This window comes from Chlorocebus sabaeus, chromosome 14 (assembly GCF_047675955.1).
Source record: "Chlorocebus sabaeus isolate Y175 chromosome 14, mChlSab1.0.hap1, whole genome shotgun sequence".
Lineage (NCBI taxonomy): Eukaryota > Metazoa > Chordata > Mammalia > Primates > Cercopithecidae > Chlorocebus > Chlorocebus sabaeus.
The window spans coordinates 64859800-65003978 of NC_132917.1; the positions used below are offsets into that span (position 1 = coordinate 64859800).

Below are 144179 nucleotides of genomic sequence, written 5' to 3' on the forward strand. Positions count from 1 at the left end.
GGCCTGTTAGGAGTAACAGTTTGGATTCTTACCCTGAAGTGTGGTTGCCTTGATTCTCTGTTGTGGAGAGTGTTTGGAGGTTGGGAGTAGTACTTGGTGAGTCACTTTTCTGATGTAACCAAACCAAGACGAGCAAATCTACACTCTCAAACCATCTCATCCCTGGGGATCAGAAGGAGTGCTGATCTGATGAGCCACTTGAACCTGCTCACAGGAACTGTAAATCGTGTCTGAATAGCACAGACAATGTAGCAGGGAGGACCACAGGCTGTCTGGGTTCCACTCCCAGCTCTGCTGTTTGCTTGCTGCACGACCCTGGGCATGATAACCTCTCCATGCCACAGTCTCATATTTAAAATGGGGAGACCGAGTGCAGTGGCTCACACCTGTCATCCCAGCACTTTGGGAGGCCAAGGCAGGAGGATTGATTGAGGCCAAGAGTTTGAGACCAGCCTGGGAAGCAAAACAAGACCCTGTCACTATAAAAATTTTAAAAATGAGCTGCACGCCTATAGTCCCAGCTACTCCACAGGTTGGGGTAGGAGGATCACTTGAACCTGGAGGTCAAAGCTGCAGCGAGCCCATGATCATGCCACTGCAGTCTAGACTAGGTGACAGAGTGAGAGTCTGTTTCAAAAAATACATATTCTTTTTAAAAAGTGTTTTCTTAAAAAAAGAAGAACCTTAGCTGGGCACACTGGCTCACATCTATAATCCCAGCACTTTGGGAGGCCGAGGTGGGAGGATCACTTGAGGTCAAGAGTTTGAGAGCAGCCTGGCCAACATGATTAAACCCCATCTTTACTAAAAATACAAAAATTTAGCCGGGTGGGGTGGCGCGTGCCTGTAATCCCAGCTACTTGGGAGGAGAATCGCTGGAACCCGGGAGGCAGAGGTCTCAAAAAAAAAAAAAAAAAAAAAAAAAGCCTTTTACCCAAACATGTATAACTGATGAAGTTCAACATTGTAAGTTAAAGTGTGGTCTGGATCTAGGAAACTGATTCTGTTTACATTGGCGGGGCTGCCTCAGCATGCAGTTCCACCACCATTCATCTATTCTGTGCGAATGGAGCTTGCAGGAGTTGTGCAGTACGTAGCCTTCATGGCTATAATGTGACAGCCCTGAACTGTGCGGGTGAGTTGCAGTTAAAAGCTTTGACTCTCAACTCAAACATAAAGCGTGTGAATCTGTCTTCCCTATAAATTGTTTCCCTTTTAATAGTTATGGGCTAATCAGTTTCAAAGCAATAGGGCTGCAGTCTAGAGGAACTTCCTTAATCAGCTTCACTAGTCATGATTTTTCCATTTGTGGTGTTCCTCTAACAAAGCATCTGTGTTTGTGGCTACGCGCTTTGTAGTATTAATGAACCTTTTCTCTCTCTAGTCCTCAGAGCACCCTGGGTTGGCTAGCTGGATTGCTCACAGACAACCAAGCACCTTTAAGAGAACCAATCTTGGGACAAAAGCATGGCCCTGAGATCTTGTGAGTGATAGCCCACTCCATTCAGTCCTTCCAGAAACACAGTACAACAATGGTCAGGCCTGAAAGAGCCCAGATGCCAAAAAGCACAGTGTTATAAACCCAACAAACTGATGTACAGGGGAGAAGTCAGTTTCATAGTTTCCTTCAGGTGCGGGGAGAGGGGCCTGTGAAGTGCTAGGAATGCTCTATTTCTTGATCTGGATGGGTGTTTGCTTTGTGATAATTCATTAAGTTATACACTTATGTGGTTTGTTTGTCTTTTGGGGATGGAGTCTTGCTCTCTCACTCAGGCTGGAGTACAGAGGTGCCATCTCGGTTCAATGCAACCTCCACCTCTCGGGTTCAAGTAATTCTCCCTGCTCAGCCTCCCGAGGACCTGGGATTACAGGCTTGCTCCACCACACTCGGCTAATTTTTTGTATTTTTTTAGTATAGACGGCGTTTCACCATGTTGGCCAGGGCTGGTCTTGAACTCCTAACCTCAAGTGATCTGCCTGCCTTGGCCTCCCAAAGTGCTAGGATTGCAGGTCATTTATGTTTAATAAGTGTACGCTTTTACTTTTCACAAAGTGGGAAGAAAAAAACAGGGCTGTAGGAGGTGGGTGGTAATTAGGGCCCAATGGAAGACCCGGTAGCGATTACCAGTCACTTCGGATGACCATGTTTTTTCTCAGCTGTCCTGTGACCCATCAGAAGTCCCCTCAGCTAACTGCAACTTGGTCATCTAGAGCAATGGTCAGCAAACTATGGCTCACAGGCCAAAGCCAGCCCATTGCCTGTTTCTGTATGGCCCGTGGGCAGTGCCCCAGCACATGAGCAGCATGAGCCACAGAAGCCAAGCCTGGGTGTTTCCCTCCACCCCTGTCAGGGCCGACTTGCCCATGAGGCACAGGACTCATAGGGCCTAAGGCCCACAATGCTTTTAGGGGTCCACAAAATTTTCTTTATTATTATTATTATTTTTTTTTTGAAACAAGGTGTCGCTCTGTCGCCCAGGCTGGAGTGCAGTAGCATGATCACAGCTCACTGTAGCCTCCACCTTCTGGGCTTAAGTGATTGTCCTGCCTCAGCCTCCCAAAGTGCTGGGATTACAGGCGTGAGCCACTGCTCCAGCCCCACAAAAATATTTTCATTTACTTTTAAATCAGAAAAATGTCCCCAGGATATTGGGATGACGTGAATAGGTGGCTTGACGCTCATAGCAGGGACGCACGGATGATTTTCCTATTATCAGTTTTTGGTCTGCAACAAAATGAGGTACTGACACTCTGGCAAGTCTTTGCTGAGCCCTAGGATAAGCTGGGCTTGTAGGGCTCCCCAGGGGAGCAGCCCCCATTAGCAGAACCTACCCCCACCCCCTACGCCCCTACACACAGAGAAAGTGGGCATAGCAGGGCCTCTTCCTCAATAAAGTGCTAGCTGAGGAGATACTTGTCCAGGAATCCCTGATCTCACCCATTTCCACTTCACTAAAGCACACTGAAAAGCATTAGCCTGATACAAGATACCTGATGTATACATATCCATGGAGATTTAAGAAAGAAAGCAACCATCAACTGCTAAAATACTTCCCTGGAAGCGCGACCCTTCCATCAAAACCCAAATCCAGTCTGTCCCTAAGAGTGAGAGTCAAGGACAAGGGCACACCCATTTTTAGTAAATCTATGGCCTGCTGGGAACATGAGTCATTGCCCCTGGGTACCCAGCACCACTTTACAAATATAGAAGATAGTATGAAGTGACAAATGGATGGAGAAGTTTAAAAATCTTTAGAGGACTGAATCATTGTTATCATTCCTTATTTCTAATGTTTTGTAGCGTTTTCCTTCAGACAAAATTCCCTGTGTTCCCCAGCAGGCCTCATGATGGGAACAGGACCATGAGAGAGTGAGCCAGCTGTGCTCTGGGGCTGACTCGGTAGTAGCCGTGTGTCCTTGGGCCGGCCATTTCCCCTTCCTGGCCTCATTTTCCTCATCTGTGAACTGCAGGGTTGGACTAGATGGTCCCTGAGTTCTAAGTCTTTTCTGCTCCACTGCCTATAGAACGTGAAGGAAAATTGAAAAGGAAGACTTTCCAAGAGGGACAGCAGAACAGGAATAACAGTCCACCGTGGCATTTTTCTTGCCTGTGGTTCCCAACCTGGATGCATATTAGACTACTCTGGGAACCCTGAAAAATCCCATGCCCAGGCCATACGCCAAAGCAAATAATCAAAATTTCTGGGGGTGAGACCCAAGCACCAGTGTTTTCAAAGCTGCCCAGGGGTTTCAGCCAAGGCTGAGAACTGCCAGGTCAGCAGCAGTGTGGGCAGCCTAGGAATTCTGCATTTAACAAGCTCCTGGCAAACACTTGGGCATGTGGTGTTTGAGAATCACAGACCTAGTACCCTCAGCATCTGTGGGCACCCAGGTTCATGGTCTTTTCTGGAAAACTCCATTCTAGGTAATTCCCCAAAAGCCTCTAACTACAATGGCCATGGATGACCTCATGTGAGGGGAAATCTGCTCTTCTTTATACCCTGTTGGCCAAGGAGGTGATCTTTCCACAAACAAAACTGAAATGCAGGGCCAGGCATGGTGGCTGATGCTTGTAATCCCAGCACTTTGGGAGGCCGAGGCAGGTGGATCACCTGAGGTCAGAAGTTCAAGACCAGTCTGACCAACATGGTGAAACCCCGTCTCTACAAAAAACACAAAAATTAGCCGGGTGTGGTGGTGCACACCTGTAGTCCCAGCTACTCAGGAGGCTGAGACAAGAGAATTGCTTAAACCCAGGAGGCAGAGGTTGCAGTGAGCCAAGATCACACCACTGCACTCCAGCCTGGCCAAAAGAACGAGACTCTGTCTCAGGAAATAAATAAACAAACAAATAAATAAATAAATAAATAAATAAAAGTGCCTCTACTGGTGTCTTGCAAACAATGTCTCAAAAGCAAAAAACAAAAAAAAACTGCAGTGCAATTCACACTCTGATTGTTGTAACATGGACAATTACAGCACCATCATTTCCATGTTTCACCTTGCTGCTACCTGTGGTTCCATTAAGAATCAAGAATTCGCGGGGTGCGGTGGCTCACGCCTATAATCCCAGCACTTTTGGAGGCCAAGACAGGCGGATCACAAGGTCAGGAGATTGAGACCATCCTTACTAACACAGTGAAACCCCATCTCTACTAAAAATACAAAAAAATTAGCCGGGCATGGTGGCAGGTGCCTGTAGTCCCAGCTACTCGGGAGGAGGCAGGAGAATGGCGTGAACCCAGGAGGAGGAGCTTACGGTGAGCCGAGATCGAGCCACTGCACTCCAGCCTGGGCGACAGAGCGAGACTCCACCTCAAAAAAAAAAAAAAAAATCAAGAATTCTTTTTTTTTTTTTTTGACATGGAGTCTCACTCTGTCGCCCAGGCTGAAGTGAAGTGGTTTGATCTCGGTTCACTGCAACCTCTGCTTCCCAAGTTCAAGCGATTCTCTTGCCTCAGCCTCCTGAGTAGCTGGCACAACAGGCGTGCACCACCATGCCCAGCTAATTTTTCTATTTTTAGTAGAGACAAGGTTTCACCATAATGGCCAGGCTGGTCTCAAACTCCTGACCTCATGATACTCCTGCCTCGGCCTCCCAAAGTACAGGGATTACAGGCATGAGCCACCAAGCCTGGCCAAGAATCAAGAATTCTTCAAGGAGAGACGGTATTTGAATGGGAAGCTGGCCTCCAGCCACAAATGTTACTTACTACACAAACCTACGAGGTTATCTGAAAGCCTCAGACAATGCCTGTGGAGAGAGGAAGAAAAGCCACATTCACAAGGATACATAGGGCAGAGCAGAAACCCTATCCACTGGTTCTCAATGTTGAAGGCTCATTAGATTCACTCACGCTAAAAAAAAAAAAAAACCACCAGCACTCCACCCACAAAGATTCTGATTAGACTGGTTTGGGTTTGTGCCTGAATACTGGGATTTTCTTTTCTTTTCAAATTTTTATAAAGGGGAAAGTGGCCTGGTATGGTGGCTCACTCCTGTAATCCCAGCACTTTGGGAGGCCAAGGCAGTAGAATCACTTGAGCCTAGGCATTCAAGACTAGCCTGGGTAACATAGTGAGACTCTGTCACTACAAAAAATTTAAAAAATTAGCCAGGTGTGGTAGCACGTGCCTGTGGTCTCAGCTACTTGGGAGGCTGAGGTGGGATGATCATTTGAATCCAGGAGGTTAAGGCTGCAGTGACCGATGTTCATGCTGCTGCACTTCAGCCTAGTAAACAGAGTGAGACCTTGTCTTAAAAAAAAAAAAAAAAAAAAAGCCAAAAGCCAATACACCACTAGAGTCAGTAAGGTGGGTGGAATCCTGGGGTCCTCCAAACTTCCCTGTCCTTCTCCCCACTTTCCTCTTTATTTTTGTTTTTCTGCCATATATTGGCATTTTAAAAAAGAGCCCAGGTCGGGTGCAGTGGCTCACGCCTGTAATCCCAGCACTTTGAGAAGCTCAGGCGGGCGGATCATCTGAGGACAGGAGTTCAAGACCAGCCTGGCCAACATGGTGAAGCCTCATCTCTACTAAAGATACAAAAAAAAAAAAATTAGCCAGGCATGGTGGCACGTGCCTGTGATCCCAGCTACTCGGGAGGCTGAGGTAGGAGAATCGCTTGAACCCTGGAGGCGGAGGTTGCAGTGAGCCAAGATTGCGCCATTGCACTCCAGCCTGGGCAACAGAGAGACTCCGTCTCTAAATAAATAAATAAATAAATAATTTTTTTAAAAATAAATATTTTTTAAAAGAGCCCAGGCAATTCTATAATAACACACAACCAAGGCTGCAAACCCTGGACTGGCTGCTTCACGTCCTTTTCTTAGCACAGGTGCTTTCTCTTCCTAGTTAGTACTATTTACATGAAGCATCTCCAGGTGACTTTCAACTTCCCTAAATTCAAACTTCCTGCCATCTGCTCTTTTGCACAATAAAAGTACATATACCACATTAAGTATTGTTCTGTGTAAAGCTGATGGTGCTGTTCACATCAGAAATTGCAGCACTGAAGAACAAAGTTCACGCAGATGTTTACAACATGCATCACCTATAGTGAGTATTCTTGCATGCTTTTGGCCAATGCAAGCTCTCATGGCACTCTGTACTATAAGCTCCGGGTCGGTGTGCACTTCTGTTTTGTTCCTGCATTTGAAGCCATGCAAATTGACACGTTTTCTTCCCCATGGCATTTGTTTGCTCTTGCTACCAGCTCTCAAAACCCAAGCAAGTGGCAATGCTAGAGGTGCCTCAAAAGTGCGAAGGAAGTGTCAGGCTGGATGTCAAAATGAACACCTTGGAAAAGTGGATGATGGAACAGACAATAAAAATCAGCTAAACATCAGAGTAAATGGAGGAACAGGTCAAAACTGTGAACAGGAACTAGAAGAAAGTGTAGCAGAAGACCTGTCACAAACTTCAAGAGATTTGGAGAAAATGATGTCAAAACACATCTTCCTCAAGCCCATGCTGAGTATCTCCGATTTGGTTACAGTACTTTCTTGGTTAGTGTTCCAAGTACAGACAACAAAGCAGAAAAGCACTGATTACAGGGAAGAATTAAGGAATGTACAGAATTTCTGGGAGGGACAGGGAAACAGGTGGGTGGCTAGTAGCCGGGAACAATGCAGTTAAGAGTTCTGAGTTTCTGCGGCAGCTGCTTGCCCACACCTGTGACATTAGGAACCGGGCAGTGGAGCCTCCCTCAGAGCTACCCCAATCAGATCTCCCAGCAAGCTCTACCCCACATGGCCCACGCCCACCTTCCCAGCTGCAACTTCTGAGTTTCACACAGGTGCTCTGCTCGGCAGACCTGCGAGGAAGTCTGAAAAAGCAGTTTGTGGTTTTCAGTCTGTGTAGCTCAGGAAGGTATACCTGATGGGAATTAGCTGGGCTTTGGGTAGCCAACCTGCAGGGTCTGGAACTGCTTCTGTTTGCAGGATGCATCCCCCTATTCCAGACAAGGTCTGGATTCCCCTAAGTGCCTATTACATGACAAAGGCAGGCTTTGTGAATGAATGAATACGTCAAACCCTCTCATGGTGCTGCTGCCTACCAGCCAGTGGGTCTGTTTCTGTGCTGCCACCAACTTTGTTGAGCAATATTTGCCTTACAGCTATTTTTAGTATTTTATTGCACTACCTTTGTTATTTTATTCCACCCCTCCTTCTCCTCTCTCTCTCTCTCTCAAATGAGTGGAAAACAGAGAAGTGAAATTAACGATTAACGATATTTGTGATAAGAAGTGTAGGTCTAATACATTTTATGAAACTGAAATAATTAAAATTACCAGTAGTATCTGAAGCAGCCTATCTATATCCTCAATGAGACCTCAGTGGGGAAAAAGATCTTCACCTGTAAATAACATGAGAAACTGCTAAGGCTGTGTTATCGAAGAATGTGGCTAGTGGGCAAAGTGCCATTTGGAATTTTATAGTCGTCATTATCTTTCTGGGAGTGGAACCTCCCTTATAATGTGGAAGGCTATTTTCAACTTGTGCACTTTTTTACTAGGATGCCTTTTCCAGACTCTGTTAATGCTTGGAATTGGGTTTCAGTCTACAGAGAAAGAGAAGCAGGTGGACAGGTGTAGAGGGGAGGAGAGGGGGGACTATGGGTAGCAGATCAGGCCTATTCCCCTGCACTCACCACTTTGTCTGTCACTGCCAGCCCACTCCCCCCTTTTCAGATACCAACACCAGGCCAGGGGTAACAGCCCAGGAAGGTGGCATCCACAGCCCTCAGCCCTCTGTCCTTGTCACTCACTCCTACCAGTCCTCAGCCCTCTTATCTGTCTGGGAGTGAGATGAAGGGCAGCTGGAAGCTGGAGGAAAGGTTCTCTCCTCTCCACCACAGTGACAAGAGGTTTGGAGGAGCTTCCGGGTGAGGTTTAGGGGGAGTCCCTCCTGTGCAGAGCACTATGGGCCGCAAAAGAGTGGATGTTTGTCCTGTGTGTGGGTCCTTCCTGGGGGCTAAAATGAAATCTTTCATTTTCTGATATCATGTCATCTCCGACTTACAAACCTACTTTCCTGTGCCATTTCTATCTAAGACAACAGTCACTTCTAACAGAGGCAGTCCTACATCACTGAAGAAACCACCACCATATCCCACGCATGAAAGGGCTGGCCTGTTGTGAATAACAAACTGGTGGCCTTAGAGCTACATTTAAAGACAGACAGACAGAGAGAGAGACAGACAGAGAGAGAGAGAGAGAGAGAGAGAGAGCGAGCGCCTGGGCACGGTGGCTCACGCCTATAATCCCAGCACTTTGGGAGGCTGAGGGGGGCAGATCACTTGAGGTCAGGAGTTCAAAACCAGCCTGGCCAACATGGCAAACCCCGTCTCTACTAAAAATACCAAAAAAAAAAAAAAAATTAGCCAGTCATGGTGGTGCACCCCTGTAATCCCAGCAACTTGGGAGGCCGAGACACGAGAATCGCTTGAACCCGGGAGGAGGAGGTTGCAACGAGGCCAAGATCGCACCACTGCACTCCAGCCTGAGCAACAGAGTGAGACTCTGCCTCAAACAAAAAAAGAAAAAAAAGAAAAAAAAGAGAGAGAGAGAGAAATGGCTTGGAAATTCTCCAAATAACAAAAAGTGTTTTAATGGGGTGGGAGTGGGGGCTATGGAGTAGTTATTGGAGCTAGGGGGCCACCCTGTGGCTAAGTATCAAAAAATGAAGTCCAGAACCTTTTCTCCCCAAACGCATCTGCAATTAATCTTTTCACCCAGAGAGGCAGAAAGGAACACCAGGCCAAAATCTGCCAAATTTCTCCTCAGAATGGCCAGTTGGCCTTCCAGGCTAGAATCATTAAGCCAAAGTGTATGCCTGGACCAGCATCACCTAGAAACCTGTTAGGAATGTAAATTTTTCTGGAGGTAAGGCCCAGCCATCTGAGTTTCAACAAGCCCTGCAGATGATTCTGATACTAGGTAAAGTCTGAGAACCACAGGTTTACACTAGTTGGTAAAAGAGCATCTCTCTGGGTGGTGCTAGCATATAGCTGGTACTAACTGTAATTGATTATAATTATTATAAAATTCATTCATTCATTTAGCAACCATTGTATTCCATTCATACAAGAAATATTTATTTATTTATTTATTTATTTATTTATTTATTTATTTTGAGACAGAGTTTTGTTCGTCACCCAGGCTAGAGTGCAATGGTGCGATCTTGGCTCACTGCAACCTCTGCCTTCCGAGTTCAAGTGATTCTCCTGCCTCAGCCTCCCGAGTAGCTGGGATTACAGGCACCAGCCAACATGCCCAGCTAATTTTTGTATTTTTAATAGAGACGGGGTTTCACCACGTTGACCAGGCTGGTCTCGAACTCCTGACCTCAGGTGATCCACCTGCTTCAACCTCCCAAAATGCTGGGATTACAGGCATGAGCCACCACACCCAGTCAAGAAATATTTCTTGTGTGTTTAAAGAGCAGAAAGAAGGCTTATGTGACGGGTAGAGTGGCTGAGGGGAGCATGCAGGAATAAGTCCTGAGAGGTAGCAAGGGCCAGAGGGCATGATGAGGACTTGTGTATCACAAGAGCCTCTGGAAGATACTGAGCAGGAAGAGAGGTGATGAGACTGTCTTCCTATAAACAGTTGCTCCAGCTACTGGATACAGAACAGTGATGGAAGCAGGAGATCAGATAAGAGGCTAATAAAAAGAGAGTGGTGACTTGGATTGGGGTGTAGCAGTGGAAGTATGGAGATGGCTGGATTCTGGATGGATTTTGAAGGTAGAGCTAACAGGATTTACAGATGGACAGGATGTGAGATGAGGCCCAGAGGAACCCAGGATGACTCCAAGGTTTTGTGCCTTAGCAAAACTCTATTTAGTGAGAAATAATTAACTGCCTACTAAGGATGCACTTAAGATGTATCTCATAGTTCAACTTCAGTAGTTTTTGTAACATAGTTAAAATATGTAAGAAAGACCAATAAAATTAAGATTATGGGTCAATTTTGCTTCCACCCAATTTACCTGTTTCTGTGTTTCAGTTTAAATATGTCGCCTTCTTTTATAAAAATGTGCTTGTATTTCAGCAAGTAGTTTTGAATTTCATAGACAATCCCCTTTTTTTTTTGGAATAGAGTCTTGCTGTCACCCAGGCTGGAGTACAGTGGCGCAGTCTCGGCTCACTGCAACCTCTGCCTCCCAGATTCAAGCAATTCTCCTACCTCAGCCTCCCAAGTAGCTGGGATTACAGGTGTGCACCACCATGCCTGGCTAGATTTTGTATTTTCAGTAGAGACAGGGTTTGCCATTGTTGGCCAGGCTGCTCTCAAACTCCTGACCTCAGGTGATGCACTCACACCCCTCACCTCGGCCTCCCAAAGTGCTAGGATTACAGGTGTGGGCCACTGTGCCTGGCCTCGACAATACTTTTATGTCCTGGTATACTACAGTGAAGGTAGGGGTTATACTTAAGATAATCAGGGGCTACTCTCTTTTAAATTGATATACAATAATTGTACATGTATGGGGGGTATGTAGTCTTCATTATAGAAGTAGAAATAGGTCTTCTTTATCAATTTGCTACTTTTATTCTTTCTGTGGTACAAATAAGCAGCAATTATGTGTGCCTTCAAAGACACATTTTCATGTATAATAGAGCCATACACCCCACTTAATTCAGCAGCCAAGATCCCTGACAACCTCAACCACTAGGAACTCAGGTATGAATTCTCAAACTACACTCAGGAGCTTAAGGAATGTGTCTAAAATTAAGGTTAATGAGTTAACAAGCTTAATTATTTTGTTTCCTCTGGCAAACTTCCAGTCTTCCTGGGTTTAACTCAATTGAAGAAATGGTTATTGAGTGCCTACTTGTACAGGCACCCTGTTAGGCTGTGAGACGGGTACAGGGAGAGCTGAGAACAGATCACAATTCCATGGGAAGGGAGGAAGCAGACATGCTGACCGCAGCAAAATGGGAGGAAACAGAATGATTGCCAGCTAGAAAAGAATAAAAGCCTCTAAGCTCTCGAATTAGCACTAATAACACCAGAAAATTAAATAGCCCCCAAGGCTGGAGTCCAGCCACGACAGTGCCTGGGGTTTCATAATAATGACTGAGTTGTAAAATTAAAAGAACAGAAAAAGTTAAGATGTTACTAACTTAATTTCCTACGGCACAGAATGATATAAGACATTTTAGAAAAAAAGTCTAATCAAAATAATTAGAATTTAATTTCAAGGGGTCATTTTAAATTGTCTGAATAATTAATTAAATCCAGACTATCCTTTTTTTTTTTTCTTTTTGAGACAAAGCCTCGTTCTTGTCCCCCAGTACAATGGCGCAATCTTGGCTCACTGAAACCTCTGCCTCCCGGGTTCAAGCGATTCTCCTGCCTCAGCCTCCTGAGTAGCTGGGATTACAGGTGCACACTACCATGCTCAGCTAATTTTTTGTATTTTAAGTAGAGACAGGGTTTTACCATGTTGGCCAGGCTGGTCTCGAACTCCTGACCTCAGGTGATCCACCTGCCTCAGCCTCCCAAAGTGCTGGGATTACAGGCATGAGCCACAGCGCCCGGCCCAGACGATCTCATTTTTATAGGAATAGGATAGGCTGGGCATGGTGGCTCATGACTGTAATCCCAGCACTTTGGGAGACTGAGGCGGGCAGATCAGGAGGTCAGGAGATCAAGACCATCTTGGCCAACATGGTGAAACCATGCCTCTTCTTAAAAAAATACAAAACATTAGCCGGTGTGGTGGCACATGCCTGTAATCCCAGCTACTTGGGAGGCTGAGGCAGGGGAATTGCTTGAACCCAGGAGGAGAAGGTTGCAGTGAGCTGAGATCACACCACTACACTTTAGCCTGGCGACACAGCAAGACTCCATCTCAAAAAAAAGAAAAAAGAAAAAAGGAATTAATAGGATATTACTATAAAGGAAGAATTTGAAAATAGAATCTTGACTGACCAAATAGTCTAGCCTTTGGATATTTTTACATTAATGGGCTGCCTTGGAGATGAGGGTTTGGGAATACAGGGAATAATTGCTAACTTTAATTTTGTTTTATTTTATTTGCTCCCTAGAATTTTTTCTTCCTTTTTAAAAATCTTTATTAGAGAAATTTAAAAATGTAAAAGAAAGCAAATAGCATAAAGAACATTTTGTACAGTATTCATCACCCACTACTGAATCCCACTTCATCTAAACCCATCCACATCCTCCTCCTGCATTATTTTGAAGCAAATCCTAGATATCATATAATTTTATCCACAAATATTTTACTGTGTATCTCTTAACAGTCAAGGGGTCTTGTTTAAAATCCTCAAAATTCCATTATCCTAACCAAAAACATCAATGGTGATTATTTAATATAATCAAATATCTACTCCAAGTTCAAATTCCCAATTGCTTTATAAAGTTATACTTTTTTTTTAAGAGACAAGGTCTTGCTATGTTGCCCAGGTTGGTCTCCAACTCTTGGGTTCAAGTGATCCCTCTGTCTCAGCCTCCCAAGTAGCTGGGATTACAGATACATGCCACTACACTCAGCTAAAGTGGTAACTTTTAAAGAGTTTATTTGAATTAGGATCTGCAACTGATTGATGTTATCTCTTAGTCTGTACGTTCCCCCAACCCCATTCAAAATTTTTTCATTGAAATTAATTTTTTGAGTCCAGCAGGACATTTGGCCTGGAGAGTTTCCCACGATCTGGTTTTGGCTGATTACAACTCTGTAGTGGCATCATCGAATGTGTTCCTCTGTCCTCCCCTTTGAGTTCCTATAAATTAGTTGTTGGAAAGAGAGGCTCATTTAGATTCTGGTTCCATATTTTTGCAAGACTACTTCATGGGCAGTGATGTGCTCTAGCAGAAGGCTCCTCATGTCTGTTTGTCTCTTTTTTTTTTTTTTTTAACGACGACAACAATTCATGCATGATAGCTAGAGCCTTTACTACATTAAGGGTTGTCAAATGATGAGAGACTAATTCCACAGGTCCTTATATAGCAAGCTCCTTATACTTAAAGAGAAAACACTCTTCATCTTCTATTTTGTTCCCCAGTGGTACAGTTCACACAGAAGAATAAGATAAACGCTTGAATTTTTTATTTACCAGTATTCAGAATGAGTTACTTTCCTAGCAACCTCCAACAGAAAAAAACACATTTCTTTTTAGCAATATTATTAACTCATAGCTTTAAATATATTTGATGTGTTTTAATCCCTTGCAGTTTTTATCCATGTTGATGTTGAGATCACCCCATCTTTGGTCAGTCAAGTCAGCTCCCCAATCCTTTTAGCATGACCTCAGTTTTCATTGAAAGCTTCGGAGTGCTGTGGTATGACAAGTTCTTCCAGGTTCATCTCAGATGTTTCCTGCCCAAGACCTGGACCCAGTGATTTCTCCAAATAGTCCTGGTTCCTTTTAGTGGGAAATGGTCATGTGAGACCACAGTCTAGAGGCTAGGGGTGCTCATTATTACAGGGTTGGTCACTGTTTCTAGGTCTTTTCCATGGACAATGTCAAGAAATACATTCTGAATTCATACTGATGGTTCCTATTCAAAATCGGGACAATTTCAGCTTTGTTACAGGTGTAAAGAAAAAAGTTAATAATAATAATATTAAAATCAGGATAACAGCATTTTGACTTAACCCGTTCTGTCTTACATCTACATGCCCTTTCTCCCACACTGAGAATTCTGGTATTCATTGACTCTGAGAATGACAGAATTATAAGGTCACACATTGTACTGCTTTATCATACCACAATAAATACTCAACAATCACTGAGTAACAATTCTGTTGGCAAAAATATGATTGCTATAAACAGCTTGATACATCATTATTTTTTTTAAATATGTATGTGTGTTTATATCTTTTAAAAATATAGTTGCATATTCTATATACTTTTTTCTACCTTGTTTTTTGGTTTTTTTTTTTTTTTGAGACAAGGTCTCACTCTGTTGTCCAGGCTGGAGTACAATGGCGTGATCATGGCTCACTGCAGCCTCAACCTCCTAAGCTCAAGGGATCCTCCCACCTTAGCCTCCCTAGTAGCTGGGACCACAGGTGCCTGCCACCATGCCTGGCTAATTTTTTGATTTTTTAGAGATGGGGGGTCTCACTTTGTTTCCCAGGCTGGTCTCAAACTCCTGGGCTCAAGCAATCTTTGCCTCAGCCTCCAAGAGTGCTGGGATTACAGGGGTGAACAAATGCAACTGGCCCTACTTTGCTTTTTTCACTTCACACTGTATCTTGAAGATCACCCCTTGGTAGTATTTAGAGATCGTTTTCATGCTTGGTTTACCATGTGCCATGTACTGTGCTAAGTGGTTGTATTAGGCCATTCTTGCATTCCTATAAAAACCTGAGAGACTGGGTAATTTATAAAGAAAAGAGGTTTCGGCTGGGCGCAGTGGCTCATACCTGTAATCCCAGCACTTTGGGAGTTCGAGGCGGGTGGATCACAAGGTCAGGAGATCGAGACCATCCTGGCCAACATGGTGAAACCCTGTCTCTACAAAAATTAGCTGGACGTGGTGGTACGTGCCTGTAATCCCAGTTACTTGGGAGGCTGAGGCAGGAGAATCGCTTGAACCAGGGCAGTGAGCCAAGATCATGCCATAGCACTCCAGCCTGGCAACAGAGTAGTCTCAAAAAAAAAAAAAAAAAAAAAGGGGGTTTAATTGGCTTACAGTGCTGCAGCCTGTACGGGAAGCATGGCCCCAGTATCTGCTCTGGAGAGGCCTCAGGAAGGTTTTACTCATGGTGGACGGTGAAGCAGAAGCAGGCACTTCACATGACGAAAGCAGGAGCAAGGTGGGTGGGGTGGGGAGAGGTGCCACGCACTTTTAAACGACCAGATCTTGCAAGGACTCACTATCATGAAGACAGCACCAAGCCATGAGGGATCCGCCCCCATGATCCACACACCTCCCACCAGGCCCCGTCTACACCATTGGGGATTACATTTCAACATGAGATTTGAGTGGAGACAAATATCCAAGCTGTATCAGTGGTTTATACAGATTATCCCATTTAATCCTCAGAATGATTCAGTGAGGTTGGCACTGTTATAATTGCCATTTTATAAATGAAATTTGAGTTTCACTTGAAACTCAACATGTAACTCAATTTCATTTGAAACACGAGAAATTGAAAGTTAAGTAATTTGTCCAAGATCATCAAGCTGAGAAGCAGTGAATAATCTTTAGCGAATAATCTTTTTCTTTTTCTTTTTTTTTTTTTTTTTTTTTGAGATGGAGTCTTACTCTGTCACCCAGGCTGCAGTGCAGTGTTGCAATCTTGGCTCACTGCATCCTCTGCCTCCCGGGTTCAAGTGATTCTCCTGCCTCAGCCTCCCAAGTAGCTGGGATTATAGGTACTCACCATCACACCCGGCTAATTTTTTTGTATTTTTAGTAGAGACAGGGTTTCACCATGTTGGCCAGGCTGGCCTCAAACTCCTGACCTCAAGCGATCCGCCCGCCTCAGCCTCCCAAAGGGCTGGGATTACAGGTATAAGCCACCATGCCCAGCCCAGTGAATAATCTTTTAAGATAGACGGAGAAAACTGATAAATTTTATATATTCATTATTCATATATATATCTATATCTATATAGTTAGCATAGAAGCAGATAAATAATTTACACCAGTAAACTAGTAGACATCAGTATCCCAGAATACTCACAGCCCTGTCTGGTTCATAAAAAAGGATTTGTGGAGAAATTTCCAAGGATGCAGAGGGCTTATCAAGTAGGCAAAAAACTTAAATACACACAAAGTAACTTTAAAACGAATTTTTTTTTTTTTGAAATGGAGTCTCTGTCACCCAGGCTGGAGTGCAGTGGTATGATCTCTGCTCACTCTAACCTCCTGGGTTCAAGCGATTCTCCTGCTTCAGCCTCCCAAGTAGCTGGGATTACAGGCATGTGCCACCATGCCCAGCTAATTTTTGTATTTGTAGTAGAGGTGGGGTTTTACCATGTTGGCCAGGCTGGTTTTGACCTCCTAACCTCAAATGATCCCACCTGCCTCAGCCTCCCAAAATGCTGGGATTACAAGCAAGAGCCACAGTACCCAGCCTTGAAAACCATTTTTAAAAGCTATGTAATACGTGGGAGGAGAAAACTGTATAGATTAACAATATAAATGATGAGATAACTTGGAATAAATGAGAAATCAAAGCAGGCATATCACAAAACTCATTTTGGGGCTGTAAATTCTTTGGGCACAGAACCATACTCCATCTTTGCCCATTTGTTGCTGTTCTTTCTTTTATGCGTATGGTGTTTTATAGCAGAATCTCTTTCTGCCTGCCATCTACTGCGGCTAGTCCCTACCCTGGGGTGGGTGGAACAGGTTCTAGAGAAAGGGAAATGACTGGGGGGCTGGGATGGCACCCCAGAAGGCATCTGCCCCAGGCCTTATAATTCTTTGGATTCTAGTTATTCACATGCTTCTTTTCTCCTTTCTTGTAGGCTGCTAGCAAGTTTAGGCAGGTCCTAGCACACTCATCCCTGTGTGTTCCCCCAACCTCAGCCTAGCTAATGAACCAGGTAAGCGTCTGACTCAAAGGAAGCCAATTAAACTCCTGTTGGAATTTGCCTTTTGGACTCAGAGATGCTGGGTGGCTTCTGGCCACTGACCTCCTGATTGCCATCCCTCCCCCATCACCACAACTCAATAATCAAACCAGCAACTGAGGAGTTACTCTATCCTCTTCTCCTTTACCTCCCAACCACCCCGTTCCAGCCGCTAGTCATCACGCTGATTCCACCTGTAAAATACAGCTCGATTTGTTTGGTTTTCTCCATCTCCACAGCTGGCACTCTTTCTACGTCTCTGCTATCTGTCACCTAGACAACACAGCACCTTCCAAATGAGTGCCCTATTTCCAGAGTGACCTTAAAACAGAAATCAGATGTTCATCCCTGCTGAATATCCTTCAGGGACTGCTCTCAGAACCCAGCTGGAATCCAAACACTGGTCCAGGAAGCCCCGCCTGCCTCTCCTGCCTCATCCAGGTGGCTCTACCCTTTGCCCCCCTCGCTTAGCCACCATGGCCTCATCTAAGTGCCTCCACATTTAGTATCTATTCATTCTCTAGCCAGTGTACCTCAGGATGCCTGGAATTCGGCCGGGCACGGTGGCCCATTCCTGTAATTCCAGCACTTTGTGAGGCCAAGGCGGGTGGATCGCTTGAGGTCAGGAGTTTGAGACCAGCCTGGCCAACATGGTGAACCCCTGTCTCTACCAAAAATACAAAAATTAACTGGCCATAGTGGTGCGTGCCTGTAATCCCAGCCACTCTGGAGGCCAAGGTAGGAGAATTGCTTGAACCCGGAGGTGGAGGTTGCAGTGAACCAAGACTGTGCCACTGCACTCCAGCCTGGGCAACACAGCAAGACAAATAAAAAGAATGCCTGGAATTTCTGTCCTTTCCCATCACTTGTCTCTTTCTCATCTTTCCAGCCTCAGCTTAAATGTCACCTCCTCAGGGGAGCCTTCCCTGGTCACATGATCTGAAATAGGTCATTCACGTTTTTCTTCCCTCAGCACCTCACATTTGTTTCCTTCCTAGTACTTAATGTAATAGATCATTATTCTTTATTTGTGTATTTAATTGTCACCCCACAGTGGGTGCAGTGGCTCATGCCTGTAATCCCAGTACTTTGGGAGGCTGAGGCGGAAGGATCACTTGTGTCCAGGAGTTCAAGACCAGCCTGGGCAACACAGTGAGACCCCGTCTCTATAAAAAAATTAAAAATTAGCCAAGTGTCGTCGTGCAGACCTGTAGTCCCAGCTACTCGGGAGGCTAAGGTAGGAGGATCACTTGGGCCTGGGAGGTCGAGGCTAAAGTGAGCTGAGATGGTGCCACTGAACTTCAGCTTGGGTGACAGAGTAAGACCCTGTCTTAAAAAAAAAAAAAAAAAAAAGGTTAAATTAAATAACTGTTTCCCCAACTACACTATAATCTCCATCTTGGGAACTACACCATCTTGTTGGCCATCATGTTGTATCGTCTTGGGGGAAAACAAAGACAAGCTTCAAAGGAGGAGATGGCACTTAGAAAGAATGTGCTGAATTTTCTCCTCCTTCCATTTAGCACTGCTGCATCTTTGATTCTGTTCTGGGGGAACAACGCTTTGTCTATTTCAGTCATGGGGTTTGGCTTGAAATGACCCAACCTTTGCACCAGGAAAGTCTCTTATTAGTTTAGGCAGATTACAACTGAGGCCAAAAATAATCAAGATGTTTGCTGGGGCCAGGGACGGTGACTCACGCCTGTAATCCCAGCACTTTGGGAGGCAGAGGCAGGCAGATTACTTGAGGTCAGGAGTTCAAAACCAGCCTGGCCAACGTGGTGAAACCTCGTCTCTATGAATAATAGAAAAAAATTAGCCAGGCATGGTGGCATGCACCCGTAATCCCAGCTACTCAGGAGACTGAGGCAGGAGAATGGCTTGAACCTGGAGGGGGAGGTTGCAGAGAGCTGAGATCGCGCCACTGCACTCCAGCCTGGATGACAGAGCAAGGCTCCGTCTCAAAAAAAATAAAATAAAAAAGAATTAAAAATATGTTTGCCAGGCAAGAAGTTTACTCTCTCTCTTTCCTGTTAAAATGGCCAAAAGAGAACCTCTTTCTCCCACCTTTCTCCCATTGAGCAGTGTAGTGTGAAGATGTGTGATTGGGGATTGCTATATCAGTCAAGATCCCAGCAGGAAGCAGATGGCACACTCAAACTGGACAATTTGAGGAGCAATTAGTAAGTGGACTGTTGGTGGTGCACACCCGTAATCCCAGCTACTTAGGAGGCTGAGGCGGGAGAATCTCTTGAACCCAGGAGTTCAAGGCCACAGTGAGATATGATCTCCAGCCTGGGTGACAGAGTGAGACCCTATCTCTATTTTTTTAAAAAAACAGGGAATGTTTGCAAAAGTGTGAGCATGTGTAGAAAAAACTTAAGGAATAATGAAGTATCTTAGGGCCATTACCACCCTACGCCTACAGAGGGTGGTTGCCGGAACACAGAGATATAGAGAGAGATGGAGACTGTCACCTCATAGATGAGGGATGAAAGCAGCCTGTGCTGTTCCACGGAGGACAGAGACTTAATTAATACCCCAGCCATCCATGGAGCCCATGCTGGTGGTCCTCACTGGCCAAAACCAAGTGGAAGACAGAAGGCAAGGAAGCCCATGAATCTAAGCCAGGTCATCCTCCAAGGGCACTGAGCAGGGGAGGAGAAGAATAGAGACGTGAAGAGGCAGAAGGAAGATACGGAGCACACCTACCTGCTAGGGGAGGACTGAAAGAGTCACTGGGGGTTCTGAACGCAAGCCGACACGGCAAAAGGTAGAAGAGGAAAATGGAGTAAAACCAAGTCACCTGCGGTGCTGTCCAAGCTGCGGAACAGATGTCACCTGAAGCTAACTAAATACCTCAGTATTTCTCAGTATAGGAGCCAAGAGTTTCCCTTTATTGTCTGGGTGTTACTTGAAACATAAAGAGTCCTCACAGATGTAACGAGTTCTTCGAGTATGACTGAGGTTTCAGTAAGCAGAAATGGAGAAACAACTTTCCAGAAACAGGGAACAGAATAAGCAAAGGCCAAGGTGAAAATAAGGGACATGTTTGGGGATCCGTGAGTAGGCAGTCGACTGGAGCCTATGGGCCAAGTAGAAAAGTATTAGGAGAAGATTCCAGAAAGGTAAGTGGGGTCTCATAGACTGGAAGTCCTAGAACTGCCAGGTCAAGGAGTTAGGAGCTCATGCAACTGGTAATGGAGAACCACCAAAAGGTGAACTGTTGTGATTGTAATTATTTTGTTCACGGTTTCTTTGGGGTCCTGGGAGTGTGTGGTGGCTGGTATGTGTAATTGTGATTAACTTTATATCATGAAAAGTCAGTCACCAAAAGGCAGAAGAGGCTAGATGGGACTCACCTGTAGAACTGGACGGAGGGTTCTGCGACTGCCACCAAATCTGCTCCAGGATCCTGCCGCGTCCCCTTCTACCCAGAGTAAACCATTTCCACTTACTACGGACTCCACCTTGTGGTCATGCTTGAGAACTGCACCACTGCCTCCGCGGTTCTACCCACAAGGGCAACAGGATCACCACCCTCTTTCCTTGTCCCTCTCATACCTTTAGGTCTCTTAAAAAAATGAAAGCAACAGTGTACAGAAAGAAGTATAAAGGAAAAATTATTTCAAAATTAAAATTTAAAGCAAAATTAAAATAAAAAACAAAAGTATACGAAGATAAAGTCTATTTTGTGAGATTTCATGCATCTTAAACAAATGGATCTCAAACCAAATATATTCTTTAACCCTCTGTACATCCTCTTCTATTAGTGTTATCTGTTTTCATTAATTTCTTCAAAGCCCCAATGGGCCAGGCGGTTAAAGACATTTTCACACTTATGGCCGGGCACTGTGGGAGGCCAAGGGGGGAGGATCGCTTGAGGCCAGGAGTTGGAGACCAGCATGGCCAACATGGTGAAACCCCGTCTCCACTAAAAATTCAGAAATCATCTGGGCGTGGCGGTGCGTTCCTGTAGTGCCAGCTACTTGAGAGGCTGAGGCAGGGGAATCACTTGAATCCGGGAGGTGGAGGCTGCAGTGAGCCGAAATCATGCTACTGCACTCCAGCCTAGGCGACAGAGCGAGACTATCTCAAAAAAAAAAAAAAAAAGTCACATTTAATCCTTACGGTAGTTTGGTAGGCATAAACGCTACTATCCTCATTTCACAAATAAGGAAATCTAGGCATATGGGCTCAGAGAGTTTTAACAACCTGCCCAAGGCCACACAGCTGATTAGTTGGGACAGTTGGAATTTGAATTTGGTCAGTTACCTCCAAAACACAGGCATTTCCCACCAAACCACATTGCCTCTTAGTTGATAGGATTTTCATCTACTCGATTTTCAACTGGAAATTAGTAAGGAGATCTTGATTGTTGCCTCTCCCTCACTTCTTCACCCATATGCAGATATGGGTTATTGATAGCACCTCCTGAATGATACGGGATGTTGTCCCTTTCTCTCTTCCCATGCCATAATCTCAGATAATCTCAGTCTGGCCCTTCCTCGCATTTCATACGAAATATTGCAATTGCTTCCTACGAGGTTTCCAGTGTTTCCCCCATCCCACCCTACTGAAGAGAGGGTTCTAGTTTTAAAATCCAAATCTGAAAAGCCTCAATCCATTTAGGCCATATATGTGGCATTTAAGCCACATGTATCAAGATGCTTAAAAATGTCTATATCCTTTCAATCAGTAATTCTACTTCTGTGAATCTCTTTAAAAAAAATTCCTGTGTATAAAAAAGTTATATGTACAAAGATGGTCAGGCAGTATTATTGATGTAGTATACCTCTTCCTTACAAAATTTTAAAATTTCCTTTATGAGGCTGGGAATGGTGACTCCCATCTGTAATCCCAGGGCTGTGGGAGGCCAAGGAGGGAGGATTGCTTGAGGCCAGGAGTCTAAGATCAGCCTGGGCAACATAATAAGAACCCATATTTACAAAAAAAAATTTAATTAAACTATAACAGCCAGGCATGGTGGCATGCACCTGTAGTCCTAAGCTAAGGCAGGAGGATCATTTGAGCACAGGAATTTGAAGCTGCAGTGAGCTATCATCATGCCACTGCACTCCAGCCTGGGATAGAGCAAGACCCCCTCTCTAAACAAAACAAATAATAAGGCTGGGCATGGTGGTTCACGCCTGTAATCCCAGCATTTTGGGAGGCCGAGGCGGGTGGATCATGAGGTCAGAAGATTAAGACCATCCTGACTAACATGGTGAAACCCTGTCTCTACTAAAAACACAAAAAATTAGCCAGGCATGGTGGCAGGTACCTGTAGTCCCAGCTGCTCAGGAGGCTGAGGCAGGAGAACGTCATGAACCCAGGAGGCGGAGCTTGCAGTGAGTGGAGATCGCGCCACTGCACTCCAGCCTGGGCAACAGAGCGAGACTCCGTCTCAAAAAAAAAAAAAAAAAATTAGCCGGGCATGGTAGCGTGCACCTGTAATCCCAGCTACTCAGGAGGCTGATGCAGGAGAACTGCTTGAACCCAGGAGTGGGAGGCTGAAGTGAGCAGAGATCGCGCCACTGCTCTCCAGCCTAGGCAACAGAGTAAGACTCTGTCTCAAAAAAAAAAAAAAAAGGGAGGGGAAAGAAAAACAAATAATAATAATAATAATAATAAATTTAAACCAACTTAATTTCTACTCCAAACCCAATAGGATTTTTTACTTCAGGCCATCCTTCAAGGTCCTAGGAAGACCCTCTAGTTATGGATCATTACTGGTCACTGCCAAGGCCACCAGGGCCCAATTTATCTGGTTCCCTCAGTTCTAACAGCCCACTAGCTTTCACGCCACCCTTGGGACACATGGATATTTGGTGAGGCTGGGAGCCCTGTAACTGTTCCTCTCTGAGGTCTGGCCACTTCCCTGGGTGTTGTCAGAGGGCAGGGCACAAGTCCCAGCTGTTGCAGGACCCTGGACCCCTCCCCTGGCTTGAAGCAATCTTTTACCCTGGGGGAAATCCACCACTGTCTGCTCAGGTTTCCCTCAGAGCCACTTCCTGTCTCCTCTCCCTCCAGTACGCTGTACACTCAAGACACTTCAGGGGGCTTAGGCTTTTGAAAACAAAGTCAGGAAAGGAAGTGTTTTGCAGGCAATTTCTGCCTTCATCCTGCCAGCCCCTGAGGAAAGTAAAACAAAGCCTGCCTGAGAAGGAAAAGCGGGGAAATACAAGGGGAAATTCCACATTTGTAGCTCAAAAAGTTATCCTACCTCAGGATGCTTAACGATGAGACAATGTCATAAGATGTAAATGTTGGACATGAAGTCTGTGGGTTGTACATAGATGTTGATGCAGCCTGAACCATACAGTTGGCAAAACTAATTCACTTCACCTACTCATTCCAGATGCAAATTTCCAAAGTTCTGGTGAAAATGGTTGAAGGAATAGTGTTACAGCAACTGCCCTTGGCTTTTCCAGCTTTACACTCTCTTCCATGCCTATGGAAATCTCTTCCCTGTCTGTAGCTTTACGCATTACATCTATATGATCGACCATCCCATCTTCATCTCCATCTATGACTTCCTAACTTGAGCTCCATGTCTCCAACAAAACAAAAGGCAGGGCGGGGTGTGGTGGCTCATGCCTACAATCCCAGCACTTTGGGAGGCCACAGTGGGCAGATCACAAGGTCCGGAGATCGAGACCATCCTGGCTAACACAGTGAAATACAGTCTCTACTAAAAATACAAAAAATTAGCTGGGTGTGGTGGTGCTAGCCTGTAGTCTCAGCTACTCAGGAGGCTGAGGCAGGAGAATCACTTGAACCCTGTAGGCAGAGGTTGCAGTGAGCCGAGATCGCGCCACTGCTCTCCAGCCTCGGCGACAGAGCAAGACTCCATCTCAAAACATTAAAAATTAAAAAAAAAAAAAAAAGACAAAAGGCAGCACCACCTGGGAATCTCACTTTCACTTTCATGCCCCAAATCAACTCACTGTCTTTACCCCAAGTCAGCTTCCTCTACACATCTCTCATTCCATTAATGAAACAGGAGGGTAAGGTCTCAGCAAAGTTCTTTCCTCTACAGTGCTGTTAGAAATGCTTGTTCCCTGGTGCCACGAAGAAATAGCACTAGAACATAAATTTAATTTTCTCAGCAAGGCAATTTTTACTTGTATAGAAGGGTGCAACTAGCGAATAGAGTAATGGCAAGAGCACACCTGGACAGGGAAGGGGAAGGAGTTCTTATTCCTGAGGCAGGTAGCCCCTACTGCTGTGTTGTTCCCCTATTGGCTAGGGTTGGACCACACAGTCTAAGCTAATTCCAACTGGCTATTTTAAAGAGAGCAGGGGTATGAGCCAGAGTAGCAGGGTGAGTAGTGTGGCGGGAAAGATGGTTAGGAACAGGTAACTGAAGGTGACTTAGGTCAGAGAGGTGACCAGGGGTGACTCAGGTCAAAGCAGGTGACTGGGAGGAGTCAGGATGGAGCAGGTGACCAGGGGAACAGATGTGAGCTACTGATTAGGACTGGTGGGAAAGTTGTTTACTGAAACCAGAAGCAAAGGGGTGAAGAGCACTAGGAAGTTAAACTTTAAAATGGAGAATCAAAGAATAAGAGAGCTGAACATACTGACATACTGATTCTTTGAAGAGAAACTTGGGGTTCACTATATTTAACAATCCCCCATCTTGAAATTTTACAGTTCTTTCTCTTCAAACTTCCTTAACATGTCTTGGCTTAGTTGTTCTGCTTGATTCTCTAAAAGAAAAAGCTTCTCTGAATAAGGTAGAGGAGAATTAAGGGAGGTTTTAGTAAGTGCTGCCTCTGTGAGTCTGTACACCAGCCCATGGATGCATGGTATGACATAACACCCAACAAGAAAGCGTATACTGGCCAAGCGTGGTGGCTCACGCCTGTAATCCCAGCACTTTGGGAGGCCGAGGTGGGTGGATCACGAGGTCAGGAGATCGAGAGCATCCTGGCTAACATGGTGAAACCCTGTCTCTACTAAAAATACAAAAAATTAGCCGGGCATGGTGGTGGGCGCCTGTAGTCCCAGCCACTCGGGAGGCTGAGGCAGGAGAATGGTGTGAAACTGGGAAGTGGAGTTTGCAGTAAGCCGAGATCACGCCACTGCACTCCAGCCTGGGAGACAGCAAAAACTCCAATTCAGAAAAAAAGAAAGAAAGAAAGAAAGAAAGCATATAGCTACTACGGCTGCAAGAGAAGTAAGAATTGAGGCTATGATTCCTTTCCATTTACGGAACCATTTTTCTAGCCACCTTGTAAAGGGATCATTTACCCCTGGGTTTTTGGCTAACTCACTGGACAGAGAAGTTAGACCTTGCAATGCCTTTGTTATACTTCCATCAGGGGTGATGTTGTTTGGGATGAAGATACAACCTTGAGTTTTAATCATGATGCAAACTCCTCCTCTTTCTGCTAATATCATGTCTAAGCCTATACTATTTTCCCAAGCCATCTGGCTAGTAGCCCCTAATTGCTCAGCTATTCCTTTAACAGCATCTCTAATGTAGTTAATAAACCACTGTTGATTGTAATAAATGTAATTTATCTAATCTATGTTCTAATTAATTGTCACCCATCAAAATATTGACTTAAATCCTGCAGCTATTTGATCTTGGGCTTTAAATTCATCTGGTACTCCTCATGGAGCTCTAATAGCGTTTATATAAACATGGGGGTCAAAGGACCCATGTGAGGCATTTCTTTTTTTTAACGCTTTTCTTTCTTTTTTTTTTTTTTTTTCTCTGTGTTGACAGAATGCTAGGGTAAAAGGGATGACCAATTGGACTAGGGCACAAGTGCTGCTCTAATTACTTGGCAGAGCAGAGTACCCAGCAATAGTCCCATGCAATACCACCACACATCTGCTTGGAGATGAACCAGGGCAGACTGATTGGTAAGCTCTTCAAAAGGCTTGGTTTCACTGCACCCTGTTAAGTCTTCAAGGAATGCTAACTCTCCCCCGCTCCCACCCCGCCACCCGCCCCTCGGCAGTGAAAGGCACAAGGTGAAGGTGAAGTTAACATCAGGGGCCGCATGGCCCTCGGGGGCTGACCCACGGGGCTCTTAACCTCAGGGAACAGCAGTGAAAGAGTCCTGCATGACTCATCGCCCCAGGCTGTGGGGTTCTGGAAGAAGAGAGCTACCGTACAGTTCATGCTTGGTCCACGAGAGGACCACCCAACTGGAAAGGGGACAATCTGGGTCTCTGGTCTGCCTGTCGCACAAGCCTAACGTCGCTTTGTTTAGTGTGTGAACAGAATATTTAATCCATTCCAGCCAAGCATTTGCGTCCTGATACCGTTTCAATTGCTATAGTTTGTTTTAAATATTTAACTTCTACAACAACTACTTTGGTTTTACCATTGGGTAGATAACATGAAAAGGTTTGGTTAGCAGAGAAGTTAGGAGAGGGAGAAGGGGGTGCAGGAGGTGGCAAGGCAATGAACAGCATTTCAAAGCATCCTGAGACTTCTGCTCCTATGCCACGGAACTCTGGGGAGCAGAGATGGTAATCTGTCTCAATTACATTGGTCTACCTGACAATGGGCAGGGGTAACTCCTTTAGTCAAATGAATATATGGTTTTAAGAAACTGCAAGTACTAGCTGGGGCAGCCCATCCTTGTTCTTTAATATTTTATACAGTATTGGACCAACTTTGGCAGAGAAGATCTGCTCTAGGAGGACAAGATTTCCAGTTTACACTGGAATCTTCGTCAAACTCTTCTCAAATTAATTTATCCCAGTTAACAGATTTTTAGTCTGAAAAGAGCTAGGAAGGATAAAGCTATTTTTCTGAAGTGGAGAGTTGCCTCTGACTTGGCAAGTCTCCACAGGGTATAACAAGGCAAGCATCAAATGTAATAGTTTGAGGCGAAATCGACTTGGTTACATTAATAACTAGGTGGTCAGCAATACAGTGAGAAAAGAGGAAAGAGTAATCAAATAGATAAAAGAGAGTTAAATTTTTCTCAGCTTTAGTTTGGTAGGGTTTTCCCCCGGGACCATGGCCCATGACTCTGGAGGGAGTGGCACTTTCCTGACTCTGGTGTGATGGCTCCATTCTTTTTCTGCTGCCCAGACTGCAGTTTCAGTAGTTAGGAGCACTAGGTAAGGTCCTTCCCAGGCCGGTTCGAGTTTTTACTTCTCTCCAACTCGAGTGCTATTTCTTTGCAGCATTGGGGAACAAGCATTTCTAACACTGCCCCCTTATAAAAGCCTCAAAATACCTGTACAAGTCCATGACTTAGGGGACTTAGAGGCTCCTTTGTGGAAGTTGCTCTGTTTGTTACCACCCTGCAGGCAAATAAATGGATTGGATGGAGACTGGCCCCAAGGGCATCTAAGCTATTGGCCAATCCAGACCTTCTGAAGTAGCCTGGAGTGAAAATCCAGATCAACAAGAACACCCTCTGTTAAACAGTGACTAGCCAAACCATCAGATCGTCTCTCTTGGGGCTTTAAAGAGACACAGACAGAGGGGGTTGTTACTGGCAGGAGAGTAAAAACGGAAACAGGAAGAGTCAGTAGCTGAGCTACCCTAATGAGCCTCCAAGCATGTAAACTAGATCATCAGGAACTCTGCTGATATGATTCTCTCCTACAGCAGGGGAGCTTTCTGGGCAGTTGGGAGTAGAGGAGTAGAAGAAAGTATAGCAGATGTTTCTCTTCTTTTCACTTTCTCCTCCCTCTTTTCCTTCTTTTTCTTTTCTTATCCATCCCCGCCCCTTTTTGTTTTATTTTTCATCTACTCAGTGTCTGAATACTTCCCTATTTGAGAGACAGGGCCACAATTCTCACTATGGAAGCTGTGAGGGTCAGGTACTTTCTGACCTCACACCTTGGAAGCTGGAGCTTGGGTACATGATCCTGCTAGTGAACCAGAGACTCAGGGTCAGTTGAGAAATAACTTACTGCTGTAGCATCAAATGTTAGCCTGACAGCATGTAGTATGCAGTGGCTATGGTGCCAACAGCAGTGTGTTCACCTGACTGTCAGCACATAAAACTGCAAATCTACAGAAAAGTTGAAAGATTACAATGGATATACCCTTTACCTAGTGAATTAGTTATCTGTTGCTGCAAAACAAATTACTCTAAAACATAGCTTCATGGGAAGAAACATTTATCACACCACAGTTGCCATGGGTCAGGAGTGCAGGCACTGCTTACCTGGCGCCTCTGACTTGGGGTCTGTCACAAGGCTACAAATCAAAGTGTCAAGTGGGCTGCAGTCTCACATGAAGGCTTCACTGGGGAAGGACCTGCTTCCAAGCTCATTCATATGGTTGTCAGCAGGATTCAGTTCCTCACAGGCTGTTGGACTGAGGGTCTCAGTTCTTCACTGGCTGTTTTCTGGAGGCCTCCCTCAGTTGCTCACATGTGAGCCTCTTCCCCATGAGGCAGCTCACAACATGGCAGCCCATTTCCATCTGAGCAATTGAAGGAGAGAGAATTCAATTATGGAAGGAACCTCCCACATGCTATTTGCTAGAAGCCAGTCTCTAAATCCAGCCCCTACTCAAGGGAAAGGGATTACACAAGGTGTGAATTCCAGGAGGGAAGGTCAGAATTCACTGAGTGCCACCTTAGAGTCTGTCAACCACAGATTCATCAATTACTAACATTTTATCACATTTGCAGGTGCTCCCCTTTAGATAGATAGCTACAAATACAGATATACAGTTTTATTTGTTAAACAACCAAAATTAAGTTAAAGATTGATATGGTTTGGCTGCGTCCCCACCCAAATCTCATCTTGAATTCCCACATGTTGTGGGAAGAACCTGGTGGGAGGTAATTGAATCATGGGGGCAGGTTTTTCCCACGCTGTTCTTGTGGTAGTGAATACGTCTCACAAGATCTGATGTTTTTAAAGAGGGGAGTTTCCCTGCACAAGTTCTCTCCTCGTCTGCCGCCATGTCAGACACGCCTTTCACCTTCCACCATGATCGTGAGGCCTCCCCAGCCATGTGGAACTGTAAGTCCATTAAACTCCTTTCTTTTGTAAATTGCCCAATCTTAGGTATGTCTTTATCAGCAGTGTGAAAACAGACTAATACAAAGACATTATAACAGTTCCCCTCTAATTACTTCAGCATGTATCTCCTAAGAATAAAAACATTTTTCTATGTAACCACAATGCCATCACCTCCCCCCAAATTTAACAATTGTGCTATATCATCATCTAATATCAGCCCAAATTCAACTCTCTCCAATTATTCCCCAAATACCTTTTATAGCTCTTTTTCTCCTGCTCCAGTATCCACTCAAGTTTCCTGTATTGTTTTTGGTTATTGTCTATTTAGTCTCTTTTAATCTAGAACCATTCTTTCCAATACATTTATTTCTGGGTATTGTTTTTCATACTGTTGACATTTTTGAAGAGTTCAGGCCAACTGTTTTGTATAACTGTTGCCCACACAACAGGTGGGCTAGGTCACTTGGTAAGTGACAACCCAATGGCCACAACCAAGCAGGATTTAACAAGGGGATTTTATTACTTACAACTAGTAAAGAGAACAATGGGTATAGATAGCTCCCAAAGCAATGCCTTCCTGAGCTCCGGGCTGTGTCAGATTTTATAAGCATAGGGTAATGAGGTATGATCTGACTGGATCTTGCAATGAGGTAATGCCAAGAGGCATGATCTCACTGGATCCTGCTAAGGAGTGATGCCAGAGCTCAATCTGATTGCATCGTAGATCCAGCCATGCAATGTCAGCTTCCTAATTCAGTCCCTGCTCCTCTGAGCACTTAGGTTCCGCCCTGTGGCTACACACTTGGTTAATCTGGGCCTGCTCAGGTTACATGACCTGAGGCTCCATTAGCAACTGAAAAACAACTCATAACTTTGTTACATAAAAGTTGAACCAAATTGGTCTGGTGCAGCTACATAATATCCCATATTCTGGAGATGATTACTTCCTAATGGTGTTCATCTTATACCAGTATCTACTGTATTTCTTGTAAGCAGGAAGTTAGGTTAAATATTTTTGGAAAGAATTCTACTTAGGAGGCACATATCTAGTAGTCCCATTATTGGTGATGTTTGATCACTTGGTTATGGTGGTAACTGCTCAGTCTTTCCATTATAAACGCATAATTTCCCTTTTGTAATTAGTAAATAATCAGTGGGGCAATACTTGAGAGTCTGTGTGAATACCTTGTTCCCAGAAACTTTTTTCCCAATAGTTTTAGCATCCATTAGTAATCCTTATCTTAGTTAATTATTACATTTGAGTTTCCAAAAGGATAATTGTCTAATCTAACATTCCTCTTACATCTATCACTCTGTAAAGACGAGCTTTTCTTTTTCGCTCCCTGTTTTCTTATGTTTTGTTTGAGATTGACTATGGACCATGATTTTCAAAAAATTATTATATTATAATCAATTATAATTACAGATTACAAATATTTATTTTACATTAACATTTAATACATTTATATTTATATATGTTAAACATTACATAGTACAATATATTATTAATATATTTAATATATAAACATTTTAAATATAATCATATATTAAGCATATATACTTAACTATATACCTATTAATTATATTGAATTATACATTTAAGTATATAATTATCTCAAATATAAATACAATTATACTTAAAATATAATTAAATAATAATTAACATTAATTTTTATTTGCAGATTGTCCCAAATTTGGCCAATGAAAAAGTCCTTCAAGGCCGGATGTGGTAGCTCATGCCTGTAATCTCAGCATTTTGGGAGGCTGAGGCAGGTGGATCACTTGAGGTCAGGAGTTTGAGACCAGCCTGGTCAACATGGTAAAACCCTGTCTCTACTGAAAGAAAAAAAAAAATTAGCCGGATGTGGGGGCAAGCACCTATAATTCAGCAGGCTGAGGCAGGAGAATCACTTGAACCAGGGAGGCAGAGGTTGCAGTCAGGTGAGATCGTGCCACTGCACTCCAGCCTGGGAGAAAGAGCAAGACTCTGTCTCAAAAAAAAAAAAAAGAAAAGAAAAAAAAAAAAAAGAAAAAGTCCTTCAAGTTGACTCCTATATCTTTTTTTAAAAAAACAGCTTTATTGAGATATAACTTCCCTACTATACAGTTCACCCATTTACAGTACACAGTTCCATGGTTTTAGTTTATTCACAGAGTTGTGCAAGCATCATCACAGTCAAGTTTAGAACCATCAAATCTAGTTCATTACCCCTAAAATAAACTGTTACCCATTAGTGGTCACTTCCCATTCCCCTGAATTCCTGGAGCCCTAGGTAACTGCTAATCTACCATCTCCATAGATTTGCCTATTCTGGATGTGTCATACGAATGGAATCATCTATGTGGTCTTCTGTGACTGGCTTCTTTCACTTGGCATGTTTTCATGGTTCACCCACATTGTATAGCAAGTTCGTCTACATTCTGTAGCATTGATTTTACTGCCAGATAACATTCCATATTATGGATATCCTGTATTTTACTTACCCATTCATCAGTTAATGGGTATTTGGGTTGTTTCCACTTTTTGGCTCTTGTGAATAATGCTGCAATAACCAATCATGTACAAGTTTTTGTATGAACATACGTTTTAATTTATCTTGGATATATACATAGGAGTGGAACTGCTGGGTCATATGGTAACTTTGTTTTAATTTTTGAGAAACTTCCAGACTGCTTTCCAAAGTGGCTGTATTATTTGACATACTTTTTTTTTTTCCTTTCTTTTGAGACAAGGTCTCGCCCTGTTGCTCAGGCTGGAGTGCAGTGGTACGATCACAGCTCACTACAACCTTGACCTACTGGGCCCTAGCGATCCTACCACGTTAGACTGGCAGAGTTGGAATTACAGGTGTGAGCCACTGTGCCCAGCCTCCATTTGACAGTCTTACCAGCCAAGTATGAGTTCCAATTTCTCCACATCCTCATCAACAACTTGTTACATTTTTTATGGCCATCCTAGTGGCTATAATTGTGGTTTTGATTTGCATTTCACTGAGGCTAATGATACTGAGTCAGTTTTTCTCCAGGTACCTTTGGTCCCAAAAATTCATGTTTTATTTTATATCCAGAAACTATCTCCAGTTATAGCTTTGTTTCATTGTCATGTTTCTCTTCTTTGGAGACTTCAGCGATGCATATGTTAACTTCTGTCTATCTTCTATCTCTCTTTTTTTCTGGTATTTTTCCTTCTTTTCCAAATTTGTTTTGGGTTCTCTTGGCTGTTTTAAATTTATGAATGTTCCTTCTTGAATTTTTAGGCTAACCTATTTTCCCGTGGACACAATGTAATTTAGTTTCCATATCTCAAGATTATTTTGGCTTTTTCTTCTACTTCTTTCCTGAATTTAGTCAGTTCTCATTTTATAACTTTCTGCTTTGTGTCCACTTCTATTTTGAGTTTTTTAATGTCTGGTTTTTGGTATTCTTTATAGCTGCAGCTGCTTACTAAATGGTATTTACTTCATATGAAAAGTATTGTTAGTTTTCCTCTGCTTTTTGGCTGTTGGATGGAATTGTGGTTGGTGGGAAGAATTTTCATTAGTTGAAACTTTTTTTATTTTGTTCTTATAGTTACTTTATATGGATGTTGGTAGCTCTTCTGTTTAGCTCAAAATAACTTGCATCTGACCACGTGTGGTGGCTCACACCTGTAATCCCAGCAATTTGGGAGACCAAGGCAGGTGGATCACCTGAGGTCAGGAGTTCAAGACCAGCCTTACCAACATGATGAAACCGTCTCTTCTAAAAATACAAAAATTAGCCAGGCATGGTGGTGGGTGCCTGTAATCCCAGCTACTCGGGAGGATGAGGCAGGAGAATCCCTTGAACCTTGGAGGTGGAGGTTGCGGTAGGCCAAGATCGTGCTACTGCACTCCAGCCCCAGCTGGGTGACAGAGTGAGACACCATCTCAAAAAAACAAAACAAAAACAAAACAACCTGTCAATATCACTGCGGAAAGGGTTTGTCAAACTCCAAGGCAATTTTCAGTGAGAATGACGCTGACTTTCAGATTTCATGGCAATAGGAATGATGTCAGACTTCACATTCCCCATGAAGAACCAGACAGCTAGAGTGTCACTACGTATTTTTAAAAGATGACTGAGGATGGAGACAAGTGAGTTGGCAGACAGTGGCAACCTCTGGAAGACGGAATCTTCTCTGTTGGTTCCCAGGCTGCTGTTCCGAAAGTCCCAAAACAAGCGACTGGCCTCTCCTGCATTCCCACCGGCTGCACCTTGCTCCTGCCTAGCATGGAATCTGGCTCCCGGCCACCAAGCAAGAAGCCACCAACTGGCCAAAATTTTTAATTAAAAAAAAAAAAATTAGTTCAAGTGCCTGCTGGGAGACAAAACTCTGAACCAGTGACCAATAGTTTCTTCCACAGCAGAATATCATTGCTGGAAACAATGGGTGTGGCACTTCTCAAATCATACCTGATGATTCTCCTCAAAATTTATACTTTGCTTTTCCTCAAACCAGTTGGTTTAGATATTTTAGTACAATGCTTTCACCAGAACTACAATAATGGTTCCTATTAACTGGAAACTGAAATTGATGTGGTCTCCTCATGCCACAGGTCACATGTTGTTTGGTGACTGATCTCGACACTTAGGAGGAAGTGGGGGTGCTGTCACGCCACGGAGGCAAGAGGAGCAGTACTAGAACCCAGGAGGTCTCCTGAGGCACCTCATCACTCTCATGCCAGGGCACAAGTTGATGGCAACATACTGCACCACCTACAGACAAACTACAACCTACCTACAGACAACCTCCTCAAGAACAAAAACTTGCTTAACCCAACCAGGCAAAGAATCCTGGCCAGCTGAGGGGTTGTGTGAAGGAAAGAGGGACCTGGAATAGGTAGCAGAGAAGGAAAATTGTAAATGACAATAAAGCTTCGTTACCAATTACAAAAATGAGGATTATAACCTCTAACGGTATTTCCCTTCTTGCTATATCATATATAAATGGAGAGTTTTTAGCTATTGTCCTTTTCTTTCATTTCCTTTCTCTTCACAATTGTATCTAAAGTCTATCAGTGATGCTTAACTTTACAATTTAGTTTACACATTGCAACGATGGGATGGGATGACGAGGAAACTGAAAGGAAGAATGGAACATCACTTAACAGAAGTTGGACTTGGGCCAAATACAATAAATGAGGAGATTTTGAGATGCCCTGCTTTGGGGAAGGGATAAGTAAATTCTGTTGTAGGAGAGATACTCGCATTTTGTTGGATGGCAGCATTTTCATTTACCTTTGAAAGCACTTCTGTGAACGCTGGGCAGCCTAAGAGATGGCCTATAGTGGAGCAACTTTTGGCAACCCAGCGTCTCATTCTTCTCATTTGAGGGGAGGCCCCCACACATTGAGTCTTGCTATGAGGCTAGGCCTCCCTGACTAGAAGCCACAGGAGAAACCAGAACTCTATTTGCCTATTAGCAATTGGAACATAGGCACATAACCTAGACTAGGCCTAGTAAATGGTCCTTCCCAAAACTTGAATCTTGAGTGAGAAGAGTTGAAAAATAATTCATGTCACCACCAAAGGAGCTGGCATGCACCCTAATCAGAGTACCAAAGCAGGATAGCTTAGCTGGTTCCTAACATTTCCAGACCTGGTTCTCCAGCATTGCTGGTGCAAGGAATATAACTACAGACAGCTCCAGGCCTATTTTTCCCATGCTCAGAAACACCAGAGGAAAGAGCCTCTTTCTCACACCCTCATTCTCTAAAATCCCCGACAAGGGCTCAGATCATCTTAGGTTTGGGCATGTGCACATCCCTGGGGAAATCTGAGAACAAGAGGAGGCAGACTATAGTTGGCCGAGCCTGGGCTCCACACCTCCCCTTCTCCACACCCATCCTGCCTCGAGAGGCCAGAGAAGTGTGGTGCTAAAGAACCATCTGATCCAGGGGACTGCAGACAATTCCCCAAAGGAAAGTTTTCCCATCAGGCAAAAACAAAAGCTGCTCACAACACAAAATTACAGAACGTCAGAACCAAAAGGAACCTTGGGAATCCTTCATCCTATCCCCTCTGTTATAGATGAGGAAACCATAAGGATATGTATGCCTGTTTGGACTTTGTACAGTTCTCTGTTCAGCAGGGGTGACTTGGCTGTGGGATTAGGTGACTCCACTGGAGGTCTTCTGTATATAGCAAAGATCTAGGGGTCACAAACACCAATCCCTTCCGGTAGGCAGCAAATGTGTGAAGGCTGGCTGTTACTTAATGGACCAGTGGTGTTGATGGGATTCAAATTCTTATTAAAAAAACAAAAGCAAGCAAACAAAGAAAACCTGTGTGATGCCCAAATAAAACCATCTGTGGGCTAGATGCTGCTGTTGTCAAACGTTTGTGACCCGTGGGTTAGACAAAACCTCTGAGCTGTCCTGACAGGTCTGGGAAAACCAAACAAGTCCTTGTCTCCTAAACTACCTGGGACTCAAGAGCTCTGCAGGAAAAAATTTGTACCCTGCACCCAGCTGGGGTTGACATTTACAGACACCTGTTTTATGAATTGAGGAGATATTCAGCAGAAGCCAGATTGCTGAAAGTGCTGCTGAGAGAAAACCATCAGAAGGGAGGACCCCTTCCCCACGCCGGCTAGGTGGTAGTTCCTCTATGCCTCCGGATTCTGCTGAGTAGTAAAAGCTAAAGGGCAGTATCATTAAGCTCCTAGGGGATGGGATGCAGTGGCTCACGCCTGTAATTCTAGCACTTTGGGAGGCCGAGGCGGGAGGACAGTCTGAGTCCAGTTCAAGCCCAGCCTGGGCAACACAGCAAGATCCCATCTCTGCAAAATAGACAGATAGATAGTTAGATAGAGATATATGAAAGCTCCTAGGTCTCATGCTGGCAGGGGACAGAGTGTGCACCCTAGCCTCTCACAAGCTGCCTCCCACTTCCCTCTGACTCCATCACCAATTTCCCATCAAAGCAGGCTGCTCGGAGTCGCTAAGCAGCTCCCAGTTCATTTTCCACACCCTTCCCATTCTCTGCGAGGCAGAGCTCCACCTCCCCCCGAAGCTGGCCTCAACCACCCGGCCTGGGGAGCTCCCCTCGGCACTGGCTCCCCGCCTCGCCCCACAGCACCTGTTCGGGCCTCGGTCGCGCCGCCGGGTCTCGCAGATGCGAATGTAAACAGAAACACAGCGAAAGGAGGTGGGACCACCTCGTGGCGGCGGCGCGTAGAAACATCAGTACGTCCAGAGCAAAATGAACGAATGTACGCATGACTCCTGGCGCGACCTTCACGCGGGAAAGCGCGCCTCCCGGCACCCACCCCTAAGCCCCCCGGAATGACCCGCCCTTGCACAACCCGGCTCTCAGGCGAAGCTGAGGTCGGAGCTCCAAAAACGAGGGACGACAGCAGCTGAAGAAGTCCCGGCTTCCCATAGGCCACGACGAAGTAGGGGGCGGGCTCATCTTGCAGGAGCGTCCACGTACTGGTCGAGCTGAGGGTTGAGATTGGCTGCGCGACAGGATGCCGAACGCTCTCCCGCGGAGGGAGAAGGGGCGGGAAGAAGGGTGTGGTCACCGCGTCCGAAGGGCGTGGTTGGCGCTCGGTCCCGCCCTGCGCGTTTCGGGCTGCAGTTGGAGGGCCGCGGTTGCAGTCAGGGCCCCTCAGCTTGGGGCCACCGCATGGGGCTGCTGAGGCCGTTCCGGACGTGCGAAGCGTTCGCGGTGCGGTAGGTAGGCAGCGTCCCGCGCCCTGGTGCTGGCGTTCGGGGTGCCCGCGGCCTTGGGGGCGGTGGCCGGGGCTAGATCCGCGCGCAGCCCGGCCCCCTCCGCCCCTTCTCTTCGGTGCCTGCGGGGCCCTTGCGGTGCGGGCCGTCTGGCCTCGCGTCCCCGCCGGCAAGGGCACAAAGGCTCCCTGGGGGCGGGGGCGCCTCGTGCTTTCGCCTCCATTTTGCGGGCGGAACGGCGTGTGTTGTGGCGGCCGAGGGGTCGGGGCCGAGGCGGGCGGCTGAGCTTGGGAGTGCCCGGGCGCGGCGAGGGAGCGCGCGAGTCCGCGCATCTGGTGGCGGAGCAGCTGCGCTGCTGGTCGGCCTGGGCCCCGGGGGAGGTCACTTTCCCTCAGGCCTCTCCCGAGCGTGGGCTGTTTACCCAGCTACCCAGTCAGGGCTAGTGCAGCGCGGGCCTTTCCCCCTCGAAAGATGGAGACCAGTGATGTCTTCTTATCGCCGTGGATGCTGCAGCGCCCAGATGCGGAGCGAAAAAATCTAGATGTCTCATTTTTTTTGCCTCGGAGGGCTACCCTTTCTAACTGTCATCACTAGAACAGTTCTCAGCAGCCTGGGGACGAATGTCCAAAACCTGTTCCAGCCCTTGATGATTAGTAGTTTGGGTTTAGTGTATTGTTTGTAACAAAAATGAGTGGAAACCTGCCAGGGCAGATTGGAGCTCACTGGGAATTCATCAGGACCACGAAGGGAGGTAGCATTTGTAAATAATCTAACAGTCCTCAGATCTAGGGTATGGAGAATGTTGTGTTAAAGTGCGTGACAAAGGGTGTTGGGTCAGTTTGCTTTGGGTTTAGTTGAAAGATCTAGAAGTCACCACTTTTTACTTTGTTCACTCCATTCCCCTTTCCCACCCTCTGCTGAGTCCATTCTGGCCCGCTTAGAAAACAAAACAACAACAACAAAAAAAAAAAACAAGGAATTTGGTTTAAGCTCTTTTGCAAAGCTTTCGAAGGCACTTACTCACCTTGCGACTGATAACTCCTCCCTGTTCAGGGCTACCTTCTACGACCTCTATTTTTACACATCACACTGTATTGCGGTTTCCCCAGCCCCTAGCACAATGCTTGGAACATAAAAGGCACTCAATGATGGAAGGAAGCCAAAGGAAACAAAATCAGCATGGTAGCCCAAAGGTGACACAACAGAAATATTTATTTAACTTCTTGAGCCAGTTATTCTTACAGGTTAGGAAGGCAGCTAAGCTCAGGCTTTCTAAGTCAAACAGACTTTAGCTCTGCCATGTTACTAACTCTGATTACGTTTGTTTGTTTGTTTGTTTGTTTGTTTGTTTGTTTTAATGGTGATGGAGTTCTTGCCATGTTGCCCAGGCTGGTCTTGAACTCCTAGGCTCAAGCAATCCTCCTGCCTCTGCCTCCCAGAGTGCTGGGATTACAGGCATGTCATTAAGTTATTTAACTTCTCTGTGTCTTGGTTTCCTCATCCTGAAAATGGGAATAGTAATAGTACCTGTGTGGTGGGTTCTGAGGATTAAATAAGATATTAATGTAAAGTGCCTACCATAGTTCCTGGCACAAAGAAAATGATCTGTAGCTGTTAGCTGTTAGCAGTTGTTAGGAGAAAAATAAATGGATACTTGAACACACTCACCAATATGAAATATCTGTATAGTACTTGACCCTTCAGGATCTCTCTGCTTTTTGGTCCTTATCCGATCCCTTTTTTTGAGACAGGGTCTGACTCCATCACCCAGGCTGGAGTGCAGTGGCATGATCTCAACTCACTGTGACCTCAGCCTCCTGGAGTCAAGAGTCCCTCTCACCTCAGCCTCCCAAGTAGCTAGGATCACAGGTGCACATCACCATGCCCAGCTAATTTTCTATTTTGTTGTAGAGATGATGTCTCTCTATATTGCCCAGGCTGGTCTTGAACTCCTGGGCTCAGGCGATTACAGGCATGAGCCACGGTGCCTGGCCCATTATCTGATGGCGGAGTTTTTTCTTTTTTTGAGAGGGAGTTTCACTCTTCTTGACCAGGCTGGAGTGCAGTGGCACAATCTCAGCTCACTGCAACCTCCTCCTCCCGAGTTCGAGCAGTTCTCCTGCCTCAGCCTGCCAAGTAGCTGGGATTACAGGCGCCCACCACCATGTCCCGCTAATTTTTGTATTTTTTGTAGAGACAGGGTTTCGCCGTGTTGACCAGCCTGGTCTTGAACCCCTGACCTCAGGTGATCCACCCACCTCAGCCGCCCAAAGTGCTGGAATTACAGGCGTGAGCCACCGTGCCCAGCCTGATGGCTGATTTTTAAACATCCCTTTAGCCTTTCCTGATTCTCTTTCCACAGTGAAAGTATTCCATAGAATATTATCTGTTTATGTGTCTGGAGTCTCACCACCAGCTAAAGATTGATTCAGTGCCAAATAGAAGTTTGGCCAAGAGTTACAGTTGTACCTGATACACTCTTAATGGGGTCTGGTACCTGAAATGGTCATGTAAAATCAGAGGAGCTAAATAGATTGGGGCCTGGTGTGGCTGACAGAAAATCTTTACATGGTTGATCCATCCAGATAGAAGCGGAGCTTATGGAGGTGGACTCTCCTTATAACTTAAATTTGTTCTCATGAAGAAACTACTATCTTTAATGTTGTTCACAAACATTGTGAAAAGCCCAAGAAGTGTTCCTGTTGGCTTTAGACCTGTCTGCCAGCTAGAGGTGTCAGATACAACCCTTGGGGGACACTGCGTCACTTCCAGGTTTTCCTGTACCACTTTCTGGTTACAGGAAACAGGTTAAGTTGCACATTTCCTTGTAGCTGTAAGCTCCCTTGGCATACCAGTTTATCTTAAATTATTTCCAGTTTCCAGAACAAATACCTTTCCCCTTCTCACTTGTAACTGGCACAGGAGAATTTCAGGTCTGTGATTCTGTTTTTAACATAGCCACCGTGAATCTCAGATTCTTTCTAGGGAATATTATTATTTCTGAGGACTCCCTTCCAGCTGTGGTATTCTATAATTAGCCATTAAAAACCTGCCACAAGGTGTAAGCCTTTTCTAATGTCCTTTTGCAGAGGCCTCGAAGACAAGGACCATAAATTTTCTTGTGTGTAACTGGCATATAGGCACCCAAGGAATGGTTGTAAAGCTATTTTAGTTGTTCCTTCTCAGGGTGCTGAAACAGCCTTACTTACCAACCCAGTGCTTCTGAAACATTGTGCTTACCAAGTTATCTGGAGATACTGCTAAACTGCAGGTTCTCATTCCAAGGTTCTGGGGTAGGACCTGAGAATCTGCATTCCCTACAAGCTCTGAGGTAATGCAGATGCCGCTGGTGCTGGATCACACTTTGATAGTGAAGTACTAACCCGAGTATCTACATTTGCTTTGTAGAAGTATTGGGTAAATGGGTTTTATTTTCTTATGGTATTGGAATAAAATCTTGGCTTTAGGAGCTGTTTTCTATTTTTTGTTTTAACAATTTCTCTATCTTGTTAAAAAAAAAAAACTATTTGAGGAATTGTTCCAAGATACTTTGATATAACAAGATTTTTAATAAAAGCAATTGAGGCACATGGAGTGAAAAAAAAAAAAAATAGGAGAAAGTCAAGGGAGAGATTAGCACAAAAAGGCAAGTACCTCTCTGTCCTATGCATTTTACTCAAGTGAGATTGTGTATTTGGCCCTGAGCTTTGTAGCAGCCAAAGCAGAGGGAAATTTTTTTTGTATCAGTTTTGCCAGTACTTACAAAGTGAAAATGTCTGCTGAGTGGAGACAGCTGTTTCTGTTATTGAGGCCAGAGAATTCTCCCATGGGTTCCCCAAAGAGAATGCTGTGGTACAGTGAGTGGCATTCTTAATAGTATCTCTTGAGAGAATCGGTAAGATTCTTCTCAGTCTTCATACATGTAGCCTGATGACCTCACAAAAAAAGTGTCAGGGCCAGGCACCGTGGCCCATGCCTGTTATCCCAGCACTTTGGGAGGCCAAGGAGGGAGGATTGCTTGAGTTCAGGAGTTTGAGACCAGCCTGGGCAGCATAGCGAGGCCTTGTATCTTACAAAAATAATAAATGGAAAAAAAAAAACTGTCAGTATAGTAAAAGCAATGGTCTGTAGAAATGCACCCATGTGGTCCAGGTACAGCCTCTTCTGACAGTGATTTTTCTTATAAGGAGGGTGTTTTTCTGCTTTGCTCTTTGGTGGGAAAAAAGGTGCAGTTGATTGACATGTTCAGCCCTCGGCATCCTTGTACATTGAGCTTTGTTACATACACTCTGCTGACTGCTGAGGAGGCCAGAGAACTTGGAGTTGAGGGGAGGAGTAACTGGGACTCAGTCAAGCTCCTTGTAGATGTGACTTACATTTCTTTAAAGGCTATCTAGGCTGGGCGCAGTGGCTCACGCCTGTAATCCCAACATTTTGGGAGGCCGAGGCAGGAGGATCACGTGAGGTCAGGAGTTCGAGACCAGCCTGGCCAACATGGTGAAACCCTGTCTCTACTAAAAATACAAAAATTAGCCAGGCGTGGTGGTGGGTGCCTGTAATCCCAACTACTCAGGAGACTGAGGCAGGAGAATTGCTTGAACCTAGGAGGTAGAGGGTGCAGTGAGATAGCGCCACTGCACTCTAGCCTGGGCAACAAAGCAAGACTCCATCGCAAATTTAAAAAAAAAAAAAAAGCCATCTGAAGACTTTGCCCTGTAAGTGAGAAGACTGGCCTTGCGGGGAGGCTGTCTGGTGGCCCTGGTCAGTCAGCCAACAGATAAGTGAGTGAGAAGGTGAGGGAACAGACAGCCAAGCAGCCTGGCCCACAGCCCTCCCTACCACATTGATCTAGAGGGACCCACTGGCTCCTCCTAGGGCTTTGAGAGACTCCTTCTGTTATTTTGACTCTAAGCAAAACTTCTAGAAGCAGCCCTGGGAAGAAAAGAACGGGCTCGTGGTGCCTGAGGATCCTGGGGATGGCCTTGGCCCATGGCCAAGCCACAGCACACACAGTTTACCCTCTGTAGCTTTGAGTCTTTTCTTCATTTTCACTTTACTTTTATTTTATCTGCAGAGAAGGAGTACAAAGTGCTCAGAGTGACCTACCTCACAGTGGAAGACAAGGCTGGTGTGGGGGACTATGGGGCTCCAGGGGGACTTCTCGGCAGGTCAGGAGCAGGTGGAAATGGCAGTTGCTCTTTGCTGCTGGCCTCCCAGTCTCAGACCTCCAGCCACAGTTTTTCTGGCACCCACATCACCCTGAAGCAGGCCTCGGTCACCTCTTGTGACTGGCCCCTTTGTTGGCTTCCGCTACGTGTCTTTACCTCCTTTTCTGCTGCCTCCCACGCCACTTGGCCTCTGCCTTTAAGCTCCTTTATTCCATAAATCTAGCTCCCCTGGAGTTCTTCCAGCAACCTCTGCTGGGTCCTGCCTTCTGTTTCCTTGTGGACAGTTTCATGTTATTGGAGAAAGAGCAGCATGGAAAGCCTCTTTGTCTAGTTCTGTGGGCAGGTTCTGCCACTGTGTGTTCATAGCAATTATCACTTATACCTGTGGCCTCCTGTGAAAACAAGTGTCGAGGTTTTGACCCTGAACTCATAGGGCTTGCTCAGTCTGACAACACCTGGCCTCTGTAGCTGGCAGAGGTGACTGTGCGCTCAGGTACAGAGACAAGCCCTTGCCAGGACAGAGCTACCAGGGCAAAGTTGGTATAAATTAGATTGTTCTAAAAGGAGCTGACGACTTAAAGAGTTCTGGCCATGCGTGGTAGCTCCCGCCTGTAATCCCAACACTGTGGGAGGCCGAGGCCGGCAGGTCATTTGAGGCGAGGAGTTCAAGACTAGCCTGGCCAACATGGTGAAACCCCGTATCTACTAAAAATAGAAAAATTAGCAGGGCATGGTGGCATGTGCCTGTAGTCCCAGCTGCTTGAGAGGCTAAGCCAGGAGAATTGCTTGAACCCGGGAGGCAGAGGTTGCAGTGAGCCAAGGTCTCACTGCTGCACTGCAGCCTAGGCGACAGAGTGAGAGTCCATCTAAAAAAAAAAAAAAAGAGGCCAGGCATGGTGGCTCATATCTGTAAACCCAGCACCTTGGGAGGCCTAGGCGGGTGGATTGCCTGAGCTCAGGAGTTCGAGACCAGCCCTGGCAACATGTCGAAACCCTGTCCGTACTAAAGATACAAAAAATGAGCCAGGCATGGTGGTGCATGCCTGTAATCCCAGCGATTTGGGAGGCCGAGGCACAAGAATCCCTTGAACCTGGGAGGCAGAGGTTGCAGTAAGCTGCAGTTGTGCCACTGCACTACAGCCTGGGCAACACAGCGAGACTCTTATCTCAAAAAAAAAAAAAAAGTCCTGCGGGAGGTCTTTTTTTGTTCAAAGGAGGATTGCTCTCTAGTTGATCATTCATCTGTTTGAGGGGTTTAGTCAAGAGCAAGAGCAGAGCCTTGCCCCTCCCACGGTTCCCAGTCCTCCTCTCTCCATCCTGGACAGAAGTGAGTGGGAGGAGGCCCGGCAGCTGTGACAGGAGTGTCCTAGGGTGATGCAGCATATACCAAGAAGGGTCAGATGTCCAGGCTTAGAGTTTGTGTTACCACATGCATGATCTGTGGGCGTATTTTTACTGTAGGGTGAGAGTAAGCCAAGTCTACATCACTCCTAATTATATCTAGTGGATCATACAGCCTCTTCAGGTTCTGGAAACTAGAATTTTAATAGTGAAGTCCAGATGGTCCCTAGAATATCCTGAAGCTTATGTGCCTTGTCTCTTGGTTTGGACAAAGGACAAGGCAGTTCTGGTGTGTACAGACCTTTCTCAGAGGAGAGGGTTGAGTTCATTGTCTGTGCTCTGATGCCTCCTGTCATTCAGTCCAACCTCCTGGCACTTTCTTCATTTGGGAGGAGACTGGGGCCTGTGCCCCATCGTGGAGCTACTAGCCTCCAGGACACTGTAAAATGTGTGATCCGAGAACAGGAGGCCCCACATTAGGAGATTGTTTAAAGCTGATGACCTGGGAGACATTGTGGGTCCAACACAACAAGTGTTGTTCACCAGTCTGAGAAGGATAGGCTGTCTCTTATTAAAAGTTCCAAACCGAATCTGTCCCCTCCATCCCTACCCCAGAGGGTTAGAAGTAATGATATGTAAAATCTTGGATCTATGGAAATGAACACCAGACCTTGCAGTGTTAACGGATGGCCACCTGGCAGATGCAGACAGAGTTGAGTCCTAGGAATCCAAAACTTGTGCGTTTATCGTAGCCTGGGCCAGTGTTTTCTTCAGTATGATTGCTGTTTTAAAAGTGGTTTGTCTTCAGTCATTAATTCAGGAAGTTTTCCCCGATTATATTTATCCCAACTGATTTCTCCCTTTCGTTGCATTTTGGTAACATTTCATAGACAGTTTTGAATGCATTATAGATTGGTTTTCATTTTCTTTCACACGTGTCTGTCTTGGTTCTCATAATAAACTTGTATAGTACAGGGGGAAAAGCATGGTTTATCAGGCAGATTAATAAAATTAGGAAGGGACTCTTTATCCAGTCTGAGAGAGTAACTACCTTCATTCCGTCGTTACAGATGCACCATTTCCATGAGCATCATTGAATTTCAGACCTTCTTACCTGGTTACTGAAGGGGCTTTGGCCACACCACTAACCTAGTTTAGGTTTGTGTGTATCCTTGTAAGTTACTTAGGGATGTCAAATTAATAGTTTGTAATAGCTCACCACTCCCCATCTCTCCAGGATAAATAGATACCTTCTTTTTTTTGAATAATGAGGTCCAGACAAGATAAATAAAGACTACATCATCAAAACAAAGGGATAATTTGTTTGCACCCCTCCCTTGCCCCACCATCATCTTATTCCGGCACCCTGTCTCAAGACCGCACCCTTTAGTGAGGGGTGTGGAGGATCTCTGGCCATTGAGAGAGTTTTTAGAAACGGAGCAAGAAGTAGCATTTGGGAATTATGGGCTATACCCGGCCTTCACCCTGGTTTTTCCAGCTCAAGGGCTCAGCGTGTTCCCCTAGTTGTGAAAACACACCTTGCCTGTAAACATCTTCATGTGCAGTTTCTTAAGGAGCCACCAGGTGAGGATATGGCTCCATAAGATCTCTGTCGCAGCAAGACTTGTCACTCTTCTCATTGTCCCTCTACCAGTCTTCTCCCTCTTCTGCTTTGTGGCTTAACTGTTTGATCGCTTATTCCTCACTTGGTTCATAAACATCTTGGGCTCTGGAGTTGGGCAGTCCTGGACTTGTCTTGCTCGGATCCTTCATTTCCCCATCTGTGACATGAGGATTAAAGACCTTGGCTCCCGTGGGAACTGGCCCTCACATGTGCTGGTGGAGTGCAGAGGGCCACTCGGCAGTGTGTGCCAAAAGCATGCCCGTGGGCACCCTTCGCCTAAGCAGCTCTACTTCTGCAATTTATGCTGAGGATGTGCCAACACATATGCGTGTGCATAGTGACTCATCATAGCATTGTTTGGACTAGCAAAAAAGACTAGAAATAACCCAGATGTCCACTAATAAGGGACTGGTGAAATAAACTAGTGCATCCTTGCACCAGAATACAGCACTGGGCAGTAATGAAAAAGAAAGAGGAAGCTCTCTGTGTACAATAAGTCCTCACTTGATGTCATCAGTAGGTTTTTGGAAACCGTGACTCTGCCACTTGAAAGGACATATGAAGAAACCAATTTTACCATAGTCTAATTGATATAAATAAGAGTTAAGCTCCTATGGCATATTTCTGGGTATGAAAGCATCATCAAACTTCTAAATAAACTGTAAAATACTTCTAAATTAAATATTGAAATAAATGTGAGCTGTACATACATTTATGAAAGATGAATAAAAACAAGTAAGATGAGCCAGGCGTGGTGGCTCATGCCTGTAATCCCTGCACTTTGGGAGGCCAACTAGGGCGGATCATTTGAGGTCAGGAGTTCCAGATCAGCCTGGCCATCATGGTGAAACCACATCTCTACTAAAAATACAAAAATTAGTCAGGCATGGTGGTGAGTGTCTGTAGTCCCAGCTACTCAGAAGGTTGAGGCAGGAGAATGGCTTGAAGCCAGGGGACAGAGGTTGCAGTGAGCCAAGATCGTGCCACTGCACTTCAGCCTGGGTGGCAAACCGAGACTTCATCTTAAAAAAAAAAAACAAGGTTATGATTTACCTGCTTACTCAAATGGGTTCACGGTCGCAGGTGGCTGGAGCCTGTCCCAGCAGCTGAGGGTGTAAGGCGGGAACCAGTCATGGGCAGGACGTCATCCCATGGCAGGGCGCACTCACTCATATACCACCAACTCAGACCAGGACCATTTAGTCAGCCCCATTCACCTAAGTATATATTTTTGGGATGTGGAAGGAAACCTGAGTATCCAGATAAACTGGATATCATCCAAGCAGACATGGGGAGAATGTGTACACTCCATACAGACAATGACCTCAGCCAGGAATCAGGGTTTCTTCTCATCAGTGATATAATGAGAAGACATTGGACCGACTGGGCAGTGTGGCTCATGCCTGTAATCCCAGCACTTTGGGAGGCTGAGGCGGGTGGATCACAAGGTCAGAAGTTCAAGACCAGCCTGGCCAAGATGGTGAAACCCCATCTCTATTAAAAATACAAATATTGGCCAGGTGCGGTGGCTCACGCCTGTAATCCCAGCACTTTGGGAGACTGAGGCAGGTGGATCACGAGGTCAGAAGTTCAAGACCAGCCTGGCCAAGATGGTGAAACCCCATCTCTACTAAAAATAGAAAAATTAGCCAGGTGTGGTGGCAGGCACCTGTAATCCCAGCTACTTGGGAGGCTGAGGCAAGAGAATTGCTTGAACCCAGGAGGCAGAGGTTGCAGTGAGCCGAGATTGCACCACTGCACACCAGCCTGGGAGACAGAGCGAGACTCAAGGTCCCAAAAAAAAAGACATTGGACCAAGTGATGTTACTGAAGGACCTGCTGTACTGCTTAGGAATGATCCCCTGGACATTTTTTGTGGAGAAAAGAAAAGCAACGTTCTGAATAGTATGACCCATACAGTTTGCTACTTTTATATTTTAAAAAAGTGAGGGAAGGATAAGCGTGGTGCAGTGGCTCATGCCTGTAATCCCAGCACTTTGGGAGATGGGTGGATATCCTGAGGTCAGAAGTTCAAGACCAGCCTGGCTAAAATGGTGAAACCCTGTCTCTGCTAAAAATACAAAAAAATTAGCCAGGCGTGGTGGCACACGCCTGTAGTCCCAGCTACCGGGAGGCTGAGGTAGGAGAATCGCTTGAATCCGGGAGGTGGAGGTTGCAGTGAGCCGAGATCACGCCACTGAACTCTAGCCTGGGTGACAGAGCAAGACTCAGTCTCCAGGAAAAAAAAAAAAGGGGGAGGGAAGGATGAAATAGTGTTTGCATCAGGAAACAAGAGTCATACACAAAACTAGTGAGGCTGGTTCCCTGTTTTTGTGGGAGTATCTAGTAGTAAATATTTTGTTTGATTTATATTTTAAAATGGGCTGCTTTTTCTCTTGTTTGGCTCCTTTGTCCTTCCTTGTAAGGTGGCCTGTTACACTGATTCTGTTGATGCCTCCCCATGACACTAATGACAATAGCCAACACTTAGTGTCCACACCCTGCCAGGCACTGTCATAGATGCTCTGCCTGCCCTGGCTCATTTTAGCAAAGGAATGGGGGACAAGGGCAGAGAGAGACTTATATCTACTGTGCATTTTACATTTGAGCTGTATATTACCACTCAAAAATAATTGTTTTTCTGATTAGTTCCTGCCCCACCTGGTGGTTGTGGGAATTAGACGAGAGTCCATGCGAAGGGCATGCTCTCCTCCATGGTCACCTCTGAATCAGGCTGGAGCCTGGCATTCTCCATCAGGCAGGGTAGGGAAGGGGCCTCTTGGATCCCAGTGCAAGGAGGCCTCAGTGTGTGCAGTGCCCATCTAGGTGGTATTTCCCAGTGTGCGAGCTGAGTAGGATGAGCCCGCAGCCACAGCCACTCCCGCCTTTGCAGGCTGTCCACCAGCGTCTCCTCTTACCATCTCTTTGCTTCCTGTCTGAGGAAACAAGGCCATTTCTGCCCACACTTAAGCTTTGAGATTGACCCAGTGCACTCCAGGTAGCTGCCGACATCCTGGGCATTCACGGTTCCGTCACCTCCCCTTCCATGTCCTCCCAGCGTTAGTCTTCCTCCTGTTGGCCTTTTGGCCCCCTGCCCCATCCCGCCACGGCTCCCAGCACCAGCTCTTGCTGGCATGCTTAGGCTGAGAGGGTGGTGTCGCTCTGTTGTTCCTGAACCTCTTTGTATTGGAATGGTCCTGTTTGCAGATTCAGCTCCCAAATCATCATCCTTCCCTGAGTGCTCTACCTATGCTCCCTCGCCTACCTGCCTGCCGCCTGGCTCTCACTCTCATGTGCATACATGCCGTGTTACACTTACCCTACCACTGTTAGCCACCAGCTTTCCACAGCTTCCCTCCGTCGTCAGGTGCAGCATAACCCAGGCCAGCCTGAGGAGAGTTGCTGATCTTTCTCTTTGGTCACTGGCTATCCTTGGAACAAGAAGCCCTTACCTGTTCCACAGCCTGGATGTGGTTTCTGTGCTTTGAGACGGTTGCAGCCTGGGCAACATGGTGAAACCCCGTCTCTACAAAAAATGCAAAAATTAGCCAGGTGTGGTGACCTGTGCCTTTAGTCCCAGCTACTTAGGAGGCTGAGGTGGGAGGATCATCTGAGCCCGGGGAGGTCGAGGCTGCAGTGAGCTGAGATCACACCACTGCACTCCAGCCTGGGTAACAGAGTAAGACCCTGTCTCGAAAAAAAGAAAAAAGAGGGTCCTGCCTCCTCTGCCAGGCAGAGCCAAGCATCTTGGGGGGCATTCTTCCAGTGCCCAGCTGAGGCCTGGGCATGGCCTGACTTGCTGTTCTCTAGGATACAACAGTCAGAGCCAGGCTTGAGTTGCTTTCTGAGGGGACTGTTAGGACAACAGAACCACTGTGGGCCTGTGCACAGGAAGGGTCCCACCAGGACTCTTTTCCAGTGGGGTTGGGCTAAAAGGGCAAAAAGGTGACTTAGGCAGGACCCCAGCCTTGATTGGACTTTGGACCTGTGTTGACCCTCCTGGGTGTCTGCTGGTGGGGATGGCACCATCCACTATGAAAGCAGAGGGGAAAATGGTGTGCTTCTGTGTCCCCTTTGGAAAGGTCTGAGGCCGGGGAAAAGCTGGAACTCGGTGCTCCTCTGAGGAAGTAGTCATCATTTGTATCCTTTTTCCTTTGGCCAAAAATATGTTTGCCTTAATTGTTAAAAAACAAGGCTTCCTGAACACAGATGCAGAAGATTTATATTTTTCTCTCCCCTCCCCTGTTTTGTAGGAAGCTGAAGTCTTCAGCAGAACCCTGACCTAGGTAGGGAGTCTCAATGGCCCTGGGTGAAGAAAAGGCAGAAGCGGAAGCATCTGAAGACACAAAGGCCCAGTCTTATGGGAGAGGGAACTGCGGGGAGCGGGAACTGGATACCCCAGGGCCTGTGAGTGGGGAGCAGCCCCCACACCTGGACGCTGAGGGAGGGCTCATCTCCCCTGTATGGGGGGCAGAAGGGATACCTGCCCCTGCTTGCTGGATTGGGACTGACCCTGGCGGCCTCTCTAGAGCCCACCAGCCACAGGCCAGTGACGCCAGCAGAGAGCCCGTAGCTGAGAGGTCTGAGCCTGCACTCGGTGGCCTGCCTCCTACCACCATGGGGTCTGGAGACCTTCTGCTCTCTGGGGAAAGCCAGGTAGGTACTAAGGCAAGACTGTAGGTGGACCCGTTGCTGTCCTTTGGGAGTTTGTTCTAGGATTTCCTCACCATCTCGCATCCTTTCCTGGCCACTGTGCAGGGTGAGGAATTAGAGGGGCCTGAGTATGATGATTTCTGTTTTGTGGGTTCAGCTGGAGAGTTGGGCCTCAGGACCAGCCGGGGGGGGGGGGACTGTCCACGGTATCTCCTGTTCCTGAAGAGTGACTGGTGACTTTTTGAGGACCAGGGATTGTATGGCCAAGAGGCTGTGGCCCAGAGGTGTAGGCCAGGGGAATTCTGGCAAGGGGAGCCCTGTACTGTTTCTGACTTGGTGATCTAAAGGCTTTAGGGGTACCCTGAAGAGACTTGGGAAAGGTGTGTCCAGGGCTTTGGGTTCCTGGGGCCTCTGAACTACATCCTCTTCAGACCCAAGGGACATGTCAGAACCTTGGAGCCCTGTAGTAGGCAGCACTGTCCCTGGTTAAGGAGAATTCTTTGGGCTTCTCTGACTGCCAGGCAGCTTCTCCTAGTGGGAGTCACATGGGGCAGGGAATCCTACCAGGTTCTGTGACTTCAGGCAAATCACCAGATCTTTTAGGCCCTCAGCATCATTGGGAGGTGACCTGAATGATCTGTTCTGCCCAGCTCTTACATTCTTTTCTGTTCTGCTTGCCAAGGCCTTTCCTGAGAATGGCTTTGATCTTCTCGGTGTCATTGTAGCCTTGGCTGCTGCACGGTCCCCTTGTGGAGCTGCATCCTGTGAGGAGGTTCTGAGAGGGACTGGGAGAGAACAGAGGCTGGGCCCCACCTGCCTGGGAGCAAGGGGCAGTGGGAGGCTCTGGCACCTGTGAGTCAGAGATTCAGTGAGGCAGGAAGCAAATAATAAACAGACACAGAAATGGCCTTTCATGAGGATGAGTCTGGTGCATATTATTAGAATTCCTGTTGTTTGTTAAGCTCTTATCATGTGCTTTGCACACATGGGTGTATTTAATCCTTACCTTCTGAGGAGCTGGTGCCATGAGGGGAGGAGAGTGAGGCTTGAAGTTACACATTTGGAAGATGGCAAAGTCAGGGACTAGCCTCAGGTTTGTCTAGCTCCAAAACCCATGTTTGGAGCAACGCTGTGCTGTCCTGCTTCCCTCAGGGTTGAGTTCTTCATCAAGCAGATAAAAATCCAGTGAAGAAGCAGAGATGAACCAGTCATTCTGTTAGTGTTCAGTTACCACTGGCTTGTGAACTGAGCAGGATGGGGCCTGGGGCGACCTCCTGGGTTTGGACATGTCCTGTTAGCGACAGAATGACTGAAGGTTTCGTCTGCCAGGAGGTGCTTCTCAGAGGTACGGGACTGTATTCCAGCTTCAGCATGACAGAGCTGTCCGAGTTCTGCTCGCTCACACCCTGGATACTGGTGGAGGAAGAACCTTGGAGGGGACTGGAGATGGGAGTCAAGTCACCTTGCTTCCCAGATAGGCAGGGTCTCAGTGCTCCTGCTGGCAGTGCACACTGCCTGGTTCTTGCCTCAGGCAGCAGACTTTTCATTTTAAGATCTTTCCTAAATACTGTCTAGACCCGCAAGGAAACTCCTGGGTTGTCGTCTAAGAAAGAAATTGGGTTTGATTTTCACCCAAGTGCTTTTTATCCCTTTGATCATTGCAGGTGGAGAAGACCAAGCTTTCTGCCTCCGAGGAGCTCCCTCAGACTTTGAGCCTTCCCAGAACAACTATTTGCTCAGGACGTGATGCTGATACCGAAGATGATCCATCCCCAGTGGATTTGCCCCAGGCACTGGACCTCAGCCAGCAGCCTCACAGCTCAGGTCTCTCTTGCCTGTCGCAGTGGAAGTCCGTGCTGAGTCCAGGTTCCACAGCTCCTCAGCCTTCTGTCTGCAGCGTCTCTGCTTCCTCCACAGGCAGCAGTCTCCAGGGTCACCAAGAGAAGGCGGAGCCTCGTGGTGGTCCTCTGGCCAAGGTCTCCTCCTCCCTGGAGCTGGTCGTCCCCCAGGAACCCTCCTCTGTGGTGGGGCTAGGACCTCGGCCCCAGTGGTCACCACAGCCTGTGTTCTCTGGGGGTGATGCTTCTGGGCTAGGCAGGAGACGCCTGTCCTTCCAGGCTGAATATTGGGCCTGTGTGCTGCCAGATTCCCTGCCTCCGTCACCCGACCGCCACTCCCCTCTCTGGAACCCAAATAAAGAGTATGAAGATCTGCTTGACTATACTTACCCACTGAGGCCCAGGCCTCAGCTTCCAAAGCACCTTGATAGCCGTGTGCCGGCTGACCCTGTCCTGCAGGACTCTGGCGTAGACCTGGATAGCTTCTCTGTCTCTCCGGCAAGCACCCTCAAATCACCTACTAATGTCTCCCCCAACTGCCCAACAGCGGAGGCCACTGCCCTTCCATTTTCTGGGCCCAGAGAACCAAACCTTAAGCAGTGGCCCTCTGGAGTACCCCAGAAACAGGGTGGCATGGGCTTGGCATCTTGGAGCCAACTTGCATCTACCCCCAGAGCCCCAGGCAGTAGGGATGCTCCTTGGGAGCGCAGAGAGCCAGCCCTGAGGGGCGCGAAGGACCGGCTGGCTGCAGGCAAGCACCTTGATATGGGCTCTCCTCAGCTAAGGACACAGGACAGAGGGTGGCCCTTGCCCAGTCCAGAGAGGGAGAAGAGGACCAGCCAGAGTGCCCGGCGCCCTACCTGCACAGAGTCTAGGTGGAAATCAGAAGAGGAAGTGGAAAGTGACGACGAGTATCTTGCCCTGCCCGCTCGGCTGACACAGGTTTCTAGCCTGGTTTCATATCTAGGATCCATTTCTACCTTGGTTACCCTGCCCACTGGGGATATTAAAGGGCAGAGCCCCCTGGAAGTGTCAGACAGTGATGGGCCAGCTTCCCTCCCTTCAAGCTGCAGCCAAAGTCAGCTGCCTCCTGGAGCTGCCCTCCGAGGATCTGGGGATCCTGAGGGCCAGAACCCCTGTTTCCTGCGCTCCTTCATCCGTGCCCAGGACTCCGCAGGGGAAGGCAGTCTGGGGAGCAGCCAGGCCCTCGGGGTCTCCTCTGGACTGCTGAAAACACGCCCCTCCTTGCCAGCTAGGTTGGACCGGTGGCCATTCTCAGACCTAGATGCTGAAGGGCAGCTTCCCAGGAAAGGAGGAGAACAGGGAAAAGAATCACTGGTGCAATGTGTGAAGGTAACGACACTCAACATTAGGAGGCTTTGTGTACAGGTGTCTTGTCTCTTCCCCCAGTCCACTAACATCATAATAAAACATGTTCATGTTGACCAGGCACTTTTTATGTGCCAGGCATTGTGCTGTACCTTATCTTATTCAGTCCTCACAACTTTTACCAGGTAAGCACTGTTCTCATTTTACGTTTTGGAGAAAAGAGCAGAGAGAGGTTAGGTAACCTGCCCACTTATAATTAGCAAGGGCTTGAGCCAGGAATCAGACCCAGGTAGACTGTTTGTAGAGGCTGAGCTCTTACTACCCTTGGCTACTTCGTAACTCAGAGGTATTGTGAACAAAAAGGGTTCTGTGCATAGGTGCCCTTAGGAAACACTGGGCTAAACAAAGGTAAGTGGCTTTCTTGACTGCAGGACTTCTCAGAGCTTCATTTGCCAAAGTGGTGTAAGTGCAAAGTTAGGGGCATTGGATGTACTGTTTTCTAGACTTTGTGGCCACTGGACCGTCTTTTGTGGACCAGCTATCTTAATATCTGGAGGTATAAGGAACACTGCGTGGAACAGGGTTATTGGTGTCAGGCATCTGAATTTGAAACATGGCACGGCTGTCTTGGAATGTCGGCTCAGTCTCTGAGTTTGCGTGTTTGTAAAATGTGGAGCCCTGCCTTCTTGGGATGTTGTGTGCATTAAATAATTCATGTTGAGGGCTTCGGTGCATTCCCAGACCCGTGTTGAAGGTTCGGGAATGTGCCTGTCCAGGAACATGTCCTAGCGCTTGAGAAGGACTTTCACCTTCCAGGGAGGTGACGTGATTATTTTGTGAGGTAGGTAGGACACGTTATCATGGACCATTCTTTACCGATAAAAGATTGAGATGCCATGAGGTGAAGTTATTCTTGGGTATAGCTTCAGGTTAGTCATGATTTTAGTCATTTATTTTGCATTCACTTTTCCAGAGAAACATGGACGTATCTGGCTCCAAGATGCTGATTCTAGTTAATAATGGTGCTGATCCAATAATTGGTTTCCATGGCAGGCACACCTTTTCTGGGCTGCTCCATTCCCACCTGCAAGGCTGGGTTTTCTCATCCTGTCATTTTTGGTGTCACACCAGGCTGTGGTTTTCATTGCTCTGGCAGAGGGAGGTCTAGAGTCGAGTGGGGACAGGTGAGCAAGGAGAAGAGAGGAGACTAAAGGTGCAGTCTGTCTCCAAGTCCTCCTGATATTTTTAGCCTTTTGATAACATGAATGGCTGTTCGATCAGTAACACCATATGTCCTTTTATTGGTCTCTGCAGACATTTTGCTGTCAACTGGAAGAGCTGATCCACTGGCTGTATAATGTTGCAGATGTTACTGACCACGGGACTGCAGCCAGGTCCAATCTTACAAGTCTCAAGTCTTCTCTGCAACTTTACCGGGTAATATACGGTCCTGGCCCTGGCTTATTCCCTCACAAGAGTGGTGACTAAATTACTCGATTACAAAGTAAAATCTCAAATAACCAATGTCTGGTATGTTATAGCTCAGTTGACTATTATACCTGAAATCTAATTAGAGCTTCACATTCTTAAAGCGGAACGCTTTGCAAAATACATGAATTATTTCCCAGGCCAAATAGAGCTTGAAGATACAATATATTTATCTCAAATCAAAAATGCTTTAGGTATTGGGCTGGCAGGTGCAGTGGGACAAGTCTCTTATCCCAGCTACTCTGGAAGCTGAGGCAGGAAGATTGCTTGGGCCCAGGAGTTCAAGTACAGCCTGAGCAACATAGCAAGACCCGCCCCCCCATCTCAAAGAAAGTTTTTTCTTAATTAAAAGTAAAAACAAAAATACTTTAGGGTGATTTGCAATATAATTTTCCAAATGTCTCAGGGATTATAAGGACAGACTTGCATTATTATGACGCCTCTAGTTATGTGTGGCTATTGAAGTGAAGTTAAAGACTCCGATTTTTTTATTTGCACTAGCCACATTCTGTGTGCTCAACCATCACATTTGTCCAGTGGCTACCACGTTAAACAGTGCAGATATAGAATACTTCCATCATCACATAAAGTCCTATTAGACTGCACCGCTATTTAAAGATCTGAGCTGAAATTGTACTGACTCCAGAATCTACAATAGGGCATTTTGATGGTATTTAAACAGAAATCTAGGCCAGGCACCTTGGCTTACACTGTTAATCCCAGCACTTTGGGATGCCGAGGCTGGAGGATCACTTGAGCCCAGGAGTTCCAGACCAGCCTGGGCAATATAGCGAGACCTCATCTCTATTAAAAAAAAAAAAAAAAAAAAAAAAAAACATAAAAAAGTAGCTGAGTGTGGTGGCATGCACTAGCAGGAGGATCACTGGAACCCGGCAGGCAGAGGCTGCAGTGAGCCAAGACCACACCACTGCACTGCAGCTTGGGCCACAGACTGAGACCGTCTCAAAAAACAAACAAAAACTCTGACTTCAGTTTGTGTGCGTGTGTATGTATTTGGGTTTGGTTTTAGTTTTCTTGTTTCTTTATCATTAAGATTTTGTTATTTTGAAAATACTAATGTGGATTTTTGTTAACTTGGTCCTAGATTTAGGATGACTGCGTCCCAGTTTGTGCCTGTTGTTCTGGCATAATAATAGGTCCCCTTTCAGTCTCAGAAGTGTCCTGAATTGGAGGATAAATTATATAGTTGTCATCCCTAAATCGAACGTTAACCTTGGCTGAACTCCTGCCTTCTAGCATACGTGGTTGGCTGCACCTTTCTAATCTCTTCATGAAGAAGCAGAGGGATATCCATGGTCTAAGCCTGAGGCTAGTCTGGAAGGAGTTTTCTAAAACAATTCTTTGAATTCCTACAACCTTATAACCTGACCATATCTTCAGCAGCAGAGGGCGCGATTTACATGTGCATGGGCCAGGGCTGAGCTGACTCTGGACCTTCCTGGGACCGTACTCCAGCTAGAGGGAGGGAGCGGCTTTGTTTTCCAGCTTCGGGCCAACTAAAGTTTAGGGAGGAGTCTTGCTTGACCTGGGCAGGGTGGGCCAGTTGCTCCACCCTAGTGGGAATACTGTTTCCTGCAGTGTGGAGAGGTTGCTTTGAGTTCCTCACTTTGAGGAACTCCACAATGAGTTCCTCTCCACACTGCAGGAAATAGCATTCCCACTAGGGTGGAGTGAGCTTGAGGAAGGAGAGAAAGGCTGGCTCCAGGGGAGTCAGACTCCACGTGCAGACTCCACATGCATGCACACAGCTGTGCAGGGCCCAGGACCAGTACCACTACAGGGAGAGGAAGCTGCCTTGGTAGACCTAGGTTAGTGGCCTTTCCTGGCTTGTCAGAGCAGGGGCAAACAGAATAATTCCATCCCTCCATCTTATCCCTCCTGCCAGCCTTCTGTCCCTCAGCTTCCAAGCTAGACAGAAACAACCAGCTTGCTTTGTAGGTAGAGCTGAGATTTGAGCTGGGAGTCACTCCTGCAGGTCAGTGAGGCATAGGCCTCTTGTGTCACCCATACAGCTGTCACAAAGGGGGACTGTATTGCCAGCCCCTTCCCCGCACAGAATTGTGCATGGCTCATGTGTCTGTATGTGCTACCTTGACTCCTGCTTGGATTAACACCTAGTATAAGCGAGCATGTGTGTGTGTGTGTGCGCGCGCGCATATTTTAACTGTGACTCATTTTCTCATATACTTGTATTTCGTCTTAACACGGGGGTTGCAGCAGCACATAAACCACACTAGGAGAGAATAAAATAATAAGTATAGGTATCAGGGTAAAGGAAAACTAAAGACAGTAAAATAGTAAATCCAAGGGTAAAACTATCACTTCAAAATGGTAAAACACCAAGTTCTGGCTGGGCACGGTGGCTCATACCTGTAATCCCAGTACTTTGGGAGACTGAGGCAGGTGGATTGCTTGAGTTCAGGGGTTTGAGACCAGCCTGGGCAAAATAGTGAGACCCTGTCTCTATTTCTGTTAAAAATTTAAAAATTTATAAAAATCAGTCAGCAGGTTCTACACCCTGTACTAAAGGTGGTCATGGATTTGACTTTACTTTTTTTTTTCTCTTTTTTTTTTTTTTTTGAGACAGAGTCTCTCCCTTATTGCCCAGGCTGGAGTGCAATGGCATGATCTCGGCTCACCGCAACCTCCGTCCCCCAGGTTCAAGCGATTCTCCTGCCTCAGCCTCCCGAGTAGCTGGGATTATAGGCATGCACCACCACACCCGGCTAATTTTTGTATTTTTAGTAGAGACGAGGTTTCTCCACGTTGGTCAGGGTGGTATCGAACTCCCGACCTCAGGTGATCCGCCCGCCTTGGCTTCCCAGAGTGCTGGGATTACAGGTGTGAGCCACTGCACCTGGCCAACTTTACACTTCTTAACTGCTAAAGGAACATCAGGAACACCAGCTTGGTAGCCAAGAGGGGAAATCAAATGAGTTGCTTGGGAAACTCACAGCTTCCCAGATGTTGAGGTAGTTACCCTTGTGGTCTGCATAGAGCGAGAACATGGAGGGAGGACCAGAGGTAGAGGCAGTGGCTCTCTGGTCAGTTTAATGGCAGATCTCTTGTGGTCCATTAGAATGGAATAAATTCTGAGACTCCCATAGCCCTGAATTAAAAGAGAACCCCATGAGGTGAGGACATTGGAAGGAGACCCTAACTCCAAGCTGTGAGCCAGCCTCTGTCAGGGAAGATGCTTCTGAAGTCAAACTAAACAGGAAAAACTACTGACTCTATTTACCTGGGTTCAAAGAAGCTGAAGTTAAACTGTTGCACTGTTACTTGGGGAATTCTGCAGACCTAGTGGGGTGACTCTTCCACATTAGAGGGGAATAAGGCTACCCTGCATGCTGTGCTTTTCAAATAACTTTTACAAAACAATAGTAATGATGCTTCTTCCTTTTCTTCTTCTGATACGCCTTAAGCAATTTAAGAAAGATATCGATGAACATCAGTCTCTGACGGAGAGTGTCTTACAGAAGGGGGAGATTCTTCTTCAGTGCCTGTTGGAGAACACCCCAGGTGAGATGCTTAAGGTTTTGGATTTAGCCAGAGCTTAATCCTTGTCAGCAGCAGGCCGAGGGACCGCACTATCCCTGGTAAGGAGCCGGTACCGCAAGAGCCCCTGCCCACACCCAACTGCCTGAGATGCCCCATGCCCCACTGTCTGCCAGCTCCACGCGTCGCTGCCCATCACTGCCCCTGCACACCTACTTAGAGGCAGTCATGGTCATAAAACCAAACTAATTAGAAATTAGGTATTGAGCCTGCAAGAATGACGCTGTCTTTTGCTTCTCTTTTTGTATTTTTCTGGTGGTAGTCTGGGTAGGAATCCTAGTTTTAATCCACCAGCCCTTAGTTTGTGGCCAGGGTATTCAGTGGGTCTCCCTCCGGTTCCCCACCTTACCTAGCCCAGGCTGAATTCCTCTCTGACTATCTGCTTTGTGTTCTACTTTGGGGAAATGTTTGTTTCAGAAAAGGATTGTATTGCTCAAAAGTATCTGAGGACAGTCAGTCTGTCCTCAGGGAACAGACTGAATAAAGAACTGATGAGAGGGGACAGGGTGGCAGTAGTGTGCAAACCAAGCTTTTTTTGTTTTGTTTTGTTTTGCTTTTGAGATGGAGTTTCGCTCTTGTTTCACAGGCTGGAGTGCACTGGTGCCATCTTGGCTCATGGCAACCTCCGCCTCCCGGATTCAAGTGATTCTCCTGCCTCAGCCTCCTGAGTAGCTGGAATTACAGGCATGCGCCACCATGCCCGGCTAATTTTGTATTTTTAGTAGAGACGGGGTTTCTCCATGTTGGTCAGGCTGGGCTTGAACTCCCGATCTCAGGTGATTCGCCTCCCTCAGCTTCTCAAAGTGCTGGGATTACAGGTGTGAGCTACTGCACCCGGCCCATTTTGTAGGATGGGTTCCCCATTTAGGAAAGTGAAAATCACAGACCTCAGGCATATATCTAAGCGTGCTGGTGCCAAGGATATACAGTTCTTATTGTCTTTACAGGACGAGGGCATGGGGGATGGGGACGTGATAGGGAGGATGAGCTAAGAGAATGGTAGGGTAAAGCCTTGAACTGATGGCAGCCCCTAATTTCCTGCAAGAGTGTAAATCAAATGCTAACAGAGCCTGCCTATATTATGCCTCATTTTATGTTTTTGAGTGAGATGGGATTTACACTGGAATCCAACCGCAGAAGCAAAGCTGGGCAGGTCCCACGGACTTGAGAGGCAGTGAGGAGGCGCTTTCCTGACCAGCAGGGTGGGCAGCTGCATACCATGGAGAAGCATATACAGCAGGATTTCTCAGTCTTGGTGCTTTTGCCATATTGGCCGCGTGATTTTGTGGGGGGTTGTCTTATGCATTGCAGGATGTTTAGCAGCACCCCTGGCCCCACTAGATACCAGTAAATCCGTTTCCCCCACAGTTGTGAAGACCCAAAATGTTTCTACACATTACTAAGTGTACCCTGGGAAGAAAAGTCTCTAGGGTTGACAGGCATCAGTGGACAGGGACCACTGAACGGTTTTCAGCAGGTAATTGATTCTCTAATGTGAATTATGTGAGCTCTTTGTAATCCCCTGCCCTTTTAAGGCCTTTATTTTGGCTCTTCTGGCATTTTCACTAGGGTTCTTAGATTTTTTGGGGGGCAGAAATTCCATGTGCAAGGCTCCTTTGCTGCATGTAAATTTACACCAGCATTTTACTGAAGCAGTTGGCACATCAGTGTTCTCCATTTAATCACAGCCCTGTGAGATGGACAGAGTTGTAGATTTGCCTCAGGCCACAGAAGAAGTGGCAGCCTGGCAGAGCCCCTGGGCACTGGCTTTCTGCAGCTTCCCAGTGTCTGGAGGTGCAGAGGCCTGAGCATCTCCTCTCTTCACGAAGGCCATGTGTAAAAGTAGGCCTCTAGACCGGGTGTGGTGGCTCACACCTCTAATCCCAGCACTTTGGGAGGCTGAGGTGGCCGGATCACCTGAGATCGGGAGTTCAAGACCAGCCTGACCAACATGGAGAAACCCCGTCTCTACTAAAAATACAAAATTAGCTGGGCATGGTGGCACATGTCTGTAATCCCAGTTACTTGAGAGGCCAAGGAAGGTGAATCGCTTGAACCCGGAAGGTGGAGGTTACAGTGAGCCGAGATTGCGCTGCTGCACTCCAGCCTGGGCAACGAGCGAAACTCCTTTTCAAAAAAAAAAAGGTAGACCTCTTAAAAGCTTCAGGTTTTTTGACCTTCACTTTAAAATCAATTTAATAATACTTTTCTGTGCTTAGTCCCACTTTCCTCTTCTCTCAAAGAGATCTAGAGGTTTTTTTTACTGGCTTTGGGGTTTTCTTTGGTTTTCAGATATGTATCCAGACTCTTTCAGATTGACACATAGCGCTTCCCCATCCATCTGCTTGAAATAATCAGGAATGTGGCTCTTTCCCCCTTGAGACTTCAATGTCTCTCTCCAGCGGGTGCAAAACTTTTCTTCCACCAAGAGCACGCTATCAAAGTCCACAGAGCCAGCATACAAACATGTTTGTTCCAGTCCTTCCCAACTTCTTTTATTTGGCCCCAACCAAACATTCTAACAGTCTAAATAAAAGTTCAAAAGCATCCATGCGCGGTGGCTCACCCCTGTAATCTCAACACTTTGGGAGGCCAAAGTGGGCAGATCACCTGAGGTCAGGAGTTTGAGACCAGCCTGGCCAACATGGCGAAACCCCATCTCTACTAAAAGTACAAAAATTAGCCAGGCGTGGTGACGGGCACCTGTAATCCCAGCTACTCAGGAGGCTGAGGCAGGAGAATCGCTTAAACCCGGGAAGCAGAGGTTGCAGTGAGCTGAGATCATGTCACTGTATTCCAGCCTGGGTGACAAGAGTAAGACTCCATCTCAAAATAAATAAATAAATAAAAGTTAAAAAACAAAGGTCCCTGAACCAATAAAGGTTTCTGTGACATCGCACAAGAAGACTGGGCAAAGGTCTAATGAGACTGGAGGGGTTAGCCAGCTGCGGTGGCTCATGCCTGTAATCCCAGCACTTTGGGAGGCCAGGGTGGGTGGATCACCTGAGGTCAGGAGTTCGAGACCAGGCTGGCCAACATGACAAAACCCTGTCTCTACTACAAATACAAAAATTAGCCAGACGTGGTGGTGGACACCAGTAATTCCAACTACTCAGGAAATGAGGCAAGAGAATCGCTTGAACCTAGGAGGCGGAGGTTGTAGTGAGCCGAGATCGCGCCACTGCACTCCAGCCTGGGTGACAGAGTGAGACTCCGTCTCAAAAAAAAAAACAACAAAAAAAAAGGGGTAGAACCCAGCCCAGCCACCCTTACAGCCAAGCTTTACCGTGCGCTCTGACTGCAGTCCTCTGCCACACTTCGCCAACTCTTTTTGTGGACAGCACTTTGCCCTGATGACACCGCATCGATGTGGCTTCACTAGGCAAAGATCTTGATACAGCCTGTGTTCCTTCTCCTTCCACCCGTCCAGTCAGCATTGTCTGCAGATAGGCAGCTTCCCCTTTCCCTTCCTCTACTGACAGATGTTACAGCTGTGGCAGGAAACTAGGGAGAGTATTAGCACAGCTGATAAAGGCACAGGAAACTAAGACAGCCTTTGTGCTTAACAAAAATAAATTTTTGAAAAGAGAAAAAAGCCTGCTGTGTGTGATGCACTCTGACCCTAGCCCACCCCTTCCTCACATGAACAATTCTGAGACTGTGGGAGTGAATCTTCCTTAGCCTGCTCTCAGGTCATTTTTTTGTTTTGTTTCGTTTTGTTTTTGAGACAGAGTTTCACCCTTGTTGCCCAGGCTGGAGTACAATGGCACAATCTTGGCTCACTGCAACCTCTGCCTCCTGGGTTCAAGCGATTCTCCTGACTCAGCCTCCCGAGTAGCTGGGATTACAGGCATGCGCCACCACGCCTGCCTAATTTTGTATTTTTAGGAGAGACGGGGTTTTTCTATGTTGGTCAGTCTGGTCTCAAACTCCCGACCTCAGGCGATCCACCCACCTTGGCCTCCCAAAGTGCTGGGATTACAGGCATGAGCCACCACGCCTGGCCAGGTCATTTTCTTTTTCAGTCTGTTCACTGGGGCCCTACAAAAAAGGGGTCTCAAGCACTCCCAAATCTATTACCAGACCACCCATGTGAAGTAACATTCCTCCCAGCCAATAGAAACTGATAGACCTGGTAGCAGGGGTAAGCGTCTGAACCTTGGCATGTCGCTTTATTTCATTTAAGCCTTATGCCCAACAGGATCTGGATGTGCCCTTATAGAGACACCTGTCTTACCTCTAAAGTCAGGTAATACCAGCCATCAGAGAACCATGTCTCTGTACCCTTCTGTAAATTATGCAATTTCAAAGTGAAGTCAGTGAATTCTTTTCTCAGCTTTAATCAGAAGTTAACAACATAGGTTCTCCAGTGCAACAGAAGTCCCTGGAGAATCCTTGTTGTAGGAATTATGTTGTAGGAATCCTTGTTGTAGGCCTTTAAAAAGGCCATTCAGAAACTACTGCCAGGTCCTACTTTGTGCAAAATACTATACCCTGTATGTTCTTTTGAAAATGCTAAGGACAACACTTGCGTGGGTTTTGTTTCTAGTTTAATTTCTTTGAACCTCATTGTTAGTTTTAGAGGATGTCCTTGGGAGGATCGCAAAGCAGTCTGGTGAGCTGGAGAGCCACGCAGATCGCCTGTATGACTCTATCTTGGCCTCTCTGGACACGCTCGCTGGCTGCACCCTTGTCCCTGACAAAAAGCGCATGGCGGCAATGGAGCACCCATGTGAAGGGGTTTAACCTGGTGAGTAGAGGAACTCAAGAAGAAAATTTGCCCACCAACCATGCTATAACAGTTGGCCACTACTTAGAAGCTTGTTAAGCCAAGAACTATTATTGAAACAAATGAGATACTGAAAGAAGAAAGCCAATGTTACTAAAAAAGGAGTTGCTGGTTTTCCTATGGTAATGGTAGGCTCACTGTGGTACTTTCCATTACTGTTCACCCCTGCTGCCTGCTGAGGATGAGGGTGCCTCTGTGCTGCCATTTCTGTGGCACTTTCTTCACCGTCAACCCTGGCATCCCAAGACAAGAGCAGCAAAACTTAGCTATATACCTACTTTATTTCTGCATAGGTACACTTTTCCAGTATGGGGCCATGACCTGGCCGCCCCTGTTCTGCAGGATCTTCTCCCCAGCTCATTTGGTACTCCAAGCATCTCTGACAGCACCAAGTGCCCAGAGAAACCCAGGGTTACTCATAACTTTGCACCACCACTCCCCTGCCCTGCACAAAGGGTCTCCACGTATCTCCCATACCACTCCCTTCCAAGAAGGCTAGGGGGATGAAGGGGTTAAGACACCTTGGAGACTTAACAGGTAGTACAACAGAATGACAGAAAAGGAGCTAGGAGAGCACGGGTGGGTGTGTCCACCAGAGTTGCTACTGCCAGTGCTTTTCATAATTCCACAATTGGACTGGACTTTCTCTGAAACATCCTCTCCTACAACAAAATGTGTGTAGTGTTTAACTCGTAGATTTTCTAGGTGAGCACTATAGGTATGTTAAGAGCAGGGAGTCCCTGTATTTTTTAGCAGAGCAACTGTGAGAAGTCATCTTGATTGTAAAATGAATGCAGGGGACTGCTGTTGTCGTTTCTTCCTCTACAACATTATGCCTGTAACAAATACTGCCTTTTCTCTTTCAGGCATCTTCTCAGGCAGAGATGCAGCCTGTCAGCCAAACACTGGTTGGTGAGAAAAAAAAACTTCAAGAAGTCCTTGCCAGAGCCATTCAACACCGAAGTCAAGGGGGAAACCTTCAATACACTAGCTTTAAAATGCCTTTCTCCTCCCTGAATGGAGGACTGAGTTACTATTTTCATTTACAATGAATCCTTCCAAACTAAGGTTTTCCTTTTGGTGCTTCTCCACAAAGAGTGTGTAGCTTTGCAATTTTTGATAAAATAAGACGTGTTGCCTTCCCCCCTATCCCATTAAAAAAGAGCAGATAAAGCTCAAACTATTCCACCTGGTAAGGTCATTTACCAAGGGCTGGTAGGAGGTTCCGAATACTCGATACTCTCAGGCATGCAAGAGGACCTAAGAGACTGAAAACAGTGAATGGTTGGCCGGAAACCTTGGGTCTTCTCATAAAAGGAAATTTGAGCTTGTCAATCCCTCTTTGAAGATTTAGGTAGAAGAGATTTTTAACCCTTTGTCTGCAAAAGAAAAAGGGTTAAATGAAGCACCTCTACAGATTACTTTGGGAGATTATGACACCTTTTGCCATCTTCAGGGCTTACGTCTTTACTTTCTTGGCTAACCAGTTTCTTAGAAGAAAATGTGTCGGGGACTTGGGGATCTGCAGTCGTGCTTTAGCATGGCTGTGGAGCTAATTATCAAGCTTAAAGGGTACCTTTGGGGGGACTCCTCCCTTCACTCCTAGTCTCCCTTGGAAGAGCAGTCCAGGCTCAGGGAAGGGAATGGATGAGATGACACAGTAAGTACAGAAACTGAAGCTGTCAATAGTGAAGGAAAAAGGGGAATTCCTTGTTGCTTTGGCATTGACACATAAGTACTTTGATAGAAGAAGAAAAAAAACACTCTGGATCAACCATTCGAAGCATCAATTCTATAGTTTTTTGAAGCAAGATGATCGGTTATTGCTGGTAACTGCAGATTCTACAGAAAAGCACTTTTAAAGTTCTGTTGGGCAATGAATGAACCTGGAAGGAGGAAAGCACAGTAACAATGGAAACTAAAGTCCTATTATTAATGTGACTTTCCTGCTTCAGAATCTCTGAGACTTTATAGTCACTGGAAAATAGCCATTAAATTCTTTAAAGATTAGCTCTTCAACAGTAGCTACATATAAAATGCAGTATTTCAAGTGCCTGATGCTGCTGTGGTATGCTTTATCGTAATGCTTAAGGGCATGATCAAAATTAAAATGTCTTCTGAGTTTGCCATATTAATCTTAGTTCCATACACAGTGAGACTTTAAAAGAGAAAAATCACTCTAGCAAATAATTGTCAATTATAAACCTGTATGTAAAAATTCTTGAAAACCTAGAATTGGCTAAAAAGGTAGAGATGTCTGACGGCTTCTTAAATTGATATGTTTACTTTCTCTTAGATGTATATTTATAAGTAGGAACATGCCCTTCCATTGAGTATGTTACTGAATAGCCCTTAGGAAATTAAACCCATTTATGTATTAATATTTGACAGGCACGGAAGTACATTAGCATAAAAACTGGAGATGAAAACCCTACAGAAACAAACTGGTCAATATTATACTAATTGAATGCAGAATGTGGCATTCTGTTCCCATTCAACCAATAATCAGCTTCAACTGACCAGAAGTTTCACAGAATGTTACGCAATACCCTGTTTCCCAAGAAAGTGCTACCTTACCTAGAGATGATCTAAGATATTTTTGTTCATCCTCTGAATAAGGTGTGACTAAGCGGTGCTAACTCCCTGGACCTGGCTGTGAATGCTGCTGAAGAGTATCAACACAACTGTTAATTATACCGCCCTGCTTTAAGTTCAAGACTTCCCTTAAAACTCAAGCTGAAATTGTTTCAGCCTAGTAAGATGCTGCCAGCAGCATTTCTATGAGCAAACATGGCCAAGTTAGAGTCAAGTAGCTGAGCTTGCTAATTGCACTGTGGTGCCACACTGGAATAACTTAGTAGTCCCTTAAAATTAATGGAAGTTGAATCCACAGGGAAGTGATAATACTTAACGCTGGATCAGCAGTTTCAAGATCTGGGTTCTTGGAGATCGATGGGTAAGCTCAGCAAATGGAAGACGATGACAATACAGGGGCTATTGTGAAGCTCAGGTGGGAATGGAACACAAAGGTTTGATGTAAGATACGCTGGAAAGGCGAGATATAGGCTAAGGGAAATTCAATCCAGGGTGAAAGAATAGGAAATTACTGCTCGGACCACAATGACTGTCATTCTGAAAGGACTTCACAGTGTGCAGCTGCTTAGATTTAAGAACACTCTTCACTATGTAAACTAATTTACGGCAGCACCTTATATTTAGAACAAGTGATAATTCCCTTTACTAAGTGAACAGATAAGCCCATAGCAGCCTTGAACCGTTTGTACTTGAAAATGTGGGTATAAAGGGGAATATATTTTTTCCAGAACCGCATTTATTGGCATACACATAGAAGCAGATCTTGCGGCATGCTGAAATTTGTTGTAAATCCCAATCTTTACTGCCATGGGAAAAGCTGGAATTTTCTAAACTGAAGTCTGTAAATATGCTCATCTTAAGTTCATGTAATGTTTCCGCTAACTCACCAAGAATAAGCTGACGATTTAAACAACTTTTACTGTATAAAACTGAAGTGCACGGCATGGCATCACAATATCTTGACATTTGTTTTGTGTCATTTTGCTACTTTAGAAAATAGTTTCTGAACTCTTTCCCCCTTTATACTGTATTAAGGCAGAAACAAAACTTTTGAAGCATTAAAGATCTTCACCAAAATAACTATTGGTAACTTCAGGAATTTGTCGGTTGCCTTACGTGAGGATGAATAGATCCACCAAGCACGCCTATAATACAAAGTAAACTATGATTTTTATTGTGAAATTTTCATAGATGGAAAATTGAATATTTATTCTGTCCATTTCATTTTACAATTATCTTACCACTTATTTTTGTACCATGTATTTCAATTGCCTGTTTAGTGAAAAATAAAAATTTTAAAACCTATTAATTTTTGGCTTGTGTTTAGCTTAAATTTTATCATTAAATTAAGGAGCCCACAACAAAATATGTTGCCAGCAGCCATATCCCAAGCCCCTGTGTGAAGAATGTTTTGGCTGTTATTTCAACCTAAGGAAACAACCTTTGACCTCAGTCACCTTAAAATGCCAGTGTGGGCAGACTTTTTATTCCTCACAATTAAAAAATAAACAAAGACCCCTAGGATCTTGAAGGTCCTATTTCAGAAAATCTTCACACATGCAAAATGTCACCAAAATAAATACATTTCCCTCAATTATCATTACCACCCAGTATTCATGTTTTAATTTTTAGGGATATAATTTCTAAAATTAGAGGAATCAAATTTCCTGCTTCCTATTTTAATGCTTAAACCCTCCTCCAACACCAAGTTAAGCAACTGTGGAGGATAAAATAGTTGAATCTGACTGAAAGCATGGAAGAAAAACATTAGCACACATTAGTCTGATCATTTGCCAATTAGGAAAGGTGCTGCTTTCTACCTCTACCACAGATGCATTTGTGAAATGTTGATCAATGAAGCCATTTCAAATGGGTTTAGAGAAGGATCAGAGATAATGGGCTAGATAGCATATATTCTAAACTTGTTTTCCATATAGTTTGAGCTCCCTGAACCACTGAAGTTGGTTAAATCCCTACACAGCACAGAAGCCTCTCTAGGTCATGTTATTGGGCATATTATCTAGAAAGCAAATACTGGATGCTGCTCTAAGATAGGTCTAGAATACCTTAGTTTGCATTGTGCACACACAAATGGCTGTGTTGAATATAATGCAAGGCTCTATTTCCCTTTAACCATAAGAATTAAAACAATACTTATCACCATACAGTTTGATATTACTTCCAATAAGTACAATATTTATTAAACATATCTTCAGTTGTTTTGTTACATAGTGTGCAACAAATTACAATATTCTGCAGCCACAAATTATATGCAGAGTATGAAGAAACTATTAATCAGATAGTGTAATCTTTCCATTTATAACTCTACAAGGAAGAACTAGCAAATCAGATCTTACATATAACATCTCACTAAACTTTATGCATGGAAAGTGACAGACACTGCTTGTGCTGTTTGATACAAAATGGCTGAACTTCATCTTCAGAAGACTAAACCTGACATCTAAACATGCCAATATAAACATCAAAACAAAATATATTCTAACCAACCACGGGAAACAGTCTGGTATCAGGAAAGCAACAAGGATTACACACATTATTTTATAAACCAGCACACAAAGGTTTAAAACAGTTCTGAAAATGAAGTTAGCTGTCTTGAGTCAAGGGAATAAAAAAAAAGTCAGTATTGACCATTTACAATCTCTGACCTTTGTGGAGACGGTAAGAATCTGTTGTAGTGCAGCTACATACAGTACAATTCAGGCAATTTTGTTTTTTCACTTGGGTTCAGATTGCAAATTCATTGCTGTGAGAAAAGGACGGAGGCAAATTTTAGCAGCAACCTCCACCTGACTGCTTGACCGGAGTGCTCTGAATTTTAACATTGGACTTCTCAGCACCACCAGCTGTTGCTCCGGGACCCATTCGCTTTTTAATCTCAGCTGCCATCGTCATGAAAGACTGTTCTACATTCGTTGCATTCTTAGCACTGGTTTCCAAAAACGGAATTCCAAGGGAATCAGCAAATTCCTAAGAGAATAATGAGGCACAATTAACACTGAAAAATCTTTTTCACTACTTCTTAGTGCATTTCTACCATCCATAATGGAGCGTGAGGAACTAATAAGTTCATTGGATCCAAACAGATGTTACACGAATTGTCACTGTCACAGTATTCTAGTGCACATATTTTTAAAAGTTAAGGTGGCTGTGGTCTTAAGTATTATTGCAGAACCCATACATAATTCAACACCTTCAAATTCAGTATGAAAATTAAACTTTAAACATACCTTTGCTGTTGTGTAGTCTACTACTTTCTTTGTGGTCAGATCACATTTGTTCCCTACCAACAATTTGTTGACATTTTCACTGGCATAACGATCTATTTCCTGCAGCCACTGTTTAACATTATTGAAGGACTCCTAAAAAGACATTTGAAAGTTTGATAATATGGTTCTGGAATAAATGGAAACAACCTTCCTGACCTAACAGACAAATAACAAAGAGCTAGTGAGACAACTCTAGGTACAAAATAACCACTGCTAAGGAGTGAAGGGGATTTTTTTTTTTTTTTGAGACAGGGTCTTGCTCTGTTACCTAGGCCAGGGCGCAGTGACACAATCACAGCTCACTGCACCCTCGACCTCCCAAGCTCAAGCCATCCTCCCGCTTCAGCCTCCGGGATAGCTGGGACTACAGGCACATGCCACCACACCTGGCTATTTTTTTTTTGGACTTTTTGTATAGATGGGGTTTCACTATGTTGCCCAGGCTGGTCTCAAACTCCTGAGCTCAAACAATCGGCCCACCTTGGCCTCAAAAATGCTGAGTTTACAGGTGTTAGCCACTGTGGCTGGCCGTAAACAGATATATTAAAATGACTATAAATATCTAAATGATGACAAACTAGAATTTACAGGCTTAATGATGAAAATACCTTATTTGAAAGGGAAATACAGCTTAATATTAAACTGCAACTCAGGCAAACCCAACTGCTTTGGAATATGCAATTTAAATGTACTACAAAACCTGGTTTTGAAATTTGATAATTTTTTTTTTTTTTTTTTTTTTTTTTTTTTTGGGAGACAAAGTCTTGTTCTGTCATCCAGGCTGGAGTGCAATGGCACGATCTCGGCTCACTGCAACCTCTGCCTCCTAGGCTCAAGTGATTCTCCTGTCTCAGCCTCCCAAGTGACTGCTAGGATTACAGGCACGCGCCCCCACACCTGGCTAATTTTTGTCACGCCTGGTTAATTTTTGGTTTGTTTTTGTTTTTGTTTTGGAGACAGAGTCTCGCTCTGTCACCCAGGCTGGAGTGCAGTGGCCGGATCTCAGCTCACTGCAAGCTCCACCTCCCGGGTTTGCGCCATTCTCCTGCCTCAGCCTCTTGAGTAGCTGGGACTACGGGTGCCCGCCACCTCGCCCGGCTAGTTTTTTGTATTTTTTAGTAGAGACGGGGTTTCACCGTGTTAGCCAGGATGGTCTCGATCTCCTGACCTCGTGATTCGCCCGTCTCGGCCTCCCAAAGTGCCGGGATTACAGGCTTGAGCCACCGCGCCCGGCCTAATTTTTGTATTTTTAGTAGAGATGGGGTTTTGTCATGTTGGCCAGCCTGGTCTCTAACTCCTGGCCTCAGGTGATCCACCCGGCTTGGCCTCCCAAAGTGTGGGGATTACAGGCGTGAGCCACTGCACCCGGCTTGAAAATTGATAAAATTTTGGTTTATGAATAAGATGACCTACTGTTACTACTAGACATGTCAAAATGTTATTAAATATACTTATTTTCTTATCCACAGTCATATTTAGAGGAGGAAAGTTTTCATTTAAAAGTATTTCACGGCAATATGACTAGAGATTTTTTTAAACTAGCATCATTTTTTTTTCTCTTGCAGATATCACCCACCCAGCACTTCTAATGGCACTGAATCAAAATGTTTACATGTAAGTTATCTCCTAATTAGCTATGATTTCATATTAGAGGTGAGATTTAACATTTGCCAAAAGAAAAATAAATTCCAATTTTGAATGTTTCTCTTCTGTCCTTTGATAGAAAGGACATCGAAATCTAAGCTTCTGATTAAAAATAATAACAACAAAAAAACAGTTATGGCCCCTGGACTACATGCTTTACTGTCCCAGATTGTTCCCTCCATCGCCCTGCCCTCTCTCACAGCTACTCTTCAGATACTCATTCTCATACTAAGATCCTCCTACAGCTTATCCTATTCAAATCCTTTTTTTCTGAACCACATCCTCCACAGGCAGAGACCCCCAAATCCCACTTTTAGCAATTCTGATTACCAGGCCATATTCCTGTTAACAACACCAAGAATACAATATAAGTCAAGCAACTCACGATTCCCTACAAACTCTTGCCTATATGTTAGAGTCTTGGCTATTTGATCAGTTATTTAGTTCATAATAAATACAACCAGAATCCCTTGAAAGCAAATGTAAAACTTATTACTAATGTTCTATTTATTACAGGAAAAAAAATGTCTTTTAAGTGATTCACATTTATATTTGAGAGTGGACAAAGTTTTCTGCCATAAAGTTAATACTGATGGCTTATATGCGAAGTAGTAAATGAATCTTACATTAATCGAATAATGACTTCCTACTTGGTCACTGTAACACAATCTCCTCTTGGAACTTACCTGATCTGTCACATCATACACAACTATGATGCCATGGGCTCCTCTGTAATAACTGGAGGTGATTGTTCGAAATCTTTCCTGGCCTGCTGTGTCCCACTATTACAAAACAATCAAGAAATCCAAACAATTCCATTAAAATAAAGTTGGGGAAAAGTGTAGGAAGGAGGGGAAATAGTTTAGTTTTCATAACTGTGGAGATTATCAGGATGTGATATAGAAACATTAGTCCTCAACTCATACCACTATACTGCACAGTAATAAGTACCTGAAAGTCCAGAAAAGAAGGTAGTACCTACAACTGAGCTTACGATAATACTAAAATTACAAGCTGTTGAGAGCAGGAAGTATGTCGTACTTTTCACATTCCCTACCGCCTTTAGCACCGTGTTGAGGAATGTCACTGGCCTAAAGCCCTTGAACACAGAGCTCTTCCATGTAAGACAAACTCACTTGCTTGCACATTCTACCATGATTAAATTAGCATTGGAGGGACCTGATTCAAATAACTACCAGTCAAGACAGAACTTTAATTATCCCAAGCAGGTGTCTTTTTCTTCCCCGCTTCAAGCAGGGTCTCAGATCTGTCATCCAGGCTGAGTGCAGTGGCATGATCATGGCTCACTGCAGCTTCAACCTCCCCAGCTCAAGCAATCCTCCCACCTGAGCCTCCTGAGGAGCTGGGACTACAGGTACATGCCACCACACTCAGCTAACTTTTTCTTTTTTGTAGAGACGGAGTTTTGCTATACTGCCCAGGCTGGTCTCAAATTCCTGGACTCAAGCAGTTCTCCCAAACTGCTGGCATTACTGGCATGAGCCACCATGCCTGGCCAGGTGTTGTCTTCATCCTAGAGAAAACAATGTAAGGAAGATGATTCCAAACACTTTTATAAAATGTATTTTAAGAGCAACTTAACTGCCTTTCAACTAGTTAGGCTCAAATTCCAAAAACAAATGCTAACATTATTGCATTATAGTTCTGGGTTTAAAAAAACTGTTGGGGCAGAGCGCGGTGGCTCAAGCCTGTAATCCCAGCACTTCAGGAGGCCAAGACGGGTGAATCACGAGGTCAGGAGATTGAAACCATCCTGGCTAACACGGAGAAACCCCATCTCTACTAAAAAATACAAAAAACTAGCCAGGCGAGGTGGCGGGTCCCAGCTACTCAGGAGGCTGAGGCAGGAGAATGGCGCAAACCTGGGAGGCGGAGCTTGCAGTGAACTGAGATCCGGCCACTGCATTCCAGCCTGGGCAACAGAACGAGACTCTGTCTCAAAAAAAAAAAAAAAAAAAAAAAAAAAACTGTTGGGACTGGGCGTGGTGGCTCATGCCTGTAATCCCAACACTTTGGGAGGCTAAGGCGGTCGGATCACGAGGTCAGGAGTTCGAGACCAACCTGACCAACATGATAAAACCCCATCTCTACTAAAAATACAAAAATTAGCCATGCGTGGTGTGCGCCTGTAATCCCAGCTACTCGGGTGGCTGAGGCAGAAGAATCGCTTGAACCCGGGAGGTGGAGGTTGCAGTGAGCCGAGATCGCACCATTCCACTTCAGTTTGGGGGACAGAACGAGACTCCATCTCAAAAAAAAAAAAAAAAAAAAAAAAGAGAAAACTGTTAGCCAGGTGCAGTGGCTCATGCCTGTAATCCCAGCACTTTGGGAGGCCAAAGCAGGAGGATCGCTTGAGGGCAGAAGTTGGAAACCAACCTACGCAACACAGCAAGACCCTGTCTCAACTAAATTAAAAAAATTAGTTGTGCAAGGTGGTGCACACCTGTAGTTGCAGCTATTTAGGAGGACTGCTTATGCCCAGGAGTTTGTGGTTACAGTGAGCTATTATTTTGCCACTGCGCTCCAGCCTAGGGGACAGAGGGAGACCCTATCTCTTAAAAAACAAAACAAAAAAAGTTAAAAATATCTAGACGCAAACTCAATTTTTAGATGTAAAAAACTTTGGTTTGGTTTTTTTTTTTTTTTTTTTGAGACAGAGTCTTGCTCTGTCGCCAGAGCTGGAGTGCAGTGGCCGGGTCTCAGCTCACTGCAAGCTCCGCCTCCCAGGTTTACGCCATTGTCCTGCCTCAGCCTCCCGTGTAGTTAGGACTACAGGCGCCCGCCACCTCGCCCAGCTAGTTTTTTGTATTTTTTAGTAGAGACGGGGTTTCACCGTGTTAGCCAGGATGGTCTCGATCTCCTGACCTCGTGATCCACCCGTCTCGCCCTCCCAAAGTGCTGGGATTACAGGCGTGAGCCACCGCGCCCGGCCGTTTCGCTCTGTCTCCCAGGCTAGAGTGCAATGGCGTGATCTTGGCTCATTACAACATCCGCCTCCCAGGTTTAAGTGATTCTCCTGCCTCAGCCTCCCGAACAGCTGGGATTACAGACACCCACCGCTACACCAGGCTAATTTTTGTATTTTTAGTAGAGACAGGGTTTCCCCATGTTGGCCAGGCTGGTCTCGAACTCCAGACCTCATGTGATCCACCTGCCTTGACCTCCCAAAGTGTTGGGATTACAGGCGTGAGCCACCCTGCCCAGACAAAGCCTTGGTTCTAACAAGGGGAATGATCGTGGACTGAGCCTCACTAAGGTTTTAAATGACAAAACTTAAAAAAAAAAAAAGTTCAGTAGTATTCAGTGAAATCGCTTTCTTTTCCTGACCTGGCCAACATGGAGCTAAAAACAAGTTGCAATTTTGGGTAAATTGGAAGATGAGCTGGGTATTAAGGAATTAATGTCAGTTCTATTTGATGTGGTAACAAAATAGAGATGCATACTGAAGCATTTTGGAGTAAAATATCAAATGTCTATAATTTAATATACTCTACTACTAGAATAAGACAAATAATGTAAAATGTCAATAATTGTTAATCTAAAAAAGCAAATAAACAGAAATACAAATCACCACAGCTTTATTTCCTTTTCTGTCCAAATTACTAAGCCTGGGAGCTCAGAAGACTAGTTAGACAGTAATCAATAAAGAGGCTCAAGGCCAGGCGCGGTGGCTCACACCTGTAATCTCAGCACTTCGGGAGGCCAAGGCAGGCAGATCACTTGAGCTCAAGAGTTTGAGACCAGTTTGGGCATTGCTGGTCTCATGACATGGCGAAACCTCGTCTTTTACTAGAAAACCCAAAAATTAGCCAGGTATGCCAGGTATGGTGGTGTGTGCCTGTGGTCACAGCTACTTGGGAGGCTGAGGCAGGAGAATCACTTGAGCCCAGGAGGCAGAGGTTGCAGTGAGCTGAGATCATGCCACTGCACCCTGGGCAACAGAGCCAGATGCTGTCTCAATAAAAGAAGAAAAAAAGAGGCTCAAAGTCTTTCAGTATATCGTTGGAGGAAGCATGAACTCTAGAATCAAGCCTCCCTGACTTCAAAACATCAAATCTAGGTTCCTGGTTATTTAATATTAGGGAGAGTCACCTAACAGTTTCTTCATCTGTAAATGCTAGATAGTATTCACCTTGTACAACAGCAAAAGGGGTTTAAAATGAACTAATGTTTGTAAAATGCGCCTGACTATAGAAACTGCTCAATAAAATAATTTCCTTTTCTTCCTTGCTCACCAACCCCTTTCACAAAGATAGAAGGAAAAATTGTTTTTTGACTAAAAAAAAAAAAGTCAAAAAGAAGTTACAGCTGACTAAAGTGAGCAATAGCATCCAAAAAGTAAAATTTCCTTTTTTTTTTTTAAATGGAGGTATTGCTATGTTGCCCAGGCAGATCTTGAACTCCTGGGCTCAAGTGTTCCTCCTGCCTCAGCCTCCCAAGTAACTGGGACTACAGGCACTGATACAGTTTGGCTCCGTGTCCCCACCCAAATCTCATCTCAAGTTATAATCCCCACTTGTTGACTGAGGGAAGTGATTGGATTATGGCGACGGTTTCCCCCATTCGAGTGATAGTGAATGAATTCTCACAGGATCTGAGCGCCCTTCGCTTCCTTCACACACTCTCTCACCTCCTGCCATGTAAGACGTGCCTGCTTCCCTTTCTGCCATGGTAAGTTTCCTGAGGCCTCCCCAGCCATGCAGAGCTGAGTCAATTAAACCTTTTTTTTAATAAATCACCGAGTTTTGGTCAGTTCCTTGTGGCAGTGTGAGAACAGAATAATACATGTACCATGCCTGGCAGAAAGAATAAAATTTCTGATGTTTCCTTGCTACTCTGAAAACTTTCCTGACTCTAAATCCTAACAGTACTAACAGTACTTTCCTTCGTATGTAATTCTCATTACCCCTCATAATCAGAGTAACTTTTTCCCATGTTCGTCTCTCCCACTGTCTGCCTCTTAATGGGCTATGTTTTATTCCTCTCTGTAACCTCCAAGTGCCTGGTGTAATATAGACATTTTCATAAAGCCTCTTGAATGAACAATCACAGAAAGAGGCTTTCTATGGTGTACAACTGGACTCAGTACCTGCCCTACCTTGCTGAATGTTTTGTAATCTAACAAAACTCAGATAAAGACCCAGATGTCACACCTGAACAGGAAAAGCAGAAAGGAAAAGATAATTAAAATATAAATCAACAGAATCAAGATTTTGAAAAGATCTAGAAAACTTGAAGGATTACTGAAGCCAAGCAAGAGGAAAAGATAGGATTAAAAGTAAAATCTTGTGTTTAGATTTTTGGTTTTTTTTTTTTTTTTTTTTTTGAGATGGAGTCTCGCTCTGTCGCCAGGCTGGAGTGCAATGGCACAATCTTGACTCACTGCAATCTCCGCCTCTCGGGTTCAAGCGATTCCCCTGCCATAGCCTCCTGAGTAGCTGAGATTACAGGCACGAACCACCATGCCCAGCTAATTTTTTTGTATTTTTAGTAGAGATAGGGCTTCACTATGTTGGCCAGGCGGGTAATGAACTCCTGACCTCGTGATCTGCGCGCCTCCTCCTCCCAAAGTGCTGGGATTATAGGCATGAGCTACCACGTCTGGCCTGTTTAGATTTTTAAAACACCAGTCATAGAAGTGTAAAGTAAGACCTTCTTCTTTTTTTGAAACAGGGTCTCGCTCTGTTGCCCAGGCTAGAGTGCAAATGGCATGATCTTGGCTCACTGCAACCTCCATTTCCAGGCTCAAGCAATCCTCCCACCTTAGCCTCTTGAGTACCTTGGACTACAGGGACACACCACCATGCCTGGCTGAATTTTGTGTTTTTGGTAGAGACAGGGTTTCGCCATGTTGCCCATACTGGTCTTGAACTCATGAACTCAAGTGATCTGCCTGCCTGAGCCTCTCAAAGTACTGGGATTACAGGGGTGAGCAACTGCACGCGGCCAAGACCCCTCTTTTAATTAAAAACAAACAAATCAAAAACCTTAAGACCCAAACCAGAAATGATATGACTACTGAAACAACAAATGGTTATGTCTTTGATTAATAATAATAAAGGGCCATGAGCCTTTGAACTTCAAGAGAGAAATTCATTCAGGCTCCAAATCAAGATAGGATGTACCTCATACTTGATTTAAGAAATCAAATTTAATAAAAGGCATTTATAAAATGTAAGAATAACCCAAATTGCACAAGGTTCTGAAAATATCATTACAGGAAAGAATGAGGAACTTCAGAGATAGAAGAAAGGTGGTGATAAGATCAATCTGAAGGGCAGGCTTGCCAATAAAAGAGGACTTAATCTGATTCAGGCAGCTCCACAAGGCAGAGGAATAAGAGACAGAAGTAAAAGGAAACAGGCTTAAGCTCAATATAAAGAATTAACATGTCTCTAAAAGAATCATGCAGTGAGCTGAGATAGTGCCACTGCACTCCAGCCTGGGAGATAAAGTGAGATTTTGTCTCAAAAAGAAAAAAAAAAGGAATCACTAGGAATAAATAAATAAAAATAACTGGCAACTAGAGGTTTTGTGTTTTTTGTGTTTTTTTCTGTATATTTTGCAGAGATTAGGTTTCACCATGTTGCTCAGGCTGGTCTTAGACCTCCTGAGCTCAGGCAATCTGCCGACCTTGGCCTCCCAAAGTGCTAGGACTATAAGCGTGAACCACGACGCCTGGACAGCCACTGCACCCAGTCTTATTTTGTTTTTGAGACAGGGTCTCACTCTGTCCCCAAAGCTGGGGTGCAGTGGTGCAATCTTGCCTGACTGCAGTCTTCTGGGCTCAAACATTCCTCCCACCTCAGTCTCCTGGGGAGTTAGGACTACAGGCATGACAGGCATGGACCACCACACCTGGCTTTTGTTTTGTTTTGTTTTTTGGTAGAGATGGAGTCTCTATGTTGATCAGGTTGGTCACAGGAGCTATGTTTACTCCTGGCCTCAAGTGACTCTCTGACCTAGCCCTCCCAAAGTGCTGGGATTACAGGTGTGAGCCAACATGCCTGGCCGAAGTTATATATAAAATGGAACTAGCTACTTCGAAAAAATGGTAAGCCTCTTAAAAATGTTCAAAAAGCCAGGTGTGGTGGCTCACACCTGTAATCCCAGCACTTTGGGCAGCCAAGATGGGTGGATCACTTGAGGTAAGGAGTTTGAGACCAGCCTGGCCAACATGGCAAAACCCCATCTCTATGAAAAATACAAAACTTATCCGAAGGCCGGGCACGGTGGCTCATGCCTGTAATTCCAGCACTTTGAGAAGCTGAGGCAGGCAGATCATGAGGTCAGGAGTTCGAGACCAGCCTAACCAACATGGTGAAACCCTGTCTCTACTAAAAATACAAAAAATTAGCAGGGCGTGGTGGCACATGCCTATAATCCCAGCTACTCAGGAGGCTGAGGCAAGAGAAGCACTTGAACCTGGGAGAAGGAGGTTGCAGTGAGCTGAGATCGCACCACTACACTCCAGTCTGGGCGACACAGCAAGGCTCCGTCTCAAAAAAAAAAAAAAAAAAAAAAAAAAATTGTCCGGGCATGGTGGTACACACATGTAATCCCAGCTATTAGGGAGGCTGAGGCAGGAGAATCACTTGAACCCAGGAGGCGGAGGTTGCAGTGAGCTGAAATCTCGCCACTGCACTCCAGCCTGGGAGACAGAGCAATACTATATCTCAAAAAATAAAAAAACGCAAACAAACAAAATGTTTAAAATGAGGCCTTCAGGCATGGAAAAGAAATTCCTATTAAAGATGAAAGACAAAAAGTGTCCTATAAGATCCCCTCCAGCCACAGGAAAGTAACAAAATATGAATGTTTCACATACAAATACACACCCAAATCTTATGAATGCCAATGATCACACACACATAATACAATTATTCCATACCAGTACTTTAAAGTACAGTTTTGGGTAGATCTTTATGTACTCTTTATGCTGCCAAATAAAAAGCTGATAATGTACTTATATAGCGGGAAAAAATATGGATGGTAATTTGTTCACTGATTGAAAGTATTTCAAGCTATTTCTGAAAACTAAATCCTTGCAAGTCCTAATTTGACACATCCATCTATCTTTTGTAACGTACCTTCTTTTCCTCATCAGAATCATATAAGGAAAGGGAGGAACTTAACCTATCAAACACCCATTTATCTGTGCATGTCATATCATAAGTAGTATCTATATACTGCCCAGAAGTTTACAAAGGGCTTTCACATGTATTGTCACATACATAAAGCTATTAGATTTGGTTCTCACAACTACCTTATAAATTAGTAAATCATGTGTCATCACACTCACTTTAGAAACGAAACTGGGTCTCAGGGTTACTTCGGCCTTTTCCCCCAAGACACAAACCCATGATTCTCTAACAAGTAAACACGAGATCCAAGACAAGTCTAAGTCTTCTGACTCCTAATACAGGACTCCTTCCAGTTCCACGTGTCATCAGTTCCATCAAAAGGGGCAGTCACTGGTTTCCTGTGTTTATAGCCTACTTCTTGCTAATACCCTACTCTGAAAACTACTGAAAGATTTATTTTTTAAAAGACCACAGATATGTCCACACTGACAGGACTCAGACCCATACTGAAGAGGCACAACTGAACTATTACACCTGCCTATATTTAATTGGGGGCTGGGGGTATAAAGATGGATAAGGGGGATAGGATGGCACAGACACACAAAATATTGAAGACAGAGCTTCGGTCACTTGGTTCTACCAGTAACTGTAGGCAAGTCATTAAATCTTTCAGCATTCATTTTTTTGAGCAGTAAAATGAACATGTTACAAAAACTAAGTTCCTTTCCAACAAAATTCCGTGTTTCTACAGAGTTGGTGCACACTATCTAATAAAAATACTTAAAACAGAACTACATAAGTACTTTTCTTCAACTGAGCCACATATGAACAATCTCTTCCTAGGGTTCCTTTAATGTTCCATGCACTTAGCACAGTAAAAGACAAACAGAAATGGTCTGTAACATTTGCACTGTAGGACAAGGTAAACTTGAACTTAGATTTCCCCCAATAAAAGAAAAAGATGAGGACCAAGTTTGACTTAAAACATGAGTTTCTCTGCGTCATGAACAGAAAATTCAATGAGGCTTAAGTAATCTTGAAAATATATTTTTAATCTAAATAATTCTTATTCTACTATTCTATCTTAAGTACATGATTCTTAAGACATCTTACATTCAATTGTTCGCATATTAAATATATACAAAATAATAATACATTACAAATTTGCCAAAATAAATTCCAAAAAAATTACTAGCCAAAAGTCACTTACTATTTGAAGCTTGATTGTTTTCCCATCTAACTCTATAGTTCTTATTTTGAAATCCACACCAATTGTGCTGATGTAGCTTTCTGTATATGTATCATCCTGAAGGGGGAAATAATTAACAATTAAATGTATTGTTCGGTGGAGCAGATGCAAATCTAAGTGAAAAAAAAAAACTGCTGTTCAAGAGTAAATAAAAAAAATCATGTTTACTTTTATCTACAGTCCAAGTTTATGAATGAAATGTATAAAGTATAACATGCTGACAACAGTCACTCCATCCACTTTCAGTACTTCATATTCTGATTAGAAAGCACTACTTAACTGTAGTTTCTTCTTTCCTTAAGATCTCTACAATAGCCATTCTTTATTTTTTCCAAACATCATCTCTTGCCACATTCTTTACATACATCATATAGAAAAATATTTTATATTTTCAATGATTATGAATAATTTTTCTAATCACTAATCAGCAAAACTCTTGTGACCCACCTACCCAATTTATTCACCACAAAACAACAATCATTTCACTCCACTATTATGAACTTTTTCTTAGAAGTCAATCTTGCTTCCTAATGATTTTTTTTTTTTTAGATATAATGCACATAACATAAAAGTCACCCTTTTGAAGTGGACAATTCAGTGGTTCTTACACATTCACAAGGTTGCGAACTACAACCACGAATTCCAGGATATTTTCATCACTCCAGAAAGGACCCTGTACCTGCTCCAGAAAGAACCCGTCTTCACACCCTGGCAACCACTGATCTACTTTCTGTCTCTTTAGATTTGCCAATTTTGGACATTTCGTATAAATGGAATCATAAAATATCTGGCCCTCTGTGTCTGCCTTCCTTCATTTAGCAGAACATTTTCAAGGTTCATCCATGTTATACCATGTAACAGTACTTCATTACTTCATTCTTTTTTTTTTTTGAGGCAGGGAGTGCACTGTCATGATCTCAGTTCACTGCAACTTCTGTCTCCTAGGTTCAAGCGATCCTCATGACTCAGCCACCTGAGTAGTTGGGACTACAGGCATGCATCACCACACCTGCCTAATTTATGTATGTTTAGTAGAGATGGGGTTTGTGATGATGGTCAGGCTGGTCTCAAACTCCTGGCCTCAAGTGATCCCCTTGCCTCAGCCTCTCAAAGTGCTGGGATTACAGGTGTGAGCCACCATGCCTGGCCCATTTTATTGGCTGAATAATATTACATGTACAAATATACCACATTTTATCTATTCATAAATTGATTTGGGTTGTTTCCACTTTTTGGCTATTACGAATAATGCAGCTATGAACATTTGTGCACAAGCTTTCCTGTGAATGTATGTTTCCTGTTAATTTTTTAACCCAATGTTAAACTTTTAAAATTATAACTGCTTCTCGCGAGTACCTGCCATGACATTTTATTAAGAGTGGAATAAAAATATTTATTGTGAAAAGATATATGAATGAACAGACCAGGCTATCATTATGTGAACCACAAAGCACCACCTAAGAAGTATTCTGTCAACAAAGATGGACCTTAATCGAATCAAGTCTAATGAGAACAGCACTGCCAAACAGAACTTTCTGTGACAATGGAAAGGTTCTATGAGCTGTGCTAGCCAATATGGCAGCCATTAGCCCTATGCGGCTTGTGAAACAAGAAACTAAATTTTTTATTGTTTTTCTATTATTTTTCCCCCTTAATGGGACAGGGTCTCGCCCAAGCTAGAGTACAGTCACAGCTCACTGAAGCCTTGAACTCCTGCACTCAAGCAATCCTCCCACCTTGGCCTCCCAAAGTGCTGGGATTACAGGTGTGAGCCACCAAACTTTTTCAGTTTTAATTAATTTAAATTTAAATAGCTACAAAGAGCTAGTAGCCACTCTAAGGATAGTGTAGTTCTAGATCTTCTAATTACAGAGACAGGGATAAACAAATAAGCATAAGGACATCACAAGGAAGCAAAATAACAAATGAAAAATACTAGACAATCTACAGGACAAATGCTCCAGTTTCTGCAAAAAGTCAATGGTATAAAAAATATATATAAATAAAGGCCGGGCGCGGTGCCTTACACCTGTAATCCCAGCACTTTGGGAGACCAAGGCGGGCGGATCACAAGGTCAGGAGATCGAGACCATCCTGGCTAACACAGTGAAATCCCGTCTCTACTAAAAATACAAAAAATTAGCCGGTGTGGTGACAGGCGTCTATAGGCCCAGCTACTCGGGAGGCTGAGGCAGGAGAATGGCATTAACCCGGGAGGCGGAGCTTGCAGTGAGCCAAAATCACGCCACTGCACTCCAGCCTGGGTGACAGAGCAAGACTTCGTCTCCAAAAAAAAAAAAATATATATATGTGTGTGTGTGTGTGTGTGTGTGTGTGTGTGTGTATATATATATGGTTCTAGATTAAAAGACTAAGCAACAAAACAACCAATGGAAAACGTATTTTGTAGGTTGATAATGGCAATGTCATTTTATAGAAAACATCTTTAGAAATATGGGCGGGGCATGGTGGCTCACACCTGTAATACCAGCACTTTCGGAGGCTGAGGTGAGTGGATCACAAGGACAGGAGTTCGAGATCAGCCTGGCCAGGATGGTGAAACCCCATCTCTACTGAAAATACAAAAAATTAGCTGGGTGTGGTGGCGGGTGCCTGTAATCCCAGCTAGTCAGGAGGCTGAGGCAGGAGAATCACTTGAACCCAGGAGGTGGAGGTTGCAGTGAGCCGAGATCGTGCTACTGTACTCCAGCCTGGACGACAGAACTAGACTCCATCTCAAAAATAAAAAAGAAAGAAATACTGAATTCTTATAAATCCCTAAATGACCTTAACTCCCATGCCTCTGAGCCGTTACTATTCCTTCTGCCCAAAAGCCTCAGTTATCTCTTTCTGCATAACCCTATTTACTCCTCAGCCCCAAGGTCATATGGCATTTATTCATCTGATTTTAAGCTCAGGCAATACTGAGTGCCCAATTTCTTCAACTCCTCAGCCAACAAATTCTTCCCTCTGTGCCCCCAAAACTTACTGCACATTTCTTTATTATAGTCCTCACCACAACTGTCTCTATTAATATTTTGAGGATACAGGGATCAGCATTTTAAAAATACTTTCCAGGTATCCTACTATGTAGGCAGTACTGGAAAACCTCTGACTTCAAGCAATGGGCATCCCAGAGAGGGTTTTCCTTGAAGCACAAACACCTCAGGCTACAGCTAGATTCTTCCCACCTACTGAATGTTGCTTAAGAATTATTCTTAATTTTAATATTTGCCAATTTAATAAAAATTAAATGATACCTAATTTTAACTTAAAGGCCTTTAATTACAAACAAAGTTGAGCTTTTTTTTCATGTTTATTGGCAATTTGTATTACTTTTTTTTTTTTTTGAGACAGAGTTTCGCTCTTGTTGCCCAGGTTGGAGTGCAAAGGTGCAATCTCAGCTCACCACAACCTCCGCCTCCCGGGTTCAAGTGATTCTCCTGCCGCAGCCGCCACAGTAGCTGGGATTACAGGCATACGCCACCACACCCAACTAATTTTGTATTTTTAGTAGACACGGGGTTTCTCCATGTTGGGCTGGTCTCAAACTCCTGACCTCAGGTGATCCGCCAGCCTCAGCCTACCAAAATGCTGGAATTACAGGCATGAGCCACCGCACCCAACTGGCAATTTGTATTACTTCTTTTTTCAACTGACTGCTGATGTATTTGCCACTACTTCCATTAGGACAAATATTCTTTTCTTACTGATGTGCAAATGTACTTTACATATTGAGAATACCAATCCTCATATATATTTATTTGCTAGTGCCATTAGTTTTCTAACATTTTTGTGCCCATGACAAATTAATTTTAATACAATCAAATGTAGCAGTGATTTCTTTCTTTGATTTTTTCTTATTTTAGAAAATATCTTCATACACCAAGATTAAAGAGCCACCTATGTTTTATTCTAGTACTTCATGGTTTTATTTTTAACTGTTATATAAAAAGAATTATACAATATTTCACATTTTTTAAATAACCTTCATTAATATCGGCACTCATCAGAAAAGTCGTATGTATTTAGGATACTGTCAAGCAGTAAACTGTAAGTTTTTTCAAATTCTAATTTTCCATTGTAAACTTAAATTTTATTTCAGCCAACAAATGCTTGCAGCTACTTCCCTTGAAATGACTATCACAGTTCATCTGAGAAAATATGTCAAATAGCCAATTCTGTACAATTCTAATCTAATTTGTCTGTTAGCTGTTCTTTCAAGTTAAAAAAAAAAAAAAAAAAAAAAAAAAAAAAAGGCCGGGCGTGGTGGCTCACGCCTGTAATCCCAGCACTTTGGGAGGCTGAGGCAGGTGGATCACCTGAGGCCAGGAGTTCGAGATCAGCCTGGCCAACATGGTAAAACCCCATCTCTACTAAAAATACAAAAATTAGCTGGCCTTGCTGCCTATAATCCCAGCCGCTTAGGAGGCTGAGGCAGAAGAATTGCTTGAACCCAGCAGGTGGAGGTTGCCGTTAGCCAAGATCGTACCATTGCACTCCAGCCTGGGAAATAGAGCAATATTCCATCTCAAAAAATAAAATAAAATAAAATGGTATTCCATGGAAAAAAATAAAGCAGTTAGCTCAGCTTACAACTCAAAAAACTATAAATGCTTTTCTTTTTTCCAAAATAACCAACACACTAGCCAGTATGCAGTCAGAAGTGCTTTCTCCAGCACTTTTTGGGAGACTGAGACATGTGGATCGCTTGAGCTCAGAAGTTCGAGACCAGCCTGGGCAACAAAGTGAGACTCTTGTCGCTACAAAAAATACAAAAATTAGCCAGGCATGATGACGCATGCCTGTGGTCCCAGCCACTTGGGAGGCTGAGGTGGGAGAATGGTTTGAGCCTGGGAGCCAGAGACCATGCCGCTGTACTCTCGCCTTGGCAACAGAGTCAGACTCTGTCTCAAAAAAAAAAAAAAAAAAAGTTTTATGTGAACTTCCCATTTCTTCACAAATATTTTTAAAGGAATACTCATGGATCAACATTTTTCAAAAATTAATAATTTTAACTGTTTTGTCAAGGACATTCTTCAATAAAAATGGCAGGGTTTGTTGTTGTTCCTGTGAGTATGCAGAGGTAAAGAATGCCATCACTATGAGTACAATCTGGAGCTTAGCACTGCCTTGATGTGTACCAAGCCACCAGCAATTTTACCCACATTGCTTTTGTACTACCAGAGCCAATGTCATCACTGAAAAAGGCAAACATCTTTTATTTTAGTATTATTACCAAGTAAATATTTCCTTACAAATACTAATGTCTTAGTATTATTAGGATATTTTGACCTCATGGGCTACCTGAGAGGGTCTTGGTAACCCCTAGGAGTCTTTGGTCCCTGCTCTGAGAAACAATGATCTAGACAGTAAGAAGGGAAACACGCTAATTTTTACATACACACACACACACACATACACACATATATTTTTTTTTTTGAGAGAGAGTCTTGCTCTGTTGCCAAGCTGGAGTGCAGCGGCGCAATCTCGGCTCACTGCAACCTCCGCCTCCTGGGTTCAAGTGATTCTCCTGCCTCAGCCTCCCAAGTAGCTGGGACTACAGGCATGTGCTACCATGCCCAGCTAATTTTTTGTATTTTTAGTAGAGACAGGGTTTCACACCATGTTGGCCAGGATGGTCTCGATCTCTTGACCTTGTGATCCACCCATCTCGGCCTCCCAAAGTGCTGGGATTATAGGCATGAGCCACCACGCCTGGCCAGGAAACATGCTAAATGTAAAGGTAGTTGATAAAGACTATGAAGGACACTGTGGATTCTGCTAAGTCTGAAGTCTATCTGTCAGCTTCAGCATTTAGAACTATGCCACTGGCCAACAAAGTTTGTCCAGAACTCTACTTTTTCTTTAATTAATTAATTAATTTTTTTTTCCCCCCAGAGACAGAGTCATGCTATGTTGCGCAGGTTGGTCTCAAACTCCTGGCCTCAAGTGATCCTTCCACCCCCAGCATCCTGAGTAGCTGAGATTGCAGGCATGAGCCACTGCACCACCTGGCTCTGTTTTTTCTTTTTATTCTACCAAAGTTTAACTTTAAGATTTATTTTCATCAAGTCACTTTCAACACAGGCCAACAACTACCCCTTTAACTTGGTGCCTATATTGGAACTGCTCTTTGACTCTGACCAAAAATATTAGACATTCTGACTTTAAAACCATACTTCACTGAATTTAAGAGCGGCAATATTTTTTATTTAACAGTCCAAGATACCACTGGGGATGCATATTTGGAGTCCTTAAATATATAAATTCTGGAATAATTAACTTATTCTGAATAAAACTTTAATTTTTTTTGTCTACCTAGAAAACATACATAGCATTAAGTATACCATTAATTGTAAAGGCATTTCAATTTCAACTTACTGCAAACCTAAGAAGAAGGCAAGACTTTCCAACCCCAGAGTCGCCAATCAGAAGTAACTTGAATAAATAATCACTGCAAAAAGAAAAAGAAAATGATGTTAATAAAAATCATACTGCATTATTCTAAGCTATAAACAACAAAAACACAGCTACAAATAACAACTCACTGTGAAGACTACATCTCCCATAAAGCCCATGCATGGCTTAAGCCAAAACTGGGAACAGCTGCAGCCCTTCTGACAGATCACTAAACATGATAGAATATGTAAAAAGTAGGCAATGCCACCTATGATCTCTAACATCAGTGAACTTCCACTTAAAAGGAAAGAAGGAAAAGAAAAATAAGTGATATGCACTCTTGGACTGCCCAAGATACTTAAAACATTCTAAATAAATCCCACTCCTCTACAGTATTAGATTACAGAAAGCTAACTTTTCATTGTTTTTACCCATGAAATATTAGTCTCTCCTTCAAATTCTAAGATCAGGCCACGCGCAGTGGCTCACACCTGTAATCCCACCACTTTGGGAAGCCAAGGCAGGCAGTTCACTTGAGGTCAGGAATTCAAGACCAGCCTGACCAACACAGTGAAACCCCATCTCTATTAAAAATACAAAAATTAGCCAGGCATGGTGGTGGGTGCCTGTAATCCCAGCTACTCAGGAGGCTGAGGCAGAAGAACTGCTTGAACCCAGGAGGCAAAGGCTGCAGTAAGCCGAGACGCTGCACTCCAGCTCCAGCCTGGGCAATAAGAATGAAACTGTCTCAAAATGAGGGAAAAAAAAAAAATTCCAAGATCAAATAATTTCAGAGCACTCCTCCAATGAAGGGGTTTTCATGATCCTTCTCTAGCATCCTGCTTGAATTCTCCCCTCAAAACAATGTTCATTTAACTTCTGAAAGCCCTTATTATATTTTAAACTAGAAATGTGGTAAATTCACAGGCTGTTTAAGTGCAAAACTTGACCAACATTCTACACTTGTATTAAAGCATTTTTCAGAACCATTGAAAACCAGGCTCTTTTTTTTTTTTTTTTTTTTTTTTTTGAGATGGAGTCTTGCTCTGTCACCAGGCTAGAGTACAGTGGCACGATCTCGGCTCACTGCAACCTCTGCCTCCCTGGTTCAAGTGTTTCTTCTACCTCAGGCTCCCAAGTAGCTGGGAATACAGGCATGCGCCACCATGCACAGCTAATTTTTGTATTTTTAGTAGAGACGGGATTTCACCATGTTGGCCAGGACGGTCTCAATCTCCTGACCTCATGATCTGCCCGCCTCAGTCTCCCAAAGTGCTGGGATTACAGGTGTAAGCCACCGCGCCCAGCAATAAAACGAGGCTCGCTTTATGTATCTCTAACATTGCCAGGCCTAACTGAAAAACTATCCCCAGAGATTACTTCATGGAACTAAGACAACATATTATTCATCCATGGTCTCCAAGGAAATCCCTCATAGATCCTTTCCAACTCAGACCAGTTCTATGCATTCTTTTAAGCAATTTCAAAAGGACAAAAACCTTAGAATTTACATATCGGTTTTGTAGAAGATACACGTGATTTTGTATTTGTCCTTTTTGATTTACTTTCCAAAAAATGCTAAAGTGAAAACCACGTCACAATTTAGATTAAAATTATGTACATATAAACAAGATATAAAACATTTTTTTCATTTTAATTGCACTGCCAAAAAAGAGAGGATATAAAACTTCCATTAAGTGATTATCTTTGTGAATATTTAACTATTACGTAGATTTACATAATGATATGCATTACTTAAAACATTGTTTTGGTTTTAGCAAACTACCATATTACACTTATTGTTATACTTATTGTCCTCAATTATCAGCAGCAAAACAGAAGTCAGAGAAGAAAACAAAAAGCTTTTTTTTTTTTTTTTTTTTTTTTTTGAGACAGAGTCTTGCTCTGTCACCCAGGCTGGAGTGCAGTGGCCGGATCTCAGCTCACTGCAAGCTCCGCCTCCCGGGTTTACGCCATTCTCCTGCCTCAGCCTCCCGAGTAGCTGGGACTACAGGCGCCCGCCACCTCGCCCGGCTAGTTTTTTGTACTTTTTAGTAGAGACGGGCTTTCACCATGTTAGCCAGGATGGTCTCGATCTCCTGACCTCGTGATCCGCCCGTCTCAGCCTCCCAAAGTGCTGGGATTACAGGCTTGAGCCACCACGCCCAGCCAACAAAAAGCTTTTAAACAAGTAAATCAGAAGAGGGGACTGAAGCACAGAATGAACTAGACATCCTTTCCAGTTTGAGATATTAAAATGTTTAAAAAGATTGCTATTGTAGAATATTATCCTTAATAAATGATACCTAATACCAACAATTTGTATGTGGCAATTCAGCTGGCTGACCGACTTTACTACTATTGATAAGGTTCCTTCTTAATTAAACCAAATATTCTTTTTTCTTTTTTTGAGACAGAGTCTTGCTCTGTTGCTCAGGCTAATTTTTGCGTTTTTAGTAAACACAGGGTTTCACCATGTTGGTCAGGCTGGTCTCCAACTCCTGACCTCAAGTGATCTACTCGCCTTGGCCTCCCAAAGTACTGGGATTACAGGTGTGAGCCACCGTGCCCGGCCCCAAATATTCTTTTGTTGTTTGTTTGTTTTGAGACAAGAGTCTCGCTCTATCGCCCAGGCTGGAGTGCACTGAAGCGATCTCAGGTCACTGCAGCCTCCACCTCCCAGGTTCAAGCAATTCTCCTGCATCATCCTCCAAAGTAGCTGGGATTACAGGCATGTGCCACCACGCCCAGCTAATTTTTGTGTTTCTAGTAAAGACAGGGATTTCACCATGTTGGCCAGGCTGGTCTCAAACTCCTGACCTCAGGTAATCCGCCTGCCTCAGCCTCCCAAAGTGCTGGGATTACAGGCGTGAGCCACAGCGCCCAGCGCCAAACATTCTTAAGAATACTAAACACCGAACATTAACAATGAGTATATGTTAAGAATTTACATGTATTAAGATAACAAGACTATCACAGCATTGATACTACCATAGTAGGTTGGTTTTTTGGGGGGGATGTTGTTGTTGTTATTACAGAGTCTCACTCTGTCGCCCAGACTGGAGTGCAGTGGCTCAATCTCGACTCACTGCAACCTCTGCCTCCAGGGTTCAAGTGATTCTCAGGCCTCAGCCTCCTGAGTAGCTGGGATTTAGTAGGGAGGCTTTTAAACAAGTTTCAACACAACAACTGGACTTAACGTACCAATCTCCCTGAGCACCATGCCAGGCATCCAGTAAACACTCAAAAACATTCTCTGAATTCACCTTACTGGACCCAGTTACAGTAAAGGACTGTACAGGGCCTCAGATGTTGTCTGATGTATCACCTTAAAGATCAACAACTCAGGCCAGGCGTAGTGGCTCACACCTGAGGTCAGAAGTTCCAGACCAGCCTGGCCAACATGGTAAAACCCTGTCTCTACTAAAAATACTAAAATTAGCCAGGTGTGGTGGTGGGCAGCTTTAATCCCAGCTACTCGGGAGGCTGACCCATGAGAATTGCTTGAACTCAGGAGGTGGAGGTTGCAGTGAGCTCAGCCTGGGCAAAAGCAGAGTTTAAAAAAAAAAAAAAAAAAAATCAACAACTCTATTTCAGAGCAACCATCAAGCTTTAAAAAACATGAATGGGCCCCCTGAGGTCAGGTGATTAGCTGGGTGTGGTGGCGGGCACCTGTAATCCCAGCTACTCGGGAGGCTGAGGCAGGAGAATCACTTGAACCTGGGAGGCGGAGGTTGCAGTGAGCTGAAATCATGCACTCCAGCCTGGGCAACAAGAGCAAAACTCCATCTCAAAAAAAAAAAAAAGAAAGAAAGAAAGAAACATGAAGCCTTCCTAATTGCATTACAAGTTACATTATGGATTCAAGAAATGAATAGTCAATTTTTTTTAATTACCTTTTTCAACCATTACATTCTTTTTAAGTTTTACAAATACCACACTGTTATTTTTAAACATTATGGCTGGGCGCAGTGGCTCAGTGAGCCTGTAATCCCAGCACTTTGGGAGGCTGAAGCAGGTGGATCACCTGAGGTTGGGAGTTCCAGACCAGCCTGGCCAACGTGGTGCAACCCCATCTCTACTAAAAATACAAAATTAGCCAGGCCTGGTGGCACATGCCTGTAATCCCAGCTACTCAGGAGGCAGAGGCAGGAGAATCGTTTGAACCCGGAAGGCGGAGGTTGTGGTGAGCCAAGATCACACCATTGTACTCCAGCCTGGACAGTAAGAGCGAAACTTAAAAAAAAAAAAAAACAAAAAAAAAAAAAACATTATTTATGAGTTTCTAATAATTTAAGGTTTAAATTAAAGCCACTATAAATAATATGAAGAGTTGAGTGCTCTGTATAAGACAATCTTTGCAAAAGACTACTGGTTCTCTCGCAAACCATTTGTTTACCAGCATAACAGTCACATGAGAAAGGCAAATAAAATCAAACCCACAAACTTCCCCACCTCCCCTTATCAAAGACATACACCGAAACAGTGTGATCAGTGACATGTTAACTTGCATTGGGACATTTTAAATCACCTACTACAGAACCAGTTTCTCAACTGTAAATATACTGAATATTCGTGAGAATTCATTGCTCTGAGTTTGCTTTAAAATGTTTCTATAATTTACAAAACACCACACAGTAAAAATGTTGATAGAAAACATGCAAATATAAAATTAGAGAGCACAAGGACAGAAGTTTGGTACAAAGAGCCAAGACTAATTTAGCAAATGGTTAGACTTTAAATGTATTTATTCTTCATTCCTCATGAATTTGGATCAAGTTTTCATCCTACAATAATATAATTTTGACTTAAGTGAAAAAAACTAAATTATGCTAGTTAAGAAACCTATAAAGATTTGGCTGGGTGCGGTGGCTCACACCTGTAATCCCAGCACTTTGGGAGGCCGAGGTGGGTGGATCACCTGAGGTCAGGAGTCCAAGACCAGCCTGACCAACATGGTGAAACCCCGTCTCTACTAAAAAAAAAAAAAACAAACAAAAATTAGCTCAGTATGGTGCCAGATGTCTGTAATCCTAGCTACTTGGGTGGCTGAGGCAGGAGAATCACTTGGACCCAGGAGGCGGAGGTTGCAGTGAGCCGAGATTGCATCATTCCACTCCAGCCTGGGCGACAGAGCAAGACTCCATCTCAAAAAAAAAAAGAAGAAGAAAAAGAAACCTTTGAAGATTTACAATTGTCACCCTCCTAAATTATTCTAGTAAATCCCATCCACTGTTTCCAATTCAGAACTTCCTCTAGCTTTTTGTACTTCTAATCTACTATAACTTCATTATTTTCTACCTTCGAGAAGTTTGGAGTCTGTGTTTCTCCACCCTTATGTTTGACATAGCTATCTGTGGGTGTGGAAGGTAAGCTGGCTTATGCATCTATGTATACAAGGATCTAGCACTGTGCCTTTTACAAAGCATGTGCTAAGAGATCAGGGAACATTTTAGTTTTACATTTTTAATCAGGCCTCTTTCATCATGAGATACAGCTACAGAAAATTTGTGCCATCCTTGATTAACATTTTTGGCCAAAATACTAGGTGGAAAAAACGATGAGGACATGGCATGTTAAAAGGATACAGGAACCGGCCGGGCGTGGTGGCTCACGCCTGTAATCCCAGCACTTTGGGAGGCTGAGGCGGGCGGATCATGAGGTCAGGATATGAGACCATTCTGGCTAACAGGGTGAAACCCCATCTCTACTAAAAATACAAAAAATTAGTCAGGCACGGTGGCAGGAGCCTGTAGACCCAGCTACTCAGGAGGCTGAGGCAGGAGAATTGCTTGAACCCAGGAGGTGGAGGTTGCAGTGAGCAGAGATGGCATCACTGCACTCCAGCCTGGGCAGCAGAGGAAGACTCGGTCTCAAAACAACAACGACGACAACAAAAAAAAAGCCAAGCCAGAACAATTTGAGGCACAAAGTAAATAACTATGTATCAGATTATAACTCACAAAATAAATACCCATGAATTCATTACCAGTATAAATGATTAAATAAATAAATGGGAGAGAAGAGACAAGTCTTCCTTATAGGACTTCAATAATACATGCTGAAGAAACGAGAAAAACAGAAAATGACCAGTAGCACTACATTAATAATTGCTGCAATGCTGGGTGTGGTGGCTCACACCTGTAACTCCCACCTACTTGTAAGGCTGAGGTAAAAGGATCACATGAGGCCAGAAGTTCAAGACCAGCCTGAGCAGCACAGCAAGACCCCCATCTCTAAAAATATTTTTTTTCATCAGTTGGGTGTGGTGGTCTATGCCTGTAGTCCCAGCTACTTGAGAGGCTGAGGCAGAAGAATCACTTGAGCCCAGGAGTTTGAGTGAGCCATGAACTCACTACAGCATTCCAACTTGGGCAATACAGTGAGAGCCAGCTCTTAAAAAAAAAAAAAAAAAAAAATTAAGGAAAAACGAAAAAGAAAAAATAATTGCTGCAAGGAAGATTTACTAGATAAATGGTAAGTTAATGGGTAAAACTAAGGGGAAACAGGATATTTGCATGACCTCATCAAAGTATATCCCTCAAAATATTGGCCGGGCATGGTGGCTCACACCTGTACTCCTAGTGCTTTGGGAGGCCAACGCGGGTGGATTGACTGAGCTCAGGAGTTCAAGACCGGCCTGGGCAACACGGTGAAACCCTTTCTCTACTAAAATACAAAAAATTAGCCAGGCATGGTGGCACATGCCTGTAGTTTCAGCTACTTGGGACACTGAGGCAGGAGAATCACTTGAACCTGGGAAGTGGTGGCTGCAGTGAGCCAAGATCACACCACTTCACTCCAGCCTAGGCAACAGAGCGTGAGGCCGTCTCACAAAAAAAAAAAAAAAAAAAATCAGACAAATGCAAACTGGCAGACAACTGACAGACATTCTACAAAATACCTATCAGCACTCTTCAAATGTGTCAAGATCACGAAAAAGGAGGAAAGACTGAGAAACTGTCACAGACTGAAGGTGGCTAACATGGCCTAGAACTAAATACAATATGGTATACTGAATTAGATCCTAGAATAGAAAAAGAATATTAGTGAAAAAATTAGAGAAACCAGATTAAATCTATAGTTTAGTTAACACTGTACCAATATTTATTTCTTAATTTGGACAAAGGTACCATGTATGTAAGATGTTACTATTAGGAGGAGTGAAGGGTATACAAGAACTCTACATTGATTTCACAATTTCGGTAAATCTAAATTTAGTTCAAAATAAAAAGGGTTTTAGAAAAGGTTTTAAAAGGTTTTTATAAAGGTTAAAAAATTATGAGGAGGCCGGGCGAGGCTCAGGCCTGTAATCCCAGCACTTTGGGAGGCTCAGGCAGACGGATCACCTGAGGTAAGGAGTTCGAGACCAGCCTGGCCAACATAGTGAAACCCTGCCTCTACTAAAAATAGAAAATTCGCCAGGCGTGGTGCGAAGCACCTGTAGTCTCAGCTACCTCAGGAGGCTGAGGCAGGAGAATCACTTGAACCTGGGAGGCAGAGGTTGCAGTGAGCTGAGATCGCACCACTGCACTTTAGCCTGGGCAACAGAACGAGACTCCATCTCAAAAAACAAAACAAAACAAAACGAAAAACGACAATCACTTCAAAAAGCTAGCTCATGATATAGATATAATTTTTTTTTTTTTTTAGACGGAGTTTTGCTCTTGTTGCCCAGGCTGGAGTACAATAGCAGGATCTCAGCTAACTGCAACCCCCGCCCCCCGGGTTCAAGCGATTCTCCTGCCTCAGCCTCCTAAGTAACTGGCATTACAGGCATGTGCCACCACACCCAGCTAATTTTGTATTTTTAGTAGAGACAGGGTTTCTTCATGTTGGTCAGGCTGGTCTCAAACTCAGACCTCAGGTGATCCACTTGCCTCGGCCTCCCAAAGTGCTGGGATTACAGGCATGAGCCACCATGCCCGGTCTTTTTTTTTTTTTTTTTGAGACAGAGTCTTGCTCTGTCACCTAGGCTGGAGTGCAATGGCATGATCTCGGCTCACTGCAACCTCCACCTCCCGGGTTCAAGTGCTTCTCCTGCCTCAGTCTCCCGAGTAGCTGGGATTACAGGTGTGTGCCACCACGCCTGGCTAATTTTTGTATTTCAGTAGAGATGGGGTTTCACCATGTTGGCCTGGCTGGTCTCAAACTCCTGACCTCAAGTGATCCACCTGCCTCAGCCTCCCAAAGTGCTAGGATTATAGGCATGAGCCACCACGCCCAGCAACTTACAATATTTTTAAACAATATGAGAGACATTTCACGTTTTCTCAAGTTAAATCTAATCACAAATTGGGCTGGGTTTGTAAAATAAAGCTGCTTTTGAGGTACAAGTATTTCTATTATCAGTGAAATTTTGCTGAACTGCTTGAATTTTATAATACTATGAGCAGATATTATATTTTAATTTTAAAAGTTCACTCTATGAGAAAGCTAAAAACAGTTAAGGCAAGAATGGCATAGAATAAGCCTGGACAGAAAGAAGCAGGCGGAGAGAAATTAACAGTAGGCTTTAACAACTAGATGGTGGGCATCAAATACAGCAACAAGAGAAAAATTACTTTTGCTATCAGTTTTTCCTATAAGTCAACTTTTGGTCTACTTTTGCAATATTGGAGATTCCAACGATAAAACAAAAGCAATAAGGTACAGTAAGGATGAGTTTTATTCTACTCAGTTTGCATGAAGTTAAATGACTGATGACAGGTGCAGGCACGGTAGCTTGGGCCTGTTAATTTCAGCACTTAGGGAGGCTGAGGTTGGAGGATCACTTGAGCCCAAGAGTTCGAGACCAGCTGGGGCAACATAGTGAGAAGCTCCAGCTCTTAAAAAAAATTAAGGAAAAAATGATCAATGACAGGATATGTGAGTTTTTGCTAACATTAGAATCGTCTTTTGCTTAACAGATGGGAAAAAAAAATTGAACTATATATTCAATTACAAATCAGTAAGAGGGCTCACCCCAGAACCCTTGTTTCAAATTTCAGTTTAGAGTTCTATTTCCATTATTTGTTGGCGTGCAAAAATGGCACTGGTACATATATGTACATTTATGATCTGAATATAGTCTTGACGTCTGCTGATGTATGTACCTATGCCATTTTTGTATGCAAGCACTACCATTTCCTATACCTTTTTAAAAAAAGCCTGGTGCAGTGGTGCACACCTGTAGCCCCAGCTACTTAGGAGGCTGAGAGAGGAGGGTAACTTGAGCCCAGGAATTCCAGGTTGCAGTGAGCTAGGATAGAACCACTGCACTTGCTCTAGCTTAGGCAACAGAGTGAGACCCCATGTCTAAATTAAAAATATAAAAATTAAAAGTCACTATTGTGAAAGCATGGAACAATATTTTTTAAATAAAAAGTTAGAAAAACAGATTTTCGGTTCAAAATTCTATTTAGGTAAAATTCTTTTCTTGCCTACAGTACAAAGTAGAGGATGAATCAGCTTGTTTCCGAATCTAACATGCTACTGGAAATTCTAAAACCTCCAAAATAACACTGTTATGTGAAAGGATTACGGAATTTTTTTTTTTAAAGTATAACCTCATTTTTATTTTTTACAAAGTCTTTAGAGGAGCTAGGCATGGCTAGCTCATCTCAGCACTCAGAGGCTGGAGCAGGAAGTCTAAACTGCAAGATTATAATGGATTGATGGTTTCTTCTTTATACCTTTTTAACAACCTGCAATAAGCTTGTATGACTTTTATAACCAGGAAAAAAAAAATGTTATTTGAAAGGAGAAGAAAAGCATTTTATTCAATGACTTAACACCCTTACAAATGTGTTCAGCATATGTAAGCATAGCACACGGATCATAACACAAATTACTTCTAAGTAGGTAGAGTAGGTCAAGGTTGTAAACAGATAGCAATGGCATACTCCCAATACAGCCACAAGTACATGAAGTTAAATTCTGGGTTAAATGAGAATATACTGTTTTCTTCTTTCATGAAATAAAATCTAGATTCTCAGACAAGGTTCACATGTCAATGAACACTTTACAAAAGAAAGCTGTTTGACATTAACCCAACTTTCAATATTCCACCCTTTGGAAACATGCTAAGGAAGAAAAAAAGTCTAACAGCAGAGAACTATAGTGTATAGTTGTATTTGTACAAACAGAAATACAAATTTATACAAACAGAAATACAAACTTTATAATATCAGCTGTAAGTACCTTAGAAAAGGCCTATTCTAAAAAGCGCAATGGAAACTATATTTATTCTCTTTCATCTAGAATGGATTCATTTGCATGACAGGAATTCTTATGGTTTGAATGTATCCTCCGAAGTTCCTGTGTTAGACACTTAATCCCCAATACAACAGTGTAAGGATGCAGAGCCTAATGAGACTCCGCCCTCATGAATGGATTAATGCATTCTCTCAAAAGTGGGTTAGCTTTCTCCTGAGTCACTCTGTTATAAAAGTGAGTTCAAGCCCCTTCGTGCTCTCTGTCTTGACATACTCACTTGCCTTTCTACCTTCCACCATATGATAACAGCACAAAGGCCAGAATCATGCTCTTGAAGTTCCCAGCCTCCAGAACCACAGACCAAATAAACTACTGTTTATACCCAGTCTGTGCTATTCTGTTATAGCAGCAGAAAACAGACTAAGACAGGAATGTTATTTTATCTTCTTCTAAATGTCTTCTTTGAAAATAGCATAAGACTAAGCTCACATATCAAATTTAAAACAAAATTCTGATACACTGGCCAAATAAAGTTTAAGGGAAAACGATCAAGACAACTAAACTACATACTATTTTAATAACCTTGGGGTATAAAATAATAAAAACTTCAGCTGTAATGATCATGTTTGACATATACGTTTCTTCTTCACTCACTTTAAGTACACTCCACAGAACACAATTCAAAACCGACCTTCAGGTTGAAACACTCCTTGCTGGAGACAAGAGGTAAGAACTTTTAGTTAGTTCATATGCTTCTGTACTGTGAATCTTACAGTGAGCACATATTACTTTTATCATTTAAAAAAAAAAAATTAAACAAACCTTCAGCTGTGGACAAGCAGCCTGTCAGTCAATATAAATGGTAAATATGATCAATTACCAGGAATCTGAGAGGGCAATGGTCTTTCTCCAAATTTAAGGAAATAGTCAAGCAATTAAAAAAAAAGTTTCCATTCAGATGAACCATCTTTAAAAAATTGTTCCTATAATCAACCACTAAAATTACATGTTTTTATTTGATATTTAGAGACAACAGATTAATTTTCCAGGTTCCAATACAGTTATGTTTAGAACAGTATTCTAAAAATTCAAAGCTGGCCAGGTGCAGTGAGTCACGCCTGTAATCCCAGCATTTTGGGAGGCCGAAGTGGGTGGATCACTTGAGGCCAAGAGTTCGAAACCAGTCTGGCCAACATGGTAAAACCCCATCTCTGCTAAAAATACAAAAATTAGTCGGACGTGGTAGTGGGCGCCTCTAGTCCCAGCTACTAAGGAGGCTGAGGCAGGGAGAAGAACTGCTTGAACCTGTGAGGCGAGGTTGCAGTGAGCCGATATCATGCCACCGCACTTCAGCCTGGGCAACAGAGTGAGACTCCGTCTCAAAAAAATAAATAAATAAAATAAAAATAAAAATTCAAAGCTGAAATTCTGAAAGAAATTTTGGTAGTGCCAAAGGAAGCAGCAAGTGACACAAGATGACAAAAGGGTAGACAGTCTTTAATCTGCATACGACAAGTATTTGCTGAAAAACACACCAAGAAGGGTGTGTTCAATGTTCTCTACCTCCTTAACTCTCAAAGTCTGCATGCATTTGGACCTGGAAGACCTGTACTTAAATTCAGGCTCTACTGCATGCTAGCTATAGGATCTTGGTGCAAGTTACTCGCTTACCACCATGAGCCTCAATTTCCTCATCTATAAGGTTCAATTAGCACCCACTACCACCCAATTAGGCTTCTTGTCAGGATTATAAATCACGTTTCTGAAACATCTAGCACATACTGTCTGGCACATACAGAAGCACAATAAGTGGCCATGGTTATTTCTCCTTCCTCCTACCAAAACCATGAGGTAACAATACAAATTTCAGAGGTTCGGACAAAAACTTTGAAGCTATTTATCCAAAGCTTCTGTTCAGATTATCGGTGACAAAGGAACACAGGAGTTTACGTATATAACCTAAAGTTAAAGTTTAAAAATTGCCTAACAGTTATAAGTACTATGATCATACAAGTCACAACTCCCAAAGCCTAGTAATGCATAAAACAGTAACATGCTCTGAAAGTGTGCCCTCTACTGCAAGAGAAGGCAGCTCTCTGCTTCATTTGCTTTTCATAGAAAGACATCCATGACTTCTAAGGCTCCAAGTTTAAATACATAACAAGACAGAAAAACTGAGAATGGATACAATTAATTTCAACCCAAGATGTGAAGGATAAAGTTAAAAGCCCATTTATAAATAATACATACCTCACAAACCCTTCTTAAATCCTTCCCCCACCCCCACCCACCACCACCCCCACCCACCACCACCACAAAGACACAGTTTTGCTATGTCACCAAGGCTGAAGTGCAGTGGCGCAATCACAGCCCACGGCAGCCTCCAACTTCTGGGCTCAAGCAACCCTCTTGCCTCGGCCTCTCGAGTAGCTGGGACCACAAGTACACCGACCACACCTGGCTATTTATTTAGTTTTTTAGTTTTTTTTGAGACAGGGTCTTCATATGTTGCCCAGGTCTCAAAATCCTGGCCTCAGGCAATCCTCCCACCTCAGACTCCCGAGTGGCTGGGACTACAGGTGCACACCACCACACCTAGCTAATTTTTTAATTTTTTGTAGAGAGGGGATCTTACTAGGTTGCCCAGGCTGATCTGAACTCCTCGCCTCAAGCAATCCTCCTGCCTCAGCCTCCCAAAGTGCTAGGATTATAGGCATGACCCACCACACCAGGCCTCCAATCATGAATTCTTAAAGTAACTGACCACAAAATGTTAGTGCCAAATTACTTGACTAAAATTTTTTTTTCTTTTTTTTTTTTTTTTGAGATAGGCTGTCACTCTGTCACCTAGGCTAGAGCACAGTGGTGCAATCTCGGCTCACTGCAACCTCCACCTCCCAGGCTCAAGCAATCCTCCTATTTCAGCCTCCCAAGTAGCTGGGACCATAGGCGCATGCCACCATGCCCAGCTAGTTTTTTTTTTTTTTGGTAGAGACGAGGTTTTACCATGTTGCCCAGGTTGGTCTCAAACTCCTGAGCTCAAGCGATTTACCCACCTCAACCTCTGAAAGTGCTAAGATTACAGGAGTGAGCCACCACAACCAATCTAAAATGTTAAATTCTTAGAAGTAACCACACGTAGTAAAGCAGAAAGAGCCTACTTGTACTGTGACATCCAAGCCTTTGAGTTAAAATTCCAATTCAGCTGCTTACTTTGAATGCCATTGGGCAAGTCATTTAACTCTTCTCTGTCTCTGTTTCCTTGTTTGTAAAACTAGGACATTTTCTTCACAGGATTATTGTGACAGTTAAGGGAAATAATGTACACATAAACTTTCCGGCTGGTTTTGTAAAACTAGGACATTTTCTTCACAGGATTATTGTGATGGTTAAGGGAAATAATGTACACACATAAACTTTCTGGCTGATGGGAACCCAGTTCTGCTGACCCCACCCAGACAAACATCTAGTGTTCTGGAGTCCTTTGGGAGCTCTGTTCCTCTCCAGTTGAATCAACATAACTAAAACTTTCTGTTAACAGAAATTATAGGCCCCTTCCCCAAATCTTTCGCACTATTTTGCCATGCTGTTTCGTAAACATATCACAATATTTAACTTGTATTAATCGTTATATTGATTATGTTTGTTTGAACATGAGTCATTTTCTTAACTAATTTGTAAGCCCCTGGAGCACAGTCCATGTTTTTTTTTTTGGAGACGGAGTCTTGCTCTGTCGCCCAGGCTGGAGTGCAGTGGCACGATCTTGGCTCACTACAAGCTCCGCCTCCCAGGTTCTCGCCATTCTCCTGCCTCAGCCTCCCGAGTAGCTGGGACTACAGGCGCCTGCCACCATGCCTGGCTAATTTTTTGTATTTTTTAGTAGAGACGGGGTTTCGCTGTGTTAGCCAGGATGGTCTGGATCTCCTACCCTCGTGATCCACCCGCCTTGGCCTCCCAAAGTGCGGGGATTACAGGCCCGGCCACAGTCCATGTTTTGTAATTTAAAACAAGCAACAACAAAAGTTTTTAAAAAACAGGAAAAAAAACTCGACTCTTAGTATACTCTGATGATAGAAAAGGGCTATTTTCCTTTTTTGTTTGTTTTTTTTTTGAGACAGTTTTTTGCTCTGTCGCCTAGGCTGGAGTGCAGTGGCACAATCTCGGCTCACTGCAACCTCTGCCTTCAGGGTTCAAGCAATTCTCCTGCCTCAGCCTCCTGAGTAGCTGGGACTACAGGCATGTGCCGCCACACTCAGCTGATGTTTTGTATTTTAGTACAGACAGGGTTTCACCATGTTTCCCAGGATGGTCTCGAACTCCTGAGCTCAGGCAATCCATCCGCCTCGGCCTCCCAAAGTGCTGGGACTACAGGTGTGAGCCCCCCCGCCCAGCCAAAAGGGCTATATTCTTTACCAAGCCTTCCTCCAAGATAAAATTCTCCATGTGTGTACCTTTGCATGTATGTATGGGCAACCACAACTTTTGAGATGGAGTCTCGCCCAGGCTGGAGTGCAGTGGCGCGATCTCGGCTCACTGCAAGCTCTGCCTCCCGGGTTCACACTACTCTCCTGCCTCAGCCTCCCAAGCAGCTGGGACTATAGGCGCCCGCCACCACGCCCAGCTAATTTTTTGTATTTTTAGTAGAGATGGGGTTTCACCATGTTGGCCAGGATGGTCTCGATCTCCTGACCTCGTGATCCGCCCTCCTCGGCCTCCCAGAGTGCTGGGATTACAGGCGTGAGCCACCGCACCGGGCCTGGGTTTGTTTTTTAATAACAAATTTTTAATGTAGAAAAGGCCAGGTACGGCCGGGCGCGGTGGCTCAAGCCTGTAATCCCAGCACTTTGGGAGGCCGAGACGGGCGGATCGCGAGGTCAGGAGATCGAGACCATCCTGGCTAACACGGTGAAACCCCGTCTCTACTGAAAAATACGAAAAACTAGCCGGGCGAGGTGGCGGGCGCCTGTAGTCCCAGTTACTCGGGAGGCTGAGGCAGGAGAATGGCGTGAACTTGGGAGGCGGAGCTTGCAGTGAGCTGAGATCCGGCCATTGCACTCCAGCCTGGGCGACAGAGCGAGACTCCATCTCAAAAAAAAAAAAAAAAAGAAAAAGAAAAGGCCAGGTACAGTGGCTCATGCCTGTAATCCCAGCATGTTGGAAGGTCAAAGAGGGAAGATCGCTTGAGCTCAGGAATTCAAAACCAGCCTGATCAACATGTGAAACTCAGTCTCTACAAAAAGAAAAAAGAAAAAAAAAAAAATACAAAAACTGCCAGGTATGGGCATGTGCCTGTAGTCCTAATTACTCCAGAGGCTGAGATGGGAGGATCACCAGAGCCTGGGAAGTCGAGGCTGCAGTAAGCCGTGATCTCACCACTGTACTCCAGCCTAGGTGACAGGGTTAGACCCTGTCTCAAAAATAAAAAGTTCTTGACGCCTGGTGTGGTGGCTCACACCTATAATGCCAGCACTTTGGGAGGCCGAGGCAGGCAGATCACCTGAGGTCAGGAGTTAGAGACCAGCGTGGTCAACATGGCGAAACCCCATCTCTACTAAAAATACACAAAATTAGCTGGACATGGTGGTAGGCGCCTGTAATCCCAGCTACTCAGGAGGCTGAGGCAGGAGAAACACTTGAACCTGGGAGGCAGAGGTTACAATGATCCGAAATCGAGCCCCACTACACTCCAGCCTGGGTGACAGAGCTAGATTCTGTCTCAAAAAACCAAAAACAAAAACAAAAAGCCTATCAGAATGAATCAAATCATATATAAACTAGCACCCAGAACCTGACCAAATACAAAGAGAAGTGTGATTCACTGCTTAAATTAAATTAGAACACTTGTGTTAGTAGAGAATAAGGTCAACCTGGCGCAGTGGTTCACAATTCTAATCCCAGCACTTTGGGAGGCTAAGGTAGGAGGATTGCTTGAGCCGAGACAAGCCTGGGTAACATGGAGAGAGCCTGTCTCTCTAAAAAAAAAAAAAAAAAAAAAAAAAAAAATTAGTTAATTAAAAAATAAAAATAAAAGAGAGAGTAAGTTAGCTCAGCTCAAAAGAGCCTGGTGAAAATGCCTAATTTGGAGTTCAGATTTCACTAGCTTTAGTAAGTAATGAATCCAACTGCTCTTCATCAGGATAGATGCTAACCACCAATCTACACATAAAGCACTACATAATTATCCACATTATATATTTCACAAAATTGTTTCAAATGGCCTTTTATAAATGTAGCTATTTGACTATTTTTATAAATTTCATCTAACCCACTTTAAGACTAACATCTTTTTTTTTTTTTGAGACGAAGTCTCGCTCTGTTGCCCAGGTTGGAGTGCAGTGGCTGGATCTCAGCTCACGGCAAGCTCCGCCTCCGGGGTTTACGCCATTTTCTTGCTTCAGCCTCCCGAGTAGCTGGCACTACAGGCGCCCGCCACCACACCCGGCTAGTTTTTTTGTATTTTTTTAGTAGAGACAGGGTTTCACCATGTTAGCCAGGATGGTCTCGATCTCCTGACCTCATGATCCACCCGTCTCGGCCTCCCAAAGTGCTGGGATTACAGGCTTGAGCCACCGCGCCCGGCCAAGACTAACATCTTAAACTCCACATTTTAAAACTCGAATTAGGCCGGGAACAGTGGCTCATGCCTGTAATCCCAGAACTCTGGGAGGCCGATGTGGAAGGATCACGAGGTCAGGAGTTTGAGACCAGCCTGGCCAACAAGGTGAAACTCCATCTTTACTGTAAATACAAAAATTAGCTGGGCGTGGTGGCGCAGCCTGTAATCCCAGCTACTTTGGAGGCTGAGGCAGGAGAATCCCTTGAACCTGGGAGGTGGAGGTTGCAGTGAGCCAAGATTGCGCCACTGCACTCCAGCCTGGGCAACAAAGCGAGACCTTGTCTCAAAAAAAAAAAACAAAAAAAAACAACAAAAAAAAACTCAAATTAGTTTGGGATACCAGATTTAAAGCTAAGCTTTGTCACTCTCACATTTTCACATTTTAATACTGATAATGACAGTTAACATTCTCTTTTCTGTTTTCAATCTCCTAAATTAAGTATTCTTAATCTGAGGTTCATGAACAGACTTGGTGTGAACCGCCTATAACTTTATGCAAAATGTTATGAGTATACAGACACAAAGGGAGCAGATGCATTAAATGTAATGTGGGTATGGCTACATGGCCATAAATGGTTTAAATGTAACTGTCCCAAATCAAGATACTAGAAAATATCTATACACAGAGTAGAAAGGACAAAGAGTAATTCCACTTAAGTACTATTGTTATACAAAGGAAATACATTCAGAGAAATTAAATTCATCATTGTTCTTGGAAAACATTAAATAATTCATTGAGTTTCACTGTTGATGATCACTAGTTCGAGGTGCAGACTGTACAAAATGCCCTATGTAAAGACCACAGATGGCCGAGTGAGGCAGGTCACACCTGTAATCCCAACACTTTGAGAGGCTCAGGCGGGAGGATCACTGGAGTCCAGGTGTTCGAGACCAGGATAGGCAACATACTGACGTATCATCGCTTAAAAAAAAATTAGGCATGGTGCCAGCTACTCAGGAGGCTGACAGAGAAGGATCACTAGAGTCCAGGAGGTTGAGACTGCAGTGAGCCATGACTGTGCTACCACACTACAGTCTGGGAGACAGAGATAGACCCTGTCTCGGGGAAAAAAAAAAAATAGCCAAGTGGCTGGCACTGAGAGTAAGTGCTAAATAGTACCCAGTATTATTAAAAAGTGATGTTTCCAAAAGAATGGTCCCTCTTGTGAATAAAGGCATGCATATGTAACACTACTTGTCCTAATTAGGAAATCTACAAGCATAGAACACAGTAAACTTAACTGCAACCTATCACAACCTTGGATTTAATAAAGCAGTGTAGGGTGTTCCAGTCAGCTGAGCCAACCTGTCACAAAAGGACCAAGGAAAACTTTATTTCCTACTTCTTCCGTACCCTATTTCTCACATGTTTCAGTCAGTCAACAAACTAACAACAGTTCTCTGGCTCCTCAGGACCATTTTTTCCCCCTAATATCATTCCACCATTACCCTATTTATAATCTGCAACACTCCCAGGGTGGTCCCAAAGAAAGGCCAAGACCTAAATTTTCTTCCCTAAATTACATTCCAGATATCAAAGCAGTAATCTCAGCTCCACCTTCTATAGGGAAACAAAGGAATAGTCTAATTGCTCCCCTCTCCCTCTAAAGGGAGGGGGGAGTCTGGGCATTTTGCCTAATTCTCAAAGGAAAATTCCAAAATGTAGTGCCGACAAAGTGGTAAAAAGCTGATAAGCAGCTGAACATAGTGGCTCACGCCTGTAATCCTAGAACTTTGGGGGACCAAGACAGGCGGATCACCTGAGGTCAGGAGTTGGAGATCAGCCTGGCCAACATGGTGAAACCTCATCTCTACTAATACAAAAATTAGGTGGCCGCGGTGGTGGGAGGAGGCTGAAGCAGGAGAAATGCTTGAACCTGGGAGGTAGAGGTTGCAAATGAGCCAAGATCACGCCACCTGTATTCCAGCCTGGGTGACACTGCGAGACTGTCTCAAAAAAAAAAAAAAGCTGGTAAGCTACGCATTTAAAATACCTCATGCACTGGCACACTACACCCATTTTCAGTTTTTCTTCATCTTAAGACACTCAGCCAAGCATGGGGCTCATGTCTATAATCCCAGCATTTTGGGCAGCTGAGGCAGGTGGATCTCTTGAGACCAGGAATTTGAGACCAGCCTGGGGCAACATATTGAAATCCCGTCTCTACAAAAAATACAAAAAAAAAAAAAAAAATAGCCAGGTGTGGTGGCATGCGCTTGTAGTCTCAGCTACTCAGGAGGCTGAGGTGGGAGGATCACTGAAACCTGGCTAGGAGTTGGAGGCTGTAGTAAGCTATATGCATCACTGCACTGTAGCCTGGGTGACAAAGTCAGACCCTGTATCTCAAAAAATAGACACTCAGGCCAGGCGCGGTGGCTCACACCTGGAATCTCAGCACTTTGGGAGGCCGAGGTGGGCGGATCACAAGGTTAGGAGATCGAGACCATCCTGGCTAACACGGTGAAACCCTGTCTCTAGCAAAAAAATGCAAAACTTTAGTCAGGCGTGGCAGCAGGCACCTGTAGTCCCAGCTAATCGGGAGGCTGAGGCAGGAGAATGTTGTAAACCCGGGAGGCAGAGTTGCAATGAGCCAAGGCCGTGCCACTGCACTCCAGCCTGGGCAACAGAACAAGACTCTGTCTCAAAAAAAAAAAAAAAAAAAAGTTATTCTTTACTATCCAAAATAAAACTTAACTATTGCAACTACAAACAGTGAAACCATCACATAGGTATAGTCAAAACTACCCAGGAGAGAAAACACACGCACATACACAACACACAGTCAACAGATTGCTATGGAATGTGAATACAGCAGGAGGTTAGCACATACGTAAATTATTAAGATTGCTTCCAGAATTAAAAAGACCAAGATATCTGAGAAATAAAATTACTCAGAAAGCAAAATTCCCTTTAAAAGCCAAGTAGCAGCTGGGCACGTGGCTCACACCAGTAATCCCAGTACTTTGGCTGAGGTGGGCGGATCACGAGGTCAGAAGTTTGAGACCAGCCTGGCCAACATAGTGAAATCCCGTCTCTACTAAAACTACAAAAATTAGCCAGGTGTGGTGGCACACACCTGTACTCCCAGCTACTCGGGAGGCTGAGGCGGGAGAATCACTTAAACCTGGAGGGCGGAGGTTGCAGTGAGCCGAGATCGTGCCAACACACTCCAGCGACAAAGTGAGACTCTGTCTCAAAAAGAAAAAAAAAAGAAGCCAAGTAGAGAACTGGCAAGGGAAGATTTGATTTTGAAGCACTTCCATCTTTAAGACAACGTAAAAAATAAAATAAAATAAAATATTTGATGGTTAAAAACTGTCCAACATCCCTTAATTTGATGAAAACGGAAAATGTTTATTTTTTTTTTATTTATTTATTTTGAGACGGAATCTCACTCTGTCACCCAGGCTGGAGTGCGGTGGCCAATCTCGGCTCACGGCAACCTCCTCCTACCGGATTCAAGCGATTCTCGTCTCAGCCTCCCAGCCTCCCAGCCTCCCAGCCTCCCGAGTAGCTTGGGACTACAAGCGCACACCACCGCGCCTAGCTAATTTGGTGTTTTTAGTAGAGGCAGGGTTTTGCCACATTGGCCAGGCTGGTCTAGAACTGACCAAGTGATCCGCCTGCCTCGGCCTCCCAAAGTGCTATTACAGGTGTGAGCCACCTCACCCAGCCGAAAGGGGGAAGTTTTTAAATGCAAAATTTCAGGCTGGGCATGGTGACCCACCCAGTGCTTCGGAAGGATCGCTTGAGGCCAGGAGTTTGAGACCAGCCTGCACAACATAGGAGGCCCAGTCGCTACAAAAAAATTTTTAACATGAAATTTCAGTTCTTATCTTCATTTATTTTATTTTATTTTGAGACAGAGTCTTGCTCTGTTGCCCAGGCTAGAGTGCAGTGGCGTGATCTTAGCTCACTGCAACCTCCGCCTCCAGGGTTCAAGAGATTCTCCTGCCTCAGCTTCCCAAGCAGCTGGGACTACACGAAGACACAACCACACCCAGCTAATTTTTCTATGTTTAGTAGAGACGGGGTTTTGCCATGTTGGCCAGGCTGGTCTCAAACTCTTGACTTCAGATTTTGCCATGTTGGCCAGGCAGGTCTCAAACTCCTGACCTCAGGTGATCCACCGCCTGGGTCTCCCAAAGTACTGTGATTATAGGCAGGAGCCACTGTGCCGGGCCTCAGTTCTTATCTTTTAATGATCCTACAAGATCATCTCATCATCTCATTCACACAAAATTCTCAATATATATATTTTTAAAGGTTCTATACAACTACTGAAAAATTACCGAAGAATTACAGATGTTGATATTCTATAGACATTAAAAAATCATATTCTATAAAAAGAATACTAGTTATCTTTCTTCTATAAACTTTTCTGAGTTTTTCAAACCACCACCAAAAGTCACAAAGGCAACCTGATTTCACTTTCAAACACTTAAGTTTTTAAAAACATTATTTGAAACACAATGCAAGAAAAAAAAAAAAGGTCAAATGTTTCTTGAGTCTAACATGAAAGGAGAGCAAAGTCTGAAAGACTGATAACATTTTGAGAGATTCTGGAGCCATGATATACTTAAGGGGATGGGGACTAAAAATAAAGTAATCGAACTTTTTCTGCATTAAAGAATTATAGTTGATCCAAGTAGACTACTATATTTCTTCCTACTATAGTTAGCTGGTATACTGAAGACAGGTACACATGCTTTATTCTTAACACATTCCTTAAAGATGAAGCAATCAAAATTATTTTCTTGACACCAAAAAAATCCACTAAAAGCCAGTGGATTATGGAAAATGTTATAATAATCATCATGGGAATAATGTTAAGTATTTCTTTCTCTTTTTTTTTTTTTTTTTTTTTGAGAAGGAATCTCACTCTGTCTCCCAGGCTGGAGTGCAGTGGCATGATCTCAACTCACTGCAGCCTCCACCTCCCAGGTTCAAGCGATTCTCCTGCCTCAGGTTCCCGAGTAGCTGGGATTACAGGCGTGCACCACTACACCCGGTTAACTTTTTTATTTTTAATAGAGGCAGTGTCTCACCATGACCAGGCTGGTCATGAACTCCTGACCTCAAATGATCCACCCACCTCGGCCCCCCATAGTGCTGAGATTACAGGTGTGAGCCACTGCTCCTGGCCATGTTAAGCATTTCTTAATGTGCTGAAATAATCACTGCCTGCTTCAAAACGTAGCTCAAAAAAAATCCATATTTTTCTTCAGATCCTCAAAAAAAAAGCTTTGACGGCCCTTTCTATCTACTTTTTTAACTGTTCAGATTATACTTTCAATTGCTTTTTTTTTTTTTGAGACAAGTCTTGCTCTGTTGCTCAGGCTGGAGTGCAATGGTGTGATTCAGCTCACAGGAACCTCCACCTCCCAGGTTCAAGAGATTCTCCTGCCTCAGCCTCCCAAGTAGCTGGGATTACAGGCACCAGCCGCCACACCTGAATAATTTTTTGTATTTTTAGTAGAGATGGGGTTTTGCCATATTGGCCAGGCTGGTCTTGAACTCCTGACCTCAGGTGATCCACCTGCCTCGGCCTAACCAATATCTCTTTAGTAGAGATGGCTGGGTACTCTATACAAAAATTAACTGGTTATGGTGGCACATGCCTGTAATCCCAGCTAATCGGGAGACCACGGCAGGAGAATCGCTTGAACCCGGGAGGCAGAGATTGCAGTGAGCCAAGATTGCACCATTGCACTCCAGCCTGGGCAAGAGAGTGAGACTCCATCTCAAAACAAACAAAAAGAAAAGAAAACAGAAAAAAAAAAAAAATGGCCAGGCGCAGTGGCTCAGGCCTGTAATCCCAAAACTTTGGGAGGCCAAGGCCTGGACAACAGAGCAAGACTCCATCTCAAAAAAAAAAAAAACAAACAAACAAACAAAAAAGTAATACAGCTACCAACCCTTATGTAAACCAATATAAATCTAAAAATTCTGTTGCTTCAGAATCTTTTTTCTCAAGATTCCATTTTCACTACCAAATTTAGCAGCACCCATAACACAGATTATAAATTTCTAAAAGAAACAATATAAATTAGTAATGATAAACCAAAGTAAGTTAAGGAACATCTGGAGTAGATTTATAAACATTGGCTAATATACTATTGTTAAGTTACTAAGATAACATACTGGAAGCAGGAAAAGCATCCACCCATTAAAGTTTTAATTGAAGAGAAAGCATAAGACTTTGGAGTTTGGAACAAGATGTTAAAAACGAATGAACTTGTACTTTAGTGATCAACAAAGAAAGAACTTTTCTTTCTTTCCTTTATTTTCCAACTTTTCTCTAATTACTTTTACAAAGATAACAAGCTCCATTAAAACAAAAAGAAACCGCTAAAGTCAGATAGCTGAAAATCTGATTGCTCACTGCCCTTGTGACCTCCCCTAATAAAATATCCCTCACTTCCTCTCACCCTCCTAAGTAATTTTCACTAACACTTTTGCAAAGGTTTTCCCAAATTCCTGTATTATTTTACTAGACAGTCTAGAATACAAAGATAGTAGGCCAGATACTCATATATTTGATTCCAGAAAAAAATATAAAAACTGTTTCTGGGTTTGATCCTGTTGAAGTCAGTCTTCAAAAGAAAGGATGATTTGACACCGTATTTACTTATTAATTACTGTCATTGCCATTTATGAGCCATTCCTCCTCCTCCTCCTCCTTGAAAATTCCTCCTCACTCCCTCTGTTCCTCCAAATCTAATTGCTGACAATTCCCTTTCAGGTCTCTTTTCTATAAAGTCTTTCAAAACCCAGGTAGCCAATCACAACCCACCATTCCCCTGAACTCCTGTTGCTTTCATCCATGCCATATATCTGGAATTTGCTGTATCTACTGGTATTCGACATGTATAAAACCTACTTCTGCCGGGCGCGGTGGCTCACGCCTGTAATCCCAACACTTTGGTAAGCTGAGGCGGGCAGATCACCTCGGGAGTTTGAGACCAGCCTGACCAACACGGAGAAACCCCGTCTCTACTAAAAATACAAAATTTGCTGGGCGTGGTGGCACATGCCTGTAATCCCAGCTACTCAGGAAGCTGAGGCAGGAGAATCACTTGAATCCAGGAGGCGGAGGTGCCCATGAGGCAAGATTTGCGCCATTGCACTCCAGTATGGGCAACAAGATTGAAACTCCCTCTCAAAAAAAAAATTTATTTTTTTTTCTTTATTTTTTTTTTTTTTTTTGAGACGGAGTCTTGCTCTGTAGCCCAGGCTGGAGTGCAGTGGCCCGATCTTGGCCCACTGCAAGCTCCGCCTTCTGGGTTCCCGCCATTCTCCTGCCTCAGCCTGAGTAGCTGGGGCTACAGGCGCCCACCACCACGCCCGGCTAATTTTTTTGTATTTTTAGTAGAGGCGGGGTTTCACCGTGTTAGCCAGGATGGTCTCCATCTCCTGACCTCGGGATCCGCCCGCCTTGGCCTCCCAAAGTGCTGGGATTACTGACCTGAGCCACGGCGCCCGACCTATATCTAAACTTCTTAAATGCAAGGATTATATTTCTAAATCCTAGTACTAATAGAATGCCTTTCATGAAAATGATGCATACAACCTGAAGAATGCTCATACAGTTTTCAAAATTCTTTTATATACATTTGAATTTCACCACTACCCTGACAGGAATAATGACTCCAATTATCCTATTTTACAAAAGGGGAAAAAAATTCAGAGGCTGAGTAACTTGTCAAAGTTCTCGACTAATCTTGAAGATTTATTTACAGTAATAAACATACATATATATAGCAAATTCAGAAAATTTCCTGAACAGTAGAGGTCTATAAACCTCGATGAAGCAGTAAATCCATGTTCTTTATTGTTACCAAGAAAACTACTAAATTAAGAACCTCAAGCTCAACTCCATTCAACTGTGCAAAACCAACTTTGTCCTTGGAGCCCTTGAAAAAAAAAACTTGTTTTAAACTGTCAACACAGCAAATGTCACTACAACAACACTATCCTTAACTTCTAAAGCATGAAATTCTAATAAAATACTATGGTTTCTGTATAGTGCAAAACATTTCAGCATCAAGCCACAGTATTACAAAACTTGAGGAAAGCATTTTGCAAGAGCCATGTGACACACATATGACAGTCAGCTAAACTGGTGAGTGGACCTTTTGGGGGAAATGTTTAGCAGTAATTGACCAAAGCAGCAGATAAACTCAACTTTTACAACAAATACTGATTTTCCCCCATCCCTCAAAGGCCTTTGACACTGAAAAGGAATACCAATTCGGTCTCTTACAATTATTCATTACTTTACATACATGTAAACTGTAGAGGAAATTTTTAAATGGCCACTGAGGAGAGCCCAACAAACTCTACCCAAAGGAAGTGAACACCAGTTCCCAGGAAAGGTGCCAGGTGTGTCACATCTGCTGTGGTGACTTCTTGAGTAAGCAAGAAAAAGAAATGCATTAACTTTTCATGACACGTCATGGAACCTCATTCCCTATCTGCAAGCATCCAAGCAGGTAATCTAAAACTACATACAGATCTATCATAGGTCCCATTCGTTTCTCTTTCAACTTGACAGCAAGCTTCCTTTAATCTGCGAGTATCAGAAACACATTCCTTGGCTTTAGTTGTTTTTTTGGGTTTTTTTTCCCTTGACCTACAGAAGACAAAATGACTTAGGTGTCCTCTTTAAAAAAAAAAAAAAAAAAAAAATCTCACAAATGCCCAGGTTTTTAGGAGGGCAATGGACCCGGCGAGCTCTTAAAGAACTCGTTCAAGACACAACTCAAAAAGAGAACTAAAAAATGTTCAGTTGCTTCTCCCTATCTACTCATTCCCCTCAATCCCACGCAGTCCCGAAAAGCATCCATATTACCTGAAACCTGGCGGGGAAGATGGAAGAAGAGAGAGCCAACAAGCTCAGGATTTACAAGTAAAGCTGGTTTCCACCCCGAGGATCCTGACAGCTCCGCAGAGTGCGGGCGCAGGGTCTGCCAGTGCCCTCTAGAAGGGTTCTCCCACCCCATCTCCTCCTCTTAGAAACAAGTCCTCCTTCAAAAGTCACTGCCTCCGAGACAAGCTACCTCTTCACACCGCCCCAGGCCCCTGGGCAGACTTCCTCAGCACCCGCCCCGCAGTCAGGCCCTCCAACCTGACCCGGTCCAGGCCCGGGCGGCTCACCCCTCCGACCCGACCCCTCCCCCGCCCGGCCGCCCCTCCGCGTCAGACAATGGGGCCCGACTCCCGGCCGCCAGCCTCTCCTGACCCATCACCCTAGCCTCACCCCAGCCGATGCCCCGACTTCCGCCCCAACCCTCCTCGCCCCCTTTAAAATCCCCCAAGCTGGCCCACGGACGCAGCCGACCGGTGCTCTCCTGAACTCACTATTCGGGATTCATGCTGGACATGTCACTGCAGCTGCCGCCGCCGCCACCGCCGCCCTTGCTGCCGCAGCCGCCGCCTTGACTCTCCGCGCCACGGGTAATCGAAAGAAAGGAATGAGATAGGCTGTTCCGGGAGAGCAAACGTCTTCCCCTACTCTGTCCCCTAGAACACAATCAGCAGCCGCCGCCACTCAGCTATCGCTTCCACCCAAAATGGCCGCCGGCGAACCAGGAAATAGGGAAGCCTTAGACCGAGGGGCCTTTACACAGCCCAGAGGGCGGCCGCACCGCCTGGCATGCCGGGAAAGGGAGTCGTGAGTGCGGCTACGCGAGCTGAGGATAGGCAGTGAGGCGCGGAGGCCAGGACTCAGCTTCCCGCCAAGCGCCGCGCCTCTGGAGCATGCGTACTTGAAGGGTTGTCGTCCGCCCCATTCCCCACTCCCTCACCTCCCCACCCTCCGCCCCTCCCTGCTCCCCTCCCCTCTGACTCGCTGGCTAGGACTTCGCTCGGACTCCCCCTGGCGGATTGGCTAAGGCCGAGCGGCCCTGGTGATGTCATCAGTGAGACGTGGCAGCCGGGCGAGTCAGCGCCCCACGGAGGAGGGGGCGGAGAGGGGCGGAGGGTGGTGCAGGCGGCCGACGGAGGCTGGGGGTCGGGGGAGGCAAAGGACCGGAGGGAGTGGTCAAACTGAGGGACTGCCGGGGTGCGGGAGTGGAGAGGGGGCCGGGGGACACGCGTGTCGGCTCTTGCCTCCCGTGCCACTTTTGCTGACCTGACCAGCTTGAGGCTTGCGCCACCCTGGTGGCACTGGTTGGAGGCTGGTCGGAGGACGTCCGCTCTAAGGACAGAAGGGAAGTCAAGGGGCTCCCTGGACAGCACGGAGCAGTTCTTTCACTTCTCGTCACTCACCCAGACCCACCTCTATTCGGTCATCGTCCATTATTGGCCCCGCGCACTACCATTTTCTTATTGGATTTCTTCCCATTCTTACTGTGCCCCGCTCTCGTCAGCCTGGCTATTGCAGTAGTCTCCAGATGGACTCTACCTCTCTCTCTCTCCTCTGCCCCAGCCCATTTGCACACACAGTCGGATGTATCTTTCTGAGACAGCACCTTCATCGTGACCCCACAACCTTCAATGGCTCCACATCCCATGGATGGGAGGGGCACAGCCCAGAGCCAGCCTAAAATTCAAGTCCTCCTCCCTTCGTCCCAGCCTTCAGGTTGAATTGTAATGTATTATTTATAGTTGCTGCTAATCCTGAGCCTTTCTGCAAGACTGGAAAATAATAAGCAATAAAAACATGCAATTCATCACTATATAGTGCCTACAATTTCTGGGAGTAATATTAACTCATTTTTTAAAAACATGTGGTCTTAACAGCTCTCTTTAATCAGCTCAGTAATTTAAATCTCCACTAAACTTTAACACATTATCTTGAGTTATTTAATTACAAAGGGCATAGTGTAATACGTTGTCCAAAGTTTATCTTCCAACTTCTAAGAACTAAGAAAATTGTCTACTGAGATATCGCAGAATTACTTTAAATTCCTACAACGCCAAAATATAGAAAGAGGCACTTATTTCTACCCATACACTAATTACACCCCTTAACCCTCAAATTCTGCCATGGGCCTTAGTTGATGAACTTATCAAAAGTTACCCGAGTTTCTTCACATGTTGGCTTCTGAAATGAACACCGTCACCACCCCAGGAATACCCTGAATGGTTCAGTAATAGGCACCAGAAAGTGTTCGTTAACCTGGACTCTAAAGCGCATGACCCTTCTTGCTTATTGTGATTTCAAATAAAAACTTAGAAAACTGGCCAGGCGCGGTGGCTCTCGCCTGTAATCTCAGAACTTTGGGAGGCCAAGGAGAACGGATCACGAGGTCAGGAATTCAAGACCAGCCGGGCCAACATGGTGAAACACCGTCTCTACTAAAAATACAAAAATTAGCCGGGCATGGTGGCACGTGCCTGTAATCCCAGCTACTCGGGAGGCTGAGGCAGGAGAATTGCTTGAACCCGGGAGGCGGAAGTTACAGTGAACTGATAGGCCACTGCACTCCAGCCTGGGCTACAGAGCAAGACTCCATATTGAGGGGGAAAAAATCTCAGAAAACTGTGACCTGAGTCACTAGTAAAGGCACACACACACACACACACCCCTCAGAAAACTGTCCAGAACTCGTCCTCAGCCAAAAATACAGTCTGTCCTTCCCTGGGAAGTATACTCCTAAACTTCCTTTAATGAACTATTTTCTTTCCCAACGAAGAATTACCTCCAACCGGGCGCAGTGGCTCAGGCCTGTAATCCCAGCACTTTGGGAGGCCCAGGCGGGCGAATCACAAAGTCAGGAAATCGAGACCATCCTGGCTAACACGGTGAAACCCTGGCTCTACTAAAAATACCAAAAATTAGCCGGGCGTGGTGGCGGGCGCCTGTACTCCCAGCTACTCTGGAGGCTGAGGCAGGAGAATGGTGTAAACCCGGGAGGCGGAGATTGCAGTGAGCCAAGATCAGGCCACTGCACTCCAGCCTGGGCCACAGAGCAAGACTCCGTCTCCAAAAAATACAAAAATTAGCTGGGCATGATGGCGCGTGAGATTACAGAATCTCAGCTATTCCAGAGGCTGAGGCAGGAGAATCGCTTGAACAGGGAGTCGGAGGTTGCAGTGAACCGAGATAGCGCCACTGCACTCCAGCCTGGCGACAGAGCTAGACTCTGTGAAATCCCATGTCTACCAAAAATATAATACAAAAATTAGCCTGGCGTGGTGACACACATCTGTGTTCCCAGCTACCTGGGAGACTGAGGCAGGAGTGTCACTTGAGCCCAGGAGGCAGAGGTTGCAGTAAGCTGAGATTGCATCACTGCACTCCAGCCTGGGCGACAGTGAGAATCCATCTTAAAAAAAATGAAAGTGGAAGTACAGAGGAAAGAAAGAATTCCAACTCAAACAATTGGGAACAGTTTCATGAAGGAGGTAGTATTTGAGTGAGGCCTTAAAAAGAGGATACAATTTTGATTATTGGCAGAAATGGGAGTGAGGAGGCCATTTATCTCAGAATGACAAGAGGATGTAAGCAGAATCACGAATGTGTGAAAATGCACATGTGTTTGAGGAATAGTGATCACAGGTTCCATGGGAGATGAGGTGGGAGAAATTTAGGCTAAGGTCAGATCATGGGGAGCCCTGATGCCTGCTAAAGGATTTAGACTCTATTCAGTAGGCAGTGGAGAGCAAGAAGAGTAATGAGAAGGAAGGGATGTGAGGTCATCAGTTCAGTGTTTATTTTATTTTATTTTTTGAGACAGAGTCTGGCTCTGTCACCCAGGCTAGAATCCAATGGCACGATTTTGGCTCACTGCAACCTCTGCCTCCTGGGTTCAAGCAATTCTCCTGCCTCAGCCTCCTTAGTAGCTGGGATTACAGATGCATGCCTCCACGCCTGGCTAATTTTTGCATTTTAGTAGAGGCAGGGTTTCAGTATGTTGGCCAGACTGGTCTCGAACTGCTGACCTCGTGATCCGCCTCCCTTGGCCTCCCAAAGTGCTGGGATTACAGGCGTGAGCCACCATGCCTGGCCCAGTTCAGTGTTCTACAAGGAACTCTTGGGAGCTCTGTGGAAACTGGAGGTAGGAAAATTAGTTAAAAGGTAATTAAAGCTGGGTGTGGTGTCTCAGCCTTGTAATCCCAGCACTTTGGGAGGCTAAGGTTGGAAGATTGCTTGAGCCCAGGAGTTTGGGGGATGTCGTGTGCCACTGCATTCCAGCATGTGTAACACAGCAATACCCCATCTCTAAAAAAAAAAAAAAAAAAAAAAAAAAAATTATATATCTGAAAGCACTTTACACAGTGCGGAGGATGTTTTAAGCCCTGAGGAAATGTTTAGTATGTGAAGTTTCTAGATAAACCCAATAAAAAAGCAAGTCACAGTCCTTTGGTCACTTGTATTCTAATATGTATGTAACAATGAGAGGCTTGTATCAACCAAACCATTGTTTGATAAATCTCAATAATGGCTCTCTTATGACAGATTGCTGCTGCTGTGGCACCACCTGTGGGTGTGGCACCATAGCCTTCCTCACTGGTTACTCAATGTCGGCTGACACTCTTCTGTCAGTCAAGCCATAACAACATGCTATGTGCTACAAAGAACCCATCTTCGTTCCCTTGTCATTGACAATCCTGTGGACAACTTTTATTTCATCTAATGGTGATACCACATAACTAGGCTGGGCAAATCAGAACCCTGAACCAGCAGATAAGCAGCTACATGACAATATGAGTTCACACCAGAGCTCCATGTAAAATGTTATATATTGAGCGATATTCTCTGGAATTGGGTTAGAGTGGAAGGGTAAGAAAGTGCAGTTATCTTTTCCTACTCACTTTGCCACAAGAGGGTCAGCCAGGAAGTCTTATCAGTAAGAGTTGCCTTTGCATACTCCATGAAATCCATTCTGTATTGATCTTTCATCTACTCATTGATCCACTCATTCACTCAATTATGTATTAATTACCTATTCTGTTCTGATATGGAGATATACCAGTGATCAAAACTCACCAAGTCTAGACACTCGTGGAGAATGTAAATTCTCATGACAGGCTGGGCGTGGTGGCTCACGCCAGTAATCCTAGCACTTTGAGAGGCTGAGGCGGGTGGATCACTTGAGGTCAGGAGTTCAAGACCAGCCTGGCCAATATGATGAAATCTTACTTCTACTAAGATACAAAAATTACCTGGGCATAGTGGCATGCACCTATAATCCCAGCTACTTGGGAGGCTGAGGCAGAAGAATCACTTGAACCCAGGAAGCAGAGAGTGCAGTGAGCCGAAATCGCACCATTGCACTCCAGCCTGAGCAACACATTGAGACTCTGTCTCAAAAACAAAAAAAAAATCTCATGAGAGACATCTATTGATCGATTACTGTATTTCCTCAAATCTGAGGCACCATTGATTGCCACAATGGGTTTCATAACAGCTTTTCAGGAAAGAAAAAAAAGTGTTACCACATTAAATATACACATTGATTAGATATTAGTATCACAAATGCCTTCCCCAAAATATCACCAAAGCAACGTCACTGAGACAAAATTTAGTTTATTGCTTATTGTGGTAAGGCAGAGCACTTTCTAGACAGTCTTTGTAGCATCTCAGAGGAGAGTAAGGGCAAGATTGGGCTATTTATTGAGCTGTACAAGTTTGGTTTAAGGAGAATCTTTTAATGAGGGAAAAGGGAAGTCTTGGTTGGCCCAAGATAAGAGTCATGATACAATAATTTAGGATTGGTAAGCACAGCAATTTGAGGCAAGGGGCTCAGAGAATCTTGGGATACAATTTGTCATTTGATGCCTTATTTTAAAGAATTGACAGGTCTTTCTGGAAGTCCCTGAAATCAATAATAAAATTATTTTCAACTTTTATCTTCATTAGTCTGCGTTTCCTGGAATAGTAAAGTTACGTTGAAGATGGCAGTACAATAGTAAGCCATGTTAATGTTTAGGGTAAGCTATGTCATAAACATGTCAAAAATGTGCACCTTTGGAGAAATAAAGTAATTACACAATTAAGGATATGTAGTTACAGTTACAAAACATGCTGTGGAGAAATACAGGGTGCAATAGGAACATGTAACTGGGGCACCCTACCAGTTCTGCAGAGGTCAAAAAAGCATCTTTGAGAAACTCATCTTTGAACTAATGCAAAATGCTGAGTTTGGCTTGATGAAGTGGAGAGGTGGATGTGGCAGGATGAGATAGCATGTGCAAAGGTCCTGCAGCAGGAAGGAACATGATGTATTTAAGGACTTGCAAAATCAGCAAGGCTGGAGCACAGGAAGTGACAGGGTAGAGGCACAGTATGATGGCTGATGGAGGGGTGGAGAGCATTCTGTTGTAGAGGCCAAGGGAAACTTCCCCTTTGCCCTCTGAAGAGTTGCTAAAAAAAAAAATCAACTCACTGGCCATGCACAGTGGCTCACACCTGCAATCCCCGCACTTTGGGAGGCTGAGGCAGGCAGATCATGAGGTAAGGAGATTGAGACCATCCTGGCTAACACGGTGAAACCCTGTCTCTACTAAAAACACAAAAACTTAGCTGGGCGTGGTGGCACACACCTGTAGTCCCAGCTACTCGGGAGGCTGAGGCAGGAGAATCGCTTGAACCAGGGAGGTGAAGGTTGTAGTGAGCCGAGATTGCGCCATTCCACTCCAACCTGGGCAACAAAGCGAGACTCCATCTCAAAAAAAAAAAAAAAAAAATTCAACTCGCCAAAGGCAGACGAATAGGGGAAAAGGCATACAAAGGGTTCAAGCGATTCTCCTGCCTCAGTCTCCTGAGTAGCTGGGATTACAGGCATATGCCACCACGCCTGGCTAATTTTTGTATTTTTAGTAGAGGCGGGGCTTCACCATGTTGGTCAGGCTGGTCTCAAACTCCTGACCTCGTGATTCGCCTGCCTTGGCTTCCCAAAGTGTTGGGACTACAGGCGTGAGTCACCGCGCCCAGCCCGGGTATAGTTACATTCTTAGGAGAAAAACAATTATTCCTTTTGGTGGTTCCAGATCTTAGGCAGATAAAGGACTTTACTGTGCTTTGGGAGAGATGGTGGGTGGGGGTCAGGGAGAAGATCAGAGAGGCCCGGAAGCTGCTGGTTCAGGTAAGCATGTCAAAGCACCATATTTGAGGGTATTGGCTTCTGAACCCCAACACTGTCCACTGCTATGTTTCCCAATGACTATTTTTTGAGACAAAAACACTTTATGCTCTGATATCTGAAGATTATATTTCCAGAATTATGATCAACACTCTCAAGCCCTTCAAAACATTGGCGAATGAGCCTCCATGCTGAGCTACCACAATTGTTGCCCAACCAGAGCAGAACCAGTTCCAGAATATCCTCCTACATGAGCCCAAACTTGTGGTCAAACAGGTTGTCTGGATTCTGGGCTGGAGATCTGGCCATGCCCAAGAGGAAGCAAAAAGAAACCAGATAAATTTAAATTAAGGAAGAAGAGCTATTTCTAAGTGCTTGGTTTGAAAGCAAACAATTTTTTTTTTTTTTTTTTTTTTTTTTGGTCTTTGAGATGGAGTTTTGCTTTGTCTCCCAGACTGGAGTGCAATGGTGTAATCTCCGCTCACTGCAACCTCCACCTCCCGGGTTCAAGCAATTCTCCTGCCTCAGCCTCCTGAGTACCTGGAATTTTTTATAGGCATGTGCCACCATGCCCAACTAATTTTGTATTTTTAGTAGAGACAGGGTTTCACCATGTTGGCCAGGTACGTCTTGAACTCCTGACCTTGGGTGATCCACCCTCCTTGGCCTCCCAAAGTGCTGGGATTACAGGCATGAGCCACCATGCTCTGCCAACTGCAGTAAGCTATGATTGTGTCATTATACTCTAGCCTGGGTGACAGAGGAAGACTCTGTCTCTTTAAAAAAAAAAAAAAAAAGGGCCGGGAGCAGTGGTTTATGCCTGTAATCCCAGCACTTTGGAAGGCCAAGGCGGATGAATCATGAGGTCAGGAGTTCGAGATGAGCCTGACCAACATGGAGAAACCCCATCTCTACTAAAAATACAAAAATTAGTGGGCATGGTGGTGTGTGCCTGTAGCTACTCAGGAGACTGATGCAGGAGAATCGCTTGAACCCGGAGGCGGAGGTTGCAGTGAGCCGAGATCGCGCCACTGCACTCCAGTGTGGGCAACAGAAGGAGACTGTCTCAAACAAAACAAAACAAAACAAAAACAAACAAAATGGTTTTGGGTTGAAGATACATCATTTATAGTGATTTTAGTTTTGTAGATGTTTATTAATTCATAAAAATGCTTAAATAATGTCTACTAAGTACAAGCTGACATGCTGGGTCACGAGTAAAACCTGCTTCCTGCCTTTAAGGATGTAAGGATGGGTTTAAAACTACATGCTCAAGTGAAATTCTTTATTCAGGGGCCTCTTTGTTCCCGTTATCTATGGCTGTGCAACAGGCTACTCCAAAACAATGTCACTTAAAATAACACTTTGTTATGTTTTTTGGAGTTGGTTAGGTTTAGTTTAGCAGTTCTTCCTCGGTGTCTTTCTTGCAGTTACAGTCATATGCCAACTGGAACTGCAGTCATCTGAAGACTCAACTAGATTAGACATCTAAGATGGCTCTTTCACCTATCTGGTAGTTGATGCTGACTGTTGGTTAAGAGCACAGCTGAGGCTGCCACGCAGGGCACCCACCTACTTGTGGCTTCCCTGTGTGGCCTGGGCTTCTCACAACATGAAGGTTGAATTCTCAGAGGAAGCAGCCCAGAAACAAGAGGTTCCAAGAGGCAGGAGCAAAAAGCTGCCAGGCCAGTAAAGGACTATGCCTGAACTTCTCCAGTGTTACTTTTGCCATATTCTATTTGTCAGAGCAGTCACAGGGCCTTTGCAGATTCAAGGGGATAAAAAAATAGACTCCACCTCTTGGAAAGGGAGTGACATGGTTGCATTGCACAAAAGCGTGTGGAGTGGGAAATATCACTGCTGCCATCTTGGGAAAGCACAATCCACCTTATTGACATAGTGATTATACTTGGGCAGAAGCATATAGGAAGTATGAGGGGAATGCAAAGGAGTAAAATATGGAACTCTTGCTTTTGGGGTGGTTGTGGCATTGCTAAGCTTATGCCTGAGAAGATGAGTTAAGTTACTTCCAGAACAACATACCAGTAAGTATGAACAAATACACAGGTTTCTACCACTCAATAGCAGAGAAACTCTTTTGAAAAGCAGAAACTTTTCTGTGTGGTGTGAAAACTCAAATGGGGAGGCTATTTTGTATTATTATTATTTTCTTTTCTTTCTTTTTTTTTTTTTTCTTTTTTGAGATGGAGTCTTGCTGTGTTGCCCAGACTGGAGTGCAGTGGCATGACCTTGGCTCACTGCAACCTCTGCCTCCTGGGTTCAAGCAATTCTCCCACCTCAGCCTCCCGAGTAGCGGGGATTACAGGCATGCGCCACCATGCCTGACTTTTTTTGGTATTTTTATTAGAGACGGGGTTTCACCATGTTGGCCAGGCTGGTCTCAAATTCCCGACCTCGGGATATCTGCCCACTTCAGTATTTTGTATTATTTAAAGAGGAAAATGTGTAATCGGTTACACATTAACCCAAAACTTTCTATGTCATAAATAAAACACCGTAGAGTACCTATATATAAGTGACAACTAATTATATCAAGGTATAAAAGGCTTAAAATATTTCCTTCCAGATCACCAAATAATTAATGTGATTTTTTTTTTTTTTTTTGAGACAGAGTCTTGCTCTGTCACCCAGGCTGCAGTGCAGTGGCTCCATCACAGCTCACTGCAGCCTCAAGTTCTCAGGCTCAAGCAATCTTCCCACCTCAGCCTCCTGAGTAGCTGGGACCATAAGTGCACACCACCATGCTTGGCTAATAATTCTTGTATTTTTTTTTAATAGACATGGGGTCTCCCTATGTTGCCGGGGCTGGTCTCAAACTCCTGGGCTCAAGGGATCCTCTGCCTAGGCCTCCCACAGTGTTGAAATTATAGGCATGAGCCACCATGCCCAGTCTCCAAGAATGTTAATAAATAGCTGCTTTGTGTCAATAACTGTGAAGGGCTTGAGATTTTATTCTACTTGCAAATAGCTAGTAGCTGCAAATAGCTGCAAATGGTCTGCCAATTTTGTGGATAGTGACCAAAGACAAATCTGTGTCAAAGGATAATTTATTACTCACAGCAATAGTTGTAGCCAAAGAATCGTCATTTTCTTGCATTCGTTCCTCAACACCCAATTCCTCCTATAGGTGATACAATGAGGTCCAGGTGATGCCTGCACACCTGGTGGATTGCATTATAGGAAAGAAACCCCTAGTTTAGAAAACCCTAGTTTTGTATAGGGGGCTGCAAGCAAACACATTGCCCAACCTTCACCTAAGAGGGAAACACTCTTAATTATACTGGACAGCAAGCAAACCTACATTCTGCTCTGGCGGAAGGTGCTATCTCCATCTTCCGAGGCATTCTTATTGTTGAAAAGCTAGTACAAGGCCAGGTACAGTGGCTCACACCTGTAATCCCAGCACTTTGGGCGGCCGAGGTGGGCGGATCACCTGAGGTCAGGAGTTCAAGACCAGCCTGGCCAACGTGGTGAAGCCTTGTCTCTACAAGAATACAAAAATTAGCTAGGTGTGGTGGCATACACCTGTAGTCCCAGCTACTCAGGAGGCTGAGGCAGGAGAATCACTTGAACCTGGGAGGTTGCAGTAAGCCAAGACTGTGCCATTGCACTCCAGCCTGGGAGACAGAGCAAGACTCCACCTCAAAAAAAAAAGAGAGAGAGAAGGATGGAAGGAGGGAGGGAGGGAGGGAGGGAGGGAAGGAAGGAAGGAAGGAAGGAAGGAAGGAAGGAAGGAAGGAAGGAAGGAAGGAAGGAAGGAAGGAAGGGAGGGACTGTGGAAGGAAGGAAGGAAGGAAGGAAGGAAGGAAGGAAGGAAGGAAGGAAGGAAGGAAGGAAGGAAGGAAGGAAGGAAGGGACTGTCAGTGCCTCTGGTTAGGATACATGCAAAAATGTGAGAGACCCCTGGAGAATTGTTTCCCATGCTACATGAAGTAGCATGTGTGAACAAAAAGAGTCAAACTCCATAAAATATTTGAAGATATTTATTCCGAGCCAAATATGAGGGGCCATGGTCTATGACACAGCCCCAGGAGATCCTGAGAACATGTGCCCAAGGTAATAGTGTTCCAGGAAAGGGGTTCCAGTACAGACCCCAAGAGAGGGTTCTTGGATCTTACGCAAGAAAGAATTCAGCGTGAGTCCACAGTGCAAAGTAAAAGCAAGTTTATTAAGAAAGTAAAGGGGTGAAAAAACAGCTACTCCACAGAGAGAGTAGGATGTTCCCGAAAGTAAGAGGAGCAATGTATCCACCCTGGGTACAATGCTTATATATATGGGGAGATGTGCTCTGCTACAATGGTTTGTGATAAAGGATTAATTTTCTTAATTACTATATTTTGCAAGAATTGATATTATCTTTAAAGCAAAATTAGGAATGCCTTTGTCCTCCAGATATCGGGATATCTGGACATTCCCAACTCTGGGTCTGTTTTAGTAAACATTATTAATTTGTTCCCTTAACCGTAAACATCTAGAGGCTAGGAATACCTAACTTTCTGGGACTGCAGCCCAGCAAGTCTCAGCCTCATTTTCCTAGCCCTCACTCAAAATAGAGTCACTCTTGTTTGAACACCTCTGACAGTAGGGCTACAGCTTGGTTTTATACATTTTAGGGAGACATAAGACATTATTCAATACATGTAAGATGTACATTGCTTCAGTCCGGAGAGGTGGGACAACTCAAAGGGGTGGTCGGAGTGGCTTCTAGGTCACAGGTAGATTCAAAGATTTTTTTGATTGGTAATTGGTAGAAAGAGTTCATCTTAAAAGACCTGGAATCCATAAAAGTGGAGTAAGTTGCCGGGCGCGGTGGCTCACGCCTGTAATCCCAGCACTTTGGGAGGCCGAGGTGGGCAGATCACGAGGTCAAGAGATCGAGACCATCCTGGCTAACACGGTGAAACCCCGTCTCTACTAAAAATACAAAAAATTAGCCAGGCGAGGTGGCGGGCGCCTGTAGTCCCAGCTACTCAGGAGGCTGAGGCAGGAGAATGGCGTGAACCCGGGAGGCGGAGCTCGCAGTGAGCCGAGATCGCGCCACTGCACTCCAGCCTGGGCAACAGAGTGAGACTCCATCTCAATAAATAAATAAATAAATAAATAAAGTGGAGTAAGTATCCACAAAGTGGATAAGGTGTTGTGGAGGCCAAGGTTCTTATTATGCAGATGAAGCTTCCTGGTAGCAGGCTCAGAGAGAATAGAATTGTAAATCTTTCTTAGACTTAAAAAGATGTCAGACTCTTAGATAATTCTTTCCTGGATCAGGAAACAACTAGAAAGGGAAGAGGATTCTCTATAGAATGGAGATTTTCCCCACAAGGGACAGTTTTGCAGGGTCATTTCAAAGTATGTCAAATAAATGTATTTTGGGGTAAAACACTTTCATTTCTTTTTGGGTCTGCTTTCTGTCATGTTGGTATCTTTGTCAGGCCTCTGAGCCCAGGCTAAGCCATCATATCCCCAGCGACCTGCACGTATACATCCAGATGGCCTGAAGCAACTGAAGATCCACAGAAGTGAAAATAGCTTTACTGATGACATTCCACCATTGTGATTTGTTTCTGCCCCACCCTAACAGATGGATGTACTTTGTAATCTCCCCCACCCTTAAGAAGGTTCTTTATAATCTTCCCCACCCTTAAGAAGTTTCTTTGTAATTCTCCCCACCCTTGAGAATGTACTTGGTGAGCTTCACCCCCTGCCCCCAAAACATTGCTCTTAACTTCACCAACTATCCCAAAACCTGTAAGAACCAATGATAATCCCACCACCCTTTGCTGACTCCTTTTTCGGACTCAGCCCACCTGCACCCAGGTGAAATAAACAGCCATGTTGCTCTCACAAAGCCTGTTTGGGGGTCTCTTCACACGGACACGTGAAACAATCTTATTGCTACAAAGAGTGTTTTGTCAGTCTTAAGGTCTCCTTTTTTTTTTTTTTCTGAGATGGAGTCTCGCTCTGTCACCCAGGCTGGAGTGCAATGGCGCGATCTCAGTTCACTGCAACCTCCGCCTCCCCGGTTCAAGCAATTCTCCTGCCTTAGCCTCACAAGGAGCTGAGATTACACCCAGCTAATTTTTGTATTTTTAGTAGAGATGGGGATTTACCACGTTAGCAGGCTGGTCTCGAACTCCTGACCTCGTGATCTGCCGACCTCAACCTCCCAAAGTGCTAGGATTACAAGCATGAGCCACTGCGCCCGGCCAGAATAGGTTAATCTATAGAAACAGAAGTTTAATAGTTGCTCCAGGCTTGGAGTGGTGGCAAGATATGGAGGGAAAAAGGCATGATAGCTATTGTAAAAGTTACTGGATTTCTTTGTGAAGTGGTGAAAATGATCTAAAATTAACTGTGGTGTGGGTGCATATATCTGTAAACACACTAAGTGCACCATTGCATTGTATACCCTAAATTGATGAATTACATGGTTTGTGAATTATATCTCAATAAAACTGGTATTTTTTGTTTGTTTATTTGTTTTTGTTTTTGGTTTGAGATGGAGTCTCGCTCTGTCACCCAGGCTGGATTGCAGTGGCACAATCTCAGCTCACTGTAGCCTCCGCCTCCTGGGTTCAAGTGAGCCTCCTTTGTCAGCCTCCTGAGTAGCTGGGATTACAGGTGCCTGCCACTGCGCCTGACTAGTTTTTGTATTTTTGGTAGAGATGGGGTTTCTGTTGGCCAAGCTGGTCTTGAACTCCTGACCTCAAGTGATCCACCTGCCTGGGCCTCCCAGTGTGCTGGGATTACAGGCATGAGCCAGTCACCATGCTCTGCCAAAGTTGCTTTTTAAAAAAGATGGCATGGTGATATGGTTTGGCTGTGTCCCCACGCAAATCTCAGCTTGAATTGTAGCTCCCATAATTCCCACGTGTTGTGGGTGGGGCCAGGTGGAGATAATTGAATCATGGGAGCGGTTTCCCCCATACTGTTCTTGTGGTAGTGAATAAGTCTCACGACATCCGATGGTTTTATAAGGGTTTCTCCTTTTGCTTGCCTCTCATTCTTTCTTGCCTTCCCCCATGTAAGATGGGCCTTCCGCCTTCCGCCATGATTGTGAGGCCTCCCCAGCCATGTGGAACTGTGAGTCCATTAAATTTCTTTTCCTTTATAAATTACCCAGTCTCGGGTATTTTTTTATTAGCAGTGTGGAAGAGACTAATACACACAGTTAATAGTGTCAAATGGTCAGAGAAATCAAATAGGAAAAGAACAGGGAAGTGAGAGGTGAAGGAGAGACAAGTTAGATGACGTTTTCAGGAAGTTTGGCTGTGAAAAAGGGCCAGGGAGGTATTTAAGGTAGATGTAGTATCAATACTTATTTTTAAAATAGAAGATCACAGAATATGTCTAAAGGCCTCAGTAGAGAGGGAGAACTTGGAGAGAACAGAAGAGTGAGAATTATTGCTAGATGGGTCCCTGAGATGGTGGCAGTAGGGAAAATTCAGGACACAGGTGAAGAGTGTAACCTGTGACAGCATGGGGAGCGCCTCTTCTGGTGAAGTGCTAATGGCTGGAGAAAGGCAGGCAAGTGAGGAAACAAATAGGTTTGCAGTTTGGGTCATAAAAAGTTGGGGAAGTCCCCTGATGGTGAATGTTCTTGCTGGGAATTAGATCTGGCCCCTTGAGGGAGTGAGGAGAAATGTGGATTGAGACAGGGGGAAAGTCTGAAATGATTGTTTTTGAGATTGGGGGAGTAGGCTTCAGTGTTGCAGGAAAGACTGTAGTTAGACCAACCTTATCGGATTCTCACTCAGAAGATCCAAAAAAGTTTAATTTATTAATATATCTCCAATATAAACAGGAGAATGGCCAGGCATAGTGGCTCACACCTGTAATCCCAGTACTTTTGGAGGCCAAGGCAGGCAGATCACCTGAGGTCAGGAGCTCGAGATCAGCCTGGCCAACATGGCGAAATCCCATTAGCTGGGCATGGTGGTATGTGCCTATAATCCCAGCTACGAGGGAGGCTGAGGCAGGAGAATCGCTTGAACTCAGGAGGTGGAGTTTGCAGTGAGCCGATATTGCGCCACTGCACTCCAGCCTGGGCAAAAGAGCAAGACTCTGTCTCAAAATAAATAAGTGAATTAAATTAAATAAACAAACAGGAGAAAAATGGATACCAGGAATAGGGCAGACTACTGGAGACACGTAGGAAAAAGTATCATTGGTTTGGAGACCTGGATTCTAGTTCCAGATTAATGAATACAATAAACCAATGAATAAAATAAACCATTGTATTCATTGTGTGATCCTGAGCAATCAACTCACCTCTTTGTATTTCAGTATTTTTTTCATTGCAATCGTATTTTTCAAACTTTTATTTTGGCATAATTTTAAATGTATAGAAAAATTGCAAAGATAGATGCAGAGGAAGTTTCATACATCTATACAATGGAATACTACAGAGCAATGAAAGTGAAAAACTTGTATTATATGTGTCAATATGAATAAATCTCACAAACATAATGTTGAGCAAAGTTGCAGAAGGATACATATAGTATGATTTAATTTATATGACTATATAAATACATGGAAAGGATAAATATTTTTATTTTGTTCCTATAAGTACATGAGAATAATAAATACAAAATTTGGCATATGGCCGAGTGTGGTGGCTCATGCCTGTAATCCCAGCACTTTGGGGGGCCAAGTCGGGCGGATAATGACATTAGGAGTTCAAGACCAGCCTGACCAACGTGGTGAAACCCTGTCTCTACTAAAAATACAAAAATTAGCCAGGCATGGGGGCAGGCGCCTGTAATCCAGCTACTTGGGAACCTGAGGCAGGAGAATCGCTTGAACCCGTAAGGCAGAGGTTGTGGTGAGCCAAGATCGCACCACTGCACTCCAGCCTGGGTGACAGAGTGAGACTGTGCCTCAAAAAAAAAAAAAAAAAAAAAAATGGCATAGTGGGGTTTCTGGAGGAAGGAAGGGGGATGGAATGGTGTATTCCTCTGTTCTTGCATTGCTATAAAGAATTACCTGAGGCTGAGTAATTTATAAAGAAAAGAGGTTTCATTGACTCACAATTTTGCAGGCTATATAGGACAAATGGCTGAAGAAGCCTCAGGAAACTGACAATCGTGGCAGAAGGTGAAGGGGAAGCAGACATGTCTTACATGGCTGGAGAAGGAGGAAGGGCGGGGGCAGGTGCCAAACACTTTTAAACAACCAGATCTCATGAGAACTCACTCACTATCCTGAGAACAGCAAGGGGAGACCTGCCCCCATGATCCAATCATATCCCACCAGGCCCCTCCTCCAACATTGGGGATTACAATTCAACACGAGATTTGGATGGGGACACAGAGCCAAATCATATCAAATGGGAAGGGCACACAGAAGCTTACAGCTGATGGGCATGGTTTTATTTTAGTCAGGTGGAGCATACCCAGGTGTTTCTGACATTAATTACAATCTACAAATAAATAAAATGTGGATCTATTATTTATGGATTTTTGTTTTGTTTTGTTTTTGAGATGGTGTCTCGCTCTGTCGCCCAGGCTGGAGTGCAGTGGCGCGATCTCAGCTCACTGCAAGCTCCACCTCCTGGGTTTACGCCATTCTCCTAAACTCAGCCTCCTGAGTACCTGGGACTACAGCCACCCACCACCATGCCCGGCTAATTTTTTTGTATTTTGAGTAGAGACGGGGTTTCACCATGTTAGCTGGATGGTCTCGATCTCCTGACCTCGTGATCTGCCCACCTCGGCCTCCCAAAGTGCTGGGATTACAGGCGTGAGCCACCGCGCCCAGCCCCCATTATTTATGTATTGAAAGCCTCAAAATTGATTATGTCTTTTCATCTGATAATTCCTCTTGAGTTTTTCCTAAGGAAACAACAAAAATATACACACATTTCTATCAATCTACCCTTGAATCAAAGAAAAAATTATATATATATGTATATACACACAAATATTTGTATGTAGTGAAAGTTGTGGTGGCTATCACTACATGTGATATGTAGTGATAATAGTGAAAAAATGATATATATATATGTATATACACACAAATATTTGTATGTAGTGATAGTTGTGGTGGCTATCACTACATGTGGTATGTAGTGATAATAGTGAAAAAAAGTATAGACAACCTAAAAGTTCAAGTTTTAGGGTTTAAATGTTTATGTTCTATTCACATGAAAAATAGATGAATACAACATAGCCACTAAAAATTTTGTGTTGGGAGAATATTTGGTGGCATGGGAAAGTGCTGACACTGTAGGTTTTTTCAAGGATAAATGTACTGTATGATTTTTTTTTTTTTTTTTTAGATGGGATCTCACTCTGTTGCCCAAGCTCTGCTCATTGCAACCTCCACCTCCACAGCAAAAGCAATCCTCCCACCTCACCCTCTTGAGTAGCTGGGACTATAGGGGCATACCACCACACCTGGTTACTCTTTTTTGTAGAGATGGGGTTTCACCATTTTGCCCTGGTGGTCTCAAACTCCTGGCCTCAAGGGATTCACCCGACTCTGCCTCCCAAAGTGCTAGGATTACAGGCATGAGCCCCCGCACCCGTTTATGATTTCATTTACAAATGAAGATGGGGCTGGGTGAGATGGCTCACACCTGTAATCCCAGCAGTTTGGGAGGCCGAGGTGGGCAGATCACGAAGTCAGGAGTTTGAGACCAGCCGGGCCAGCCTGGTGAAACCCCCATCTTTACTAAAGATACGAAAAATTAGCCAGGCATGGTAGCGCATGCCTGTAGTCCCAGCTACTTGGGAGGCTGAGGCAAGAGAATTGCTTGAACCCAGCAGGCAGAGGTTGCAGTGACCCGAAATCCTGCCACTGCACTCCATCCTGGGCGACAGAGTGAGACTGTGTCTCAAAAAAAAAAAAAAAAAAAAGATGATATATGGACATGGGGAATAAACACACGGTATACTGTGGTATATTCCTACAAACGAATGCAAAAATCATGCAATACAACTGTGAATACAATACAAAGCAGAAATTAGAATCAATGAATTTGGTCTGCAATCCCAGCACTTTGGAAGGCCAACTTGGGTCGATTGCTTGAGGCCAGGAGTTGAGACCAGCCTGGCCAACATGGCAAAACCCCATCTCTACTAAAATACAAAGTTAGCCGAGTGTGGTGTTGCATGACCGTAATCCCAGCTACTCAGGAGGCACAAGAATCACTTGAACCTGGGAAGTTGCAGTGAGCAAGATCGTGCCACCGCACTCCAGCCTGGGAAATGGAGCTAGACCCTGTCTCCAAAAAAAGAAAAAGAAAGAAAGAAAAAAGAGAAAGAAATAAATTTGCCCTCATGTATCAGCTTGCTAGAGCTTAAAACTAGAAGCTGAACAAAAAGTGCTACAAAATAATACATTCCACATAAAGCCATTTATGTAAAAATTAAAAACATACAAAATAGTACCACATCTTGATTATGGATATGCAAAACATTTGGTACCTAGCACATAATAAGTGTGTGTGGCATTCTGTATTTTCCAAGATTGCCATGGTAGGATTTTTCATTGTACATCATCTTCTTACAATGGGACATTTATATTTATCTCACCAAGAAATGGGGGCTGTCATTTTTGGACCAGAGAAACAAAAAAAGAAAAAAAGAAAGAAAGAAAGAAAGAGAGAGAGAAGAAGGGGAGTTTGAATCGGGGTGGGCCTATGATTATGGTGGAAATTATGCTATGTGACTTCCAAAGTTAGGTCATAAAAGGCAATACAACTTCCACCTACTCCTCTTGGAATATTCCCTCCTAGAATCTAGCGACCATGCTGTGAAAAAGCCCAGGCCACATGAAGGGCCTACATGTGGGTATTCTAGCTGACAGCCGCAGATGAGGTCTTAGCCAACAGCCAGCATCACCCACCACGAATGAAGAAGTGTTCAAGGTAACTACAACCCCTGCCGCCATCTGAATGCATGCTTATGAGACAACCTTCTAGCTGAGCCCAGCCAACTCAGAGAATTGTGAGAGATAATAATACAATTAATTGTTATTTTAAGCCAATAAGTTTTGGAGTGATTTGTAATTCAGCAATAAAGTGATATTGTGCTCTGTAAGTTTTTGTTCAAATAAATAAATAAAATAGTGAAAGTATAAAAACAGAGACAGGAAGTGTGCCTGCCAACCTCATGAAAGTAAATGCATCTGGGAAGAGAGGGGGAAAGTTTAAGACCAGAGAGGACTTAATATGTTGTTCTTTTTTACCCCCTTTTTTTTTTGAGACAGGGTCTCACTCTGTTACTAGATCTCAGCTTCCTGCAACCTCCACCTCCCAGGCCCAAGCTGTCCTCCCACCTCAGCCTCCCTAGTAGCTGGGACCGCAGATGAGCACCACCATGTCTGGCTAATTTTTGTATTTTTTGTGAAGATGGGGTTTCACCATGTTCCCCTGGCTGGTCTTGAACTCCTGGGCTCAAGTAATCCTCACACCTTGACCTCCCAAAATCCTGGGATTAAAGGCGTGAGCCACCACACCCGGCCCAAACTCATCTCTGATGCAAGAATGATAAAAACATACCACCTCCTGGAACAGAAGGGAGGAATATGAAGCCTCCAGAGAGAAAAGATACTCCTTAGCACCTCTCTAAACAGAGGGCCAAGCCAGAGTATCACACACCCCTTACACAGGGCATGACTTGTTGTTGTTGTGTGTGTGTGTGTTTGTTTGTTTGAGTCAGGATCTTGCTTTGTCATCCAGGCTGGAGTGCAGTGGCATGATGATAGCTCACTGTAAACTTGAACTCCTGGGCTCAAGCGATCCTCCCACCTCAGCCTCCTGAGTAGCTAGGACTAAAGATGCGTGCACAGCACCCAGCTAATTAAAAAAAATTTTTTTGTAGAGACAGGATCTCGTTATGTTGCCCAGGCTGGTCTTGAATTCCTGGCCTCAAATGATCCTTCTGCCTCTGGCCACCCAGAGCACTGGAATTACAGGCTGAGCCACCAGGCCCAGCCATGGGCTTTTTTTTTTGTATGGCATAAGATCTGGAAGAAAATTAGTCTTATTTGGAATTGAATTAAGGAGACTAGAAGGACAGAAGGAATAGAAATCGGTTCTCTGTCAGAGGAGCTGCTATTTGCAGGTGAAAACTCTGGTTGTTGTGTGTCTTCACACTTTGAAGCAGAACAGTTAAGAACAGAACAGCATAATTCTGGTGCCTGAAAACATGTACAAAGACAGTGCTACTTGGAGAAGATGGCATAGTGCTGAAAGAAGTCCCCACAACAGCACCCACAACAACACTCTCTCGGAGAAGGATCGGCTTCTTAAATTTCCAGTCCAACATGAACCAACACTTTTGCCAAATGAAATGAAAATAAAGTACTAGAAAAAGAATCACATACTTAGATTGCTATAAATCTACCTAGATATTAAGTTACTCTCAATTTCTGTGTTTATATTATCATGGACAAGTAGCAAACCATTTGCAGACTGGTACTAGTCAGTAGATCCCAGTTTGACTAGCACTGTCCTATGCTGCTGTCTTAGGAAGGCAAACTTCATATTGTCCAACTTTACTATAAATAGATCTTTTGTAAAGTGGCCAGTATAAAAAGGTGGGGGCTGGACGCCGTGGCTCACACCTGTAATCCCAGCACTTTGAGAGGCCATGGTGGGCGGATCACATGAAGTCAGGAGTTTGAGACCAAAATGGCAAAACCCCGTCTCTACTAAAAATTAGCCAGGCATGGTGGCAGGTGCCTGTAATCCCAGCTACTCAGGAAGCTGAGGCAGGAGAATCGCTTGAACCCAGGAGGCAGAGGTTGCAGTGAGCTGAGATAGCGCCACCATACTCCAGTATGGGCAATAGAGAGTGAGACTCTGTCAAAAAAAAAAAAAAAAAAAAAAAAAAAAAGCTAAATTAAATTAAATTTAAAAAATAAAACAGATGTGAATTCCTTATTACATTCTTTATTATTAAAAGACAATCTAGGGCTAGGCACGGTGGCTCACGTCTGTAATCCCAGCACTTTGGGAGGCCAAGGCGGGCAGATCATGAGGTCAAGAGATCAAGACCATCCTGGCCAATGTGGTTAAACCCCGTCTCTACTAAAAATACAAAAATTAGCTGGGCGTGGTGGCATGCGCCTGTAGTCCCAGCTACTCATGAGGCAGAGGCAAGAGAATCGCTTGAACCCGGGAGGCAGAAGTTGCTGTGAGCCAAGATTGCACCACTGCACTCCAGCCTGGTGACAGAGTGAGACTCCATCTGAAAAAAAAGAAAAAAAAAAAGAAAAATCTATTGTACTTCTATGACTTGTTTACTTATTTATTTATTTATTTACTTTTGGAGTGCAGTGGCACAATTTGGGCTCACTGCAACCTCTGTCTCCGGGGTTCAAGTGATTCTCCTGCCTCAGCCTCCCGAGTAGCTAGAAGTACAGACACATGACACCACACCCGGCTAATTTTTTTGTGTTTTTAGTAGGGATGGGGTTTCACCATGTTGGCCAGGCTGTTCCTGAACTCCTGACCTCAAGTAGTCCGCCCACCTTGGCGTCCCAAAGTGTTGGGATTACAGGCATGAGCCACCTCACCCAGCCAATGGTTTATTTTACATTGCTGCATCAAAAAAAAAAAAAAAAAAAAAAAAAAAAAGTTGGCTCAAGGTAAATACATTTTAAATGGTTTTGTTAGAAGAAATTAGGACAGGCTTGCGTTTTGTAAAACTCCATCTCAAGTCTTAAATGTAGCGTAAGACAGATTGCCCCAAGTCTCAGGAGGCAAGCTACTTTTCCTATCCAGTAGTTTTTATTAATTTTAATTGACCCTCCAGTTAAGGTGGGAGTTAAACGAGAGAAGTCTAGATAGTTAATGTAGTGCATGGGTTGTCAAAACTGATGAGCATATAAATTCACTGCTCTTGAGACATCTGGCACCTGGCTAATATGGAGCCAGGCGCACCTGTTTCCCAAGACGTAACTCCACGGACAATGCATCTAGTCAGGCTGGCAAGAACAGGAATGCGTTTCACGCAAGAACATGCATTTGGGGCTTAATGAGGCACACAGGATTATTATTTGTAACACAATCAACATACGCAATTTATGAAGTGATTAAATCTTGTCCCAGAGGAGCTCACATGGATCCAAGCCATGACGACCCAATTATTTAGGAGGTTTTTTTTTTTTCCTTTTCTGTTGTAATTTACTCTCCTGGGACCAAAGAGGGATTTGAATAACTCTGAGATAAAATTCAAGGCCATAATGGCCTTTGTTTTCCTTCAAATTAAATGGCCGCAAAAAGTAAAAACTCAGTTTAAAAAAAAAACAAAAAACTTAAAAATAACCTCACCCTAAGTCCCCAGATGGAACCATGCAGATTTTGGTCTTTGGGTTGTCATCTTTAGTATTTTCCAATCCCTCCCTTCCTCAGGACCTCACATTTTATAGTTGTTATGCTTTTGAAAGTATTTTCTTTTTTTTTTTTTTTTGAGACGGAGTGTCGCTCTGTCCCCTAGGCTGGAGTGCAGTGGCCGAATCTCAGCTCACTGCAAGCTCCGCCTCCCGGGTTTACGCCATTCTCCTGCCTCAGCCTCCCGAGTAGCTGGGACTACAGGCGCCCGCCACCTCGCCCGGCTAGTTTTTTGTATTTTTTAGTAGAGACGGGGTTTCACCGTGTTAGCCAGGATGGTCTCGATCTCCTGACCTCGTGATTCGCCCGTCTCGGCCTCCCAAAGTGCTGGGATTACAGGCTTGAGCCACCGCGCCCGACTGAAAGTATTTTCAGTTACTGCACAAGATCTTTCCAAATCCTTTGAGGTGGGCAATGTAGTTATTATATCTACTTTTTGTGGTGATAATAAAGACACTGGGCTTGGGCACCCCACCAGTCTAAATGAGACATGAACCAATTAGAAGTGATGGCAGCAGTGAACTCTTCATAAAGCCAGAGCAGAGCCTGCAGTGAAAACTGGCCCTGGCCATTTGTGAGAGGAGGAAATGGATGGTCAGGAAAGCTATGCCTGTGGTCACATGGTCAATATTTTCTACTTCAACGTAGTAGGACTGTCAGGCTGCCTGACTTCCAATCTGAAACCCCTCTACCCATCATACTTTCCACCACCACTTAATTTTTTCTTTTTCTTTTGTTTTTGAGACGGAGTCTTGCTCTGTCGCCAGGCTGGAGCGCAGTCGTGCAGTCTGGCCTCCTGGGTTCACGCCATTCTCCTGCCTCAGCCTCCTGAGTAGCTGGGACTACAGGCGCCCGCCACGACGCCCAGCTAAGTTTTTTTATTTTTAGTAGAGACAGGGTTTCAATGTGTTAGCCAGGATGGTCTCGATTTCCTGACCTTGTGGTTCGCCTGCCTCGGCCTCCCAAAGTGCTGGGATTACAGGGGTGAGCCACCGCGCCCGGCCAATTTTTTCTTTTTTTTGAGATGGAGTCTCACTCTAACACCCAGGCTGGAGTGCGGTGGCGTGATCTTGGTTCACTGCAACCTCCGCCTCCTGGGTTCAAGTGATTCTCCCACCTCAGCCTCCCAAGTAGCTGGGATTATTACAGGCACCCACGACCACACCCAACTAATTTTTATATTTTTAGTAGAGACAAGGTTTCAACCACGTTGGCGAGGCTGGTCTTGAACTCCTGACTTCAGGTGATCTGCCCTCCCCAGCCTCCCAAAGTGCTAGGATTACAGGTGTGAGCCACTGCATCCAGCCCCTACCACTTTAAAATTAATGGTAGAACTCCAAAATGAGTAGTGCAGATGGTATATGTGCCCCTCATATCACTACACCAGAAAGAAAGGGAGGAAAAAAATAAGAAGAAAAAAGGAGGGAAGGAAGTAAAGAAGGAAGGGAGGGAGGGAAGGAGGGAGGGAGGGAGGGAGGAAGGAAGGAAGGAAGGAAGGAAGGAAGGAAGGAAGGAAGGAAGGAAGGAAGGAAGGAAGGAAGGAAGGAAAGAAGGAAGGAAGGAACTATTGGAGCCCTATTACCAGCTGAACTGAACACCTCTATGAGAACTGGAAATTTAGCTTATTTTGATCAACTCTTTTCTTTCTTTCTCTTTCTCTTTCTCTCTTTCTTGCTTTCTTTTTTCCTTTCTTTTTGACAGGCTGTCACCTATACTGGAGTGCAGTTATGTATAATAACTCTGCATTTTTGTTTTGGTTTGGTTTGGTTTTGAGACAGTGTCTCACTCTGTCGCCCAGCAGGCTGGATGCTTGGTTCACTGAAACCTTGATCTCCTGAGCTCAAGCCATCCTCTTGCCTCAGTCTCCTGAGTAGTTGGGACTACAGGCACGGGTCACCATGCCCAGCTTTTATTTTATTTTATTTTATTTTATTTTTTTTTGAAACAGAGTTTCTCTCTTGTTGCCCAGGCTGAAATGCAATGGCATGATCTCGGCTCACTGTAACCTCCACCTCCTGGGTTCAAGCGATTCTCCTGTCTCAGCCTTCCGAGTAACTGGGATTACAGGCATGCGCCACTACACCCAGCTAATTTTGTATTTTTAGTAGAGACGGGGTTTATCCCTGTTGGTCAGGTTGGTCTTGAACTCCCAACCTCAGGTGATCCGCCCACCTTGGCCTCCCAAAGTGCTGGGATTACAGGCATGAGCCACCATGCCTGGCCTATTTTTTTATTTTTTATTTTTAGTAGAGACAAGGTCTCACTATGTTGCCCAGGCTAGTCTTGAACACTTGAGCTCAAGCAGTCCTCCCACTTTGTCCCAAAGTGCTGGGATTACAGCCTTGAGCCGCCGTACCCAGCTATCATCTTTTTTCAAATACCAATTCTTTCTGGGTTAATTATACGTGTTTGATACTTTGTTCATTTAATTAGGGTTTCTCAACAGTGCCACCACTAACATTTTGGGCTGAATAATTCTTTCCTGTGGGGGCTGTTCTGTGCATTGTAGGACGTTTAGCAGTATCTTGGCCTCTATTCACTAGATGCTAGTCACACTCCCCTAGTTGTGACAACCAAAACTGTCTCTAGACATTGCCAAATGCTTCAGACAGTTCTCCAGTTGAAAAACACTGTTTTAGTGAGTTTGTTCTAAACATATTTCCAAACTCAATTCAGTTTTTATCTGAAGGTCAAAAGCTACAGCTCAGAACTGGAATTAATATAGAAAGGAAAAGACAAGATTTTTTCATTAAGGGAACACTGTAATTTTTTTTTTATTTTTATTTTTAGTAGAGATGGCAGGGGCATCTCACTATGTTGCTCAGGTTGGTCTCGAACTCCTGCGCTCAAGTGATCCTCCCCCTTTAGCTTCCCAAAGTGCTGGGATTACAGGCATGGGATTACATCATATGCCTGGCCCGGGAACACTACAATTTGATCAAAATTGTCCCTCTTGCCCATGTTCTGGCCACATTGAAATGCAAATAGAATTATTAAATCAGGCAGGCAGCCAAGAGCAATCTTTGAACTGTATGATGCATAGACCTAATAACAGGTTTGCATTCTTCTACTCACTTATGATATATAGAATGCTATTTCTTCATATTTTCCTAACATGTTCAGTAATTTCTGTTTCTTTTAGATTTATAATATCTTTAATGTTTTCTTAATTATAAAAACTCCACATTATCTTGGGAAATGTACTTGAATTCTTTTTAATTTCCTCATATGAAAGTTATTTTCAAGGTTGGGTGTGGTGACTCACGCCTATAATCCCAGCACTTTGGGAGGCCAAGGCGGGTGGATCACCTGAGGTCAGGAGTTCTAGACCAGCCTGGCCAACATGGTGAAATCCCCTTTCTACAAAAACACACACACACACACAAAATTAGATTGTAGGTGCCTGTAATCTCAGCTACTCAGGAGGCTGACGGGGGGAGAATCACTTGAACTTGGGAGGTGGAGGTTGCAGTGAGCAGAGATCGCCCCATTGCACTCCAGCCTGGGTGACAAAGTGAGACTCCGTGTAAAAAAAAGAAAAAAAAAGGTATTTTCAAAGTACTTCGAGATAACTGAAAAGTCCTCCATGAGTTAAAAATGTACCTTTCAGCACTATTCACAGTAGCCAAAAGGTGAGCTCGACCTAAATGTCTATCAATGAATGAATGGGTAAAGAAAATGTGGTACATATAAATACAATGGAATATTATTCAACCTTAAAAAGGAATGAAATTGTGATAGATGCTGCAACATGGATGAACCCTGCAGATATTATGCTAAGTGAGGTAAGCCAGTCACAATAGAACAAATATTGTATGATTCCACTTACATGAGGTACCAGGTTAGTCAAATTCATAGAAACTAAAGTAGAATGGTCATTACCAGGGCCTAGAGGGAGGAGGGAATGAGGAGTTATCTTTGTTGTTGCTGTTGTTTGATACGGAGTCCTGCCTAGAGGGAGGAGGGAATGAGGAGTTATCTTTGTTGTTGCTGTTGTTTGATACGGAGTCCTGCTCTGTGGCCCAGTCTGGGGTGCAGCGGCTCAATCTCGGCTCACTGCAAACTCCACCTCCCAGGTTCAAGCGATTTTCCTGCCTCAGCCTCCCAAGTAGCTGGGATAACAGGCACCCGCTACCACGCTTGGCTAATTTTTGTATTTTTAGTACAGACGGGGTTTCACCACGTTGGCCAGGCTGGTCTCAAACTCCTGGCCTCAAATGATCCACCCACCTCGGCCTCCCAAAGTGCTGGGATTACAGGCATGAGCCACCGTGCCCAGTCTTGGGGAGTTATCTTTTAATGGGTATAGAGTTTCTCTTTGGGATGATGGAAAAGTTCTAGCAATGGATAGTAGTGTTGGTTTGTACAACAATGGGAATGTACTTAATGCCACAGAACTGTATACTTACTAGTTAAAATGATAAATTTACATTATATGTATCTTGCCACAATAAAAAAATCAAATCAAACATTCAGCAATATACACTCTACATTAAACATGCAACCTTAATATTTCATTCACCAAAAGCTCTTTTCTGTGTGATATGCATGGACACACTCACTGTTCCTTGGAATTTGGTCTAATATGTTTCCAAATGCCCTGTTGGAATGCACTATAGTCAATCCAGTGATTTCTGTCCAATTGCTTAGGTAAGTCATTCCCATGGGAACTCACTGAGCTCATTCTGACACTCAGAAGAAATTGGCCTTCTTTATTCTTTTTTTCTGAGTCCCAACCTTGAATTTAGTTCATTAACCTCAAAAATCATTCAGATCATTAGGAGCTGAGAATTAATATTGTTTCTCTCATCGACTGGGAAGCAAAGCACAAGCAGCACCCCATTTCTTTCCTTTGCACAAAATCTTATTAATAAACATTTGACACTACGTCTGCAAAATTGATTTGTTCTGTTGGTAACATAAAAAATTGAGTGCGTCTCTAGTAGAGTGCATTGTGCACAAAATTATTCTCTATACTACTCAAAGTCACAAAAGAGTTGTCACACGAGTCATGTGGGATGAAGTGCAGTCAATATTTAAACGCATCTAAGTCAGGGCATTTGTTGTCTGATTGCTATAGACAGCATAGACACCCTTCTTCTGCCATGAACTCCTACACCCAAATCAGTATCAGTTAACATATATGGATTCATACGTAAGGGAGTTTTTATTTTGAAACTAAGAATGTGGAGAGAAAGTCATTCCCACAGGAACTCACTGAGCTCGTTCAGAGAAGGGGAGAAGCTGAAGTTAAGGAAACGGAGAATGGAAGGAGAGCAAAAGGATCCTACCTCCTTCCTTGGACTGGTTTTGAGTTCACTTGTGAGGGTTAGAGGCAGACGTTGATGGAATTATTCAAGAGGGTCTTTGAGAGACCAGTCAATAACAGAGAAGGAAGAGGAAGAGGCCCTTTTTTCCCACTTCTGTTTGTTGCAGCACTGTTCTTGGACTCTGAGACCTGGAAGCATTAAGGGTACCCAGAGACCACAGCTTGGGGGCAGGGAATCAAAGTGTAGCACCATGAGGCCACAGACAGCAACTGTGGATGAAGAGGATCCAAATCTGGAGAAGATGCAGGCAGGCGGCAGGGGCAGGCACTAGGAAGCACCCCTTTGGCTATTCCAAATAGTAATGCAGGGTCACTGTGGAGGGAAGGGGGAGAGAATCTCTTATTTTTTACGTTTTTAACCTTTTATTTTAAGAAAATTTTGTAGACAGGATCTTGGTATGTTGACCAGCCTGGTCTCAAACTCCTGGCCTCAACTGATCCTCCTGCCTCAGCCTCCCAAAGTATTTGGATTACAGACATGAATCACTGCGCCCAGTCTGAGAGTCTCTTTATGAGTACAGCAATTCATAAAAGCCAGTAGATACTGAATTACACACAGATTGTTTCATTTAACCCTTATAATAATATCCTGTGAAGGTGGTATTATTATTATTATTATTATTTCCACTTTACAGATGAGGAAAATGAACCTCAGAAAGGTTAAGTAACTTTCCCTTGGACACGTGGCTCCCAAGAGGCAGGGCTGAGATTAGAACCAAAGTATATTTGACACAAGGACCTACATTCTTAACTGCTGTACTTTACTGCTTCCTAATGTAGAAAACGAGGACAGGACAGGTGCCATGGTTCACACCTGTAACCCCAGCACTTTAGGAGGCCGAGGTGGGCAGATGACTTGAGGTCAGGAGTTCAAGACCAGCCTGGCCAACATGGTAAAACCCCATCTCTACTGAAAATACAAAAATTAACCAGGCATAGTGACGTATGCCTATAATCCCAGCTACACAGGAGGCTGAGGCAGGAGAATCATTTGAACCCGGGAGACAGAGGTTGCAGTGAGCCGAGATTGCACCATTGCACTCCAGCCTGGGTGACAGAGCAAGATTCCATCTCAAAAAAAAAAAAAAAAAAAAAAAAGAAAGGAAAACAAGGACAGGTTTGGAATGTCAGAATTCCAAATGCTTTTAGTTGCTCCATTTTATGCATTAACTCTTACTTTATAAAACACTGCTAAGAAAGCTGCAGGTCTTAAAATATGTGCATGGTTTTGTCATCTTCCTACTAAATGCCATAGACAAAGACTTGTAGTCTTTCTTATAAGTTCATACATTCAATATAAGTATGTGACTTTCTTTTGTATCCTACAATAGAACTTAAAAAATGCTCAGCATTGGCCGGGCACGGTGGCTCATACCTGTAATACCAGCACTTTGGGAGGCTGAGGCGGGTGGATCACGAGGTCAGGAGGTTGAGACCACCCTGGCTAACACGGTGAAACCCCGTCTCTACTAAAAATACAAAAAAATTAGCTGGGCGTGGTGACAGGCACCTGTAGTCCCAGCTACTCAGGAGGCTGAGGCAGGATAATGGCGTGAACCTGGGAGGTGGGGCTTGCAGTGAACTCAGATCGCACCACTGCACTCCAACCTGAACGACAGAGCAAGACCCCGTCTCAAAAAAAAAAACTGCTCAGCATTAAAGTGGGAACCAACAACTTATCCCACGCCATTTTCAGATAATGTTGTTTAAAGATAAATGCCCTCTAAAGCAGCAGGCCCCAACATTCTTGGCACCAGGGACCAGTTTCATGCAAGGCAATTTTTTCATGGACCAGAATGGGGGGGGTGGATTGTTTTGGGATGATTCGAGTACATTACATGTATTCTGCACTTTATTTCTACTATTATTAATATTACATTGTAATGCATAATGAATAATCATACAATTCACCATAACATAGAATCAGTGGGAACCCTGAGCTTGTTTTCCTGCAACTAGACAGTCCCATATGGAGGTAACGGGAGACAGTGACAGATCATCAGGCATTAGATTCTCATAAAGAACATGCAGTCTAGATCCCTTGCGTGCACAGTTCACAATAGGGTTCGTGCTCCTGTGAGAATCTAATACCACTACTAATCTGACGGGAGACAGAGCTCAGGTGGTAATGCCAGTCATGGGGAGGGACTGTAAATACAGAGGAAGCTTTGCTTGCTCGCCCGCCACTCATCGCCTGCTGTGCAGGCCAGTTCTTTTTTTTTTTTTTTTTTTTTTTGAGACGGAGTCTTGCTCTGTAGCCCGGACTGGAGTGCAGTGACCAGATCTCGGCTCACTGCAAGCTCCGCCTCCCAGGTTTACGCCATTCTCCTGCCTCAGCCTCCCGAGTAGCTGGAACTACAGGCGCCCACCACCTCGCCCGGCTAGTTTTTTTTTTGTATTTTTAGTAGAGACGGGGTTTCACCGTGTTAGCCAGGATGCAGGCCAGTTCTTAACAGGCCACGGACCAGTACCAGTCCATAACCTGAGGGTTGGCGACCCCTGCTCTAAAGTATAATTGTGAAAAAATTCAAGAGTATTTTCATTCGCCTCTCACTTTCTTTATCACTTGGAAGTGTATATAATTCACACACCAGTTTGTCTAAAAAGTCTGAATGTAAACTTCCTGAGAGGAGGGGCCTATTTTACTCTCCCTTGTATCTCTGGAGCCCAGAACTGTGCCTCCAGTAGAGTAGATGCTCAATACATACTTGCTGAAGGAAGAAATGAGTGAGTGAATGTATCCAGACTACGTGAGGAAAAGGGGAGGGAGTGTTTTGGACACACACAATGAATGGAACTATTAAGCCTTTCTGGCCCCTGGGGAGTTATAGTCACTACCTCTGGTGCCTGGCCGGGGTTTCGTGCAAATTCCTGGTCCAGGTGGCCCAGCTAATTGTTATAGCTGCCTTAGGCTCCGGCATCTTGTATTTTGAAGCCTAGCCTGTGGAAGAGTTCTCCTTGAGTCAGAAGCCCACTGTGGGGCCAATAAATATACTCCCCTCTCTACTCCTCACAAAAGTCCTGAATGGAGGACCATGGAGGAGGATGATCAGTTTCAGCTATGAGGGGTTATCAAGTAAGGCAGATACCATGGCCCACATGCCCTCTACTTTACTCATTAAACTGAGGTCCCTGGACCAGCAGCATCACTTGGGAGCTTATTAGAAATGCAGACTCTCAGGCCTACCCAAGACCTGTTGAATCAGAATCTGCATACTAACACAATCCCCAGATGATTTCTAGGAACATGAAAGTTTGTGAAGCCCTGTTATACAATAACAATAACACTCTTGCAACATTTCTGCCAGACACCAGGTAGCTTTTTGGTATTACCTTTTACCTTGGTAGTATACTATACTTTTGGGCTCTTATTTTGCCTCTTTTTTAATTCTTATTTTTATTATTTATTCGTTTTTGTTTTGGAGACAGAATCTCACTCTGTCATCCAGGCAGGAGTGCAGTGGCACAATCTCAGCTAACTGCAACCTCTGCTTCCTGGAGTCTTGCTCTGTTGCTCAGGCTGGGGTACGGTGGCACAGTCTCAGCTCGCTGCAACCTCCACCTCCCCAGTTCAAGCAATTCTCCTGCCTCAGCCTCCCGAGTAGCTAGGATTACAGGTGCCTGCCACCATGCCTGGTTAATTTTTGTATTTTTAGTAGAGACAGGGTTTCACCACGTTGGCCAGGCTGGTCTCGAACTCCTAACCTCAGGTGATCCACCTGCCTTGGCCTCCCAAAGTGTTAGAATTACAGGCGTGAGCCACCGTGCCTGGCCCATAATCCTTTTTTTTTTTTTTTTTTTTTTTTGAGACAGAGTTTCATTCTTGTTGCCCAGGCTGGAGTGCAATGGTGCGATCTCGGCTCACTGCAACCTCCACCTCCCGAGTTCAAGTGATTCTCCTGCTTCAGCTTCCCAAGTAGCTGGGATTATAGGCACCTACCACCACACCCAGCTAATTTTTTGTATTTTTAGTGGAGACGGGGTTTCTCTATGTTGGCCAGGCTGGTCTGGAACTCCTGACCTCAGGTGATCCACCTGCCTCAGCCTCCCAAAGTGCTGGAATTACAGGCATGAGCCACCACGCCCAGCCGCCATAATTCTTTAATACTACCAATATCCATAAATGTCAGCATTTTTATTCAGTGGGGTTTCTCTTTTCCTGGTACAGGTTGAAAATAATAGACAGGGTCTACCCTTTCCCTATCTACTATTTGAGAGACAGGGTCTTACTCTGTCACCCAGGCTGGAGTGCAGTGGGCAATCAGCGCTCACCGTAACCTCAAATTCCTGGCCTCAAGCGATATTCCTGCCTCAGTCTCCCAAAACACTGGGATTACAGGCCTAAGCCACCACACCCAGACCAAATTCTGTGTTTTTTGTTTATTTGTTTGTTTGGTCGGTTTTTTTTTTGAGACGAAGTCTCACTCTTGTCCCTCAGGCTGGAGTGCAATGGCGCAATCTCGGCTCACTGCAACCTCCGCCTCTCTGGTTCAAGAGATTCTCCCGCCTCAGCCTCCCGAGTAGCTGTGATTACAGGCACACACCAGCACGCCTGGCTAATTTTTGTATTTTTAGTAGAGACTGGGTTTCACCATGTTGGCCAGGCTGGTCTCAAACTCTTGACCTCAGGTGATCCACCTGCCTTGGCCTCCCAAAGTGCTGGAATTACAGGCGTGAGCCACCGCGCCCGGCCCAAATTCTGTATTTTAATTGCTGTCTTTAGACTATTTATTTTCAATAATAAGACAGGGTTTACACCTGCCATTTTATTTTTGGTTTTCTGTTTGTCCCCTCTGAAAAAAACACGTTTTAGGTTCTCCAAGGTATC

General features: G+C 44.3%; 2 protein-coding genes and 1 long non-coding RNA gene across 6 annotated transcripts; 1 reads left to right on the top strand and 2 right to left on the bottom strand.

Annotated features, from left to right (window-relative positions):
• Positions 1 to 29334: 29334 nt before the first annotated feature.
• On the bottom strand, positions 29335 to 36583 carry LOC119627358 (uncharacterized). The gene is made up of 2 exons (XR_012095333.1): positions 36130 to 36583; positions 29335 to 35830 (listed from the first exon to the last, which is right to left on the bottom strand). It is a non-coding gene; the product is annotated as an uncharacterized lncRNA (long non-coding RNA).
• A 4-nt stretch (positions 36584 to 36587) lies between these two features.
• Positions 36588 to 68071, top strand: CEP68 (centrosomal protein 68). Of its 2 annotated transcripts, none has more exons than XM_007970433.3 (7): positions 36588 to 36729; positions 49109 to 49511; positions 51173 to 52699; positions 53990 to 54112; positions 57610 to 57706; positions 62319 to 62492; positions 63398 to 68071. In XM_007970433.3, exons 2-6 carry the CDS (start codon positions 49155 to 49157, stop codon positions 62486 to 62488), a joined length of 2274 nt encoding a protein of 757 aa, XP_007968624.2. In that variant the 5' UTR covers positions 36588 to 36729; positions 49109 to 49154; the 3' UTR covers positions 62489 to 62492; positions 63398 to 68071. The 2 variants fall into 2 exon arrangements, with proteins under 2 accessions (XP_007968624.2, XP_007968623.2); XM_007970432.3 differs by having other exon boundaries at positions 36588 to 36725; positions 63398 to 63711.
• RAB1A (RAB1A, member RAS oncogene family) lies at positions 67295 to 112308 on the bottom strand. 3 transcript variants are annotated; one of them, XM_007970435.3, is made up of 6 exons: positions 111991 to 112308; positions 85796 to 85868; positions 79373 to 79468; positions 70744 to 70839; positions 68375 to 68506; positions 67295 to 68114 (listed from the first exon to the last, which is right to left on the bottom strand). In XM_007970435.3, exons 1-6 carry the CDS (start codon positions 112011 to 112013, stop codon positions 67917 to 67919), a joined length of 618 nt encoding a protein of 205 aa, XP_007968626.1. In that variant the 5' UTR covers positions 112014 to 112308; the 3' UTR covers positions 67295 to 67916. The 3 variants fall into 3 exon arrangements, with proteins under 3 accessions (XP_007968626.1, XP_007968627.1, XP_007968628.1); XM_007970436.3 differs by lacking the exon at positions 79373 to 79468 and having other exon boundaries at positions 111991 to 112230; XM_007970437.3 differs by lacking the exon at positions 70744 to 70839 and having other exon boundaries at positions 111991 to 112230.
• Between the last annotated feature and the right edge of the window lie 31871 nt (positions 112309 to 144179).

Bases quoted from the DNA above. Each gene is read 5' to 3' on its own strand.
- CEP68 (XM_007970433.3), top strand. From the start codon at position 49,155: ATGGCCCTGGGTGAAGAAAAGGCAGAAGCGGAAGCATCTGAAGACACA. The intron at 49,512-51,172 runs GTAGGTACTAAG...TGATCATTGCAG, and splicing joins TGCTCTCTGGGGAAAGCCAG to GTGGAGAAGACCAAGCTTTC. The intron at 54,113-57,609 runs GTAATATACGGT...ATACGCCTTAAG, and splicing joins CTTCTCTGCAACTTTACCGG to CAATTTAAGAAAGATATCGA.
- RAB1A (XM_007970435.3), bottom strand. From the start codon at position 112,013: ATGTCCAGCATGAATCCCGAATA. The intron at 79,469-85,795 runs GTAAGTTGAAAT...TTCCCCCTTCAG, and splicing joins GCCTTCTTCTTAGGTTTGCA to GATGATACATATACAGAAAG. The intron at 68,507-70,743 runs GTAAGTTCCAAG...ATGTCTTTTTAG, and splicing joins TGTATGATGTGACAGATCAG to GAGTCCTTCAATAATGTTAA.